Consider the following 144,179-nt stretch of genomic DNA (forward strand, 5'->3'; position numbering starts at 1 on the left):
CCCAAGACATGAATATACAGATTCATGAGTTATGACAGAGTAAGCTCTTATAAAATAATACCTGAGACAAGATAGAGCCAGCATCTTAAATCCCTACCCAATCCTGAACTCCTTTCTGTCTTTCCAATGAACCACTTACTTTAATTGTGACTCCTGAGTTTAGTTCTGCCTGTTCTCAAAAATTATATAAATGGATTCACACAACATGTATATATTACAGTGAATCTGCCATCCTCATCTCAATAATGTCATGAGATTCATACTTAATGTTACAAGGTGTTCAAATTAATTTTATTGCTGTACATTATTCTTATCAATAACTCTAGAGTACTTTATTTATCCATTCCTTATTGTTGGCAGTATTTGGTTAGTTTTCATTCATTTATTCCAGAAGTATGCCAGTACTTGGTATCATCAAGAGTGCAGTACTTGGTGTCGACAAATTTTAACTATTCTTATTAATTGTTTTGTTGTTTTGACTTGTATTTTCCTGATGATTGAGATTAGGTGACTTTTCCTGTGTTTTCTGGTCATTTGGTTGTGCTCTTTCTTGAAGTGTCAGATCAAGTGTCTAGCTCACTTTTTTCTCTGAGTTGTCTGTTTCTCTCTGATATGCAAAGGCTATTATACATTCTAAAAAGGATTGTCTTTTTTTCATTCTGTAGTTTGTTTTCTTCTATATTCTTAATGAACATAAGATCTTAATTTTGATGTAGTTTTATTGTCTATATTTTACTTAACATTATTGTGCTTGCAAGTACAAAAACTATTTCCCTACATCAAACAAAATATTTATATTTATTATTTTAATATGATAAAATTTAATACTTGACTAAAAATCTACTATTAAATGTAATTAGATAACAACTGATATCTTTGCATGATAGTCAAAAACACTAAATCATATTCATCATCCTTATTCTCAAACATTGTTTAGAGTTATTACCTAAACATTTAGACTAAACAATAAAATACAAAGGAGATGAACAGGTTAATGTGCTATTATTTACACATGACATGATCGTTTTCTGGGAAAACTAAGAACAAGAAACCTGAAAAAGTATTTTAAACAATGGATAAATAATATAAAAATTAAAAAATTAATAGAAATGAATACCATCAATATATACCACAACACATAATTAAAATATGTAACAAAAGAAATATCCTTTTTGTAATAACTAAAAAAAATTATGAAATTTCAACATATAAACTTGATGAGCTATAAAAATTTTAACATGCTCTGGAAGTCACTAAAGAAGTCCATTATAGCACTTGTATATGAGCACAAATATACAAAAAACAGAAAGATCATAAGTGAGCAAAAATAAAGATAAGTGCTTAAAGTACAATAAGGGTAGCATCTGAATCAATGCAAAAAACAATTTTAATACAAATATGTTTGAATAAGTAAGGATTATTTAACATGAAAGACAAGAAACTTTGATATAAATCTCTAATCTTGATTGAAAAAAATTTAAAAGTCATTATTTTAAAATAAAAACAAAATGATAAAAACATTATTTTATCACATCAGGTTGAGCAATAGTTTTAGTTATATCTAATAATCTATAAATGAAAGATTGATTAACTTCCATTGTAATAATAAATCTGCATGAAGACTAATATTATGAAGCAAGCAGAAAAATGAAAAGCTAATTCAGAAAAAAAGTAGACAATGCCTATAATAGACAAAGGAATAATTTCTCTAATTCACAATGTGTTTCTGAAAATTAACTTGAAAAATGTCCATCTGAAAAATGTGTAAAAATATGAAAATAAGGAAAATAGATTATAGTGATAAAGTATTTTTCTTCAATTAGGTTGACAGAGACCCTAAAGTTTGACAATAGACTATATTGAGATGTCAGGGAAAAGGCTTTGGAATAAACATTATTTGATCATGGTAGGAGTATCCTTTGATATAATTCTGTGGAGAGTTATTTGTTAAAATGCACAAAAAGTAAAATCCAATAGTTCTATTTCTAAAATTTGTTTCATGAATATTTATATACATTTGTAAAATGACTTATGTTAAAAGTAATTCAATAGAGCATTGTTTATAATAACAAAAGTATATCTCAAATGCTCTTGAACAGGGGGTTGGTAATATTAGGTTATATGGTATTTTATGCTTAAGTCAAAATAAGGAGTCTCACTATTTACTGACACAAAATTATAGTCAAAACGTTAATCGTTGAGGAAAAAAGCAAAGTACATAATATTGTGTATATTATGCTGTCACTTGTAAGAAAGAGAAAGAAGGCTATCTCTGAATTTGCTGTTATATGCATGATAGATACCTGGAAAAATAAATAAATAAATTTTAACAGTGGTTATTTGTGTAAAAGGAAATTATGAACGATAGATGTGTTGTCTTTATACTTTTTATATTTTTGAATCCTGTGATATTAAAAAGTTAATTAAAAATTTAAAAGAACTATGATTATGTATGCTAGATTATAATTCTCATACTGTACTAGCCTGAAATAATGATTTTTCTATAGATCTGTAGTTTACTCAGTAAGTTAAATAGGGCTATCCATTCACCTGTAGAATTCTATGATTTCATGGTATGATTCCATGACTACACACTCTATTAAAAAGTATGTCTACACAGAATTATTATTCTTTTATTATTCTTTTATATTATATATATAATATATATTATATAATCATAATTCTTTTATATTATTATTATATTTTACTCCTAATAATAATAACAGTAATAACAGAGTTATGACATCAAATGTGAATCATTCCAGAGCAGAAGGAAAACAGGAAACATTGAACAAAATCAATTTAGCTTCCCGAAGAGCACTTGGATGATTCAGAACTGAAGGATTATTCTGCTAACATTGTAATGGCCATTAGTTTATACCTTGCTCCCCCGTACATTCTCTCACCATTTTATTCCATTATGTATAAAAGTGGGAAGACAGCAAACCCAAGAGGACTACAAAGAGTCCATCAGACCTGGCAGAAAAGAAAAAAAAAGAAGACTGACAACATTGACAATTACTGATTGAGCTAAAACTCATAAAAATAAAGTTATAAAATATACTGCTCTAATTACAAAAATATATATATAATGATTATAAGTAATTGATAACTATAAGACTGACAATTATAGATTGAGCTAAAGCTCATAAAAGTTAAGTTATAAAATACACTGCTCTAATTAGAAAAAATGCATATAATAATTAAAAGTAATTCAGGAACTATAGAAAAATAATGAAGAAAAATAACATTCCTAAACCTGTCATTGATGAATAAGTAATAAGTAAATAGCATATATAAGAACCATAAATTGATAAATCATGGTAACATCTACTACATTTTTAAATTAAAATTATGAAGTATTTTCTGTTATAATTAAAAGTTTTTTAAATTGTAATGCAAATATTGTTTTGCCATATATGTATAATTGTAATTGAAATAACCAATCCTCTATTTTAGGCACTCATATTCTTTTCAGTTTTCCTTATTATAAATAAAGCTGTGATATCTCTTCACAATTGCATTCCTAACAATCAAATTTTCATGTTCAAATAATATGAATGTTTCTGAAAATTTTTGTATAATCAGGATAAATTTTATTTTAATCTTTAAGATAATTGTTTTAGTATAGACTTTAAAGAACAGTTTTAGATTCACAGCAAAATTCGGCCAGACACTAGAATTAGAGTATATTCCTGACTACATGCATGTACACCATCCCCACTGTCAGAATCCTGCACTATTGGGGCATTTTTGTTAAAATTGATGAGCCATAACTGACACTTAATTATTACCTAAAGTTCATAATGAACAATAGGGTTGACTCTTGGTGTGTATGTTCTGTGGGTCATGACAAATGCATAATGCTATATACCCATCATTATCTCATTCAAAATAGTTTCTTTTCTATAAAATTTCTCTGTGCTCTTGAAAGTATCTTTTGCAGAACAGAAATTATTAATTTTAATGAGGTCAAACATCAGTCATTTATTTCATGAGTTGTGCTTTTGATGGGGTATCTGAAAAGTTATCATCAAACCTAAGGTTAGTTTGGTTTTCTCTTCTGTGATATTCTTGGATTTTTATAATTTCACTTTTATATTTTTGACTATATTTTCAATTAAGTTTGAATTAATTTTGGTGAAGTGTATAAGGTCTGTATTTAGATTCATTTATGTGCATGTGGATATCCAGTTGTTCCACCACCATTTGTTGAAAAGGCTGTATTTTGTCCAACAAATCATCTTTGATTTTTAGTCAATGATCAGTTGACTATTTGTGTAGGTCTATTTCTAGACACTTTATTTTGTCTTATTTATGTATTTGTCATTCTTTCACCAATATTACACTGTTGTGATTACTATAACTTTAAAATAAGTCTTGAAGTGTATAATATCAGTCTTTTTAGCTATTTTTTATTTAATGTTGTTTGGCTATCCTGTTTTTTTTTTTTTTCTTCTCCATGTAAATTTTAGAAAAAGTTTGTATATCCACTCAATAATGGACTTTGGGATTGCATTAATTATATAGATCAATTTGGGAAAACTGACATCTTGACAATATTGAGTCTTTTTTATGTTTTTGTTTTAAGATTTTACTTATTGATTGATTTATTTGATTTAATTTATTACTTATTTACTTATTTATAAGAGCAAGAAGGGGGAGACATGGAGGGGTGGGAAAGGGAGAGAGAGAGAACCTTCAGCAGACTCTAAGCTGAGCATGGAGCCCAATAAAGGGCTCAGTCCCATGACCCTGAGACCATTACCTCAGCCAAAACCAAGAGTTAGACACTTAACCAACTGAGCCACCTGGTGCACCTATGTTTTTCTTTAAATTCCAGTTAGTTAACATACAGTGTAATATTAGTTTCAGGTATACAATATGGTGATTCAACACATCCATGCAACATGCAGTGCTCTTCACAAGAAATGGACTCCTGAATCCCCATCACCTATTTAAACCATTCCCCTATTCACCTCCTTTCTGGTAATCATGTTTATTGTCTATAGCTAAGTCTCTTTATTGATTTGTGTCTCTCTCTTTTTCCCTTTGTTCATTTGTTTTCTTTCTTAAATTCCACATATGAGTGAAATCATATGGTAATTGTCTTCCTATGACTGACTTATTTTGCTTAGCATAATACTTTCTAGCTCCATCTATGTTGTTACAACTGATAAAATTTTATTCTTTTTTATGGTCAGTAATATCCCATTGTATCAAGTCTTCTTATCCATGAACATGGAATAATTCTCCATTTTCATTTTTATTTGTTTCTTCCACTAGATTTTTAAAGTTTTACTCAAAAGGATCTTGTATAAGTTTTGCTAGATTTATACCTTTCATTTAGGATATGCTAATGTATGATATTGTGATTTTAATATCAAATTCCATTTGTTACAGAGTGTGTTCATATATATATATGTATATGGTATATAGGATTTTCTAAGTATATTATAGTTTATAGGAAAATGAGCTTTTTAATATAAACTTGTATCATGCAACCTTGTTATAATTGTTTATTATGGAAGGTTTTTGTAAATTATTTTGAATTTTTTTTTTTTAAAGATTTTATTTATTTATTTGTCAGGCATAGAGGGAGAGCGAGCAAGTGAGCACAGGCAGACAGAGAGGCAGGCAGAGGCAGAGGGAGAAGCAGGCTCCCTGCCGAGCAAGGAGCCCGATGCGGGACTCGATCCCAGGACGCTGGGATCATGACCTGAGCCGAAGGCAGCCGCTCAACCAACTGAGCCACCCAGGTGTCCCTCTTTTGAATTTTTTAATACACTTTCATATCTGTACAGAAAGTTTTATTTTTATCCTTATCAATCTGTGTACCTATTATTTCCTTTTCTTGTCTTTTTGCATTCTCTAGGACTTCTAGTATGATATTGAAAAAAAATGAATGAGAGAAGGTGTCCTTGCTTTGTTCTTAAGCAAAAAGGAGTTTTGCATTTAATTTCCATAGAATGCTTTCTTACACTTCATATAATATTGTTCTAATCGCTAGTTAGAGACATTAATGTTACATTTTAACCTGCTTTTATTTCCTGAGTTATCACTGAAGTTAGATATTACCATATATTTATATTTCTAAATTATATCATATTGCTTGTAGTAACTGCAGCCATCGAACTTAAGGATTAAAAAAAATACTTGTGAAAGCAAGTATGAGCTCTATTGCATAATTACAGTATATAGGAACTTATAAGTAAGTATACTACAGTTTTACTCCTCAGAGTAACCATTATTTCTAGTATTTTTATGTTAATACATATATATAAAAACATTTTTACTATTATACAATATTTACATATTATACCTATTTAATATAATTAATTTTATATATAAATATATGACAACTAAACAACATCATGTATCCCTGTTATTTAAATTCTAAATCAAACAGATTCCAGCAATATAGTAAATAATAACACAAGGTTATTTCAATATTGAATATTAATTTTGTATAAATAATTACATAATTAAGTTAAAGAAAATAATTATTCATCATGAACCATCCTTATTGATGCCCAAACATAATATCCATCTATCTCTAATTAAAAAAAGCCATAGTAGTTGTGAAATTAAAGCACCCTTCATCAATTCCATAAAGAGTAACAATTTCTAAGAAAGATCCAAATTAAGGATCTTCAGTATCTGATACAACGTTTAGTACATAAGAGGCAGTTGACAAATTCACTAATGTTTGAATAAGCAATATATCAATTGCTAGAAATTTGATATATTCTTATTAAAATCCAGGCATGACTGCTCTCTATCACTAAATTTATTAACTTTATTCTGATATTCTTCCAATACAGTAAGTTGAAGAAAGGTGAGATATAAAATTCAGATATTATGCAGTAATATTATTTTCTCATGTTGAAATTCTCATTGAAAAATCCAAAAGGACTTAGAAAGTATTATATTAATTATACATAAAACATAATGTATAACACATATAAATTACATGTAATTTATATGTTAATTACAAGTTTATATATTACAATATTATAGATTTCAGTATATTGACAGTTTATATAAATGAATGATGAATAAATAAGAAATTGGCCAAATATAAAATCTACTTAAACTAGGTAATTAAAATTATTTATATAAATACAAACTACTTCAGTGAATAGAACAAAGGACAGCTATAGCCAAAATGAGTCTTCTTATAAAGTTAAAGACTTGTATAAATTCCTGCCTAAATATATAGAGAAAGTATTTTGCTGTGTCTGTGGATCGTAATTTTGTGCTCTGATCATCACCCAGCTCTGGGCTGATACTCCCCCCATCTTCCTTTCTTTCATCTATCTATCTATTTATTTATTTATTATCTGGCCCCATCTTTCCTAGGTTATAATAAGCATAAAATAACAAGGTCATAAAAATAGACATTCTTTTTATTTTGAGACTTTTATTTGGAAAACAAAGCCAAACAAAACCCTTTTTGTATATAAGAAATTGATATGCATTTTAGATCTTAATAAGTAAAGTCAAGGGAAATATTTTTATCCACTTTTTGCTACCAAACTCATAGCTCACACCTACCTTGGTATTCAATTGTCCAGGAAGGAAACTATATTTTTACAGAACCAGACCTGTTAGAGAGGAGGGAGTAGATGAGATTAGTTTTGCTGAAGCTTCAAAATATTAGCAATATGCATAAAGAAGATTTCATGCTTCATGTACCATTTATTTAAAAATCTCTTTTGTCCTTTTCATCCTCTTAATTATAACATTTGAGCTATACCAATCTTTAATTGTTTTTCTGTGCCATCAGTTGGAATCCATCACAAAGGTCTGCTACAAAACTGGAATCACAGAGAGAAAAAAAAAAGAAAGAAAGAAAGAAAGAAAGAAAGAAAGAAAGAAAGAAAGGAAGGAAGGAAGGAAGGAAGAAAGAAAGAGAAAGAAAGAAAGAAAGAAAGAAAGAAAGAAAGAAAGAAAGAAAGAAAGAAAGGAAGGAAGGAAGGAAGGAAGGAAGAAAGAAAGAAAGAAAGAAAAGGATAGTAGTCATATCCTTGCTTTCCTTGAACTTACAGAGAGAAGGTATCATTCTTTGGGATAAAATTAATGCAGAGCATCTTAGATTAAATGTTAACTCCATAAGAGTATACAGTACACTTCAATAAATGAATAACAACATAAAATGTCACATTGAGAACATTCACAAGAAACATTCGTATTTCCTTCTCTCTGAGGGTTTTGAAGGGGTGGGGGGTGGGAGGTTGGGGTACTAGGTGGTGGGTATTATAAAGGGCACGAATTGCATGGAGCACTGGGTGTGGTGAAAAATAATGAATACTGTTATGCTGAAAATAAAAAATAAATTAAAAAAAAAAAAAAGAATAGACTATTGTGTAAAAACAGATCACCTAGCAACGTCATGTTGAAAATTAGGACACTGACAGTATCTGCCTTATACAGTTGTCATAAAGATTAAAGCAGTTAACATTATCATTACTAAGGGAAGGGAGTGATGTTCTCCTCTACAAGACACTGTTGTTCCTTATTCCCTATAAAGGAAGAGCAATATCAAAAAGAGAAGGGACATTGAACTGTCAGTATAAAGAAAGAGAAAAGGGTAGTTAACTAAGTAAAACAAAGACCTTCAAACTTTTTGTTTGAATTGAGACTCCAACAAAGAGATGGTTTTTATACTTCCATGCATAGAGGGAAAGCAGAGAAAAAAGTGAAAAAACAATTGTACAATTACATATACACACGTATATATATATACATTTTAAAGAAATGTCAAGTAGTCTTACATTATCAGAATAACACTATCAAGCAAAACAACCAATTAAAATTAAAGATTTTTTAAAGATTCAAGATAACTGTGCAGATAATAGTAACAATAGCTGAGACTTAAGAGATTCTTACTATAAATAAGATTCTTCAGCATAATTTTGCAGACTTTCAAATGCACACACACTGTTGGAAGGTGTAGTTAAAATTATGGCTCTGTCATTATTCCAAGTCTCAATTTCTCCCTCTCTTTTTCTCTCTCAAACTATTTCTCTCTCATACAATTGTTTAGCTATGATCACTGGTTGGTGGGTTGGTTTTGAAGAAAATTTATAATCATATCCCCCTAAAAATATTCATGGATTTTGGAAGTAAATTATTTAACAGTAACAAGTTAATTTTCAAAAACTGTTTTTTTAATCATTTTTTTTTACTCTTTAAATTTTAGCTCTGAAATACAATTGACAAATAAAATTATGGCATCAGAGGTCTATAACTCTCAAAAAATTATATTTAGAAAATTTTCATATTTTTTGTTAAACTTCTTTCTGATAATTCTTTTTCCTCTGTGATAAAAAGTATTTTTCTTTTTTATTTTCTTATTATTTCTACCTAATCTTTCCAGTTATAGATAAGCTATTGGTTTTCATATATTAACTTTTTATTTGGTCCTAAATCATAAAAGTTTTTTATATGTTTTGTTGCCTTTAAAAATAATTTACTTAGGGGCTACAAAATAGTAGGGCTACAGTAATAGTAGACAAATCTGCAAAATAAAAAAAAAAACACATTATTCTTTTGATAGGAACCTTGATTCAAATAAGGTTTGTTATTTGTTTTTAAATGAGTAACTCCGAAAAGGGATCACTGTATTATTTATTTTTGTTTTAATGTATTATTGCCTAGACTAAGAATCAGAGAAAACTTGTTTCACTATATTAATTTCAATATTTTTATTTTTTCAGCTCTTAAATATTTTGCATAAATTATCTGTATCCTCAAATTCTAATGAAATCATGAAATGAATTTTTAGAAACTTTAAAATGTCTCTTATGGCTATTGGTCATTTGTAATTTCCTAACAACATTGATATAGGTTGAATTATGTCCCAATGAAATTCATATGTTGAAATCTACAAATTTGGTACAACAGAATGTTACTGTATTTGGAGATAAGGCCTTTAAAAAGGTCATTAAATTAAAATGAGGTGGTTAAGGTAGAACCCCAATTCAGTATAGCTAGTGTCCTTATAAAAAGAGGAAGAGATGCCACTGATGTCCCTACCTAGAGAAAAGACCATGTGAGGACACTACATGAAGGGACCATCTGCAAGCCAAGGAGAGAGGTCTTAGCAAAGAATTAACTTGGGCTTCTAGCCTCCTGAGAAAATAGATCTCTGTTGTGTAAGTCATTCAGTCACTGGTAGCAAACTAATATAATCATTACATGTTTTCTTAGAGTTATAAACCATGTTGCCTTTTATTTATTTATTTTTTAATTTTTATTTCTCAGAGAGAGAGCCTGTGTGCACAAGCAAGAGCAGGAAGAGACAGAAGGCAAGGGAAAGAGAGAGAATCCTAAAAAGGCTCCAAACCCGCATGGAGCCCCACACAGGGCTCGATCTCATCCCAGAGATCATGACCTGAGCCAAAATCAAGAGCTGGACACTTAACTGAGCCACCCAAGCACTCCTCACATACCTTTTAAAAAGTAATTCCCTTATTTGTTGTTAATCCCATATCCTGATATCAAGACTTGAATAAAAGGTAAATTCTGAGAGTGAGCAGTCTGACAGGATTCATAGTCACTGAATCATTTCATAATGAGCACTATAGGAACAATGCCTTTGTTCACATAGTTTGGTAATGTGAATGTGGATTTGGCAAATTCACATTCAGAAGAATTATGAACTCACTGGTAATGGGTTCTCTGAGTTGGTTGTCTGGGGTTCATCTTGGTGGCCTCTCCATGATCATTCATTGTCTGCTTCCTAGGATAGAATCTGTATCATGAAGACACTCCAAAGATACTTCTTACCATGGAGGGTTCCAGAAGCTACAGATTTATGGTTCTAAGACACACCCCACTATGGGCCTCTTCCCAGATCCTGAGTCATCATTACATCCAGGCCCTAAGACTCTCGATTACTGTGTTTCACTGGGATTCTCCTAAAATTTCCTTCCAGTTATCTCCTGGACTAGGCTTTATTTTCTAGATTTTTCTATTTTCTATTTTTTATTTCTATTTTTTCTATTTTCTTTATTTTCTAGGCTTTATTTTCTATTATTATTTCTTTTTGCTACTGATTATTTTTTTTCTATCCATGAATTTTGTTTTTCCGTTTAAATGGGAAAAATAAGAAAGCAAAGGCCAGAGCCTAGGATTATATTATAACATATAAAAATGTAAGAACATTATTTTTTTTTAAATTTTTTATTTTTTATAAACATATATTTTTATCCCCAGGGGTACAGGTCTGTGAATCACCCGGTTTACACACTTCATAGCACTCACCAAAGCACATACCCTCCCCAATGTCCATAATCCCACCCCCTTCTCCCAAACCCCCTCCCCCCAGAAACCCTCAGTTTGTTTTGTGAGATTAAGAGTCACTTATGGTTTGTCTCCCTCCCAATCCCATCTTGTTTCATTTATTCTTCATGGAGGCTTAAGTGGGTAGGAGAAGAATAAGTAAGAACATTATTTTAGAAGTTTTTTTCTTAAACAAAATGATAGTGGTCCTTAGTACTATTAAGAACTATGACAGGACTTCTTACTTTATTTTTAAAATCTATGCCAGTGTATTATCATTATTTTATGTTTTCTAATATTATAAAATCTTTGTCCATACTATTTTGCTTCTTCATTTGCTGCATGGTGTGTCTTATTTCTAGAATTATTTATTCTACTTTTTCCATAGCCCTGCTCCAAAAGAAATAATCATGTTAAATTTTAATAAGATATAATTCAATGATAAAATTTATCCCCCATTATATATAACAAAATAAGGCTCAAGTTGTATATTTTGGCAAAACAAAACATATTTTATGTTAAGTTTTAGAATATAAACTTTTATCATCATCCTACTGTATTTTCTTTAAGTGATAAATTGCATGTTATGTCACATGAAAGATTTTGTTTCTGCTGCTTCTTAAATAAAATGGATAAAAGCAATACTTTAGAACTATACAAGGAGAGAGGTGGAGGTGATGGTGGTGTTTTCTAAGGGGAGTCCAGACAGGGGATATAAGCTTTCCAAACATGTCCTCTTAGTTTTGCTGGATTATCAGAGTCCTCAAAGCTATTATCCTGACTTGTTAACAAGCATCTGAGGCTGTGATTGACATCATGAGAGACATGATTTACAACAATCACAAAGTGTCTTGGGAATCTATATATGTAAAGACAGTGTTATATCTGTTTTATTTTCTGTAAGAAGAACTAGCTATAATATCACTCCCTCCAGAAAAATGTGTTTTGAAGATAGTTTCAAAACCAGAATACTTGGATGTTGCAAATAATTAATGGCTTTCTTTATATCTATTTCATAGAACAGATGACCTGGATAACAGTCAATTCACCTTTTCCCTATGGGAAAATTTTGCGTCGAGGCTGGAATTAAGTGTTACCTGTGTGCGTGTGTGTGTGTGTGTGTGCGCGCACTTGTGCGTGGGTCAGTGTCTGTGTAACCCATGTTGACCTGTAACTCATTACATTTAGTTTCAAAAAGATTAGTAGTTTTACTAATTTATTCTAAAATGATTTAGTTTTCTTTGAATAACAGCCCAAAATAATAAAATATATTACATCATTAAGGCAATTCAAAATTATGCTGTTTTTAGTTGAATATACAATGTTCAGCCTTGTGGATGTCATTATTTTAGTTATTTTCCATCAGGTAGATGTTCCAGTTCATCAAACAAACAAACAAAAATATCTTTATTACCAAGACATAGGTGCAGAATAATTTCCCTATAGGGATTACATAACTAAATCTATGGGACTAATAAGGAAGCTTCCCTGTGAAAGTTTCCTCAAATCAGAAGCTTCTATACACTCAGTTGTTGTTATGACAATTACCTGTTTTAGCATAACAAAACCTACTTGAAGATTCTAATTTGGTTCTTTTAAATCTCTGATTATTTCAAGTGCCCTTCTTCCCAATATAAATTTAGTGGATCTGATTACAAAGCTTCAATTAATAATGTTGCAGCTTTCTAAAACACAATACATATGTAGGTTGCAAACATACCTACATCTATTCTACAATTTGTTTCATCCCTCTGGTTCTCATATCCTAAGCCTATGTACTCCAATTAGCATTATTAAATTAAATATTATATTAAGTAATAACAATAGTAAAAATAAATGGGAGTATATATTAATTGCATAGGTGAGCGTATATTTTTGTTACATTAAGTATATAATAATCATGTGCATAAATACATGTGTGTATATATATATATTATATTCTTATAGAAAAGTTATGTGGAGGAAAACTTATGACCTAGATTCTAGTACTAAAACTGACACCTGTTTGTATGTATTAGTATCTGGGATTTAGTTTCTTAGCATTTGAGATGAGCATAGTTGCATCTGCCTAATTTTTTTTTCTGTGCTTATGAGGTTATTATTGAAAATGTGTTTAAAAAGTATAAATTATTATTCAAATTCCTCTGATTTGAGGAACATTTCATGTGGAATAATATTGGAATATTATTAGTTGAATACCATAGATGACACTGATGAGACTGAAGGGCATGCTGCAAATTACACAACTAGCTCATAATTTAGTAGATTTTTCTCTCCCCTTTCTCAGCAGATATGCATAAGAATCATGGTAGTATGATCTGTGTTTGCAAACCATATGTTACAAACATTTTGAATAGATAAGAGCAACCATTTTTAAAACGGTAATGTAGAAAACATACTTCAAACTATGCTTTAAATATAATACCAAGATGGTCATTTAAAATTTGTTTACTGATCTGAAGTATAAAATGACATTTATATCAGGAGCTCAGTGAGAATTTTTAAATAATAAAATAATAAATCTGGTAATAACCAGATTTCATAATACAGTCATACACAGATGGAGAAAGAGGCAGAGATAGATGTATATTATCACTCTTGGGATTTGTAAGACACCAACAGAGTTAAGAAATCTTTAAAATGCTTCATGTGGAGTCTAACCCTTAATTAGCCAGTAATGTTACTGCAGCTTATCTAAAATTAATCAGCAGAAGTCCCCATGGATGCTTGCTGATTCCTTTATAAATTCCATCCAGTAATATGATTCTCTGGATAAAAAGAAAAGAAAAAAACATGAACCTGTAAACTCCTTGAAAATGTGGCAATTCTGGATAATTTGAGCACTGATTTTTTTACTGATATATATTCAGGAGGAAATGATTTTTCTGACCTAACTAAAATTGCATTTTGTTTTAGTTTTTCCACTGTTCACCACCTCACTCCTATGGTTCATTGTTGATGTGAAATTGAACTAGAGGTTTCCCTATTCTTCTTCAAGTTTCTTTATCTATGCTACCATATAAGTATAGATTTAAGTAAACTAAATCAAAAGAAGAAAAATCAATATTCTTTCATGCTACAAGCTTTTCTTTTTGGTAACTGGAAGTCATTAATCACTGGAAAAGCAGTAAGGGGTACCTATTAACACATACACTTTGAAGCCAGAAAAGATGAAGAGTAAACCTTAACTTTCACATTTACTATCTATGCTAAATCACAAAAGCTTGTAATCTCTTGTGAGCCATCATTCTCTCATGCCCTCTGGGATGAGCCTTACTTCTACTAAATACATTAAGGACTAAGTATATAAAACAACAACATAATGTCTAGTTATGTATAGTAAGGACTTGGTAAGTGGCAACTGGTACTACAACAATGTACTAGTACAACAATGCTGAAAACAAAATCAGTTACACATTACACTATTAATTGTCAGTTGAGTTCATAAAAATAAATTAAATTGTTAACAAATAATTTTGGTCTTATCCAAGCGGCTTTTTATATGAATGACCAGAAGAAAACTGAAATATATATTAGCTGGTTAGAGGATAATAAGAGAAAATCTTAAATTGTTTAACATAAAGTAAGATAATATTTAGAAAATATTTCATTATTAGAACTGAATATTTAAGAAAACAATGCATAATACAAAATTTATGTACAATATTCTATTTGGAAAGAAAAAGGATGTTGCCTTAAGCAAAATATATGTCCTTAAATTTAAGCAAATGGGTGTGTGTGTATGTGTATTCTCAAGGGTATTAAAAGTAAAATATATATCATACCTGGAAAGAATCTGAATAAAGGGAATGTCAACAAAGCAAAAAATCATATGCAGCTTATGAAATTTCAAATAAAGTAGTGCAAGGAGTCAAATCATACTCTCCCATTTTGATATCAGACAAAATATATTTTAATATATTTAAGAAATAGAAAGTACATTTCTTTGTGTCTTCCTCAATTTTTTCATGAGTACTTTATAGTTTTCTGAGGATAGATTCTGTGCCTCTTTGGTTAGGTTTATTCCTAGGTATCTTATGGTTTTGGGTGCAATTATAAATGGGATTAACTCCTTAATTTCTCTTTCTTCTGTCTTGTTATTGGGGTAGAGAAATGCAACTTATTTCTGTGCATTGATTTTATATCCTGACACTTTACTGAATTCCTGTACAAGTTCTAGCAGTTTTGGAGTGGAGTCTTTTGGGTTTTCCACATATAGTATCATATCATCTGCGAAGAGTGATAGTTTGACTTCTTCTTTGCTGATTTGGATGCCTTTAATTTCCTTTTGTTGTCTGATTGCTGAGGCTAGGTCTTCTAGTACTATGTTGAATAGCAGTGGTGATAATGGATAACCCTGCCGTGTTCCTGACCTTAGCGGAAAAGCTTTTAGTTTTTCTACATTGAGAATGATATTTGCAGTGGGTTTTTCATAGATGGCTTTGATGATATTGAGGTATGTGCCCTCTATCCCTACACTTTGAAGAGTTTTGATCAGGAAGGGATGCTGTACTTTGTCAAATGCTTTTTCAGCATCTATTGAGAGTAACATATGGTTCTTGTTCTTTCTTTTTTTGGTGTGTTGTATCACATTGACTGATTGGCGGATGTTGAACCAACCTTGCAGCCCTGGAATAAATCCCACTTGGTCGTGGTGAATAATCCTTTTAATGTACTGTTGAATGCTATTGGCTAGTATTTTGGTGAGAATTTTCGTATCTGTGGTCATCAAGGATATCGGTCTATAGCTCTCTTTTTTGATGGGATCCTTGTCTGGTTTTGGGATCAAGGTGATGCTGGCCTCATAAAATGAGTTTGGAAGTTTTCCTTCCATTTCTATTTTTTGGAACACTTTCAGGAGAATAGGAATTAGTTCTTCTTTAAATGTTTAGAATTGCCCCGGGAAGCCGTCTGGCCCTGGGCTTTTGTTTGTTTGGAGATTTTTAATGACTGTTTCAATCCTTAGTGGTTATGGGGCTGTTCAGGCTTTCTATTTCTTCCTGGTTCAGTTGAGGTAGTTTATATATTTCTAGGAATGCATCCATTTCTTCCAGATTGTCAAATTTATTGCCGTAGAGTTGCTCATAGTATGTTCTTATAATAGTTTGTATTTCTTTGGTGTTGGTTGTGATTTCTCCTCTTTCATTCATGATTTTATTTATTTGGGTCCATTCTCTTTTCTTTTTGTTAAGTCTGGCCAGGGGTTTATCAATTTGATTAATTCTTTCAAAGAACCAGCTCCTAGTTTTGTTGATTTGCTCTATTGTTTTTTTGGTTTCTATTTCATTGATTTCTGCTCTGATCTTTATGATTTCTCTTCTCCTGCTGGGCTTAGGGTTTCTTTCTTGTTCTTTCTCCAGCTCCTTTAGGTGTTGGTTTAGGTTGTGGACCTGAGACCTTTCTTGTTTCTTGAGAAAGGCTTGTACTGCTATATATTTTCCTCTCAGGACTGCCTTTATTGTGTCCCACAGATTTTGGACCATTGTATTTTCATTATCATTTGTTTCCATGATTTTTTTCAATTCATCCTTAATTTTCAGGTTGACCCATTCATTCTTTAGAAGGATGCTGTTTAGACTCCATGTATTTGGGTTCTTTCCAAACTTCCTCTTGTGGTTGAGTTGTAGCTTCAGAGCATTGTGGTCTGAAAATATGCAGGGAATCATCCCAATCTTTTGATACCGGTTGAGTCCTGATTTAGGACCGAGGATGTGATCTATTCTGGAGAATGTTCCATGTGCACTAGAGAAGAATGTGTATTCTGTTGCTTTGGGATGAAATGTTCTGAATATATCTGTGATGTCCATCTGGTCCAGTGTGTCGTTTAAGGCCTTTATTTCCTTGCTGATGTTTTGCTTGGATGATCTGTCCATTTCAGTGAGGGGAGTGTTAAAGTCCCCTACTATTATTGTATTATTGTTGATGTGTTTCTTTGATTTTGTTATTAATTGGTTTATATAGTTGGCTGCTCCCACGTTGGGGGCATAGATATTTAAAATTGTTAAATCTTCTTATTGGACAGACCCTTTGAGTATGATATAGTGTCCTTCCTCATCTCTTATTATAGTCTTTGGCTTAAAATCTAATTGATCTGATATAAGGATTGCCACTCCTGCTTTCTTCTGATGTACATTACCATGGTAAATTCTTTTCCACCCCCTCACTTTAAATCTGGAGGTGTCTTTGGGCTTAAAATGAGTGTCTTGGAGGCAACATATAGATGGGTTTTGTTTTTGTATCCATTCTGATACCCTGTGTCTTTTGATTGGGGCATTTAGCCCATTAACATTCAGAGTAACTATTGAGAGATATGAATTTAGTGCCATTGTATTGCCTGTAAGGTGACTGTTACTGTATATGGTCTCTGTTCCTTACTGATCTACCACTTGAAGGCTCTTTCTTTGCTTAGAGGACCCCTTTCAATATTTCCTGTAGAGCTGGTTTGGTGTTTGCAAATTCTTTCAATTTTTGTTTGTCCTGGAAGCTTTTAATCTCTCCTTCTATTTTCAATGATAGCCTAGCTGGATATAGTATTCTTGGCTGCATGCTTTTCTCGTTTAGTGCTCTGAAAATATCATGCCAGCTCTTTCTGGCCTGCCAGGTCTCTGTGGATAAGTCAGCTTCCAATCTAATATTTTTACCATTGTATGTTACAGACTTCTTTTCCCGGGCTGCTTTCAGGATTTTCTCTTTGTCATTGAGACTTGTAAATTTTACTATTAGGTGACAGGGTGTGGGCCTATTCTTATTGACTTTGAGGGGCATTTTCTGAACCTCTTGAATTTTGATGAGAGAAATTGAGGAAGACACAAAGAAATGGAAAAATGTTCCATGATCCTGGATTGGAAGAATAAATATTGTGGAAATGTCTATGCTACCTAAAGCAATCTACACATTTAATGCAATTCCTATCAAAGTACCATCCATCTTTTTCAAAGAAATGGAACAAATAATTCTAAAATTTATATGGAACCAGAAAAGCCCTCGAATAGCTAAAGGGATATTGAAAAAGAAAGCCAAAGCTGGTGGCATCACAATTCCAGACTTCAAGCTTTAATTCATAGCTGTCATCATCAAGACAGCATGGTACTGGCACAAAAACAGACACATAGATCAATGGAACATAATAAAGAGCCCAGAAATAGACCCTAAACTCTATGGTCAACTAATCTTTGACAAAGCAGGAAAGAATGTGCAATGGAAAAAAGACAGCCTCTTCAATAAATAGTGTTGGGAAAATTGGACACTCACATGCAGAAAAATGAAATTGGACCATTTCCTTACACCACACACAAAAATAGACTCAAAATGGATGAAGGACCTCAATGTGAGAAAGGAATCCATCAAAATCCTTGAGGAGAACACAGGCAGCAACCTCTTCGACCTCAGCTGCAGCAACATCATCCTAGGAACATCGCCAAAGGCAAGGGAAGCAAGGGCAAAAATGAACTATTGGGATTTCATCAAGATAAAAAACTTTTGCACAGCAAAGGAAACAGTTAACAAAATCAAAAGACAACTGACAGAATGGGAGAAAATATTTGCAAACGACATATCAGATAAAGGACTAGTGTCCAGAATCTATAAAGAACTTAGCAAACTCAACACCCAAAGAACAAATAATCCAATCAAGAAATGGGCAGAGGACATGAACAGACATTTCTGCAAAGAAGACATCCAGATGGCCAATAGACACATGAAAAAGTGCTCCATATCACTTGGCATCAGGGAAATACAAATAAAAACCACAATAAGATATCACCTCACACCAGTCAGAATGGCTAAAATCAACAAGTCAGGAAATGACAGATGCTGGCGAGGATGCGGAGAAAGGGGATCCCTCCTCCACTGTTGGTGGGAATGCAAGCTGGTGCAACCACTCTGGAAAACCACATGGAGATTCCTCAAAATGTTGAAAATAGAACTGCCCTATGACCCAGCAATTGCACTACTGGGTATTTATCCTAAAGATACAAACGTAGTGATCCGAAGGGGCACGTGCACCCGAATGTTTATAGCAGCAATGTCCACAATAGCCAAACTATGGAAAGAACCTAGATGTCCATCAACAGATGAATGGATCAAGAATAAGTGGTATATATACACAATGGAATACTATGCAGCCATCAAAAGAAATGAAATCTTGCCATTTGTGACAACATGGATGGAACTAGAGCGTATCATGCTTAGCGAAATAAGTCAAGCAGAGAAAGACAACTATCATATGATCTCCCTGATATGAGGAAGTGGTGATGCAACATGGGGGCTTAAGTGGGTAGGAGAAGAATCAATGAAACAGGATGGGATTGGGAAGGAGACAAACCATAAGTGATTCTTAATCTCACAAAACAAACTGAGGGTTGCTGGGGGGAAGGGGGTTGGGAGAAGGGGGGTGGGGTTATGGACACTGGGGAGGGTATGTGCTTTGGTGAGTGCTGTGAAGTGTGTAAACCTGGCGATTCACAGACCTGTACCCCTGGGGATAAAAATATATGTTTATAAAAAATTAAAAATTAAAAATTAAAAAAAATTTAAAAACTGAGTAAATAAAACACAAACTGAACACACACACACACACACACACACACACACACACACACACACACACACACAAAAGAAATAGAAAATACAGTTGGCAGAAGCTAAGGGACTATAACAAGTACCCTAACAGGAGTCATTTCTAGAGTGACAGAATAAGGAACTTAAAAATCCATTCCAACCTAAGAGCAATGAAAGTACTAGCAAACACTGTCAAAATCAAAATTTTAGAACTCTCAAAATTAGCCAAAGCTTATATCAGTCTGAGAAGAGCATATTCAAGAAAATATGGCATTCTTGGTAAGAAAAGTGAATTTTTTGATGTTGTTAATTTGCCTTATTTCCTCCCATCTTTCCCAGCTGTGTGGTAGCTTTGAGGACCAATCATGGTAGTAGAAAACCAACACTTTTGCAACCACTGGAGGGTTGGAATGGATTTGGAGGCACTGAAAAGCCCATTCCAGATAATTTTCACCATTTCACCTGACAGCAGAAACTCCTTTCTCGGGGATTGCTTTATTCAATGTGACCCAGAGCTCCTTCAAAGTGAATAACCTTTACCTTGGGGTGTTTGTTCAAAAACTTAGTTGCAATTGTCCAACATGACATCTGTCTCAAGAGATGATAGAAGTTGGTGTAAACAAAATGCTGATTTAAAAAGTAAATAAATAAAAGTTAAGGTAAGGTTTTTTGTTTGTTTTGTATTTTTTTGTTTTAAGGTTTTATTTATTTATTTGACAGAGCAACATGGTGAACAGTGAGAGAGGGAACACAAGGAGAGGGAGTGGGAGAGGGAGATGCAGGTTTCCCACTGAGCAAGGAGCCCAATGTGGGGCTCGATCCCAACCAGAACCAGTGGCAGCCACCCAGGAGACCCTAAGCTAAGGCCTTTATTCATAGAGCATAGGAAGTTTTGTAAAGCTCTGAAATATTGCTAAGACTGTAGAACTCTAACACATAAGGGATATGTGTGTGAGCAGGAAAGAGACATGGTTCTAAGCACTCATGTTTGACTGACCTTGGGGCTCAGTGCAAAGTAATTGTAAAGGCTCAGGTAGAATTAGAATGCCTGCAGAAGCATTAAAGTTGTGCCCCAAACATTCACAGCTCCTTGGCACAGACTGAGAGACTTACTGGTCTCAGACATTTAGGAAAACTATCCAGTCATTAGCTGACCAACATGCCAAGAAAGAAGAGAATGTAGTGGAAATACATTTTTTAAAAAGTACAAAATTTACAGAATTATATCAGGAAATTCATTATAAAACAACAATAAAAACTACAGCACAAAACTCCAAACCAGCAGCATCAAGAGAAAGAACAGCACCAACAATGAACATTGTGGGGGAGGGAGGGGTGCGGTTCCAGAACTGCCATATTGCAGTGTTTTAATATTTAGTTTTCAATATGAACAACAAAATTATGAGAACATGTGAAGAAACAGAGAAATTATGACTCAAAAAAGGGGGAAATGCAGTTAATAAAAGCAGTTCCTGGGGCGCCTAGGTGGCTCAGTTGGGTAAGTGACTCCCTTAGGCTCTGGTGATCCTGGTGTCCTGGAATCAAACACATCATCAGATTTTCTGCTCAGCAGGAAATTTTCTCACTCAGAGAAGCAGTCGGTTCTCCCTGTGACCCTCTTCCCTCTCATGCTCTCTCTCTCACTCTCTCTCAAGTAAATAAATTATATCTTAAAACAAAACAAAGCAAAACAAAACAAAAAGTTCCTGAGGAACCCCGGAGATTAGAATTGCTAAACAAAGACTTTTAATTATATATTAATCATATATTACAATAAATAACCTCATAACTAAAGGAAACCATATCTAAAGAACTAAAGTTTGAAGGAAATATCTCTAAAGTATGAATAATGATACAAAAATTATAAAAATAATCAAAGAAATTTCTTGAATTGAAAAGTATAATATCTAAATGAGAACAAACAAACAAAAACACTATAAGAGATCAAGAAGATATTTGAGATGAGAAAAGAAAGAATCAGTAAATTTGAAGATTGGTGAGTTGAGATTATATAGTCTGAAAACAAGAAAAAAAAAGAAGTGAAGAAATATTAATAGGGCTTCTAAGACACATAAGAAAGTATAAGGCATAATAACTTACTTAAAATAAGTATTCCAAAGAGGATAAAGAAAGAGGGCACAAATAATATTTAAATAAATAATATTTACAAATTAATGAAAAACAACAAGCTACCTATCCCTGGAACTCAACATACACCAAAAAGGGGGAATTTCAGAGATCCAGACCTAAAAACATAATAATAAAACTATTTAGAGCCAAAGGCAAAGAACATTTAAACAAAAAGAATGAATCACCTAATTATTTACAAGGGATACTCAATAAGAATAGTAGCTGAGTTATGTAATCAGTAATTTTATGGAAGACAAAAGTTAGTGGGAAGATATTTTCAAACAGTTGAAATTAAAGACTGTAAAATAATTGTAAATTCAGTAAAACTATCCTTCAAAAATGAAAGCTAATTAAGATGTTAACCAAAAAAAATCAATTTCTAGTAGACATACCAAAGGAGGTCTTCAATTTTAAATGAAAATATACTGTACTGAATCTATTCCGTACAAAACTTAAATCCACACAGAAGAAATAAAAATTACTGTACTTATTTTTAAAAACCAGTGTGTGTGTTTATTTGTGATTCTTTCCTTCTGTCTAAATTTAAAAACTGCATCATGTAATAATGTCTCTGTATTTGTAAGCTTATGACATATAAAGAAGTGACATATATGAGAATATTGTCACAAAGAAAAAGGGGAAATGGAGAAATATTCTTATATACTTTTGAAGTTAAGTTGATATTAATCTGAATTATATTGCTTTAATTTAAGATGTTAATTAGGGCAACATTAAAAAATTATGTTAAAAAAATAGAAACAATAGAAAAAGCAACAAAAAGAGAATTAAGATGCCCAGTAGAAAATATCTATTTAACACAAAAGCAGGAGTAGCAGAAGGGCAGAAGTGTAATAAAAGACAGGGCACAACAAAAATGAATTATAGGGGGCAAACATAAGTCCTCCCTTGTCAGTAATTACATTAAATGAAAATGACTTCAACCACAGTGAGATACCACTTTATATCTACTAGTAAGGCTATAAGTGAAAAAAGAAAGAAAATAACAAGTGTTGGTAAGGATGTGGAGAAATTAGAATCCCTATTCATTACTGATGGTAATATAAAGTATGATAGCCCTTGTGGAAAATAATTTACATGTTCCTCAAAAATTTATATAGAATTTCAACATGATCAATCAATGACTTTCCCAATTATATTCAAGAGAATTAAAATTAGGTATTCTAATATAAACCCATGCATGAGTATTAACTATTAGCAATAGTTTAAAGTAGAAATAACCAAAAGTCCATCACCTGATGAATGAGTAAATAAAATGTGGCACATCTGTACAATGGATGTACAATGTGTTCAGCCAAAAAAAAATAGAATGATACATTCATGTGGGCTGGCATTTATCACCTAGCAAAGATGAACATTGAAAATATTTGCTAAGTGGAAAAAAAAAATAGTCACCTATTGTAAGACTCCATTTACAGGAAACACTCAAAAAGTCAAATAAAGATAGACAGCAAATTTGTGGTTGGCGGGGCCTATGGGAGGAATGAATGGGGAATAACTACTTAATGGGCACAAATTTTTCTTCTTTGGTGATGACAATGTTCTGAAACTAAATAGCTATGAATCTTGTAAATACCCATGGCATATATACTTTAAAAAAATTAAAATGGTAAATTTTATGTTATATGTATTTTATAACAATAAAAATCATGTATATGGATTAAACACTCCAACCAAAAGACAGAGGTTAACAGGGTGGATTAAGGCATACCTCAAAAATTAAAAATAAAAAAGATATCAAATAAAAAACCTAACTTTCTACCACAAGAAACTAGAAAAAGAGGATCAAATTAATTCAAAATCGACTAAAGGAAAAGAAGAAATATGACAGAAACAGAAATAAATGACATAAACCATAGACAAACGAGAGATAATCAGTGAAGCCTAAAGTCTATTCTTTGAAATAATTAACAAAATTCACATATTTTAGCTAGACTGTTTGACATTATGAAAATCAAGAATGAAAAAGGAGTCATTGTTATTAATATTACAGAAATTTAAAAACATATAGGAGAATGCTATGTCTAATTGTATACCAACAAATTAAACAATGTAGATCAAATGTATAAATTCTTATATAGGCAAAAACTACCAAAACTGATTCAGGAAGAAATAAAGAATCAGAATAGACCTACAACAAGTAAAGATTATATTAAATTGAAAACTCCCCAAAAGAAAACTCTAATTCACTGGTGGATTCACTGGTGAATGTTATCAAATGTTTCAAGAAAAAATTAACATTACTTTTTCACAAGATATTTCCCAAAAATATAAGTTTAGGGAACACTTTCCACTTCACTTTATTAATTCAGTGTGACCCTTTTACAAAAACTCTAACAATATAGCAAACTCACACAAAGAAAAATAGATTATCTGTGTAGGTCCATGTCTATTGAATAAATTGAACCACTAATAACTTCCAAAACAGAAAGTGCACAGGCCAGATAGTTTCCCTGGTGAATTCTACCAAACAAATAGTAGAAACAAGGGAACACTTCCTAACTCATTCTATGATACCAGTATTATTCTAATAACAAAAAGCAGCAAAGGTATTTCAAAAAGAAAAAAACACTCAGGTCAATATGTTTCATGAATATAGATGCAAAATACTCAACAAAATATGAGCAGATGGAATCCAACAATTTATGTAAAAAAAAGAATTATACAAAATGATCAAGTTGGATTTATTTTAGGTATTTGTAAGTGATTCAACAATTCACAAATTGATTAAGCATTCTACCTACCAATAGGCTAAAAAAGAAAAAAAATCATATTATCATAAATAAATGCAGAAAAAGCATTTGGCAAAATGGTAACTCCAACTCACGCTATAACCTCTCGGTAAATTAGGAATCAAGGGGGAATTTCCTCAACTTGGAAAATAATATTTACAAAGACTCCTACAGCTAACATAGTAAATGGCAAGAAACTGAACAATTTTCCCCTGAGGTGGAAAAAGGGTAAGAATGCCCCATCTCATGTGTCTATTAAATATCACACTAGAAGTCATAGCTAGTGCATTAAGACAAGAAAAAAAAAGACAGTTATACATATTAAAGAGGAAAAACTAAATCATCTTTCTTTGCAGATGCATGAATGTGCAGAAAATCCCAAAGTCAACCAAAAACTCATGAAATGAACAAGCTTGAATGACACAAGATTAGTGCACACACACACACACACACACGCACACATGCACACACACACACACCAAATTGCTTTCATATGTGCTAACAATGAACAACTGAAATTTCAAGTTAAAATACAGCATGATTCGCACTATCAACAAATTAGAAATTACATGCTTGGGTGTAAACGTAAAATGCTTTTTATAGCATCTAGATGCAGAAAATTACAAATTTCTGATGATGATATCAAAAGAGATCTAAGTAAATGGCAAGGTGGTACATGGTTATAGATTCAAAGATTCAGTATTATTAAGATGTCATTTCTTGCCAACTTGATCTATCAGTTCAAGGAAATTTAAAACAAAAGCTTTTTGTGGATAGCTATTATGTGTATATTGACAAACTACTTCTAAAATGTCATGGCATAGTGAATGTCCTAGATGAGCCAACACCATCGGGAGCAAAACAAAAAAGGAAAACAAAGTTGGATTTCTGCCCTGTTTTAAGACTTTCTATAAAGCTACAGTACTAAACACAGAACAGTTTACTGAAACAAATAAACAGACAAATAGATCTATGGAACATAATAAAGAAACTGGAAATAGAACCACACAAATTGAGTCAGATGATTTGTGACAAATGTGCACTATCAACTAGAAGATTAATGTTTTCAGCAAAGGGCACTAGGACAATTGGACCTCCTGAAAAATTAAATAAAATTGGATCTTTAAAGCAAATAGAAAATATAAAACTATAGAACTTCTAGAGAAAACACGGGAAAAATATGTGAGACTTTGTGTTTGGAAATGAGTTTTACATAAAACACACACAAAAAAGATAATTTTTTAAAGTTAGTATTTATTAAAATTAAAAATCTACAGTGCAAAAGACACTGCTAAGAGAATAAAAAGATATGTCATGGACTGAGAGAAAGTATTTGCAAACCACATATGTGATAAAAGACTTAAATCTAAAATATATGTAGAACTTTCAGAGCCAATAATAAGAAAGCAAAAAAATTTAGAATTAGGGAGAAGTACCAGACAGACGCTTCATTGCTGATATATATCACAATTAAGCATATGTAATAATATTAAACTTTATTTGTCATTAGGGTATTGCAGAAATAAACCATGAGATATTAGGTATCAAAATGACTAAAATCCAAAACTTAATGCCACTTGCCAACAAAAATACAGAGTGATAGAAACTTTCTTTAATTACTGCTGAAATACAATATGGCATGGAATTGAAATGCCCTACATACTTGAAGGGGATATAAGGTCAAATAATACACAGCAACTATTTCAATGTGTTTGCAATATTATTACAGTCAAGTTATGCTGACTCATAGAGGGATATACTGGGGGCTTCTGAGATAAGTCAGCATTGCACAATTAAACTGAGGGCATCATGGGACGATTTCCTAACTTCCTTTGAAAAGGAAATTTTCTTTAATTTTGAACTAAGAAATATCTAGATATGATTAAGAGGAATGGAAGTGTTGGAAACTACATATGAATGGTATTCCCATACAAATGTAATAATACTGAGGAGGGAAAAAGTGAAAAAGACAGGCTATTGCCCAGGCTTGGGAAGGGGTTGACACGCTAATTTAGAGAAGTAATAGACTAGCAGAAGTGGGCATTTTTCCCAGGGTTCCAGTTGCTGGCCTGACAATTGTTGCCTTAATTGGACCTCTGGTTACTTAGAATCATTCAGGATTCATATTCTTTCTTCTTCAAAATTATTTTTAAAAATAACCTGGCTCCCAAGAAAGTAGAAGTTAAAATTAAAAGCATAAAAGTTGAAGCAAATTTTATCACAATGATTATCTGAATTTTTACATTTAAATTTATATTTTCTCTAAATGACAATAGTTTCTACGGTAAAGGTGGAACATTTCATTTTTCCAAAACCACGCTCTGTATTTTACAAACAAAAATGTCACTTGCTCATCCATTTAGAATGAGCCCTAACATCTTTCTTGGGTATTAGGAGATATGAAATGAATTATATGAAATATAAATTCTGACTATTCATTACATTCTACCTAATAATGAATACAAAGTACATTTATTTTCCAGTACCATACTAATTTTAGTACCACTAAGACATTCTATTCTATAATGTTAGGAATAAACTTGAAGGGTTCCCCACAGCATTCTAAAAGTATATGTTGTAAATGAAAGCATGAAGTATTTGCCAAAAAGCGTCTCCTAATGGCACTTTTAATCTTCTCTTTGTTCATTGTGCCATGATGAACATAATGTGTCTTTCATACTGTCAGCTGATGGTCAATAATTCTTTCATTTCATTTCAAACATATAAATTAACACTAAAAGAAAATACTGTTGATACAAATTATTTTCACAGCTATTACTTAGAGTATGATTCATTCATTGAAATAGAGTATCAGATTTGGAAAATAAGCTAATTTTCATATAACTGAAGATTCATTGCTGTTACTAGCTCCAAAGTTGTTACTCAAATTGTATTAAATGACATTCACTACAAAGAATATACTATTCCTGATCATTATAAATAACAGAGTGCCTTTGGAGAATAAAAATATGTCTGTCATGTCATATAAATATATTTTATATAAATATGATAATAACTATAAATACAAATATTTAAATATAGTTCTGTGGTTTTCTTATGCTAACAGTTTCAACAAACGGACTTCAATGACTTTTGATTATTTGTTTCTTTCAAATCTTTATTTAAATTCTAGTTAGTTAATATAGTGTAATACTGGTTTGATGAGTAGAATTTATTGATTCATTATTTACATATAACACTCACTGTTCATCACAACAGGTGCCCCCCTTAATACCTATCACCCATCTAGCCCACTTCCCACCCTCCTCCCCTCCATAATCCCTCAGTTTGCTCTCTATTGTTAAGAGTCTTTTATGGTTTGCTTCCCTCTCTCTTTTTTTTTTCCCCTTTCCGTATGTTCATCTGTTTTGTTGAACTCCACACATGAATAAAATCTTATGGTATTTGTCTTTCTCTGACTGACTTATTTCAATTAGCATAATGCACTCTAGCTGCATCTAGGTCATTGCAAACGGCAAGATTTCATTCTTTTTGGTGGCTGAGTAATATTCCATTGTGTATGTACACACTACACACACACACACACACACACACTCACATACATATATATACCACATCTTCTTTATCCATTTATCAGTCAATGGACACTTGGGCTCTTTTCAAAGTTTAGTTAATGTTAAATCACGTTTTTTTCTATTTGATTATTCTTGTATGTAATGGTATTTACTCTGTTGCAAATTCAATATCTGAAATTGATCTTTTCTTTTTTTAAATTTTATTTTGTTTTATTTTATTTTTCAGTGTTCCAAAAGTCATTGTTTATGCACCACACCCAGTGCACTATGCAATACGTGCCCTCCATAATACCCACCAACAGGCTCACCTAACCCCCCACCTCTCTCCCCTCCATAACACTCAGTTTCTTTCTCAGAGTCCACAGTCTCTCATGGTTCATCTCCCCCTCCAACTTCTCCAACTCACTTCTCCTCTCCATCTCACCACGTCCTCTGTGTTATTACTTGTGCTCCACAAATAAGCGAAACCATATGATAATTGACTCTCTCCACCTGACTTATTTCACTCAGCATAATCTCTTCCAGTCCCATCCATGTTGATACAAAAGTTGAGTATTCATACTTTATGATGGAGGAATAATACTCCATCATACATATGCACCATATCTTCTTTATCCATTCATCCGTGGAAGGGCATAATGGATATGCACTTCAACGTCTGTGGCCATTGCTGCTGTGATCTTCTTTTTTCAATCTTCCGCAGTTAGCTTTTTTTTTTTTCAATCTTCCGCAGTTAGCTTTTTTTTTTTTTTTAACTTTTAAAAAATATTTTAAGTGTTTATTTGAGAGAGAGAACTCACAAGAGAGGGGAGGGGCAGAGAGAAGAGGAAAAGCAAATTCCATCCCAGGACCCTGGGATAATGACCTGAGCTGAAGACAGATGGGACATTTAAGTGACTGAGTCACCCAGGTGTCCCTCTGTAATTTGTTTTTTTATTTTTATGAGAATATTCAATTTTCTTCTTGAGTTTTAAAAGTAATTTCCAGGGGGAACCTGGATTGCTCAGTCGGTTAAGTTTCTGACTCTTGATTTTGGCTCAGGTCATGATCTCAGTGTTATGGGATTGAGTCCTGTGTTGGACTCTGTTCAGGAGGGAGTCTGCTTCTCTTCCTCCCTCTGTCCCTCCCCCTAACTCATGTTCTCTCTAAAATAAATTTTAAAATCTTTAAAAAAAAAATAAAAGGCATTTCCAGGTTGTGGTTTCTTTTTCTCTCTCTCTCTTTCTTACTTTCCTTTTCTTTTCTTTCTTTCTTTCTTTCTTTCTTTCTTTCTTTCTTTCTTTCTTTCTTTCTTTCTTTCTATTTCTATTTCTTTTTTATTTTCTTTTCTTCTTAAGGTTTTATTTATTTAGAGAAAGAGTCTCTCAATAAATTTATGAGTAAGGGGGAGGGGTAGAAGGAGAGCAAGAGAGAGGATCTAAACCAGATTCCGCGTTGAGTCCTGATGGCTTTATCCCATGACCCTGGGATCATGACCCAAGCTGAAATCAAGAGTTGTGTGTTCAACTGACTGACCACCTAGGTATACAAACCAGACTGAGATTTCTGAATGGTTGCCTAGATCTTATGAATTTTTCGCCATCTGTAATAAGGGTTTCACTTTATATCAAATCTGTGTTCACTTGAGTATTTAAGACCTGTCTATGTCTGGATCAGTTGGGAGTATGGTTGGGGTATTTTCACTCTATATGAATGCCCATTTATTTAAAGGTCAAAGGGAAAATAATCCAGGTATTTCTGACCACAACATCAAATGTTTGAGATTTCCTTGTGGCATAGTCACATGGATTCATGCCTGAGTCAGTGAGATGTCAAAAATAAAAGTCAGGTGAAAATTAAAAGAGCATTTTAAAACATTCTTAAAATTAAGAGTTAAATTTAACTCTACTAAATTGAAAGTTAAGTTTAAGCTTGATTTTTACAGTCTTTGATACCACAAGAATTTGTTGGTATCTTGTTCAGGGGCATCTGGGTGTCTTAGTGGGTTAAGCATCTGCCTTTGGCTCAGGTCATGATCCTGGGGTCCTGGAATTGGTCTCCATGGTGGGCTCCCTGCTCCTCATGCTTGTGCTCTCTCTCCTTCTTTCCTTCTCTACACCAAAATAAATAAATCTTAAACAAAAACAAAACAAAACAAAAATATAAAACCTCTATTTTGTTTAGTTCAGTACTTTTGCCTTGAGTCTAAAACAAGGCTGGCAAATACTCAATAAATGTGTGTTAAATAAATTAATAGATGATTTAATTAACTCATTAGTTGAGTGTGTACTTAACATATTTGGAAAAGACCAAGGCACTTTTTGTGGGTATTTAATAACATGACATGGACAGTTGGAGTCAGCACCTTGGTTGGCATCAGTAGCAGAGCATCTTCTTGGTCATTACTATGGTGGATGCCTTCACTGGACTTCAAACACTTCACTACCCCTTCTGGCACTGCACTAAGAAGAAAAAGTACTACAGTTATTGAATCAGAGAGAAAGCAAAATGACAGATGCAACTGAGCAGTGAACAGAAAGAGTTCAAGAAACTTCTCAGAATTTTCAGAATTACAGTATTAACATTTCTAGCAGAAGTCCCAAGACTCTTTAGAAAAGTTTCATAAATATTGAGTTTCTCTTTAGAGTCCCAAGATCTGTGGGTGGCAGGTCTTTCTGGGACCGTATTCATTGGAACCTTGTTAGTGTCCTAGTTAGCTATTAGTAAATGCAGATGAGTTATTACTCATTGTAGCCCAAAGCAAAACAAAACAAAACAAAACAAAAACAAAAAAACCCACACAAAACAAAAAACTCCTGTTTTATTTTTTTTTAAATTTTGCATGTTATTTTAAATCTCAGTTAACAGTTTAATACAAAATTATATATGGATGTGTGTATACATATTTTTATGTGCGTGTATATATATATGCAGCTGTGATTCTCAGGTGTGGAATTTAGAAAAAGTTCTGAGGTAGTTTTTTGTTTGTTTGTTTGTTTTTGGGTTTTTTTTTTTGCCTTTTTCCCCCCTAGCATAATGCTAAATATTATGAACCATGATAGTGGAATGTTTCCTCCTGACCTAGCTGCCTTTCTGGTTGAATTTTATTACAGTGAACAGCTTTAGTAGGTATGATATTGGTAATTGGAAAAATTGAGACTTAAAATAAGTTTATAACCCATATTTTCTTTATGTCTTTAGGAACTAAATGATGACTTTTCTAGTAGGGAGAGTGGTTGAGGCTAAAGATCTAGTGAAAGAAAGTTCATTTTTTTCTTATAGTTATCCCATTTTTAATGCCAAAATGGCGTTTTAGTGGAGGGCACATGTGATAACCCCATTAGTTATCTTTTTATTTTCTATTATTTTTATTGTAGTTTCAAGTGTTTATTTAAATTCCACTTAGTCAACATACAGTATAATAGTAGTTTCAGGTGACAATGTAGTGATTTATCACGACAACACCCAATGACTATCACAAGTGCCTTCCTTAATCCCCAGCATCCATTTAACCCATCCCTCCACCTGCCTCCTATATGGTAACCCTTAGTTTTTTCTCTCAACTTTAGTCTGTTCTAATATTTGGTTACTCTAAATACTTATGATATTAGATATTTCCAAGGTCCCTTAGGGTCTCACTCTCATTGTGTCCATAATTTATTCTTGTGTCCTGCTTACTCACTATGTTCTTTTACCCCAAGTTTTCTTTGTTTTCGACATTATGGAGTTTATTTATATATTTATCTGCATTGATTTGTGTAAACTAATCCTGCCTGATCTATGGCTGTTTCCATTTTGGTGAAATACAGAAAATCATGGGCAGACAGGTATTTTTGTTTGTCATTACAACTTTACTTTAATCCATACTACACAATGTGAATGAAAACTGAATGATTGTTGTTTTGTTTTTTAATCCAACATTTTGTGGTAGTTTTTTCTCTGTTTTCTTAAAAAGTATGAATTGCTCAGAGAGTAATTTTTGTATACAATCAACATCATATAATCTTAATTACTTATTGAAAATGATTCTTAAAAATTCCAGACTACTCTAATTCCCTTCTAATCTTTTCTTGCTCCCCAGTTACCATGTTTTGTTATTTTCAAGTTTTCCTGAGACATTTTTCACATTTTTCTCTTCTCATTTTTAAGATAACTTTTATTGAAGAATAATTTATATATAGTAGAAAGCACACATTTTAATTAAAGGTTGTTGATGACTATCTATAGCCATATATATATACCATCTCAATATATAGAACATTTCTGTCACCATAAAAAGTGCCCTCATGTCCTTTTGTACTCAGTTTAACTCTCAGCCCTCAGTTGCACACTACCACAATTCTACATTCTCTTTCGTGTCCATCTCATTCCTATCAATATATATATATACATAGTTAGATTTATCCATGTTGTTAAATGAGTAAATAATGCATTGTTTATACTGTTGTGCAGTATTTCATTATATGGTTACACCACCATTCATTAACCCATCCAAGTACTTATGGGCTTTAAGGCAGTTGCCAGTTTGCAGATATTAAGAATAAAGAATGCAATGAACATGTATGTAAAATCTTTATATGGACATGATTTCAGTTTTCTTAAACACACAGTGTGGATCTGCAGGACATAAATGGAAATGCAATGTTACCTTGCCAGAAACTGAAGAACAGTTTGTCCAAAATGATTGTCCCATTTCATACTCAAGAGACAAAAATATGAGAAATTTTTAATCTTTTCAATTATAACTATCATGGAAATTGTGTATATCAATGTGGATTTAATTTGCATCTTTCTAGTGACTAATGATATCTAACATGATTTCAAGTGTTGATCAGCAATTCTTCTATCATCTTTTGTGAAGTGTGTTTAAATCCTCTGCTTTTTTAAGGTGAGTTAATTTCCTACTTCTGAGTGAGTAGTGATTTTTTAAATATCTATCAGTATAAATTACTTACATAAAATACACTTTACTAACAGTTTCTTTAAGTTTGTGACTTTCATCTCAATTACTCTGAGTAGAAATGTTTAATTTTGATAAAGTGTACTTTATCATACTTATCTAGAAAATATTTGGATATCTCAGATTTCATAAATTTCTGTCTATATTATCTTCTAGAATGGTTAGGATTTTAGCTATTGTGTTTAAGTCTGTGATTTATTTTGAGTTATAGTTTAGATATGGCATCAAGTAATGATTAAGGTTCATTTTTTTTTGTACAAAGATCCAGTTCTTCCAGCACTATTTGATGAAAATTATATTCTTTTCTAATTGAATTAATGTGGCATATTATTGGAAATTTGATTAACCATGTATGTGTCTTAACTTTCTGCTTTATTTCATGAGTTTACATGTCTATCTTTGGTCATTACTACTCTGTCTTGCTTATGACTTTCTAGTCAGCCTTGAAATCAGGTTGTGTAAATTTTCCAACATTTTCTTTTTTTCTGAAATTGTTTTGGTTAACTATGTCATTTGCATTTTGATATAAACTTTAAAATTAACTCATTCATTTCTACCAAAAAGTCTGCTGGAATTTTGTTTGCTGTTGTGTTGAATCTGTAATTGATTTGAGAAGAATTTTCATCTTTGTCATTGACAATGACAATATTAAGTATATCTATTAACATTATATAGCATTAGATAGATTTAGGTAGATAGATAGATGATAGATAGACTATATAGATGTAGATTTTTGACCAATTTTTCGGGTTGTTCTATACAGATGATCATGATGTATAAGCATATAAAATTTGTCTCTCTTTCCAATAAGTATATATTTCATTTATTTTTCTTACCCTGTTGTAGTAATAACAACTTCTAGTATGCTAGTAAATGTAGTAAATAAAACTTTTGAAGGCAGATGTGTTTGCCTTATTCCCTATCTGGCGGGGGAAAGTATTTTATTTTTGCCATTTAAATATGATGTTAGTGTAAGTTGACCATAGTTGTCCTTCATAAGGATGAGGTAAATTACAAACGATTAATTTTCAATGCTAAATGTCCCTTGCATTCTTGATATGGACCCCAACTGGTTTTAGTGTTATATAATTTTATACTTTGCAAGATTCCATTTCCTGCATTCTTAAAGGATATTTTTAAAATGTTGTCATGAAGGATAGAGATTTACAGTTTTCTTTTTTTCAATTTATTTATTTTAGTAGATTAATGCTTGTGTCATTTTTTTCAGTTCTGCCAGCTGGAAGCCAGGCAATATCTTCCTGTTTTCTATTTCACCCATTTTTGAGCTATTACTTTTCTATTTCTATTTTACTCCTTATCCACAAGTGAGCTGGCCCTCCTCATAAACCCCATTGACAGTACCAGTTTTTCCTACCAGGACTACTGCAATAGCATCCTCCACCTCTCCTCGCATCCATCTTACAACACAGTTATACTTTAAAAGTGCAGTGATACCTCTCCTCTGATGAGATCATCCTAGTTTAAAGATGGAAAGGACCTGCACGTTCTTCATCTTGCCATACCAACACGTTGGTCTGTTCTTCTTCTACTCTCTTTCTCCACTTCTTGTGGTCCTTGTGATCTTGCCTTTTTTCTCAGTTCCTTAAAAAATGCTATGCTTCCTCTCACTTCAGGGTAATGGGGTAATGTTGTTTCCTTTCCTTAAAAGGTGTCTTGTTATAAAAACAAACAAACAAACAAACAAACACCTTACTTGTGAGACAGAGAGGGAAAGAGGGCAGGCACAGAAGGAGAATGAGAGAGAGAAGCAGATTCCCTGCTGTGCAGAGAACCTGATGAGGGGCTCAATTCCAGGACCCTGAAATCATGACCTGATATGAAGGCCGACACTTAAGTGACTTAGCCACCCAGGTGCAACTGACTTATCATTTTTAACTAAATACATTCTACTCAATTTTCAGAATCAACATAATTGTCCCTCCTTTAGGCATTATTTTCACTGTCACCCTCTTACCTGATTGACACATTACCTTTATGCATACCCTAATATGTATTGGTTATTTTAGTACTTACTCTATAATTGATTTAATAATGTTTGCTTTCATAATTTGCCAAAAAGCTTTATGAGAAAAGGGATTATATCTACTTGTTAATTCTTGTCACATACTTGTCATTTACTTAATATTTGGGAATGGAAGAAAGTAAAAGCAATGTCTCTAAACTTCTGTGATCACCATGAGAAGAGATAGTCATGCCTCAGACTAATCTAAGAAGAGGAAATGACTAAAGAAAAAAAGATAAAAGAGAGAGAGCTTGAGAAACTAAAAACGAGACTCAGTGATTCATTTACTATAAGTTTGAGAAGGAGAGAGGAGAAACCAAGGATTTGGGTTTGGATTACTATGTAGATGGTGTTGCCATTTTTTATTGCTTTATTTCTATTACTATAAGTTATTTCTACCATTGAAATTTAAGAATTAAACAAATAGAGTATATAACTTTTCATATCAAGCTTCTTTAATTCACTACAGTATTTTTAAGATAAATTTTTGTACTTGTTTTTTATATCATTTTGGTTTAATTTGCTCTTCCTTCATTTGGTAAAGTGAAAACATTAGTTTTAATTTTTTTCTCCTTTTCTAGTACTGGTACTTAAATGTAGATATTTTGCTTTTAGCAGTGCTTTAACATTCATAATTCATTTTTGATTTTTTTAAATTTTCACTATGATTTTTACCATGACTCATGAGTTAATTATCATACAGTTTGATTTTCAAATATTCAAGGACTTTTTAGTTATTTTTTATTCATTTCTATTTTAGTTCCATTTATACAGAGACACAGTATTATAACCATTTGAAATTACTATGATTTACTTTTTATGACTCCAGTTATTGTCATTTTAGTGCTCTTGATAAATATGTAGATTCTATAGTTACTGGGTATATTGTTAAATGTCAGTTTGGTTTGACTCATTGATTATCTCGTTTAGATATTCTATATCTTAACTAAATCTTGTTTTCTTGTCTTATCAACTATTGAGAGAGAAAGATTAAGCTTGAATATTTATCTGCTTCCCCATTTATTCCATCAGGTTTTGCTTCATTTTGAAATTCTTTCATTAGGTATAGAAGAATCTTATTGTAAAGATGAATTTACCTGTTTATCGTTATGAAATGTCCCTCTTTATCACTATGACTTTCTTATATTGAAGTCTATTTTTCTGTAATTAATATAGTCATCCTGAGTTCCTAGACTTATAATGTGTGAGGTATATAATTTTTTTTCCTAAATTTTATTCCAAACTCTATCTATGTTTGTATTTAAAGTTTAGTTTTTAAATGTAGCACATAGTTGGGTTATTTTTTTTAATCCATTCTGGTAATCTTTTCTTTATAATGCACTGTTTTGTTTGTTTAGATTTAGCAATCACTGATATAGTTGACTTCATTTACAGCACTCTACTATTTGTTATCTCTTTATGTCATTTTTTCCTTTCTTTCTGACTTTTCTGTTGGGGCAGTTTAATTAAGCCTCAAATACATTCACTTTCTAATCCGTGAGACCTATCAAGTTGACCTTATGTAGCAAAGGGAATTTTGCAGATGTGAATGAGTTAAGGATATTGACATGGAAAAATTATTACAGATTATGAAGATGAACCTGATGTAATCACAGAGCTCTTTTAAAGTGGTTGCAGGAAGAATCAGGAGAAAGCTGTGCATTGACAGAAGCAGATAGCAATGTGCTATGTCAAGAGTCAGGAGATGCTGCAGCCTCTGGAAGCTAAAAGCAATGAGAAACAGATTCTTTCCATAGAGACTCTGCCAGGAACAACCCCTACCAATACTGTAATTTGAAAAGCTCCTCAAAACTTCTTTTGGACTGGGGCACCTGGGTGGCTCAGTGGGTTAAGCTGCTGCCTTCAGCTCGGGTCATGATCGCAGGGTCCTGTGATCGAGCCCTACATCGGGCTCTCTGCTCAACCAGGAGCCTGCTTCCTTCTCTCTCTCTCTGCCTGCCTCTTTGCCTGCTTCTGATCTCTCTCTGTCAAATAAATAAATAAAATCTTAAAAAAAAAAAAAAAAAAAAAAAAACTTCTTTTGGACTACTGGGGCACCTGGTGTCTCAGTGGGTTGGGTCTCTGATTTCAGCTTGAGTTGTGATCTTAGGGTTCTGAGATAGAGCCCCATGGGGTCTCTGCTCAACAGGGAACCTGCTTCTCTCTCTAATGGCCTACTTTGATCTCTCTCTCTCTCTGTCAAATTAATAAATAAAATCTTAAAAAAATAATAAAATAAAATAAAACTTATTTTGGATTACTGACCTGCAGAAACATGCATTTGTGTTATTTGAAGCCACTGAGTCTATGGTAATTTATTGTGGCAGCAATCGTAACTCAATATATTTGTTTTCATTTTTGATTATTTTTAGCCTTCCAGTTAAAATTAAAATTAAAATTAATTCTTCATTTTTAGTTTTAACTTGTTTGACTTTCAAGCATTGCTCTAAATAGTCAAATGGTTTCATTTAACTTATCATAGTTTACTTAGAACCTAATACTGTACCACTTCACATAAAACACAAGAAACATACAACAGTGCAATTCCTTTTACCTCCCATTTTTGTATTATTATCGTGTGTTTTATATTTACATATGTTGTACATCTCACAGTGTTATGATTTTTGCTTTGAACTGTTAGTTGTGATTTTTAAAAGTGAATATAAAAATAAACCCTGTTATATTTATAGCATGTTTTCCATTTCATGTTGTCTTCATTTCTTCAGATCCAAATCCTATCAGATGTCATTTTCCTTCTTTCAGAAAAATTTCTTTTACTGTAGATTTTATTTATTTTTATTTTTTTTTTAAAGATTTTATTCATTTATCAGAGAGAGAGAGGGAGAGTAAGCGAGCACAGGCAGACAGAATGGCAGGCAGAGGCAGAGGGAGAAGCAGGCTCCCTGCTGAGCAAGGAGCCCGATGTGGGACTCGATCCCAGGATGCTGGGATCATGACCTGAGCCGAAGGCAGCTGCTTAACCAACTGAGCCACCCAGGCGTCCCTACTGTAGATTTTAATACAGCTAATGTGTTCTGTCACTTTGGCTTTATCTAAAATGTCTGTTTTGCCTTCATTTTCTAAAGACAGGATGAAGAATTAACGATTGCTATTTTTTTTCTCACTTTCAGCTATTTAAACATTTTACTACAGTGTCTTCTGGATCCCACTGTTTCCAAATAGAACACAAATGAATTATATTCAAACTAGTGCTCCTTTAAATGCAATGCACACTTGTTTTCTGTGATGAATTTTCAGATATTCTCCTGCAATGTTGATTTACAAAAGTTTGACCATGATATGGCTGTTGGAGTCCCCTTTTTCTCACTCAGAGTTTACTGTCTCTGGGATTTCAATTTCTTTTTGAAAAAAAAAAAAAAAACTTTTACCTATTCATCTATTATTTCTTCAGGATTGTTTTTTTCTTTCTTTCCTACTTTCTCACCCTCTGGCTTCTGAGACTAAAATTACAGTCATGGAAACTTTTTATTAATTTTTTTATTTTTTATAAACATATATTTTTATCCCCAGGGGTACAGGTCTGTGAATCACCAGGTTTACACACTTCACAGCACTCACCCAAGCACATACCCTCCCCAATGTCCATAATCCCACCCCCTTCTCCCAAACCCCCTCCCCCCAGCAACCCTCAGTTTGATTTGTGAGATTAAGAGTCACTTATGGTTTGTCTCCCTCCCAATCCCATCTTGTTTCATTGATTCTTCTCGTACCCACTTAAGCCCCCATGTTGCATCACCACTTCCTCATATCAGGGAGATCATATGATAGTTGTCTTTCTCTGCTTGACTTATTTCGCTAAGCATGATACGCTCTAGTTCCATCCATGTTGTCGCAAATGGCAAGATTTCATTTCTTTTGATGGCTGCATAGTATTCCATTGTGTATATATACCACATCTTCTGGATCCATTCATCTGTTCATGGACATCTAGGTTCTTTCCATAGTTTGGCTATTGTGGACATTGCTGCTATAAACATTCGGGTGCATGTGCCCCTTTGGATCACTACGTTTGTATCTTTAGGGTAAATACCCAGTAGTGCAATTGCTGGGTCATAGGGCAGTTCTATTTTCAACATTTTGAGGAACCTCTCATGGAAACTTTTTAAAACATTGTTAAAAACCATTAGCTATAGAAAATTGTAAGAAAATGCTTATACAAGCCGGTTAAATATCCATGTAAGTTCTCATTGTGAATAGATAGACATTTTGCAGTGGTAATTTTCAACAAAGATAAGGACTATTCAATAACTAAGAGTAACTTTGAACATTTGAGGAGATTTTTTATTTATTTATTTATTTATTTTTGTGTTAACCTTTTCAATGGTGGCATTTGCTATAAGAAGTTATTTGTTTGTTTGTTTTCACCTTAGTTGTCTCTAGTAATAAATTAGACTAAAGGTGCTAGGAATATGTGTTCTAACATAATAACCATGTTAGGTAATATACATAAAAGACATTTTCTAAATAGCAGTGACAAAGGATCACATACTATTGTAATGGATGTAGAACATTGAACTCTTGGGAGCTTTTCTAAAATGCTGAATTTTGCCTAATGCTCTTTCTACTTTAAACACAGTTAAGAAGTTCTGTGTTTATTTTGACTAACCCCATAGCATGCAATTTAAAGTGTATACTATTGATCCTTGTGATATTGTTCTCATGGTACCAAACATGTTCAAACCAAACCCATCACTAAATGAGAACAGTCTCATTTATATATTCTTTTCCAAAGAATAACTAGAGTGCACCAGTGTGACATAGAAACACGGCCAAGAAGACACTTTATTGCTTTCAAAATTTGCAATGAAGACTCAAAAGTATTAAAAACTCATAAAAAAATCAAGATATACCTTCAAATGTAAATGACACTATTCTAACCTCAGGTTCACTTATCAGTGACTTCTCATTATTGACATTAAAAATAAGTTTTTTTTTTTTTAGTGGAATATGCATTCTGTTTTCTATAGTCCTATCAACATCTATAGTTTCTTCAATCTCATCAACTCTTTCCCACTACTGTGCTCGTGCCACATGAACACCTCGAAATTTCCAAGTATATTAAAATCTCTCCTCAATTATGGACATTTCCCCAAATGACAGGAACATGATTCTCCCTTATTTTCCACTTGACCAACTAAATGCATCATGGCACAGTGAATGCTGAGCTATGCCCACCAGATATTCCTACAGGAATGAAAGATGAATCCCCCCAGTTATTGGAAACACTTAGCAGAAAGCCCTCAGCTGCCAGCCCCCTGCAGGTTTGCCCCAGCTGGGATATTAGGCCTGGCCCAAAGCTATGCCCTCTTATAAGATGGCCCACATCTAATGACTAAACTCTGTGAGAAACAAGGTCCTAGCCCCTTTGCTCCAACTCAGGAATATTGTTTACAACTGCTTATTTACTAAGAGCAGATTCATAGATCCATTTTATTCGTAATTCCCTTTCGCAGGTGTTAATTCTAAAAATATTCCTGAATAAACTTCTTGATGTTAATCATCTCAAAATCATCTTCTGAGAGAGTACAAATTGCAAACCATAGCATTATCAAGGTGCACTGCTATTTTTTCTTTACTTAATTTTCTTAACTCTATACTCTTGGCTCTATGTGTTTTTGAACCTCAAAACACTTGATGTGTCTAGTGTGTTTTTTTTTTTTTACAATAATTCATACTTTACTCCCTTTCCACTTCTAACATATAAAGACTTTGTATTTGATGAGATGAGATGAAACTCATCTCATCTTTTCTTTAAGAAAAGCAGGTGTCTGAAACTCCCTACTTTGTGTTTGACATTGTGTGACATTGTGGGAACAAACTTAAAAGAAATCTCTCTACCATACTTGAAGGGAGGTGTGATTTGAAAATGTTGGTTATTTGGGTGAGGTATACAGAGGGGCAAGCTTTGTGATTTTCCAGATATGTCATGATTGGAGACTGAAGTAAGCTGGTAACATTGGAATAAGTAAAATTAAGAAATTCCCATATTTTTAAAGCAAAATGATCAGAAAAATCATTAAAAATGAAGTCATGATTACCCCAGCTCCCTATTTGTGAAGTGAAGAAATACCATAATTAATTATAATCCATGTGCAGCTGGCTTACCTTCATCTAAATTTGAAAGAAAAACACATTCTGTTTTAGATGAAAATACAAAATTATTAGTGGGTATAAATATAAAACTAGTTTATGCTTCACCAGAACTTAGCCTCATCTGATAGACCCACAGCTATTTCTGAGAGTTTCCTAGTTTGTTGTCCTTGTACCCTTTGTAGAAAGCTCTGCTTTCTTTTTTTCTTACTGCCTGTCTTCTTCCGATGTTTAGGCTATTCACAAGAGTCTCCCTCTCCTGGCTTCAAGGGCTGTCTGTACAATACAATCATTGAACGTGGTGGCCTACAGGAAGTCCCTTTTCTCCCTGTATCAGTTGTCTTTATAGTTCACTAGTGGAGCAGAAAATCAGACCATCCAGCAAACTATCCTTCTTGAGCTTGAAATGGTTCATTCCCAGTGCCCAAAAAGGCTGGTAATTTGCTTCATTTCATGCTACAAATATGGTTTGCATCCTGATTAACCTCTAGGTAACAATGGATAAGCCACGAAGGAAGGCTTCCTAAGACAAAGTATGTCAATCACCACAGATGAGACATTCTCCAACCCTAGATTAGATGCATTCTCCCTACAATAAGGTGAAGTTCAGCCAAAAGCTTAAAGAAACAATCATAAACAGATGTGAATACATTGCCTTTTCCATGTTGGTATATAACTTTCATGCTGATTCAGGTATGGCAAGGGAATGATGGGTTTAATGATCTCAATCCTACTTTTCATATTATATAAATATATATGACTGAGGTGTCAATGGATCCAAGAATATACTTGAGTGGGGCATTATTTTTGTATAAGAATAAAGTTTTATGTGCAATGTGTGATACATAGTAATCAATTATGTATGTAGAATTAATAAAGTAATAAAATTTACGGGCATTTACTGAGGACAAAAACAATGACTTTTTGATGCAGATACATTATTTAACAAATGACAATATGTATATTAATTATAAAATATGTCTCTTAACCTTTGATTGTAGAGGCCCTGGGCCATGGGACCAATGTACCACAAGTAACAATGGGCAGGATCCTCTCCTGTAAGAAAAGAGTAAGGAAGAAAATTGTGAGTAATTGATTAAATAATGACAAATACAGCTAAAAGACAGTTTAATTTTCATTATAACTGAGCATCAGCATTTCTAAATGATGTCAATGTTAAAATATTCTTCCGTCAAAAAATCCTATAGTGAGGGGGGCCTGGGTGGCTCAGTTGTTAAGCATCTGCCTTCGGCTCAAGTCATGATCCCAGGGTCCTGAGATTCAGCCCTGCATCAGGCTCCCTGTTCAGTGGGAAGCCTGCTTCTCCCTCTCCCACTCCCCCTGCTAGTGTTTCCTCTCTCACTGTCTCTCTCTCTGTCAAATAAATAACATCTTTTTAAAATCCTATAATGGTTTAAATTGTAAACAAAGCTGTCATTATTGTTGAGTTTTAATAATATCTACAAGAACTTCAAAATGGCACATTTTTACTGTCCACTGAAGATTATATTCTATATAAAAGTTAATATGGGACCTTCCTCTACCTTGAATCTGTGGTACCTCTGGTTGGAAAAGGGAACCCATGGAGACAACCAATATCTTCCCGAAATTATGGACACTATGGGAGCCCCTCCTCTGATCTTGTACCAGAAGTATTGCAGGGATATCTTTGGGGCTCATCCATTGGACCTCTGACTATGATGGCAGAGTGGGAGAAGCTTAAAATGACCAGCAAACACATATTTGCAGACCAAATTCATACCGGCTCTTCCCAAGTAGTAACCCCAACCAGCAGTTTTGCTCATCTGCAAAACCAAGCTGGTGATACACTCTGACAAGGGAAGTTGGCAGGATGCAGTTCTGCCTCAATTAGATCCTCAAAACAAGTAGTTTTGCTTTTCCTAGATTCCAGTTTGCTCACACCCAGGCAAAGAAGTAAGTCATAACCCCACCTACTGTAGAGAATGTCTCCCAAACTTATCTGACCAGAGGCCCTGGTGGGAATGCCTTAAAGCTATTCAGCTCAGAGCAGTTGAGTTAACTGGTATGCAGGGAGACCAGGACACCCTCAGAGCACCATCAGTGCCAAACCAGGACTATGCATGGAAAGTTCCCCAGTTACTTACACAAAGAGAAATTAATTGATAACCAAAGATAGAGCTGCTCTTGGCCTCCCCCAATAGGAAATCTTATTTGGGAAATTGGCAGTTACCTGGAACAACCCCTCCCCTTCCTGCCCAGGTAAGGGATTGACAGATAACCCCACCCACTGTGGCTACTGGAACCAGCTGACCAGAAGGCATGGCAAGAGTATCTAGAAGTTGTGCAACCTAGATGCACTCAAGTCAAGAGGAAGGCAGTCAGTGCTGACATTTTGCAGAGCAAAGCCATTGGACCTATTTAATCAGGGCACTTGGGGGCACAGATCAGCTTGGGTTAAAACAAACGTGTTACTGACTTTAGAGCTATTTCTCCTCTGTATCTGGGCAGGGACACTAATTTTTAGTTCACTCATTGCTGAATACAGACTCTAGCCTGCTGAACCAGGAAAGCTAACAAGAGCACATATGAAGCTGCATAGTCCATCCAACAGCCCTGATTCCAGTGGCACTTTAGTAGAGTAAGTAGCCTACAGCTTTCCGCATCTGCAGAGTAAAACAATTAGGATGACCAGGGAATTGAGTGCTCACTCTGGCCAGATTTGGGTCACAAAACAGTGACCTCTACAAGGTCCTGTCTAGCTGCCCTGCCAGAACAGGGAAGCTAATTCATAACTCTTATCTTCTACAGAATATAGTACCCAGTCCCAATCATTTATAAGCCTGGTTAGAGAATCCAGGAAACTGGATACCATCCTACAGCCTCACTTGAGCAGGAAACCAACCCAGAAATAACATCCAACTGTTCTCAGCCAGTGGCATACCCACCACATCCTTGACCTCAGAGTTCAAACAGTTGCCTCACTCTAAAATAGGCATGATAGCAGGCCCCACCTTCCCAAGGATTACTAGCAGCTATGCCCTGAAACTCAAACTGAGCTGACTGGTGAAGATGTTAAGGTCAAAACAAACCTGTAAAGTCTAATTACTCAAAAGTGTAGATACCAATGTAACAAATCAAGGATCACAAACAAATCAACATGTAAATATGACTCTACCAAAAGAAATTAGTAAAGTTGTAATAATAAATTATGAAGAAATAAAGATTGATGAACTATTAAAAGAAGCTTTAGAATAATCTTAAAGAAGTTTAGTCAACTACAAGAACACATAGACAACTAAAGAAAATTAAGAAAACAATGCATGAACAGAACAAGAAGCTTGATAAGGAATTAGCAACCATCAGTTAAAAGCAAACAGGAAACTTATGGCTGACATATACATTAACTGAACAGAAGAATTCAATAGAGAATTTAAAGAGCTGACTTGGCAATGTAGAAGAATCAGTGAACTAGAGGACAGAACATTAGAAAGTACTTGGTCAAAAAAGTAAGAGATGGTTGGTGGGGGGGTGATTAAAAAAAGCAAAATAAAAAGCCTAAGGGACTTATAGGTCACAAGGAAAATAAGCAATATTTGCATTCTGGGAATTCCAAGAGAAGAGAAAGACAAAAGGACAGAAAGTATATTTAAAACAATAACTTTTGAAAACTTCCTGAATCTGGGGAGACTAATGAACATCCACATCTATGAGACCCAATGATCCCAAACACATGAATCTAAATAAGACTACAAGACATGTCATAAGTAAATTGTCAGAAATCAAAAGCAAAGAATTTTAAGCATAGTGAGAGGAAAGAGAGAAGTTACATATAAGGGAACTCTCATAAGTTATTGGCAAATTACTCTATAGAAACATTTCAATATAAGAGAGAATGGAGTGCCATATATAAATTATTTTTGAAAGAAAAAAATAACTGTTAACAAAGAATACTATACCTGGGAAAGTTTTCACCAGAAACAAAGGTAGAATAAATATTTTCTCAAACAAAAGCTGAAGATGTTTGTTACAACTAGACCTGCCTTACAAAAAATGCTAAAGGGAGTTCTTTGAGTGGGAGTAAGAAGATGCCAAGTAACATCATAAAAATATAAAAAGAGAGCTGAAAGCTCACTGGTAATATTAAATATATAATCAAAGTTAGATTCTATAATTTGGTAATGGTGGTGCATAATACACTTAAAAATCTAGCTGAAAAATTAAAAAGCATGTATATATAACGTAATACAAATAATCATAATTGCAATAGCCAGTTATTACACAGTCTTAAATATATACATATGCATGTATATATAATTATGTATGTGTATATATATATACATATATATGTATGTCAATTTTAACAGCAATAACCTAAAATGTAAGGGGGAGGAGTACTAAAAGTGTAGAGTTTGGGTATCTCAGTGAGTTAAACTCTAAGTGTAGAGTTTAGGAATTCATTAAAGTTAAGTAGTTAAGTTGTTATTATCTTGAAAAGGGTTTATAATTTTAAGACTTTTTTAAGTCTCACTGTAAGTAGCAATTATACAAAGGAATCTGAAAAAGAAGTCAAAGCATACTGATGACCAAAAGTCATTAAAACACACAAAAAAGATAGCAGGATTAGAAACAAGAAACAATGTATCCTCTAACAGCTATAAAACAATTAACAAAATAGTAATAATAAGTCATTACTTAATAATAATTACATCATGCATAAATTGAACTCTCCAATTGAAAGCCATAGAATGGTTGAATAGATTAAATTTTTAAAAAAATTTAAAAAGATATAATAATAATCTGCCTATAAGACACTTATTTTAACTTTAAAGACAAACACAAACTGAGAGAGCAGGATGGAAAAAGTCACTTGATATGATAATAATAGGAACAGAAAGTAGGGGTAGCTATCCTATATCAGGCAAAATAGAGTTTAACCTATAAAAAAATGTTATTCTATAGTGATTAGTGGTTCAATCCATAAAAGGATATAACATTTGTAAATATTCATACACCCAACATTGGAAAATGTGAATATATAAACCAAAACGAACAAAACTGAAAGGTGAAATAAACAGGAACGTAATAATAGTTGGGGACTTTGACACCTCACTCTCAACAGTGAATACAGCATTCAGACAGACAATCAATAAACAAACAGCAGATTTGAGCACCCTTATAGACCAAATGTACCTAATAGCATATACAGAATATTCTATCCAACAACAGCAGAATACGCATTATTTTCAAAAGCACCTGGGACATTTTCAATGATAGACCATATGTTAGTCCACTAAACACGTCTTAGGAAATTTAAGAAGATTGAAATCATACCAAATGTCTTCACTGACATAAAACTAAAAATCAAAAACAGAAGGATAACTGGAAAATTCACAAACACATGGAAATTAAACAACACTCTCCTGAACAACCAATGGATCAAAAAAGAAATTAAAGAATTAAAGACAAAAACAAAACTAAAAACAAACAAAACCCACACATTTCTGGAAACAAACAAAAAAGGAAACACAAGATATCACAACTAGTAAAAATTAGAGCAGGGGCGCTTGGGTATCTCAGTGAGTTAAAGCCTCTCCCTTCCACTCAGGTCATGAACCCTGGGGACCTGGGATTGAGCCCTGCAATCCCCAGCGGGGAGCCTACTTCCCCCCACCTCTGCCTGCCTTTCTGCCTACTTGTGATTTCTTTCTCTGTCAAATAAATAAATAAAATCTTTTTTAAAAAATTAGAGCAAAAATAAATTAAATAGAAAATAGAAAAACACAGTAAAAATGATTAACCGAACTAAGATTTGGCTCTTTGAAAAGATAAGCACAATTAACAAACACTTGGGCGGACTAAGCAAAGAAAAAAGGGAAAGGACCCCAGTCAACAAAATTGTAAATGAAAAAGAAAACACTATAACGTAGAGAAATACAGAAAATCAAAAGAGGTCAGTATGACAACTATACACAAACAAGCAGAACAATCTAGAAAAAATGGAACCATTTTTAGAAACATACAACTGACAAAGACTGAATCAAGAAGAAATACAAAATCTGAATAATAAATAGATATAATCAGTAATCACATACGTCCCAACAAAAGAAAAGCCCATGACCAGATCATTGCACTGATGAATTTTATAGCACGTAAACATTTAAATAACACAAATCCTTTTAAAACTCTTTCAAAAAAACTGAAGAGGAAGGAACACTCTCAAACTCATTTTATAAGACCAGCATTATACTAACACCAAAAGTGGGAGAAAAAATCCTAGAAATGAAAACTACAGGCTAATGTCCCTGATGATGCAAAAGTTTTCTATAAAATACTAGCAAATTGGGGCACCTGGGTGGCCCAATGGGTTAAGCCTCTGCCTTCAGCTCAAGTCATGATCTTGGGGTCCTCGGATCAGCCCCGCATCAGGCTCTCTGCTCAGCAGGGAGCCTGCTTCTCCCTCTCTCTCTCTCTGCCTGCCTCTCTGCCTACTTGTGATCTCTCTCTCTCTCTCTGTCAAATAAATAAATAAAATCTTAAAAAAAAAATACTAGCAAACTGACTGCAACAGCACATTAATAGGATCATTCACCACATCATTTGAGATTTATCCAAGGACACAATAATGGTTCAACATATTAAAGTCAATCAATATGATATATCATGATAGAATGAAAGAAAAGAATCGTACAAGAATTTCAGTAGATGCTGAAGATGCATTTGACAAAATCCAATACCTATTTGTTATAAAAATTTTTTTTTCAAAGATTTTATTTATTTATTTGACAGACAGAGATCACAAGTAGGCAGAGAGGCAGGCAGAGGTGGGGGAGGGAGCAGGCTTCCTGCTGAGCAGAGAGCCCGATGCGGGGCTCCATCCCAAGACTTTGAGATCATGACCTGAATCAAAGGCAGAGGCTTTAACCCACTGAGCCACATAGGCACCCCTGTTATAAAAATTTAACAAATTAGATATAGAATCTCAACGTAGCAAAGTCCATACATGACAAGATCATGTCTAACATTATACTCAATGGTAAAAGATTGAAAGCTCTTCCTCTAAATTCAGGAACATTACATGGTGACCATTCTCACCACTCCTATGTTCAATAAGAGCAATGGGGAGCTGGGGGGAGGGAAGGAAGGTAACAGTACTGAAATGAAAAAGTAAAATTGTCTCTATTTGCAGGTGGCATGATTTTATATATGGAAAATCCTAAAAATCCAACCAAAAACTTAGATCTTAGGAATTCAGTAAAGTTGTAGGATACAAAATTAATGTACAAAAGTCAGTAGCATTTCCTTACACTAATAATGAATTTTTGAAAAAGAAAAAAATGCATCAGTCCCATTTATAATAACATCAAAAAGAATAAAATACATAGGAATAAATTTAACCAATGAGTTAAAAGATCTCTACTCTGAAAAGTACAAGACACTGACACAAGAAATGGAAGAATACATAAAAGAATGGAAAGGTATCCCATGTGTATGAATTGGAAAAATTAATATTGTTAAAATATCAATATCATCAATATTACAGAAAGCCATCTATAGATTCACTGCAATTCCTGTAAAAAGTTTTATGGCATTTTTTATAGAAATAGAAAAAAATAGTTCCAAAATTAACTTGAAGCCACAAAATACTCTAAATAGCCTAAAAAATTCTATAAAAGAAGAACAAAGCAGGAGACATCACACTTCCTGATTTCAATCTATACTATAAGGCTACAGTAATTCAAATAGCATGGTACTGTCATAAAAACAGACAAATAGACGGATGGAATGTTAAAGTGCAAAAATAATCCCAAGCACATAGGGCCAACTAATATTTGACAAGAAAAACAATAATACTCAATGGAGAAGAGTCTTTTTTAAATGTTGGGATCATTGGACAATCGTATGTAAAAGAATGACACTGGGTCCTTATTTTATACCAGTCACAAAAATTAACTCAAAATGGATTAAAGGCTTAAATGTAAAATCTGAAACCATAAAACTCCTAAAGTTTTATGAAAATACAGAGAAGAAAATATAGCAGTAAATATACAGAAGAAAATAGAGCAGTAAATCTCCTTGACATGAGTCTTGGTAATTTTTTGGATGTGATTCCTGACACACCAATAACAAATTAAAAAATAAATAACTGGGACGATATTAAACTAAAAAGCTCTGATCATCAAAAGAACATTAACAAAATGGAAAGACAGTCTACAAAATTGGGGTGGAAATTGTTGCTTATCTCATCTGATAAGGATTATCTCATCTTATCTTATCCCATAAGGATTAATATCTAAAATATACAAAGAACTCATACAATTTAATAGCAATAAATAAATGACCCAATTTAAAAATGGCCAAAGAACTGAACAGACTTTTTTTTTTTTTCCAAAGAAGGTATAGGGAAAGACAACAGGCACATTAAAAGATGCTCAACAGCACCAGTAATTCAGGAAATGCAAATTAAATCCACAATAAGATATCACCTTATGCCTGTTAGGATGACCACATCAAAAAGACAAGAGATAACAAATGCTGATGGGGTTGTAGAGAAAAGAGAGCCTCTGTGCACTGCTGGTGGGATTACAAATTAGTATGGCCATTATGGAAAACAGTATGATCCTCAACAAATTCAAACTATACCTGCTATATGATCCATTGGTTCCACTTCTGGGAATATATCTAAAGCAAACAAAAGTACTAACTCAAAAAGATATCTGTACCCTCATGTTCCTAGTAACATTATTTACAGTAGCCAAGACATGGAAATAGCCTAAGTGTCCATTAATGGATGAATGGATAAAAAAGTTGAATATGAATATTATTCAAACCTAAAAAATGAGGAAATCCTACCATTTTCGACAACATGCATGAAACCTAAAGGCATTATGCTAAGTGAAATAAGTCAGAAAAAGACAAATGCTATATGAATTAGAAGAAGGTAGTCAAAAGATACAAATAAACACTAGGGACAACATAATCCTACAGTTAACAATGCTGCACACTATGTAGGAAAGTTGTTAGGATGTAAATCCTGAGTTCTCATCACAAGGAATTTTTTATTTTATTTTATTCTTTCTTTTCTCTTTATAAGTGATGATGTATATTAGGGAACCTATTGTAGTCTTGTAGTCATTGTTTCACAATATATAAAAATCATCCCATGATGATGTTGTGAAGTATACAGTGAAGTACGTCAATTTTTCCTCAATAAAACTAAGAAAAAAAGAGAGGGAGAGAGAGAGAGACCTCGTTTTTATACTGCCAATTCCACAAAAACAGAGCCTGGGCAGAAATTATTGCTCAAGATACATCATTAAGTCTTCCAAATCATTCAAGTTCATTTAATTCATGGTTTCAGCCCATGTGAGTAATTTATACATACTACATGAAGTGCAATAATACATATGATAATATACCTAATATGCATTAACCCTTTATAAATGTATCTTTGTTTAGTACTTTCGTCAAATTTTGCTTATGGTTCCTTCACAGAAAATAAGATATTTTTGTTAATATTCAATCAACTAGGAAGGAGGAAATATTGACAAATTTGTCTATATTGTATACAGAATAAGAACATAAAAGATCAATTTTGACAATCATTGACACATTGCAGAAAACTTAACAGAAATGATAAATATATCATTCATCACAGTGACAGACTAAAATATAAGTATTATTGTTTTCCCATTTAAAAATACATATATGAATGAAAGTATTATTTTTAAATTTTTGTGCTATGATGTTTCCTTGTATTCTGTTATTTATTGTAAATTTTATTATTATATATAATAATAAGCTCAATAAAATAAAATCTTCACCATCTGCATTTTTTCTTTAGTATCATTCATTTCATGATAACTGGAGCTAATTTAGCCATATGAAATAAGTAAGTGTTAAAAATTATGTGCATGTTCCAAGATTCATTGTTTATGCACCACACCCAGTGCTCCATGCAATACATGCCCTCCTTAATACCCACCACCAGACTCACCCAATGAAAAAATAAAACAAAATTTAAGTTAACAAATTAATTAAACCGTAGGAACTTTTCAGTTATCTCATGTTAGCTGTACCAGTCAGTGCTTAAGTAGAACTATAAGTTGTATAGACTTTATTGTTTAATGCTGGTTTATTACCTTAATAAAGTGTAATTATTTATTACCAAAAACAATTACCTGCATGAGATCTCAAATACATAGTTATGTCACTACATTCAACAGAGTAATATTGAATGAGTTGATGATTTGAAGCTATGGGGGGAATCCAGTTCGATATATTGTTTGTAGACATGCAAAAGAGAAGAGGTCTTTTTCTTGGAGGGTTGTGTATTATGTAAATATTCAATATAACTACGTATATATTTGTCCTGATAATGCCTTATCTAGAAATCTATCCTAAAATAACATAAACCTGAATAGTCTATCTTGCATTTCTGTACTGTTTACCCTGTTTGACCTTCCCTGGAGATATCAGTACAATACACTTTGGTTTATTCCTTAAGTGCTATATATAACATGACATAACATAAAACAGCATCATAACATAACATAACATAACATAACATAACATAACATAACATAACACAACATAACATAACATAATTTTGTGTGTGTTTGATGTCAGGTATGAATCTAATTTTATTTTGTTCACTTGTTAAGTTTGGTTCTAAATATATTCTGTACTATTATTTTTCACTCTATCTCTCTTGTATCTTTGTTAGTTCTTCTTTTTCTAACTAGGTATGCTGCTGGAGCTTTTGTTTTTTTGATCTTACATTGTTATTCACTTCATTAATAAAGTCTTCCATTTCAGTGTATTCAACTATCACCTCTATATTAACATAACCAATGTCCCCAGCCTTTCCTTTCATTTTTTTTTTAATATTTTAACTTTTTATTTTTTATAAACATATATTTTTATCCCCAGGGGTACAGGTCTGTGAATCTTTTTGATTCACTTCTATAATCTATGAGTTTACGGCTCTTTCTTTTCTTTCTTTCTTTCTTTATGCCATCTTCTTTTCTTTTTTTTTTTTTTTTGAATTATGTTAGTCACCATGAAATACATCATTAGTTTTCAATGCGATGTTCCAAGATTCATTGTTTATTTACAACACCCAATTACAGCACATTCTTTGGATGGGATTCTTAACTGTGCATGTCTGAATTGCTCTCTACAACTGTTAATTTTTGTCCATGATGTCCATGTTCTTCCAGTATCACAACTGGAAACTAGTAGTTATCTTTGATTTTTTCCAAAAAAAAAAGAGAACCAACACACTTTTACTAATACTATTATGTTAAGAAATATATACCTCTCAGTCTAATTTTTCAACATCTGTAAAACTTTCCTTATGATAATATTTCAAATATTTTTCCATCATTATTTATTATAAAAAAACTTTTCTATATTCAAATTGTCCCCTGCACTCTACATATTTTTTCTCCTTCTTTATTTAGCATTCTCTGTGTTCTACACTGTCTTTCAAAGACACTGTTTTACTTTCTGTACCTTTCCTAAGTTATTACAGTCCAAATACATGTTTCTGTAAATATACCAACCCAAATGACAAATGCCTCTCTGTTTTCCCCCTTTATATGAAAAATCACAACTCCTATTCTGTGCTGTCTTGTTTTTTTGTTTGTTTGTTTGTTTGTTTTTTTCATAGCTTCATTTCAGCTCAGCTTAAGATGGTTAAACAAAGTATGTTAGATTTGCTTCATCTAAGTGATTAGAGTCCAGGCTATTGCTTTTCTCTAGGAACTAACATGATTACGGGATGAGAAAAGTAGTTTAATAGATAAGTTTAATTGCATTCCTTCAGTCTAATTATGTTAAGGCCAACAGCTGAGAATGTAGATTTAGTTTCAACTAGGCATTAAGTTTAAGTGTTTTGTTGCATTTTGTCAGTAATAACTTCTCTAGAACTATTGGTATTCTAGAATTGCATCATGTTCTACAGAAAATTTTTCATTCTATGAATGTTTTAAAATATATCTATTTCTTTTTTTCAGATTTCTTGTCTGGCTTATTTTTAAATTGGGGCATATAATATTGCTTCATTTTACCACTGATTTGAGTATTTAACATAAATATTTTTTAACCATACTATTTTAGATTTTAGGAAGGATTTTCAGCAAGTTGAAGTTGCTTCACTTTTGTCAAAGTTGTTTTAAAATGTAGGGTACCTGAACTGAATTTGACATCAAGCAAAATTGCATTGTCTGGCAATTTAATAGAAAAAAGGATAAATGATCTATGCCCCTAACCTCAAGGAATTTAAAATTGGGAAGGAGAAACAGATACATACATAACTATATATACTTTAAAACAAATATGTTCTAGGACCAACATAATTTTTTATTTATTTATTTTTATTTATTTATTTAAAACTATGTATTATATAGCATCTAATTTCAAAAAAAATATGTTTATTACAATGAAAGGAAATTATATGAAACTGGACATGAAGCCCATTTTTAAAAATAGCATCATTTTCATAGATGAGGGATGATGCATTAAAAATAGATCAAGGATTATTTTCATAATGTACCCTGTTAAAAATAAATTAAAGCCACCTATTTGAGTCATTATTAGTGTGGCCTGAAACATCAACCTCAGAAATGAATTTTGAGGCAGCTGGGTTATTTGAGAAGTTCTCCCAGGAAGCAAGAGAGTGAAGCAGAAAAGAGAACAAGTTATTGCAGAGACATTATTGAGATTGCTGCAGAGGGTCGGGGAGCCATTACCCCACCATGATCTCTGATGAGGATGAGTATTTGAATGCTTCTCAGTACCTTCAGATGAGGGACTGAGGCAGACCAAAGGGCAAGAAGAAAACCAAACGTTTGCAATATAGTCCACCCCTTGCCCTGTTCATATCTGTTTGCGTTCTGCATTATGTCTACATTGATACTTACTTTCTGAAGTGGCAGTGCATTGTTTCTCTCTCTCTTTCTCTCTCTTTTTTTTTTTATCATGGGAAATTTATTAAAATTATTTATTACTCCACTGCAGCAAAGAGTCCCAAGGCCAAAATTGATATCTATCATCTCCCTCCTTCAAATTTATAATATCAACTGGTCTAGGTTCTCCGGTGAGGAGAAACAGACCTTTATCCACGAGCAGTCAGATCCTTGGTTACCTTGTTCACATCAAGCCACAGTTAAAGAATTTTATTTTCACAGTGATGGGAAGCCCTGGAGTCACCTGGAAATGCCAAAGTCTTACAAATAAACTTCTCTGATATCCCCTTATGCAGCAACAGCTCCGAGTCCTCATAGTAATCAAGGTTAATTTTCTGCATTAGTATACTGTCTTTAATTAATTAATTGTTATCATTTTTTACCTGCTCTTCCATTATCATAAGATGAAATTAACTAGATAGTTGTAGCTTCAGACTTAGTGGAAAATTTTCTGATACCCTATGTACATTCCCTCCCCTGAAGACTAATCCAGCAAAGATTACGACTGTGAGAAGAAAAAGCAAAAATTTTCCTACAGGGCACTCACAGGAAGGGTGTTGAAAGTGGCTACTCTGACTTCTATGTCTTTATCCCCAGTGCCATGCATTCTTACTTTTAAGACTCACAGCAGCATATATAGAACATTGGTTCAGTGCGTTCAACACTTTCTGGAAGCATTATCTCAACTCTAAAGGTGTAATGGCACCCTAGCTGAGCTTTCTATAGGCCTTTCTGATGTTCTCTTAGGTTAACTTCCAGTGAATGCCATGGGCATAAGGAAACAATGTTATACAGCATAGGGGTAAAACAGAAAAATCACAGAGGAAAACAAATTCACACATATGGGATATATATGAAATCCAATCTGTACAAATCTAGATTCAAAGAGTTCCAAAAGGATCAAACTGCCACTCAGTGCCTATTTGGGTTCTTCAAGGGATAGTTGTAATAATGAACAAATTAGCTTTGATAAGGTAATGAACAAAGTAGTTTTGCTACAGGCTTCATATATCTTCTCATGGCTACTCCATTTTTTAACTCATCTGTAAGCACAAGGGTGGCCAAAGATACTGGTTGACATCTTCTGGACAGGATGACAACTTAGTGGTTGAGTTCCTATTCTTCATTGTTCTCCAGCAGACGTTGATTTAAGACATAATAATTACTCCCTTTATGCCTACAGTTCATGTCCAGCCACATGCCTCTTCTGTTAATCTGAGACCTTCACTAATCTTGCTCTTTCCAAACCCTTGACCAAATAGCCAAGTTATTTGTCACATACCAGAAGTCCATGCATGTGATCATCTCAAATCATTTCTTGATCCATATAAAGGCAACAACCACTACAAACTGTTCACCATTTTAGCCATCAGGAGTATTTTCCCTCAACATTAATGTTTAAATCTTCTCTTTTCCTGTTGGAGGCTAGAATGGCATCAATCCATAAACAGATCATTCAAGACATTGAGCTGACCCCATACAGAAATCAAGCCAGGGTTAATGTCTCCTCTCTCTATTGGCAATAACCAGAAGCAAGAGTTGTGACCTTAGTATACTTATGGATGTAAGTATACTTATGGATGTAACTCATAGGAGTAGGTCCTATGAGTTTAAGTATCACATGTTTACAAACTTAATTGCACCTAGATATAAGGCCCTTTAGGATTATCCATAGGAAGAAAAGGAAACAGAAGCATTTATTGACAAATAATTGTCTTCTCACTTTCACGCTGTCTGTAATATGCTGGCCATGTCTTATGGATGGTTGGAGGTGTTTCTCAGACAAAAGTGAATGTCCATTAAGTAGGATGCTCTTACCCTGAATCTAGAAAAATTCACCCCAGCTGAAGTTGAACTCACAGCTGTCCTGAAAGGATTCAAAGGTATATGATATAACTCACTACCTTTCCTCTGGAAAAATCTATTCAAATTACACTGCTTACTAGATTCATCTGTGTGAATGAAGTGTAGAGTGTAGAGAATCGGGAAATTGAAGGTTTGGAGTGAATTTTAAGAAAGATAAGTGTTGAAAAATACAAGAGGATTTAACCAGTGTGGAAGAAGATAGACTCTGAACATTGAAACAAGGTTGTAAACCCCACCAACCTTAAAAAAATTAAAAAAAAAAAAGCCCTAGAAAAGTCTAATCTTCCAGAATGAATGAATCATCAGAAAATGGAATTATCAAATCTTTATCTGAAGAATATCTGTGAGAATCATGTCCTAAATCAGTGTAAAACAGTCATATTTGTCTAAGAACTTAAAGCAAAGAAATACTATTTAGGAAAATCCAGTTATCTACAAGGAAGAGAATAGGGCTCAGAGTTATAAGATGATATCAACATATCATATAATATTGGCATTTGTTTACTCTCATGGGTACTCAAGTGTCTCTTCAATGATTTTAAATGTGTTTGTAGATTAGAATATATCCCCAAGATCTTTCTTAATCACCCTTAAGTAAAAAGATTATTTATTTTCATAGTAAATATTCTGAGACCCTTGGCTAACCTATGTTTGCTTTCTTATTTCACATCTCCATAGCTGTAGATAATATCTTTGGAAAACATCATCATTGTAAAATTATGAGAGGCAATCTCCACATAAACTAAAATACCCCAAACCTAGTTAACCTGAACCTGATTTGAAGAAAATCCTTATAGTTTTGGGATTGCTAGGAAGATCACTGTTTACAACAGAGAGCACTCACGGGCAACTATTTCCTGGGGAAATGTCAGCACATGGTTCTCTGCCTGGGAGAATCTATTACCTTAGAGGATATGTTGTTGAATCCCACAGAGTCTGGAAGCTGAACTCAGACTGATGAAGTGTAAGAGGTTTATTTCAAGCAGAATGGCAAATTTGAGCAAAAATTCCTGCCTGGGGAGGTACATTTGACTTTGACCTATAAGTTAATGTATCATTTAATTTCCATGAATTAGTCCCAAGGGGTAATGGTCCAAAAAAGTGGTTGGGCACTTGAAATTTAATCAGTTAGTATTTCACAGTTACTGGAATGCATCCTATTCAGACAAATTCTGGTTTATTTGCATTCATAGGAGACATCCAAGGGCTCTTAAGCCTTATGGATGAGGGTGGGAGCAATAGAGAGAGAGAGTACTCCGGGGCCCCTAGAAGCAAAAAGAATCTGTAGCAATGTGAACTAAAGGTTAAATTTTGTTATTAATTTTTTTGAAACAGATTCAAGAAGGCAGAGTTTATCATATTAGCCCCACCACCTGGGAGACAGCTATTCACTTTATGTTCCAGAATAACCTTCTAGATACTTGAAGTAGCAAAAGCCATTGGTGCAATTAACCTGATACTGTCTTACTGTGGAATAACATCATTGAGTGCATGAAGTACAGAGACAAAAAGCCTAGGATCGCAATATGAAAGTACCACAAAATTTTTTAGAGCATTTGGTTAAAAGACTGGTTAAAATACATATTTATACATTTACTATTATGCCAAACTCAACCATGAATAAGTTACACATATCTGGTGCTTAACTACTTTTTTTCTTACAGAATGCATTAATATTGTTTTTGTATATTAAAACTTCTCATTAGCAAAATAAATAAATGAAATAAAAAAATAAAATTTCTCATTTGCCTTTCCAAAACTTACCCATATAAAAATATGTTTCTTTAAATCCAAACACACATGCATATCTATAGCATTTGTGTATATAATCAAACTTATGCATGTCATTAACCTACACGCATTGACTTAGAAATTATTTTTTAAATGAATACGCTTCTGTAATATGCTTGGCTTCTAGAGAGTTCTAACTACATAATTTGTGAGCCCAGTGCAAAATGAAAATCCAGGACTCCAGCGGTGTGAAGAGAAATTAACACTCCTGTGCTAGCAGCCTATTGTCCCCACACATGGTGGACAGGGGACCTCAGGCATCATAACCTCCCTGCCTGATGCTATCTATACTTAGATTGTGGGCTGGTGGGAGGACATAGTAAAGTTGCCATCAACTGTACCATGACCCTATCAGTCTAGGATAGTTTGTCCACTGTTTCATCCTGCCCAGAGATGCCATCGATTTTACCTATGACCCCAACCATTCCTGGAGAGCAGATCCCTATTGCAAGCCAGAAGGTAACAGAAGAATGTGTCCATCCCTCATGCCCCCCAAACTTTCTGGTCATTACTCTAGAAGGAGGGCAGGAATGGTCATGGAACAGAAACTGGAAGGGGAAAGCAGGTAAGAAGCCTCAACAGGGAGTCAACGATAGTTGGTACTACACATGAACCGAAGTTCTTAGTCTCTACCTTCATGCTCCAATTTCATACCATATTTAAGATACAAAACACAAATTCGAAAATAAAATCATTAAGAATTTCAAGACAATTGCCACAGAGCATTAAACCCATAAGCATGGAGTGGGGCTCTCAGCCTGGGTCCTCATGTGACTGCACTGGTAGCAACAGGTGAAGCTTACCTTGCCTCTGGATTTATATTCTCCATTGTCTCAGCAAAGTTAAAACACCTTCCTCAAAGTTAATCTCCAGAGCATGGAAGTCAATTCAGCTATGAATGTCTTGGAGAGGTCTTACAATGAACTCAATCACATGACTGCTCCCATTCTGACAAATGTTGTCATAGAGGGGAGCTCTGATATTAATGTAAGCCATCAAAGGGCACCTGCACTGTTTCTCTGTATGTACAGATTAAGATTACACTGTTGTCTTTGCCAAAACCAAATACAGATTTGGAATAACATTATATAAGTGCTCCTTCACCATTTTCGATGCCTCCAAGCTATTTGCAATCCAGCACAGTACTGTGAAATGCTGACAAAGCTGACTATAAAAGTGAATTGTCTCACATTATTTCTCTGTTGTCATAGCCCAGTCTCTGATTTGGAGGCTACTCTCCCATAAGCTAAGACATCTCATTTCTAGACACTTCTGACCATTAGAAAGTACTTCAGTGTATCCAAGTGAAATTTTCTATAACCTTTGCTTTCTAATCCTGATTCTGCATGTAAAACCATAGAATAAATTTATTTTCTCATGAAAGCTACTTAGGTGTTTAAGTACGGTGAAAATATCTTCTTTAGATTAATATATTTTATACATCCTAGCTGAGAAAAAAATCAGTTTATTCATCCTACAAATAATTATTGAGTGTCTCCTCTTTGTCCCTGTGTAAAGATAAACACGATACAGGAAGGAAGCATTGCTCTTGCTCTCATGGAGATTGCAACATTGTCAGTTAAACACAACTCTTCAAACGGAACAAAATGATAAATGGGCCAAGGGGGATGTTGAGTGCTAGAGGGGCACAGAATGGGAGAGTCTAATGCACATATGCTTGAATATCACCTAGGTAAACATGTCCATCCATGAGCAGGGATCACTGAGAAGTAGTGAGAGAATGGGTAGGAGTATTCTAGGCAGATATAAAGTGGATAATAAATTCCAAAAACAAATGACAACATGACATACCAGAGAATTACACCAAGAGTTTGTTTTATCTGGGGATAGCACGGAGGGGATGCAAGGATGAGCAAAGTCTGAAATAAAAAGAAGCAGGGCATGTAGACCATTGTAAACCATATCAACAAGTTTTAATTTGGGTTGAAATTTATGGAGATCATGATTGTGTTTTAAAAGTAACCTTTTCATATTTTAATTAAAGATAGATCACTCGGGAGGCATTGTGAACCAGGAACAGAATGAGGGAAAGACTGGAGGCCAGGAGCTGGGTGTTGAGTGAGGTGAAGAAATTTAAGTAAGAGATGGTGTTCTCTGTTCTAAGGCAGGGCTAGTGTGGGGTGAATAAAGAGGATGGATATGAGCATTGTAGATATAGAAACTGCAACATGTGGTTTGAATGTGAAAACCAAGAGAAGTATTAAACATAATACCTCCAGTGCTAATTTGAGCAAATTGATAGATAACAATGACTTTCATTACAATAGGAAACAGAAGAGTCAATTTTATTTATTTTTTTAATATTTTATTTGTTTGAGAAAGGGAGTGAGCAAGAGAGAGCACAAGTTGGAGGAGGAGCAGAGGGAGAGGAAGGTGCAGACTTCCCGCTGAGCAGGGATCCTGATATGGGACTGAATCCCAGGACTCTCAGATCATGACCTGAGCTGAAGGTAGATGCTTAACTAACCAAGCACCCAGGTGCCCCAGAAAGGTCAATTTGAGAGAGAAGAATTAAGTTTTAGACCGTTTGAGGTGGATATGACTCATTCAAGTATGGAAACAGTTGTATGTAGATCAGAGGGTCTGTGGAGAAAGTGGCTAATGACAGGTATTGCAGAGGTATTATGTAAAGATGGGAACTGAAGGTAGGGACATGGGTGAAACTGCTCTAAGAAGAAAGCCAACAAGAAGAGAAGAGTGGGGCGTCTGTGTGGCTCAGTGGGTTAAGCCCCTGCTTTCTGCTCTGATCATGATCTCAGGGTCCTGGGATCAAGTCCCACATCGGGGGGTCTCTGCTCAGCTGGAAGCCTGCTTGCTTCCCTCTCTCTCTCTCTCTCTGCCTGCCTCTCTGTCTACTTGTGATCTCTCTCTGTCAAATAAATAAATAAAATCTTAAAAAAAAAAAAAAAGAGAAGCGTGGATGTGGCAGAGAGTGGAGGGACCACTTATGTTGGTGGGAGAAGCTGAGGATGTGGTAGTGAAGGGAAGCTGAGAAATACCAACATAAAGGGCGCCTGGGGGCCTCAGCTGTCAAGAGTCTGCCTTTGGCTCAGGTCATGATGCCAGGTCCTGGGATGGAGCCCGGCATTGGACTCCCACTCCCCCGTTTGTGTTCCCTCTCTCGCTGTGTCTCTCTCTGTCAAATAAATTAAAATAAAATATTTTATTAAGAAAGAAAGAAAGAGAGAGAGAGAGAGAGAGAGAAAGAAAAAGAAAGAAAGAAAGAAAGAAAGAAAGAAAGAAAGAAAGAAAGAAAGAAAGAAAGAAATGCCAGTACAAGGAGAATGAGTTAGTACCAAAAGTATGGTGCCACAAGGGTATGACTCTGTCAAAATTAGGACGGAAGTAGATCCAAGAGTAAAACAAAAGATTAGCCTTATAGAAGAGACACTTTTATCTGTAATGGACAGAAGGAGGTACTTAAAAATGAACTTGCAGCTTTGGAGCTTTCACCTAAATATTCTGTTTTCACAGGAGAGAAATTAACATAATTTAAGAGTAAAGAGAGAACATTTGAATTTGTGGAATAAAGATGATATGCAAAGTAGCTACTATGGACAATGAGGGAGAGAACTGACTTGTAAAGGTTTGACAAGTTGGCCCAGATGATATCATCATCATAAATTTACAGCAGCACAAATGAAAGCTTTAAGGTGAAATTCTCCAAGAATCAGTCAGATCCACAGGATGGAGGTTTTGTCAGCATACTGCAAGTATATCAGCAAAAATCTTAGAACAGAGGAAAAGATGAAGTCAGACTTTTAGAATCTCCATGGTTGTATAGGACAGGAAAAGAGAAATAAACAAGTAAAAAATAAATTAAAAAATTGTGTGTGTGTGTGTGTTTGTATATATAAAGAATGTTGTGAAAATTAGATAATTTGACATTTATTTTTATTTCAGAAGTAAAAACGATCTAGTGGATAAGATGCAGTTGTATCCACAGTAGTGACCCATTGAAATGGATCATTACAGGGTCACCAATAATGAGGAAGATAGGTTTCCAAAGAAAATGGATTATTGATGAATAAACTAAAATTTCTTCTGTATCCAGTCATCAATAATGTGATGTAGCAACACTATCTGATTTCCTTGTTAGCAGTTCCCTCTGGGTGTGGGGCTTAGAATAGAATGAATGGGAAAACATGTAGCAAAGCAAAAAATTAAGCTGAGGATACAGTCTTAACTGCAACAAGGCATGCTCCAACCAGAAACATATTAACAACAACCATAATAACAAGAGAGAAGCTGGAGTATATGAGCATATATTCAGGAAGGTACCAGGTATCAATTTTCTCAGTGAAGTTTAGGTTATCAACTGAGAAGCAGGGACAGGGGAAAGCAGTGTTGTAAACTAAAGGAAAACAGGTAAGAAGTGAAATGTTGAGGAGGTAGAATAGAGCAATATAGCACAATTGTTGGGCAGAAATAATGACTTAATTCAGTATGGTGATTGTGAATTTAAAAAGATTTCTTCTGGCCTAGGTACCCATTGTTTATAGTCACAACAGCTGTCAGGGCGTGGGGAATGGGATTATTATGCATATGAATTTAACCACAGTTTGTATTGCCCTACGGAGGGCTAAAGATAGTCTTGACTGTAGGCACAGAAAGGGGTGTAAGTATTGATGATTGAATTTAAATTCAAGAAATAGCTGCAGAATTAAGGAGGTGGGGTTACAAATTCAGGGTTAATGCATTGGAAGCTATTTGGGGCTAATCTTTCATTGGAGTTGTAGTGCGGAAGGAAGTGGTATGAATAGAAAGAAGTAAGAATGAGGAGAGTGACATTTTTGAAGTGATATTCTAAAGGACTTGCATAGGCGATGATAAAGTCCTATGGTTTAGCCATTGGAATGGGCAGCTAATGCAGGGAGGAGGCAAGCACATTGGAGAAGACCCAGCACCTGAGTCGCTGGATTACAAAAGACCCTCTACCTGCACATTAGGAGTTATAACTATAAATAAAATCTTTAAAAAAAAAAAGGAATTACAACTAGTACTAGTGTTGGGGGGTGGTGAGTAAAGTGGGAGAGTAAATTATTCTCTATATTCACTTGAATATCCTGGGAGATGGAGTAAAATGTCTCAATGTTATAAAATACCTATTTGTTCAATGGAGAATTTTGTTTCACCTGATGTACTTTGGTTAATTCAGGCTCATTTCTCACACTTGCCAAGTCTGTGTAAGTTTCTCATTTGTGGAGATTGAGATAGCAGGGCACTCTCTAAATCCGGGATGTTAATCAGATGTGACTACCTATTGATTGTAAGTTACTGCAGTGCAATGAAAGTGCACGATTATAAAAGGAGACTGGCTTCTTCTATCACTCTGAATTTCTTTCTGCACCAGAGACTATAAATTAATTTTGTCTGATTAACTGGGCAATCCATTAAATGAATTATTACCAACTCAGACTATGTTTCTAGAGGTCAACTTTAAATTAGCATCAAATGCTGCATATGTTTTCTTTCATCAGTGAAACATAAACACTGTGGAATGGTAGAACCTCTGGCCCAAAGTTAAAAAGTAAATAAAACTTTGCAAAAGTTCTACTTGCTAGGGGGTGTATTTCAATATTTAACCTTAAAACAGTCAACAAGTCAAATTAAATGTGATAGTTTCTCCCTATTGGAGGTCACAAGAAAATTTAAAACACAGAATTCTCAAAAAAATAGTACTCTATCAAAAATAATATACACAATTAAAAGTTAAGGGAAAGAAAAGGACTACAGAAACTTGCCTGTATTCAATTTTTTGACTTCTATTCTTTGAATAATGTTTTATTTATATGGATTTGATATTAATATATGTTCAATATAGAAAAGTTGGAAAATTATAAATGATTATTAAAACTGTGTATGGTCATTCTAAGGTTACTAAAATGGCATGGGAATAAAACAAAAATGTTAACATTACTTAAAAAAGAGCAAAATATTTAAATATTTTGGAGACTAACCAAAATGATACAGAGCCTAAGACTTAAGAAAAAGTTAATGAGTTTATTACATAATTTTAAGACTCCTTCATGACCAAAAATATTAAAAATTATATCCCAAACTAGAACATAGTGGAGAAAATATTTTCCACAGTTGTAGGCCTATTTCCATTTAATAAAAAAAAAACTTTATCAAACAATAATTTAAAAGATAATTTAAAAATATATATTAAAAACTAGATATTCAACAACATTAATATATTGGTCAATAATTAAATACATACAAATTTAATAGTGGGAATATACTTATCAGTTTGGCCAAAAAGTTGAGAAAGTTCTTACACCGAATTCAGGAAGATTGTATGGATATTGGCAATCTCATTCATACAGATTAGTGTAAATTAATATAATTCCCTTTAGGAAACAAGGTAATACTATCATATTTATTACATGTAAATTTTATCTAGTAACTCCACTTCTAAGAATGTTTCTTCCAGATAGAAATAATTACATATATATATATACATATATATATGGATATTATTGCAAGATTTTTAATAAAATAAAACTACATATATATCAAATAATTAAAATTACACAGAAAATATTATATATATAAAAGTGCGTCCATAACATAGAATTTTAAGTAGGTGTTTTTAAACAATTATGAAGAATATGAAATATTGACAGATATATAGAAAAGAAAAATATTCTGCATAATGTGTATTATTTTTAATAATATTGAAGCAGAATGTTCAAGTAGGATCACCATGAGAAGCATACTGTCATTGAAGAAAACTGAAAAAAAAAAACCAAATCAAAAATACCCCTCACAAATTTGAAAATAAATGGAATCTATAGGGTAAGGCAAAAGAAACTACATAAGCACCATAGTTACATTGAATTGTAACTATGTTACAATTCAAATGTATGAATTAATAATTTTTACACTCTAGCAGGTGCATCTTGGCATTTAACAGCTAAATAAAAAGCTGGTGCTTGGTGGAACAAGGTTTCTTATTGTTGGGTTGGAAGTTTCTAGACAAGAAAGATGAGAAGCCTAGAGTGGTCCATGTTGCAATGAATCAGAGCTGGAGACGTTAGTATGGATTTATATTTAGCTAAATATAGGCACAGATGACTACATGCAGAAATATTTGTAGCTATACGTACATACACAGGTTAGTATACACACATAGATTTCCTTGCTTGTCAGATGAGAGGGCCTAGAAAAAAAATGAAACCTCAATATATGCTCATCTAGCAACTATATCAGGGTATCTATTACCATTCTCCAGTAAATAAAAGTAGGTCTCTTTGGGAAAATGGAGGATTCTAGAGGCTAAACAAGAAATATGCAGAATGAGCCTCGAAGATCTTGCAATCCCAGAAAGTAAGGAAGTGATTCTCATGCACATACACACACACACACACAGAATATAATGGCACACACACAGAGAATATAATGGAGTATTTTGAATATAATGGAATATGTGGAAATGGAGTATGTTATAAATGCAGTATGAAGAAGAAGTACCCAATGGTTAAAGCTAAAACAATCTGAGTAGTATCATAAAGTACCAATGGATTATTAATAAAAATATGAAAAAATCATGAGTCTATGCAGATATAAATAAATAATTGAATAAACAAACAAAAAAATGGGGAAAAGCCAAAAATCTCCATTACAGAATAATTCTGAATAATTTATGTAGAGATACTTTACTCTCAGGAGGTGAACCATAACTCCCCACTCCTTAAATATGAGCTGTGCATATGGAAAAGGAGGATGTTTACTTGGAAAAACACAACAAACACTACCTGAACCAGGTGATTGATGCCAACATCAACAGTGGTAAATTGTGTTGATAATTTATACTCTTGATATGATGGAATAAACATAGCACTTTACCTCTGTGATCTTTCTTTCAAAAACACATAATAATAATAATAATAATAATAATGATAATTCATCTCACAAATCCCAACTGAGAATCATTCTGAAAAAGCCTAACTAATATTGGTCGAAAGTGTCAAGGTTATAAAAAGAAATGAAGTCTGAGAAACCGTCAGAGCCAGAGTTGCCTAAGGAGACCCATTGACCAAATGTAATATGTTATCTTTTAAAACAGGAAAAAAAAAATGACACTGGGAAAAACTAAGGAAATCTGAATAAAATATGGACTGTAGTTACTAATGTATTAATACATATTGTTTAATTTTACAAGTATACCACAGTAATGTAAGTTGTTAATAATAGGGGCAATTGGGTGCAAGCTATAGGACTTTTTTTATTTTCTTTGCAAATATTCTATAAATACAAAATTATTCTGAAAATAAAGTTTATTAAAACCTTGCTTACCTGCATATCTATCTCAATAAGCCAAAAAAAATTAAATAGAAGATCTTAAATGCTAAATATAAGAGCAAAAAAGTAAAATTATACAAGTATAATAAGCAAAAGCTAATGTTGTCTTTGAAATAAGAATAGTGAAATATAAATAATTATGGTGCAGTTAACTCAGAACAACAAAGCAAACACTAAGAAAGCAAAGAGAAAAAAAAAATCAGAGTAACAATAATAAGAATGAAGATATCTGGGCTCTTTCTAGAATTTGGCTAGTGAGGACATTGCTGCTATAAACACTGGGATGCAGGTGCCCCTTCAGATCACTGTGTTTGTATCCTTTGGGTAAATACTTAGTAGTGCGATTGCTGGTCATAGGATAGGTGTTTTTTTTTTCCCCCTTCAACTCTTTGAGGAACTTCTATACTGTTTTCCAAAGTAGATATAACACTTTCATGCCCACCAGCAGTGTAAGAGGGCTGCTCTTTCTCTGCAGCCTTACCAACGTTTGTTGTTTCCTCACATTCATTTTAGCTGTTCTGACTGGTGCGTGTATCTCATGATTTTGATCTGTGATCTGTATTTCCCAGTTGTTGAGTGATGTTGAGTATTTTTTCTTATGTCTGTTGTCCATATGGAAAGAGCCCAGATGCCCTTCGACGAATGAATAAAGAAGATGTGGTATATAAATCTATAATGGCATCTTAAAGGATGAAATCTAACCATTTACAGCATGTGAATGGAACTGAAGGGTATTATGCTAAGTGAAATAAGTCAATCAGAGAAAGACAATTATCATATGGTTTCACTCATATAAGGAATTTAAGAAACAAAACAGAGGGTCATAGGGGATGGAGATATATATATATAAAATATATGTAACTTATATATTATATATAAATATATAAAATATATAATGTTTTAAAATAAAATTATATATTTTTATTTTAAAATATTTTATTAAAATTATATAATTTTATTATATATATAATAAAGAATTATATAAACCCAGAGAGGGAGACAAACCATAAGAGACTCTTAACTACAGGAAACAAACTGATGGGTGGGTGGGGGGATGGGGTAACTGGGTGAAGGCATTAAGGAGGGCACATGATGTAATGAACACTGGGTGTTACATGTAACTGATGAATCACTGAACTTTACATCTTAAACTAATGATACACTAATCTAGTTTAAATAAATGTTATTTAAATTAATTGAATGCTATGTTAACTAATTGAATTTAAATAAAATTAGAAAAAAGAAAAAAGTTAATGAAAGAAATTAAAGATGACACAAAGAAATGGAAAAACATTTCATGCTCATGGACTGGAAAAACAAATGTTAAAATGTCTATACTACTCAAAGCAACCTACACATTTAATGCAATTTTGATAGGGATATCAAAATATCCATAGTATTTTTCCAAAAGGAGGACAAACAAATCCTAAAATGTATATGGAACCACAAAAGACCCCCAAATAGCCATCTTTTTTTTTTTTTTTAAAGATTTTAATTATTTATTTGTCAGAGAGAGAGAGCGAGCGAGAGTGAGCACAGGCAGACAGAGTGGCAGGCAGAGTCAGAGGGAGAAGCAGGCTCCCTGCAGAGCAAGGAGCCCAATGTGGGACTCAATCCCAGGACGCTGGGATCATGACCTGAGCTGAAGGCAGCTGCTTAACCAACTGAGCCACCCAGGCATCCCCCAAATAGCCATCTTGAAAAAGAAAACTGAAGCTGGAGGCATCACAATTCTGAACTTCTAGTTATATTATAAAGTTGTAGTCGTCAAGACAGTATAGTACTGTTATAAATAAATAAATCCAGACACATAGATCAATGGAACAGAATAGACAACCCAGAAATGGACTTACAATTATATGACCAACTTCAACAAACAATCTTCAACAAACAAGATTGAATATCCAATGAAAAAAAGACAATGTTTTTTAAGAAACGCTGTTGGGAAAATTGGACAGCCATATGCAAGACAATGAAACTGGACTGCCTCCTAACATCATACACAAAAATAAATTCAAAATGGATGAAAGACCTAAATGTGAGACAGGAAAACATTAAAATCCTAGAGAAGAACATAGGCAGCAACCTCTTTAACCTCAGCCATACCGACTTCTTACCAGACACATTGCTGGAGGCAAGGAAAGCAAAAGCAAAAATGAACAATTGGGACTTCATCAAGATAAATCTTCTTCACAGTGAAGGAAACAATCAATAAAACTAAAAGACATCCTCAGGAACAGAAGAAGATATTTGCAAATGACATAGCTGATAAAGGGTTATCATCCAAAATATAAAAAGAACTTATAAAACTTTAGCAGATGACAATAGGGTAAGGAGAAAAAGATAAAAAAAAAAAGGAAAGCAACCCATAAGACTTATAACTGTAGGGAACAAATAGGGTTGCTGGAGGGAGGCAAATGGGGGATGGGCTAAATGAGTGATGAGTGTTAGGGAGGGCACTTGTTGGGATGAGCACTGGGTATTAAATGCAGTAATGAATCACTAAATTCTACTCCTGAAACCAATATTAAACTATATGTTAACTAGCTAGAATTTAAATAAAAACTTGAAACAAACAAACAAAGAGATCTTATAAAACTCAATACCCCAAAAAACAACTAATCCAGGTAAAAGAAAAAAAAATGGGCAGAAGACATGAAGAGACATCCAAATGGCTAACAGACATATGAAAAGATGCTCAACATCACCCATCATCAGGGAAATACAAATCAAAACTATGATGAAATATCACCTCAAACCTGTCAGAATGTCTGAAATTAACAGCACAGGAAACAAAAGGTATCTGCAAAGATGTAGAGAAAGGGGAACCCTCGTAGACTCTTTTTGAAAATGCAAACCGGTGCAGCCACTCTGGGAAAAGAATAATAACTTCAAAGTCTGAAAGGAAATAAAACAATACTGTCAAAGTCCATTCATTGTCCAATTAAGAAAAAAAAAAAAAGATCTCCCACTGAAACTAACTGAAAACACAGAGAAAACTTGTATTGAGGCCCTGGACATTAGGCAACTCTGGACACTGATCCTTGGGATAAGAGCAACAAAGTGGGCTGTATGATATTCCCAACTAACTTTTGGGAGAGAAATTCCAAGATATAGGCCAGCAATGGGCCATCAATAGAGACTGAGTCTCTCTGAACTGAAAAGGTAGAGTGGGAGTCCAGGAGAGCCAAGACAGCTAGAGAGGCCAGACTGAGAGACGACAAGAGAGAGTGCTGTAGTGACAAAGCTTCAGAGTCCCAGAAGGTCCCCAGGGAGTCTTAAGCATGCTTGTGACCAGTTCATGAGGTGAGGAAAGATCCACCTAACGTGGGGAGAGGAAACAAATCTGAGAGCTCACACAGAAAGTGTTGATAGTCCCTCATCACCATGGAAAGTCTTGTAGGTCAAGCAGAAACAGATTAGATACAAGTGTATTGTTTCATCATTGCTGTAAAATTAGTCCTAGACTGGAGAAGTCCTGGCTATCAATCTTCCAACAGGGTGAAATTCATGAGATTTGGCAACTGATCAAAAAGTAAAGTCACTCAACAGTGGCATAAAACATGACCTACAAAGAGGAGAAAAAAAAATGGTAAGTAAAAGCAGATACAGAAAGACAGAAATGAAAATTAATACAAAATGGCTTTAAAGTATTATCATAACATTATTCTGCATGCTTTTTAAGAAAATGAAGATTGAGCATGTTAAATAGATACATGATATATAAAAAAAAATTTGAATCTTTAGAGATTGAAGAAACATGTAATGGCCAAGATGAAAAATAGGTTGCAGAACAAAAGAAGTGTGAATATGATTACATCACATCAATGAATCATGGGACAACTTCAGGCAGCAGAAGAGTTGTAATTGGGAGTCCCTAAAAAAGAAGATTTGGGCATGAGAAATACTTGAAGGACATTGCCTGTTTTTTAAAATGTTAAAAACTATGAATACCACATGTCTGGAACCTTAATGAGACCCAAACAAAAGAAACATAAAAGAAACTACATCCAGGGACATCATACTCAATATTTTTAAAATTATTCAAGAAGAAAAAAATATTCAAAAAGAGTATCTTAGAAGCAGTGAGGTGGTGGGAAGTGGAAGACATTATGTATAGAGAAACAGATTTCTCATCAGAAACAATGTGAACCAAAAATATAGGGAAACAAAATCTTTAACAAAGTTAAAAAAGGAAAAACAAAATTATAATTCAATGCAACCAAATATCTTTCAAAAAAAAAAAAGAAACAGAAAAATATGGACTATTTTAACAGCACAGAAGCTAAAAACTCCACTATCAGCAGACATGCATGAAAAGAAACATTAAAAGAAGCCCTTCAGGGAGCACCTGGGCGGCTCAGTGGGTTGGGCTCAGGTCATGATCTCGAGGTCCTGGGATCAAGTCCCGCATGGGGCTCTCTGCTTAGCAGGGAGCCTGCTTCCCCCTCCCTCCCTGCCTGCCTTTCTGCCTACTTGTGATCTCTCTCTATCAAATAAATAAATAAAATCAGAAGAAGAAGAAGAAGAAAGAAGAAGAAGAAGAAGAAGAAGAAGCAGCAGCAGCAGCCCTCCAGGACAGGCAAATCTAGCAGACAAAAATCTGAATCTACACTAAGGAGAGTAGCAGAACCAATTCATATGTGGGCAGCATAATATTACTTGGAATTAGATTCATGTTATAGACTATAAGATAATCACTAAATAAGATTCATGTTATAGACTATAAGATAACCACTAAATAAAACAAACAAATGTAGCTGGTAGTATGTTTTAAAGGAGATAAAATAAAATTTAAAGCTACTAAAAGTTGTACAAATGAATATGTTTCTTTTCTAATCTTTTCTAATTACTATAGCACTATTTGTAATAGATGAAATCAGAAACTACTAAAACGTCCATCAAAACATTTGTTGAATAAACCCACACAGCAGACTATTATACAGTTCTAAAAAAACAAAGTCATACGGTTTTTTTTCTGTATACTCTTTAAACTATTTTCCAAGAAAACAAGCAAATTGAATAAAAATGTGTAGACTATATTACTGTTTATGTAAAAAGTAAAGAAAATATATATGAATACATATATATGTACTTATATTTAAAAATGGAAGAATAAAGCAAAATATTTTTTTTAAAGATTTTATTTATTTATTTAACAGAGAGAAATCACAAGTAGGCAGAGAGGCAGGCAGAGAGAGAGAGAGAGGAGGAAGCAGGCTCCCTGCTGAGCAGAGAGCCCGACATGGGACTCGATCCCAGGACCCTGAGATCATGACCCGAGCCGAAGGCAGCGGCTTAACCACTGAGCCACCCAGGCACCCTAAAGCAAAATATTTTTGAATAATTGCACAAAGAAGAAAGGAATAGTAGTGAGCAGTGATAGAATCTAATATTTTTAAGTATACCTTTTCCCCTAGATTTGGAAATAGCTTTCATAAATATAAAAAAATATATTTTAAAATAAAACTCTAAAAATTAAAAAAAAAAAAAAAGAACTAAAAGTGTTTCCGTTTGCTAGCAAAATCTTACAGAGTGGAATTACTCCAGATACTTTTAAAATGCAGTCCTGTCAAAGGACAATGTGTGTGGAAAGCAATCTGAAAACGAAAGAATTACAAAAATATTTTAAACTCTCTTCTTTCAGTAATTGTGTGGTTGTGATAGATGATAAATGGTAGAGAGATGATAGATGAGAAAGAGAGAGAGAAAGGGAGACAGACAGTCTAATAGTCTTAAATATGAAAGACAGAATTATCTTGGGAACCAAAATTGTCATCTTGGGAGTGGAATAGGTCAACCTAAGTGTGATATTGAGACAGTAAATTTATGCTGGTTGTCATTGATGATATATTTGAATGTATTTCTCTCACCCTATCTCCTGGTTTTTAAATTTTATGGTTTTATCTTTTTTTTTTCCTTATCTTGACGTATCTTCCTTTATTGGTGACTTCTTAAATTGTATTCTAATTCTCAAAACACTCCTTATTCCCTTAGTTTAGGTGCCACACATCTTATTTTTAGTCAACAAATAATTGTTTTAGAATTTTTTGATGAATTTTTAATTTAGCAATATCTTTCTTTTTTCTTTTCTTTTCTTTCTTTCTTTCTTTTTTTTTTTTTTGAGATTTTATTTATTTATTTGACAGAAACAGAGTGAGAGAGGAAATACAGGCAGGGGGAGTGTGAGAGGGAGAAGCAGGCTTCCTGCCCAGCAGGGATCCCAGAGCAGGGCTCCATCCCAGAACCCTGGGCTCATGACATGAGCTAAAGGTAGATGCTTAATAACTGAGCCACCCAGGCACCCCTAATTTAACAATTTCTAATACCATAATTTCTCTCTCCCCAGTATAATAAAAGCTGTCTCACTTTTAATCTTGTTAGTTGTTATTATTCAAACTTTTATTTTTATCTTGTTTTGTACTAGCCAAATTAAGCATTATTAACATTATTCTGTACAGAGAGGATTTTTTAACCTTATTATTTCTGAATTGTATAGATTATAGCACAGATGTTGATTTTATATATCTGAAGCTGAATGATCATGATACAATTGCAAGTACTCTAGATACAGTTTCCAAACAATTATAAACTGCTGCAAATGATGGAGCCATGTGCCATGTTGGTTTACCCCCTATGGGTGGCGTGGCCACTGGAGACACACATTGTCACACTAGGGTGATAAGTATGAGAACCAAAACTATAGAACGTGAGGGGTATAAATAAAGTATGAGTGAGAGCGGCAACTTGCTTAGTCACAGTCCAACCCTGAAATTGAGATTTTTGCTTTCCCCATTTCTCAGAGGATGCCTGGGCCATTGAATGCTGGGACTATCCTAACAAAAGGCCACATACTGGGTGGACTAAACAATAGAAAACGTCACAGCTCTGGGGCTGCAAGTCTGAGATCATGTGTCAGCAGCACTGGCTCCTTCTGAGGTCCCTAATCTTAGCTGTAGCTGCTGCCCTTCCTCTGCATCCTTACATGGTCTCACTCTGGATGTATTTGTACCCACATTTCTGGTTAGGGCCACCCCAGTGACCTCATTTTAACTTACTCATCTCCTTCAAGAATCCATCTGACAATACAGATACATTCTGGGGTTTAGGACTTCAACATATGAATTTTGGTGCAGGGAGGGGAGAACGATTCAGCTCATAATGATGTACAGGCTTATTGAATCATAAAATTATCCAAGTTCAGACACTCTGCCATAAATTAGTGCAGCCAGGATTCAAACCAAGCCCTCTTGTTACCAGATCCCATGTTTTTACAATAGAAGCTGCTAAGCGGATAAGATTCTAATATCTTAGAAAGCTATTTGTATTAGTCCCTATATAGCATAATTAGATTATGATTTTGTTTAAATATTTAACCATTCATTTACATTTTCTTCCACTCTGACCCAAAAATATACCTTATGACTTCTTATGGGTGGACAAAGCTTACTAAAATAAATATAAACATAAAAGCAAAACAAATTTTTCCCAATATTCATTTTGTGAAAAAGACTATTGTATAGCTACTTCATTTTCAAATATGAAGTGCAAGTTTATACATATTTATGCAGCAAGACAGAGATAAATTTGTTTTGAGAAACTAAATTTATCTGAACTCAAAATGGTTTGCATTTATGGGCACAGTTTATGGCTACTAAGCATCACTTTGATGTTTATTTATCTTTGTTGATCAAAGATATATACATTTACTTTCCCCATTCAGTAATTTTTATATAACCATTTTTCATATATCAACTTGCTTATGAGTAAGCCTACCTACAAGACAAATCTGAGCACAGTGGGCTTACCTACTGATACCTGACATGATTTCTATGCCAGGTAAGGATTTGTATTTAGTGCTTCTCCTTTGCTTTAATTTCCAAAGCTGCAGATTTGCTCAGTATGCACTATCTTACAGAGACAACAACATTTTCTTTCAGTTATATTATTAGATGATGGTTTCACAATTCAGAACTACACTAACATTATTTTCAATTATCTCCCCAAATAAAGAACTCATCATACTTCATTAATGCTGATATACCCATTATAATTCCCAGAAAATATTATTATTGACAATATGGATTATTCAGGATGCTGAAATTAAGGACTATCAATGAAAATAACAAAAGCTAGGGCGCCTGGGTGGCTCAGTGAGTTAAAGCCTCTGCCTTCAGCTCAGGTCATGATCCCAGGATTCTGTGATCGAGCCTCACATTAGGCTCTCTGCTCAGCATGAGCCCGCTGCCTCCTCTCTCTGCCTGCGTCTCTGCCTACTTGTGATCTCTGTCTGTCAAATAAATAAATAAAATCTAAAAAAAAAAGAAAATAACAATAACTAAATAAAAATATGTCATTTTTTCCAGAAATTTACATTCAAAATATCATTTACATAACAAGAACATTATTCTTGAATAAAATCATTGGTATATCAAGAAAACCATAATAAACTTTCCTAAAGGTTATGGATGGTGGAGATAAGACTATTCAAGAAGATAGGGAAATAGAGTCTGTAGCTATGGTTGGAAGATAGGATGCCTTCCCAAGTGTTGTTATTATTGCTATCTTTGTTTGTTTGTCCCTAAGGAAATTTTGGGCTCAAATGCTGCCCTCTGAGTTCTAAAGAATGGTTAAGGAGATGTAAACATGTGTTCTCAACCTATTGAGTCAATATATCGAAATTCAAAGTTGCAATAGGTGAAATCTATTGTTGGAGTACATATGTACCAGATCTATCTGAGACAGAGCTCTTAAATTTGGACAAAACTTATATTTATGAATGATGAAGGCTTAGTACATTGATAAGGTATTTTATACTTTAAAACTTGCATCATTAAAATTCAATTTTTTTTTTTTAACTTTTTATTTTTTATAAACATATATTTTTATCCCCAGGGGTACTATGCAGCCATCAAAAGAAATGAAATCTTGCCATTTGCGACAACATGGATGGAACTAGAGCGTATCATGCTTAGCGAAATAAGTCAAGCAGAGAAAGACAACTATCATATGATCTCCCTGATATGAGGAAGTGGTGATGCAACATGGAGGCTTAAGTGGGTAGGAGAAAATTCAATTCCTTTTAAAGATGTATTATTCTGCTTTCTAGAATATTTTATTTAGAATAAATGGAGGAGAGAGTACAAATATTACTTCCAAAGGCTTATTGTATGCCTGAATCTAATATATCAACACCTATAATTACCTTTAAAGGTATAAGAATTTTAACCATAAGTCACCTCTTTTCTAAACTATCCTAACATATCTATCACAATACTCAGTATCCTGGTGTCTATTTCCACTCATATATTTATAAAAAACATTTTAAAAATCACTCCATAATACAGTGGCAGCTTCTAACTATTTCTTGAATATCTTAAAATTAATTTTCTCCATTAGTTTTAGCATTTAAGGTGTTTCTGAATGAAAAGTGAAATATTTTTATAGCAGAGCATTCCTCTTGTAAGTTATTTTTAATGTTTTTAAAACGTAATGACCTAAGATATTCCTCTCAAATAAAATGTTAGTAGGAGAGTGTGGAAATCCAGTTATGAAAAAGTTCTGTCTATTCTGAATAGTATTCATCTTAGCCACCTTTTAAAGATTCTTTGTATTTTGTTCCTTTTGCTAATTACTTGTCAAGGGACATCTTTATAAGATAATAATTTTCTCTTTCAAGATCAGGGATTAAGCATTCACGGTGTTTACAAAATTTACCAATTCCACTCAGAGATTTTTTTTTTAGACTCTTCCCTATAATGAATTTATTTATTTAGTGGACATTGATTTTTCTTTATAAATTGTATTTTACCATATCATATTGTATATTTTGTATATTTTGTTAAAACGTTTCATTCATCACCATCAGGTTTAAATTATACCTTATTGAGTCTTTAAGTTGTTGCCGTTATTACAGTTCTACACCCTTAGAAATAATATGTTCTTATCAGTTTAGGCTTTCTTCAAGAAATTAGGTCAACCTATAATTTTAAAAGGCACTCAATAAAGTAAGACATAAATTGAAATTTTAAAAATGTATTCCGGATATATTCACAACCCTTCCAGGAATAGTAAAAAAAAGAAATATTTTAACTAGTTTGACACTTATGTGTTAATATTCTTATTTCCATAATAGAACTATATTTCAATCAAAGATGTCTATTAAGAAAGTCTGCGGAGTGCATCAACTTTCTTGGGTAATGAAGAATCAGGACAATTCCATGTGTCTCCACATTTGAGGCATGTGCTAGTATAACGTTTAATCTTGTGGGAGCAGGTTGGGGAAACTATCTCAGGTCATTAAGGAATATCCTTTTAATACTAAAGTCAAAACAATAAGTAGAAAGATAAACCTGTTGTATACTTTGATTTTTTTTTTTTTTAAATTCTGGATCATCAGGTCCAAAAATGGCTTCCAGAAATTGTGGCTTCTACCAAAGTTATAGACAATTGGAAAAGGTGTCTTTTCTATCAAAATTACATAAAAAATAGAAGGATGACATACAACTCCATGATCTTCTAACCTATCAGAGGGTTGAGGTATAAAGCAATTAATACTCTAAAATCTCAAAAAAAGATATGTTCCTCCTAACTGCAATGAAATGCAAGTCCTGACTCACCTCTAGAAAAGCATGGAAAGAAGACATGGATAATACCTATAAGCAGGTAACAACTTATGTAAAATTTTTAGTAAATTGCTAAAAGCCACATGTAGTCTTGTATGAAAATACGGTAATCTTGATAGCAACAGATGCAAGGCAAGTTTGCTCCCTTTTGCGGGATCTTTTCCATGAACAAACTTCAAAATGTAGACTTGATTTAAATAATGAGATTATGGGGTCTTCAGGAGGGAGTGATGCATTTTGTACTTAACAAAGTAAGGAATTAGGGGGCCCTGAGTGGTTCAGTCATTTAAGCATCTGACTCCTGATTTTGGCTCTGGTATTGGAACCTGTGTAAGATTATCTCACTCTTTCTCTCACCCTCTCCTCCTCCCATCCCTGCCCCTACATACCCTGTGATCTCACTCTCTCAAACAAACAAACAAACAAACAAACAAAAAGAGTAGTAAATCATTGCAAGGATGGAAAGTTGACTATTGTCAGGCTGTTTCTGAAATGGGTCCAAGTGATCCCCACCTCCTGATAGCCATTCCCTTATGTAATCTCCTTTTTCTTTCTTTTTTTTTTTTTTAATGGTCTGATCTAGTGATCTGCTTCCAATAATTAAATACAGATAAATTGATGAGATGTTGTTCTAGATTGAAGTTTTATGTCTACCAAAAGTTGATTTATTAAAGACTTAAATCTTTTAAGATTTTATTTATTTATTTGTTAGAGAGAGTGAGAGAGAGAGAGAGAGAGCACACACAAGTAGGCAGAGAGGCAGGCAGAGATAGAGGGGGAAGCAGGCTCCCGACGAGCAAGGAGCCCAATGTGGGACTCGATTCCAGGACCCTGGGATCATGACCTGAGCTGAAACCAACTGAGCCACCCAGGGGTCCCAAGACTTAAATCTTAATCGGTTCTATCTCAAGGCTTTTTGGAAGGTATTAGGATTTGATGAGATCATATAATGGAGCCCATATAATGGGATTAAAACCCTTAATCTCGTCCTCTCTCACCCCACTCTTGCTCCCATGTGAGGATACAGTGAGAAGAGAACTGTTTGCAAGCCAGGAATAGAGCTCTCACCAGAACCCAACCATGCTGGAATCCAGATCTTGGACCACCAGCCTCTATAACTATGAGAAAACAAGTTGCTGCAGTTTAAGCCACCCAGGCTCTGTGGTCACAGTAGCCCTAGCAGGCTAAGACAGGTTTTGCTCTAAGATTAGGTTATAAAGAACTACTACTTCTGTCTTGCTGGGTGGCACCCCCTCTTTCTGGATCCCTTCTCATATGCTAAAAAACAAGCTGGAAAAACTCACATTGGAAATGACTGAGAGGAGCTACTGACAATTGCCAACAGGAAACAACTCCTAAGCTCAATGGTCCATCTGACTGAAACCTGCCCACAATTTTTGCAGGTGAGCTCAGAAGTAGATCTAGCCTAGCTGAGTCTTCAGATAAAAATGCAGCCCCAATGGAAATCTTGACTGCATGCTCTGAGAGGTGTGGAAGCACAGGCCCAGCCTGCCATCCTTGTGTTCCTTACCCACAGAATCTGAGAAATATTATGTGTGTTCCTTTAACCTAAACTTTAGGTTACCTGTGATGCACTAATAATCAACTAATACAAATGGGGGCAAAGTGAGACACCTGAGACAACCTCCCCCAGTGGTCTAGGCCTGAAGAGTATATAGTCACTGCAGTAGGGTCAGAATAAAGACCCGCCTGGATCATCTCCCCTAAAAAGTTAAGGCTTTAGGTCACTGGGGCAAGGACATGAAACCCTGCATCTCTCCAACGTATGTGTGAACACCAGTGAACTGGAGAAGTGAACAGAAAGACATCTAACTCAGAAGACAGTGGAAAACTAAAAGAGAAAATCTAAACTAAGGTAGACATTTAACAACTGAGCCATGCAGGTGTTCCAAAAGGAAGTTCTTTAAGCATAAACTGGCACCAGACAGGAACTGGGGTTTACACAAAGGTATGAAGAGCCTCTGGAGAATTGTTAAAATAAAGGTAAATATAAAATAGCTTTTTTAAAATCTTAAATCATTTAATACAATTGACTGCCCAGAGCAAAAAAAAGTAGCAGAATGTTATGATTTTATAGCAAAAATAAAAATAATAAATGAAAAATAGCATAAATAGAGAAATTAGAGCTATACAGTGTTAAGTTTCTTATACTGTCTATGAAGTAGCAAATATGCTGAAAATTTGACTATGATTAATTAAAGTATATATTGTAAATTCTAAGGTAATAATTCCACATTTAAAAATAAAAAGGTATAAATAATGAGCTATTAGTGTAGAAATAGAATTATAAGAAAATTATTCAATCTAAAAGCAGGAAAAAAAAGGAAAAAAAGGAAAAAAGAAAAGATAAAAATACAAAAAACATGATCATGGTAGCTATGTTATCTAATAAGTAAAAAATATATATATTAAATGAAATGATCTAAACTTACCAATTTAAGAACATAAGTTGCCCAATGGTTTAAAAGAAACAACTCAACTATATGTTGGTTAAAAGAAATATAAGTTAAACATAGAGATATAAATAAAAGAATGAAGAAAGATATACCTTGTAAATGTTAAAACCATGCAAGCTTGAGCAGATATATATTTCAGAGTAGACTTCAGACCAAGAATATTTATCAGAAATGAAGAAGGCTCTATTGATAAAAAGATAAATTCATCAAGAGAATATTATAGTCCTAATTGTATATGCACCTCACAGCAGAGCTTTGTAATAAATGAGTCAAAACCCAATCAAACTGAAAAGAAAAATGGATGATTTACCAATTTTAGTTAATATAACATCATGCCCATATAAGATTTATTTTGGACAAAGAAAGCCAGTATTGTTAAAAGAATGTTTGCATCAATTAAAGGCAAATAATAGATTCCAGACATAGATGCATTCATATTTGGCTAATTATTTTTTACCAAAAATCCAGGAGCTATTTAATAGAGAGAAGATAGTCTGTCAAATATGTTAGAACATTTGGACATCTGCATGCAAGTAATAAACTTTGATTCATATCTCACACTAAATATAAAAATTAACTCAAAATCAATCATTCAATTAAGTGTAAAACCTAAAATTATACAATTACTAAAGAAATCTTAGTAGAAAATATTTTTAGCTTTGGGCTGAGGAGGATTTCTTAGTTATAATAACAAAAGCATGATCTATGAAAAAAATGTTAAACTGGACTTCATCAAAATTAAGATATTCCATTCTTTCATGGGGAGATGGAGATAAGGTAGTTGAGGGAAATTGGCAGTGGAGATGAACCATGAGAGACTATGGACTCTGAAAAACAATCCTAGGGTTTTGAAGGGGCAGGGGTGGGAAGGTGGGTGAGCCTGGTGATGGGTATTAAGGAGGGCACGTATTGCATGGAGCACTGGGTGTGGTAAATAAACAATGAATTCTGGCACAATTAAAGGAATTTTTAAAAAATTTAAAGAAAAAAATATTCCACTCATTAAAAGGCACTACTACAAAATAAAATAAATAAATAAATAAAAACAAGTGTTCAGAATAGACAAACAACTTTCTCAGTCAATCACTACGAATCATCAGCTACTGAATGCGGAACATGGGGTTGACTACATGTATCTTGCCTGTATCCTGCAGTGATGTTTTTGATCTATATTGCAATTACAGTGATAGTTTTGTGATTTTATTGTTGTGTATCAAAACACAGAAAACCATATACTAAAAAGTGGTATTTTCCTGCATATAAATTATATCTCAATAAAACTGATTTTAAAAAAATACTGCCAAAATGTTGGCATGCATATTAAAGCAAAAAATAAATAAATAAATAAACATTATATATTGCTAAATTTATACAAACTTGAATAATCACTTCTATTACCCTCTCACATAAATGTGTTTTCTGGGGGTGCCTGGGTGGCTCAGTGGGTTAAGCCACTGCCTTTGGCTCAGGTTGTGATCCCAGAGTCCTGGGATCAAGCCCTGCATTGGGATCTCTGCTCAGCAGGGAGCCTGTTTCCCTTCCTCTCTCTCTGCCTGCCTCTCTGCCTACTTGTGATCTCTATCTGCCAAATAATTAAATAAAATCTTAAAAAAAATAAATGTGCTTTCTGCTTTGAAAACAGAAAATTTTTGCCAACAATTTAATGAAATGAAATATATATGGTGGAGAGTGTAGGCAAGATGGCAGAGGAGTAGGAGACCTAAATATTGTAGGATCCCAGGAATTCAGCTAGATAGTTACCAGAGCATTCCAAACACCTACAAACTAAACAGCAGATTGAAGAGAAGAAGAGCAGCAATTCCAGGAACAGAAAAGCAACCACTTTCTGGAAGGTAGAACGTGCGGAGAAGGTGAATCTGAGGTAATATACGGGAATATAGACTGCAGAGGGAGGGCCAGCTCCTGGTAAGTAGTAGAGAATCAGAGAATAAAATTGGAACTTTTAGAAGTTGGCTCCACTGAGGGATGTCAATCCTAGGGTTGACGTCAATCGGAGGATAAATGGAGGGTGGAGCCCTCATGGGGACACTGTGGTCACAGGACCTGAAGGGTCACAATAGGGCCAGGAGTGTCTGAGTGTAGCAGACAGGTATCTGAGCAGGGAAGCCAGCTGCAGAGACAGAGATGAGTGGTCTCTCAGCTTGGGGTTGCCATAAACCATGGTCTGAGACATAGCTGGGCTCCTGCTCTTTGAGCAGGGATCCCACAAGTGGCAGGTCCAGGAGACTCACCTTCCTCCACCAGGAAGAGTAGCACAGGAGCTCAGTGCAGGAATCTTCTTGGTTTGAAGACTCCAAATGGGGCTGTGTGCCAGTGATAGAAATGCTCAGTCACTGGCTGGGTGAGCATGGAGTGTAGCTGAAGACCAGGGAGAAGGGAGTGACTGACTGCTTTTCTCTGAAGGTGCAATGAAGAGTGGGGCCTTAAGCTCTCGGCTCCTCCAGGGCTGGAGATTGGGAGGCTGCTATTTTTATTCTCATCCTCCAAAGCTGTATGGAAAGAATTCAGGGAACAAAAGCTATTGAGAACAAAACTAAGCAGATTATTTAGCCTAACCCTTGACAAAGGCTGTGCAATTCCACCTTGAGCAAAGACATTGGAGAATCACTGCACTAGGCACCTCCCCCAGAAAATGAGTAAGAATATCCAGGCAAGACCAAGTTCATCAATCAATGAGAAATGTGAAACTCCAGAGGTAGGGGAATGTAATACATATAATTCATGGCTCTTTCCCATGATTCTTTAGTCTTTCAACATTAATTTATTTTTAACTTTTTTTCTTATTCTTTTTAATTTTTCCTCCTTCCTATTTTAAACTTTTTTAAACTATTTTATTTTATCAATACCTTTTTAAATTTTTTTAAAAATTTTTATTATTATAGTCATATTCTAGCCCTTCATTATATTTAAACTTATTTTTTTTATAAATATAGGTTTTTCTTTTTGGGTATGGTTTCTTCTAACAGATCAAAATATACCCTAAATCTAGTGTGTGAATATTCTAGTCTCCAGATTGATCACATTTTTTTTTCTTTTTAAGATTTTATTTTTTTACTTGACAGAGAGAGATCACAGTAGGCAAAGAGGCAGGCAGAGAGAGAGAGAGAGAGAGAGAGAGGGAAGCAGCCTCTTCGTGCTGGGCAGAGAGCCTGATGCAGGACTGGATTCCAGAACCCTGAGATCATGACCTGAGCTGAAGGCAGAGGCTTAACCCATTGAGGTACCCAGATGCCCCCAGCCTGATCACATTCTTTCTTTTTTTTTTTTTCAACCAATTCTTATCAATTTCTTTTTTAGAATCTTTTTAAATTTTCATCTTTACAGTCATATTCCTCCCTTCATTGTGTTTACCCTTAATTTTTATGTATTTTTTTCTTTTTTAATTTTGGAAAGTAGTTTCTTCTAACAGACTAAAATACACCCAAAATCAAGTGTGTGAATATTCTCTCTCTCTCTCTCTCTCTCTATATATATGTATGTATATATATATATATATATATATATACATACATATATATAGAGAGAGAGAGAGAGAGAGAGAATATATATATATATATATATATTTTTTTTTTTTTCCCCTCTCATTTCTTCTTCCCCCAATTTTGGGTCTCTTCTGATTTGGTTAGTGATATTTTTCCAGGGTCATTGCTACCCTTTTAGTATTTTGTTCTCTCATTCATATATTTTTATCTGGATAAAATGACAAGGTTGGAAAAACTCACATCAATAAAAAGAACAAGAGGCACTACTGATGGCTAGGGACTTAATCAATATGGACATTACTAAGATGTCAGAAGTAGAATTCAGAATGACGATTATCAAGGTACTATCTGGGCTCAAAAAAAGCATGAAAGATACTAAAGAATCCCTTTCTGAAGAAATAAAATTCCTTTCTGGAGAAATAAAAGAACTAAAATCTAACCAAGTTGAAATTTTAAAAAGATTTAATGAGGTACAGTCAAAAAATGGAGGCTCATATTACTAGGATAAATGAAGCAGAAGGGAGAATTAGTAATACAGAAGAACAAATGATGGAAAATAAAGAAAGTGAGAAAAAGATAAATAACTACTGGTTCATGAGGGGAGAATTCAAGAGATGGGTGATACCAAAAACAAAACAATATTAGAATAATTGGGATCCCAGAAGAAGAAGAAAGAGAAGGGGGGGGCAGAAGGTATATTGTAGCAAATTATAGCAGAGAATTTCCCTAATTTGGCCAAGAGAACAAACCTCAAATTCTAGTAGGCACAGAGAACCCCTGCAAAATCAATAAAAATAGGTCAATACTCCATCATCTAATAGTAAAACTTACAAGTCTCAGTGACAAAGAGAAAAGTCTGAAAGCAGCTCAAGACAAGAGGTTTGTAACATACAATGGTAGAAATATTAGATTGGTAGCAGACCTATCCACAGAGACCTGGCTGCCCAAAAATGACTGGCATGATATATTAAGAGCACTAAAAGAGAAAAATATGCAGCCAAGAATACTATATCCAGCTAGGCTGTCACTGAAAATAAAAAGAGAGATAAAAATCTTCCAGGACAAAAACTAAAAGAATTTGGAACCACCAAACCAGTCCTACAGGAAATATTGAAAGGGCTTCTCTGTGCAAAGAGAGAGCCTAAAAGTAACAGACCAGAAAGGAACAGAGACAATATAGAGTAACAATCATGTTATAGGCAATACAATGGTACTAAATTCATATCTTTCAGTAGTTACTCTGAATGTAAATGAGCTAAATGCCCCAATCAAAAGACACAGGGTATCAGAATGTATTAAAACAACAACAACAACAAAAAACAAAAAAACAAAAAACAAAAACAAAACAAAACAACAACAAAAAACAAGACCCATCGATATGCTGTCTGCAAGAAACTCATTTTAGATCCAAAGACACTTCCAGATTTAAAGTGAGGGGGTGGAAAACAATTTACCATGCTAGTGGACATCAAAAGCAAGCTGGGGTGTCAATTCTTGTATCAGATGAATTAGATTTTAAGCCTAAGACTATAATAAGAGATGAGGTAGGACACTATATCATACATAAAGGGTCTTTCCAACAAGAATATCTAATAATGTTTAATCTCTATGCCCCTAACATGGGAGGAGCCAATTATACAAATGAATTATTAATAAAATCAAAGAAAGACATCAATAATAATTCAATAATAGTAGAGGACTTTCTCCCCTCAATGAAATGGACAGATCATCTAAGCAAAATATCAACAAGGAAATAAAGGCTTTAAATGACACACTGGACCATATGGACATCACAGATATATTCAGAACGTTCCATCCCAAAGCAACAGAATACACATTCTTCTCTAGTGCACATGGGATATTTTCCAGAATAGATCACATCTTGAATCCCAAATCAGGTCTTAAATGGTACCAAAAGTTTGGGATCATTCTCTGCATATTTTCAGACCACAATGCTTTGAAAGTAGAACTCAAATCCAAGAGGAATGTTGAAAAAAACTCAAATACATGGAGGCTAAACAACACCCTCCTAAAGAATGAATGGGTCAACTAGGAAATTAAAGAGGAATTTTAAAAATTTATGGAAACAAATAAAATGAAAACACAAATGTTCATAATCTGTGGGGCACAGCAAAGGCAGTCCTGGGAGGAAAATATGTAGTGATACAAGCCTTTCTCAAGAGACAAGAAAGGTCTCAAATACATAACCTAAAACTACACCTAAAGGAGCTAGAGAAAGAACAACAAATAAAGCTTAAACCCAGCAGGAGAAGAGAAATAATAGAGAAATAATTTTTAAAAATAATAATAAAGATCAGAGCAGAAATCAATGAAATAGAAACCAAAAGAACAGTACAACAAGTCAATAAAACTAGGAGCTAGTTCTTTGAAAGAATTAATAATATTGATAAACCCCTAGAGAGACTTATCAAAAAAGAAAAGAGAAAGGGCCTAAATTAATAAAATCATGAATGAAAGAGGACAGATCACAACCAACACTAAAGAAATACAAACACAAAACAAACTGAGGGTTGCTGGGGGGAGAGGGTTTGGGAGAAGGGGGTGGGATTATGGACATTGGGGAGGGTATGTGCTTTGGTGAGTGCTGTGAAGTATGTAAACCTGGTGATTCCAGACCTGTACCCCTGGGGATAAAAATATATGTTTATAAAAAATAAAAAATTATATTTAAAAAAAAATAAAATAAAATAAAAAGGCAACCCCCCCCAAAAAAAAGAAATACAAACAATTATAAGAACATATCATAAGCAACTATACACCAGCAAATTCGATAATCTGGAAGAAACGGATGCATTCCTAGAGACATATAAACTACCTAAACTGAGAACACAGGCAGCGACCTCTTTGACCTCAGCCACAACTTCCTAGAAACATCACCAAAGGCAGGGGAAGCAAGGCCAAAAATGAACTTTTGGGCTGGGGGGGGGGGTGCTGAGGGGGGGAGGGGAAAAAAATGAAACAAGATGGGGCCAGGGAGAGAGACAAACCATAATCTTAGGACTCTTAATCTCAGGAAACAAACTGAGGGTTGCTGGGGGGTAGGGAGAGGGATAAGGTGGCTGGGTTATGGATATTGGGGAGGGTATGTAATTCGGTGATTGCTATGAATTGTGTAAGATGATTCACAGACCTTTACCCCTGAAGCAAATAATGCACTATATATTAATTATATATATATACACACACACACACATATATATATAATTAACATATAATTAATATATATATAATTAATATATATATGTGTGTGTGTATATATATATAAAATTTAACTTTCACTGATAAGATAGAACTTTTATCTTTAGGTTATGCTATCCTATGGCAAATGGGGATCCTTAAAATGCAGAGATTTCTAGAAAAAGACCATAATATAATTAGTATTTCTCTTTACTATGTAACTATTTCTGATACAATCAAAATCAGACAGGACTTTGAAGTCAAGCCAATATGATTTAGTAAATAAAGCAGTTCTAGTTCTTCCTCACTCTCAAATGTTGAACAAGTAATTTATATTCTATCTACAAAAAAAGAACATTTATATCACATGTTATTTGTGGAAGTTAGTTATGATAACGTATTAGGAGTATGAGGTTGTCACCCTATCATATGTTAACTTGTCAATAAATGACAGTCCTCCTTTATCTCCCAGAAGAACAGCTTGATAAATTGCTTCTTTCCAGGATGGTCTGCTCTTCTACTGCAGTTTCTGTGCCAGCCTTGTATCTTTGGAAGATGGGAAGATAAACTGAATATAAAAAAGAAGATTTAAGGGGTGGCCTGCGTGGCATAGTGGGTTGAGTGTCAGATTCTTTGTTTCAGCTCAGGTCTGATTTCAGGGTTGTGATATTGAGCTCTGCCTGCCCTCTGCATTCAGTGGGGAATTGGCTTGGGATGCCCTCACCCTTTCCCTCTGCCCCTCACCCCTACTTTCTTTCTCTTTCTCTCCCTCCCTCAAATAGATAAATAAATCTTTTAAAAAAGAAGAAGAAGAATTAAGCTCCATATTATCTATGTAATTAAAAAAGGATAACCTCTGAGGCTTATATTTTCTACATTTAAAATTAGCATAATATTTATTTTACAAAATTTTGTAAAAATGAAATAAGATGATAGTTGTGAAAAGATTGTAAAATGTAAAGGGTTACTCAGATGATTTATTATTTGTATTTTGTTTTTTAATTTCTTTCTTATTTATTCACAAGAAACAGAGAGAAAGAGAGAGAGGCAGAAGGAGGAGCAGGTTTCCCACTGAACAGGGAGCTGGATGGGGGACTCAATCCTAGGACCCTGAGACCATGACCCCAGCGGAAGGCAGATTCTTAATCGACTGAGACACACAGGCTCCCTGGTTTCTGTATTTTAACCAAAGCAAAATTGTACTACTAAAAATGTGACTAGCATGTCATTAACAAACTTTGCCAGTAAACTATATTTACTATATGCATTTATTTACTTAAATTTTAAGCCATTTTAGATCATTTGATTTTCAAAGAAAATAGAAATAACTGGCACCCATCATGGGGGTTATGCTAATAAATAATTATAAAATATTTGTATTAGAACTAGTACTTGAACTTACATATGTGTTCAATGTTTTCCAGCTAATAAGAAATCCAATGTTGATAGGTGCTAAGAGATATATGTACACCTAATAAAACATAGTTAAGTATGAATAAATAGTGTAACTTGAAGTAGTCATTACAGTCTCCTTTCTTAAAATCATCTCAAACTATTCAAGAAATCTACCAACCAAGATGGTGAAAATTGATAAGTTGTTCCAGTGACCAGAAAAGTGTTATATTTGGTAATTAACTTAAAAGAATCAAAATAGATGAAAGATTGGACCAATCAAACATGCCAGTAGGGATTATTGCCCTAATAACAATGTCAGAAAAGATTTAAATTTATTTTTCCCTGAAGTTGAGCTCAAGAGCTCAGGACTTGGGGAAAAGATTCAACATAAAGATCCGAAGCAAAAGACGATAATGAAGGTGTTAGACAAAGGTCGACTGAAATACAGAGTCCCAAAAGTTAGACAGAAATAAAGAGGTCCTTTTCTACTGCGGTTATTTAGATCAGTGATAGAATAAAATGAATAGGGAAAGGGTAAATAACCCTAAACTCTCAAAAAGCTGAAGGATTCCAGTGAGATTGAATTTGGGTCCTCCTAAGGGACTCATTTTAGCTTAATCTTGGAAGCCTCTATTTCTTTCTCCTCTTTCTTCTTCTTCTTCTCCCTCTCCTTCCCCATCCCTCCCATCCTTCTCCTTCCTCCTCCTCTTCTCCTTCTTCTTTTTTTCCTTCTTCCCCGTCTCCTCCTCCTCTTCCTTCTTCTTTCTCTTTCCTCTTCTTCCTTCTTCTTTTATTATTATTACCTGATTACTTGAACAAAGCTATAAAGTACCACCAGCATATCTTCTACAATGTAATTTGTGTACTTATATTTGTGTCATGTATATGTGTATGTACATATCCAATGAGCTAATTAACCTAAAAGTTTAGACACCCTTAGAGATATCAGTTAGAGAGCAACAGTGAATATTTCTTTATTTAATTTTCCTCAAAACAACATCATATTTAGGGAACACAATGACCACAGAGCTTATTTAGGTTAAATCTACTTTGAGGATCACACCTGAGTCCACTAATCAACATACCTTTCCAACTGGAAGATCCAAACAACTACGGAAGCTCTACTAAAAAGCAAAGCATACTCAGTAAGTAATATCCAAGCTTTGTTTGTTTTTTCCTTAATATCCACTTTTTAAAAAAATGTAAGGTGACTTTAAAAATTGGGTATAACACACAATCACCCAAATGGTTGACTACACAATCTGAGTTCCACTGCCCTTATGGTGAAGTGGGGAAATGTATTTCAGTGTTTAAGTTAGGGCTTTGTTAGATGTTTAACCAACAAAACCCATAATTCTTAATACAATGGAAGTTCTGGATTTTTTTTCCCTTAAGAAATTATAAAACCAAAATTTCAGAACAGTGAAAAACCCTTCTTTAAGTGATACAATAAAGACACATCTAATGGCTCTACCACTTTGGTTGTATAGTTCATGAGATTGTTAAGCAGTCCCTACATCAGGATAGGGGAGAGAAAGAATCCAGAGTGAGACAGGTTTACAGGTTAGCATTGAAAGTTGTGCCAAAACTAACTTCAAGCTAAAATATGTAGTCAGGATGTGTGCTTAGAAACAAAATGAAATGGGGTAGATAGATAATTTTCCCTCATATTCAGTGTAATTTTGATAGCAAGTACTTTCATATTTTTTTAATAAAGTTAACCCAGCATTTATAGTATCAGCCATAACAAGTAGCAATCAGTATGGGCCCAGGCTTATCAGCGCACAGATGGGCCCTGCAAAAATTCCCTTGCTGCTAAGAAACCACAGATGGCTAAACTCACTTTGGACCAAGACAGCAAGGGAGAGATACCCCTGAATATGATATGGTAGAATTTTGTCATATACCCCTGGTTTTATTATTTGCCTGAAAATATCATATAGATATCCTAAGGAAAGTCTTTGAACCACACATAAGTGGGATTCTACTAAGGTTCTGAGTATGCTTTAGAAAAACTACTCTGACTCCAAAACGATTAAACTAAAAACACTAAAATGTACATTTGTTTTCTATTTTATCTGCACTTATATCCTTGGTAAAGTGAAGTTTAATAAAGTTAGCCTGGGAATGGAACATTTTCTGAAGATAAAGACAACACACTCACCCAAGAGAAATAAAACCTACTTGGGAACAAGGAACCCTGTGTCCTTTTCCAACTAATTAGGAGAGCCCCTGAGTCTGTCTTTGCATGTGTGAAAAGATCTTTGTAAAGTGAATGAACAAGTTGAAAAGGTTCATGAGTATATTGTACCCATAATCTGGTTTCCCATTTTCTATGTAGGGGCAGGGGAGCGAGAGGATAGGCAGGAGCAGAAATGAGCCTCTTCAATCCCTGACATGACTTTTGGATACCAAGACTCCTTGGCATCCCAAACCATCCTAATTTAAAATCAAAGAATCAGGGGCACCTGGGTGGCTCAGTGGGTAAAGCCTCTGCCTTCAGCTCAGGTCATGATCTCAGGGTCCTGGGATCAAGCCCCATGTCAGGCTCCCTGCTGAGCAGGAAGCCTGCTTATACCTCTCTCTCTGCCCACTGCTATGCCTACTTGTGATCTCTCTCTCTCTCTTTCAAATAAATAAATAAAATATTTTTTTAAAAATTAAAAAAAATAAAATCAAAGAATTAAATTTCCTTTGTATTAGTCTGATCTTGTGAAAACATCTCTAGGGTGACTGTAGAACTCATGTGTCACTCGCTGAACCTTCACCTTTGCAGCACGGTTTGGGATAACATGACATCTCCGTCACAAATTCTGATATGAGTCATGCCTGACTTTCCTTTGGGGTAGAATACATAGTCCCTGGGTGGCCTCGGTGTTGTTTACAGAGACACACACAATATCAGGGCTCCTGAAGCTCAGCTCCCATATCAGACCTTCTTCTCTTCTCCTGACATCAGCCCAAGAAGTGTCCAGTTCCTTTGCTCGTGCTTGGGTTTTGAAGTTATTCTGAGTTCTAGTTTATGAAGCTGCCTTCTTCCCCATGAGGCTCTGACGCTTCTTCCTAAAGAATTTTCCTAAATACTCCTGAAAAGGAATCATGACCCTGAGTCCTGGGGTCCAACCCTAGCTTCTCTGAAGAACAATGGGACTGGATTTCCGCAGCGGATTATGAAGAGCTGTCCTCTGGCTCCCCTTCCATGGGTGCAGGGACTGTGGGTGCCTCTTTGTTGAAACTGTCCACTCTCCTGAATCCTGCCTGCTCCACTGAACAACCCCAGCTGTTTGCATCTGGTCTATTCCCTGTTCCTGAACAATAACCTCTGTTGGAAATGACACAGGAAAACTAATTTTCAGGCTAATTCAAGGTATCAATATTAAAACAGTTGGCTGAACATAAATTATTTCTGAAATTTCATCAGTTTCAAAAAATAACATAATAGAAAAACCACACAGAGAACCAAGACTGTGTTTCCAGAATTGAAAAAGCACTAACAGAGGGATGAAAAAAGAAATGGGGGTGATTCCCCTGATCTCTGCCTTTCCATGACCAGAAATAAGTATCATTCAGACCACCTCCTAAGCTATTTGGGTCTCCCCAAACTCACTCTACTATCCACAGCCATTTCAAGGCAATGTCCCCAGAGGGAGAGTCTCAATTCTCAATATAGCAGTGATTTTTGCTAACTTCTAATGGAGACAGCTGTGTCTGAAACATCATCATGGCAAATACATAAGCTGTTCCTCTAGCAGAAGAACTTCTAGTGTTCTTTCTGTTCACTCTTACTGTGGTCTATTAATTCCAGAAAGAGTAAAATCAAATGTAAAAAAAGAAAAAAAATGAAATGTTTAATATACCCTGACTTCTGCAGGTTCTTACTTTGGTAGGTTCTTTTAACTGTCACCATGAATTATTCCAAGATGTGTATCTATTTTCCAATAACATAGATGGAATTAATGCCTGGAAAAGAATGATGTAGAAATGCCATTTTGTCTTCCCTACCAAATAATTACTGCTGTGGAACTTAGACTTTGACAGAATGAACAGTGAGAGAGCTACTTGCTTAATTCACCTGAACAGGTAAAAATCATTACAGAGCAGATGTTGCCTGTCCATATAAAGCAGCCCACTTCCAAGTTCAGTGACATCTCTGAAAGCAGCGTGCTGAACACATGGTGTCTCCCTAAAGCAACAACACTGCAATATCCCTGCTCTTGATTCGCCACCAGCCTGGGACTGTCATTGGTTCTTGTGCTCAGAACTGGAATTCAGTAAGGGGAGTGCCAGTCTGAAGTTTTCAGGGAGGAACGTTTCCTCTGTCTCCCAGCTCTGGAACTGAAGTATTGGTCCACATTAGATAAGGAACTGGAATGTCTTGGTACCTTATATCTTTATTTGTGAGATGAAAAGATTCATCTTTGCCATTTGCTTTACAAGGTATGACAGATAAATGAAATTTTAATACAAGTACTTTAATATTTCCCCTATGGGACTAGATAAAGTTCCTGCTAGCAATTCTCTGTCACCTTTTCTTACATCTAAAAATGAATTTTAAACACTTCAAAAATGGCTATAAAATTATTAGAACTCCTTAAATAATGCAATATATATGTCCTACTGTGCCTTTATATTCCATTTCATGAGTAAAATGATTAAATATTCCCAGCACTCTTAGAGTCATATAACAGAAAATATTAAATCTGAATTTGATATACCACTGCTATTCCCTTGACATGTTAGTGTGTGGTGTGGACTTAAAAATTAATTTTAATGTTTATCAGGTTTAGGGCCAAATCACCTTAAAGCCCATATAAGCATACAGCAGGTGCTTAAAGCCTAAGACCCACAAGCGCTTACCTCATCATTGTTCTGTTTTATTTACTATGCCTCTGTTTCAGTATGTGCCCATCCAGAGTGTTCAGAAGCCTGGAGCTGACGTATTAAATTGAGAATATGCAGATTATAAACTGTGGAATGAGGAGACGGAACTCCCCCACGTGGGATCAGCAAGTAGCTCTCTCAGCATTCGACTCCTACTTTAGGGAAGTGAAGCCATTTGGATTGAAGGCATCATTTCAGTACATTCCCACAAAGGAAGCAAAGTCCCAGGGCTTATTACTTGCAAATCCCAGAATGGGAGAAATGGACCATCCTCCATGCCAAGTCACAAGCACGCAGAGTAGACGGCAGGGTAGCAAGGACCTGTTAAGGTGGTTGAGGCTGTGGTTCCTAATTTTTCACAGGCTCAACTCTGAGTGGTCATTTCAAAGTTGTCCTGGAAAAAGCAGGGTGGGAACCGATGGCAGGGTTCTAGACTTGGGATCTTGTCTTAATGTCTAACCCCTGGGTGTGAACAGGGCTATCACCCTGTAAAATGCCTACAGAGCAACTCGAAAAGGCTGTTTTCTCATCACAGAGAGTCAGGAAGCTTAGGTGGACCTCCCACTGGATTGTCAACATGTAGACAATATGTTTATGAGCATGTATCAGCTCCAAAGCTGCTTCATCCCACAGTGTGATTCACTTCCCTTCAGCCAAAGTATTATTCTTGGCTCTCTCTTCTCAAGGAACAGAGCCTTCTCTCCACAGTTTTTGTAGTAGGAGTAAAATCCTTGATGTCATACTTGAACCTCAAAATCAGCCAGTTTCTGAACATGGTAATTATATTAGGGGTCTCCAGAGAAACAAAACTGACAGAATATATAATTATGCATACATACTTAGATTTATAAACAATTTATTTTAAGGAATCGGCTCATGTGATTTTGGGCACTGGCATGTAAACAAATACACTTATAATTTAATTGGGCTACTTGCTACAGGAAAAATATAACAGGTTATTATAAGAAAGATTAACAGTGTTGGTGAAATAAAAGAGAATTAGCCTTAATCTGGGCGGGCTAAAACATGGTCCTCTGAAGAAACAGATTTCCTGAGTTATCAAGGATGAAAACAAGTCAATCTTGTTGGGAATGCAAAGAAAACTATTCCAGGGATAATTGTGTACATTACAATCCCTGATGTGACAACAAGTTTGGAGTATGTGAGGCAGGAAAATGGTGAAGAGTCTAGAATTAAAGGATAAGGAAGCCACTGATGGTGTTTGAATAAGGTCGGTGGTGTGAGGGTGAAGGGTAAGAACAAGATGGCTGCCGGTGCCAGGACTTTGCATCTGTCTGGGTGTTAGTGTTTGATAAAAAACAATGTAAGGTTTGAGCGCCTGGGTGGCTCAGTGGGTTAAAGCCTCTGCCTTCAGCTCGGGTCATGGTCCCAAGGTCCTGGGATCAAGCCCCGCATCAGGCTCTCTGCTGAGAGCCTGTTTCCTTCTCTCTCTCTGTCTGCTTCTCTGCCTACTTGTGATCTCTGTCTGTCAAATAAATAAATAAAATCTTAAAAAAAAAAAAAAAAACCAATGTAAGGTTTGTCTACCTAAATGTGATAAAAAAAAATCAATTTGTAAAGCTTGGAGGAAACATATCAGAAATTCTAGGTTTTTAAAAAATGTATTTATTATTATTATTATTATTTTAATGTAAAGTATTCAAGTGTAGTCATCAGAGAGACACAGGTTAGATCAGACACAGGAATTTGGGATCCCAGAAGTCTACAGCAGAGACAAAATGCATGTAGGATAGGTATTAATTACCATGACAATAATAATTTAGGCCTGGACAGAGTGACCTGAACTTCCTCCATGCTATCTATCCCTAGCATGGCAAACTGATGACTATAATTAATCACTTTAAATTAAATACCTCAGAACAAGATTTTAAAGATCCTAAAATCATTTCAATGATAGGTCTATTGATTTAATTTTTAAAGGGAGGATATCTGAGGTCAGCAAGATCATGGTTCAAATTAATGGATTTGGGAGAATTTAATCAAGTCATTCACTGCCTATATGTAGACTTAAATACCAAAAATATTGAAAAATTGAGTAAAAAATTGAATGCTACTTGCTTAACTACCACGAGATTCCTTCTCGGTGAGTTCAATACTTTTCTTAAAACTATCAAATTATTAAAAAAAAGAAACACCATCAAATAAAAATATAAAAACTATCAAATTATCACTGACAAAATAAAAATAAAAATAAAAAATTTTTTAAAAACTATCAAATTATCACTGACAGAATAACTTTGCTAGAGGGTATTTTTTTATTCTGCAACATGTGCTTCTTTAAAAACAGTTTTTACTGAAGTTTAATATGCATACAGAAAATCACATAGTATCACGTACCTCAGCCTACCAGTGCCGGCACATACCTGGACAGATTTGCTGAAAATTCACTCGTACAACCTGCAGCAGCTCAAGAGACAGACATTGAAAGTAACATAAGCACCTACGGTTAGACTGGAAGGACTTCCCTAATAGTACTAGTGCGTAGACTAAATACGACTCTTCCAAGCTGATTGGGTTATAACTTTCATCTGTGGAAAACTCAGTAATGCCAGTAAGGAAAAAAAAAAAAAAAAGAGGTAGCCATATATTAAAAACCAAAAACCAAACACCTTGTGATAATGCCACTATACGAAATAGAGCGGCGAATATTTACCGTAAGAACTATTGATGTTGAATTTTTTTGAAAACTATTATAGCATTTGTTTTTACCATTCTAATAGCTCTTCAATGAAAAATAGTGCAGTAGTCAAGGCTTTACTGTGGACATTTTTTCCTATAAAGGCAAATACATTATTTAATTCTAGCTGGGGTACTTAGAGTTGAAACAAAGTACATACCCTTTTTATGTTTATAAAGATGTTCCTTGGGTGCCCACTGCATTCTGTTCAACTTTATGTCAATTAAAGAAATTTCAGTCCCTGTGCAAATAAGTTTGTCTCAGAGTTTCTGGAAGTTTGCCACATTCCTTGCTCCTGTAATTGTGTGAACTTAGACAAGCTAATTCATCTTTCTAAGCCACTGTTTCTTCCTCTGTAAAATAACTAATAGCACCTGCTCCAATGGGCTTTGAAAGCCTTGGATGCAATATCACAGTGGCAAAAATAGAAACTTAATAATGATGTGATTAAGATTTTATTAATTATTTTGCATTATGTGGTGTATATTTTTCACTTAGAGCTCAGTCTAACCCAAGTCTAACTGGACATGGTGAGGCCTGGATTTGTAACATACACCTGTGGCAAATGCTGGGTTCATCTGTGATCCTACTGCACAAAGAACCACGTCTTCAGAGGTGGGGTACAAACGCGTGATGGAGAAACTGGCATAATTCCATTCACTCTGGCATTCTTGTCCTCCCAAGACCAGCTCTTCTGCTGTCCTGTTGTTTGATTGCATAAAGTCTAGAGCTAGGGGAACCATTAACTCTTATCACATGGGTCTGAATCAGGGTTATATAGCTGATAGGAAGCCATCAGCACAAACCCCATGATATCCAATTCCTATCTTCTCTGAATTTAAAGATGATAATATTTACAGCAGCATTGATTTTCTTGTGGCTGCATGAGGCCAAATTGCCTGCATTTCTATTTCCACATCTTCCCGTTGATAACCCTGCAGAACATTCAAGTTCATTTAAATATTCTGAACAGCCCCATGGCTATAGACAGTCATTATTATCCCATGTTTTACCAGTTTAATATTCACAACTGGAGAGAATGAAATCATAACACATTAACATAAAACATAAGAACAATTTTGTACAGTATTATTCAGAAGATCTTGGTGAGCGGTCAAGTAGACATTAAAAGCTATTTGAATAGATGTCCCACCTGAAGGATCTGGCTCCTGACTCAAAGGCTATGCGTGATCTCTCCCATGTAACCATAGGTAATTCAAATCCTAGTCTGTACACTAGGCTTGTGCACAACAGGCACACCCAGCCTCTGAAGGGGGCTACAGTCAAGGACTCAGGGGTAGTCTTTACATATTTGCTTTTCGACTTGACCCTTAAAGTCTAGGTCTCTTTATTTGAGGTTCTGGGCAAAGGTCTTCTTCAGGCACCTTTACTGAGACTGGGGTAAGGAGGCAAGACAGGGGACACCCAGAAGCACTTCAAACTGCAGGAACTTTTAGTTTTGGGCTCTCTGAATATGAGATACCCCCACAACTACTCATGTCTACCTGAACCACAGCCATGGGGGAGAAAAGAACATAGGAAGCAGGTGCCTACTCAGTTTTAGACATCTGCTTATTCCGTATCAGTGAGTAGTTAAAGATTTAAGTCTTTAATTTTTGATTGCTACATTCAGGCCACTCCGATGACTGACAGCTCGGCACCTCTCCCACCTTAGCTGAGCTCCCGGCACCATCAGATTTTCCTTTCTCTTCTGACAACTCAGCCTAAGGACATTTTTTATGAATATTATGGACTTTCCCATGTGTAAACCAGTAAGAAAGCAAGAGCCCAAGTTTTCTTCTGATCTATTTGTTTCATCAAACTCATGATCTTCATGAGAAATCATTACACGGAAATAAGAGAACAAAAGAAACAATTCTTGGAATGTTTCCAAGAAATTTTTAAAAATAGATTTAAAATAAAGTTTTAAATGATTTTAAATGATTCCTCTACTCCAGCTTCATTTAGTTAATATGACTATTTTTTATACATAGGTAATAATAAATCAATAATATGGAGAAACTAATAATATTATTATTAATATAATCATTTATGTATAAATAAGTATGCCAAAAGCTAAAACACAATGCTTTATGCAGTCAAATTTCTACTATACAGATTTAAAAACTGAAATTTGAATTACCTTCATTCATGGCCAAGGAAAGAAAGGATTAAATATTTTATTGGGTAAATAATGTTCCAGTTCATTATATGAAGGCAGCACAGTATGGGCTTACAAGCAAGGGCCCAGGAACCAAACTGCATGTGTTCAAGTCCCAGCTGTCCCCCTTCTAAATAGGTGAGCTGGAGAACATACCACAACCTCACTGATACTAAAGTAGAAAGTCTTCCAGCTTCCATGATAGGGTTCTCAGGTGCATTAAGTTAGTTACTATGTATAAAAATCTTGAAATACTTCATTGAAAAAACTGAATACCTGTTTGGAGTAAAACCTTTTTATTTTTCTTTCTGTGTTTTTCAGTGATTTGTTACAGTTCCCAGATGGGATATTATGTTCGCAAAAGTAAACATTTAAATGACATGGATTATTCTGATGACTTCAGTTTTTATATAGAGAGATCAATAGATAAAAATTTTATGTTTCTGATGTCTTATTCTTGTTTGTAAAGATATTTTTATGTATATATAATATAGGTTCTTATAATTTATTTTCCAAAATGGGACATCTTTGAGAGTGAAGAGGGGCACTGTTAACAAATTTCTACTAGGAGAGCTGGCATAACTAGCAATCTCAACATGGATTTGCCTTTGACCTTCTCTTGTACTTCTGGTTAAGTATTGCGTTTGTTCTTTTAAGTAGTCTCCTTTGGGCACCCATGTATGTAAATAAACTTATAGACATGCATGCTATAGCCGATATATGTCAAAGGTAACTTCCTATAAGTGAAAGGGAACTAATTATCCCCCCTTATTCTATGTCATGCTGATTGTTCTATGAGGTGATCTGTTAGTCTCTTGGCAGTCCCACAGTGGCTAAGAAAATTCATGTAAACTTTCCTCTGAGTCACCCTGTCTTCCAGTTTTGCTAGTCCTTCTGTTTTTGTTTGTTTGAACTTTTCCTTGAGATAATTATGGTTGGCTCAAAAGTTAGATTAGTAAGGAAATAGTGGCAAGAAGTAAAAGTGTTTTCCTGATTTTCAAGAATTTTAATTGTTTTCTCTTTCTCATTTTGGTTTTTGAAACTTTTTTTTCCCTCAGTTAATATAGTTAAAGCATTAACAATCAATTTTGTTTACTTTTTTGAGAAAACTGCTTATTAATTTCAATGTTATGTTACTGTTTATTTGAGTCTCTATTTTAATTGTTTCTGATTTTTGTTTGTTATTTCCTTCATCTACTAAATTTCAGATAAGTTTCTTCTCTTTTCTAGTTCTTTGTGGTATAATGTTAAGCTATTGATTTGAACTTTTTCCTTAACATAAGCATTTATAGCATAAAAAGATTAAAAATAGAATTACCATTTGATCTAGTAATTCCACTATCAGGTATGTACCCAAAGAAAATGAAAATGTTATTTCAAAAAGATATATGTACCCCTATGTTTACTGCAGCATTATATGTAATAGCCAAAATATGGAAACAGCCCAAGTGTTTGTCAATAGATGAGTGGATGAAGAAGATCTGCATATATATGTGTGGGCATATATATATGCATATATATGTATATATACACAAAGTGGAATATTACTAGATGATAAAGAAAAATGAAATCTTGCCATTTGCAGCAATATGGAGAGATCTAGAGGATATAATGCTAAGTGCAGTAAGTCAGTCAGAGAAAGACAAATACCATATGATGTCACTCATATGGGAAGTTTCAGAAACAAACAAACTAAAAAAAGAGGCAAACAGAAAGAACAGACCTGTAAATCCAGAGAACAAAGTAGTAGTTGCCAGAGAGAAGGTGGGTGGGAGGTTGAGTAGAATAGGTGAAGGGGATTAAGACTACACTTATCTTTATGAACAGTGAGTAATGCACAGAGTTCCTAAATCGCTATATTGTGCACCTGAAAAGAATATAACACTATATGCTAATTATTTCCCTACATAGTGCTATTACACAAGTATAGAGATTAGTTTCTAATGTGAATTAAGTGTAATGATATATGGGCCTGGTACAAACTGTTAAAAATCTCTCTTGGCCATAATGGTATGAATAATAATGAGAGGTGCTGATTTGTAAGAAGGGAATGTGAGTCCAAAATATAAGTATATTAATGCAGTTAAGAAAGTAGAATTATTCTAATATGTGTCTTTTTTTTATAGTTCAAATCTCAAATCTGGTTTCCAAATACCTCAACAATGGGGCTTAATCTTATCTATCTATAAATGTCTTTGGTTACTAGCATGTCTCTTTCATTCTAGTTCATTCTTCTCAGAAAGCACTCAAGACATTTAAAATTTTTAATCTTATCCTATTGTCTTCCATAACCTTAAATTGCCCTCATTCTTAAATATACTCTATTATCTTAAGCTCAATTCCTATCTCAATCAATGTCTTCCTAGCAACTTTTATCTCCATCTCTCCTCACACAATAGGTATAGTTTCAACCACAGAACTAGAACAGCATAAAACACACAATCATTTATCTTAGCAAGATTTATATCTAACCATTGTTAGTATAAATTGTGAATCACACAGAAAAAGACAGCCCATTTTTTTTACTTGATCCTGTTGGCACTATGGATTAGGATTTATTGTGAAATTGATACTGCATGAAAATAGCTTAAGTCCTTAAAAAGTCACATGAAAAAGTGATCATCCATTCATTTATTCATTAAAAACGAGAAAAAATTTAACTTCTGAATGTCTTCTTTCTGAAGGTGATGAAAGTCAATGAAACTGACAATTGGAGACATCATAAAAGAATTCAAAATAATTAAGCAATAATACCTTTTTTTACACTTATCAATTCTTATTTCTGAAATTGTTTATTAAGGACATGTAACAAGTTCAAAGTATTATAAAATCATATTGGGAACAGGTAATAGTATATAAATGATTAACAAAATTATAATCTGAAAACATACTATCAGTAAATTTTTTCTAGTAGTAAGATTAACATTAAACTATAAGTATTGCATTTGGGGGGAACTATCACCATAAAGAGTTAACGACACTTAATTGGATCACTATATTCAGAGAGAACAAACACATAAATTTAACAGATTTAAGGTGCCATTGTTATTTGAAAAATTATGTGATATTGATTAGACTAATGTTGTTTTGTGTTCTCTTAATATTTCAATAGCTAAATCAAAAAGTCTATTTATGTGAGAACAAGAAATCTCCTCCATTGCTAGTGAGAAAGCATAATGGTACACCTTGAAGGACCGTTTGGCAGTTTCTTTTTTTTTTTTTTTCTTAAGATTTTTTCTTTTATTTGAAAGAGAGAATACAAAGCACAAGTGGGGAAGGGGCAGAGGGGGTAATAGAAGAAGACTCCCCATTGAGCAGGGAGACAAATGCAGGGCTCCATTCTAGGACCCAAGAATCATGACCTGAGCTGAAGGCAGATGTTTGATCAACTGAGCCACCCAGACTGCCCTTGGCAATTTCTTATACAATGTATTGGGCACTAAGAATAAATCCCAGCAATATTATTCCTGAGTATTTGCCCAAGTAAACTGAAAGCATATATTTCTTCAGAACCCTGCACATTAATGGTTATAGCAGCTTGATCTACAGTCACCAAAAGCAGGATATCTTTCATAGGTAAATGAATTAACAAACTCCTATATATCTGCACAATGGAATACTACTCAGAAATAAAAAGGAGTAAGATATTGACTCATTTAACAACATGGGTGAGTACTAAATGCATTTTACTAAGTAGAAAGCAGATGGTTTAGCTAAGTGGTTTAGCCTTTGCTAAACCCCAAAGGGTACATATGGTATTATTCCAATTGTAAAGGGGCACCTGGGTGACTCAGTCGGTTAAGAGTCTGCCTTTGGCTCAGGTGGTGATCCCAAGGTCTTGGAATCAAGTCCCAGATTAGGATTCTTGCTCAGCAGGGAGCCTACTTCTTCTGCCTGCTGCTCCCCACTGTTTGTGCTTTCTCTCTCTGAAAAATAAATAAATAAATATATATATATATAAATAAATCTATTCTATGACACAGAGAAGAACTCTACTCAATAAGGGTGAAAAACAGATCAGTGGTGAATGGACTAATTTAGAGAAGTAGCCGTATAAGAAATTTTTCAATGTAAAATCTTTGTTCTGTATGGTGGTATAGTGCTAGTTACATGAATCCCTGTATTTGTCAAAACTTAGAGAAATGTACACCACAAAGAGTGAACTTTAATATGTGTAAATTTTTAAAAAATCAACAACAGGAGATCCTAAGGTAGAATGCACTCAGCAAGTAATAAACCTAAATACATTAAAATATCACTGAAGAGGGGGGAGAAGAAAGAATGACTTAAATACTTTGGAAAACTATGTTTTGACTAGGTACCATAAGGCTAAGAATAAAAGGAATAGTACACTAACTCTGTATGCATAATACCTTATAGTAAATGGGTTTCTCACAGGAATGTGGACTACCAAGTCTGAAACTATTTTACATAAACAACAGTGTTGAACAAATACATAAATAAATTATAGATGAAAGGACCCAGGTTATCATTGTCAGAGCAAGAAGTTACTAATAAACAAGCAATGAAGAAGCAAATGAATCCTGTGGTGTTGGGTTAGCTTTGGAAATATCAGTATAAGCTCATTTATCTTAATATATATTCAATTATTCATACATAAATACATACAGGTATAAATATAGGCATGAATTTCTATACATATAGATAGCTTTTAATGTTATCTTCTATGAGGGCCTACAAGTAGTGAGCCCCCCAGGAGCAATGAGTACACCTGGTGCCCAGATCTTGGTTTCAAAATGCCTTGCTCCAATAAAAAGAAGCAGAGAACTTTAGAGAAATGACTGAGACAAGGTAAATACAAGATGAACCTGAAGCATCTTGTTATCCCAAACAGTACAGAATTTTTCCAGCCACCAAAAAGAAGGATGGAGGCATAAGATATCTAAAAGACAGAAAAGCCAACATGAAAAGTCTCTCAGTGGCCAAAGCTGTAATAAATTGATCAAAGAAATGAATAAGTATTGTATTAGAACTTGAGTAAAACAAACGTCCATATGTTGATATTATTATAAATAAACTATTGAATAAACAAGTAAATATGAACACACAAATCTTCACAGAGAAATTCTAAATAACATGTAAATACATCCTCCTGCATAAAGTGAAGCATAATTTTTCTCCCTTTGAGTATGAGTTTCATCAAAGAGGAGAGTTTAGAAAGTGAACAATAGTAGCTTTATAATGGAGACCCTTAACACACAGCACCTTGAGTGATCAAGGCAGCATCCTGTGATATCATGGATTCCCAGATTTGATATAATGAGAAGGACATCTCGTCTCTGCGCATTCTTCTTAATAATCTGTAACCTAGTCTACTCACAATAAAACATCAAAGAGATCCAAAATGATGGACATTCTATAACATGCCCACTTAGTAGTACTCTTGAAAATTCTGAAGGTAGTGAAAATAAGGAAAGATTGAAAAACTTTCACATACCAGAGAAGACTGAGGAGATGTGATGACTAAATTTAATGTGAACTCTCTGCACAATTTCTGCAGTTCTCTAAATTCAACATTATTCACAAAAAAGTTTTAAGAATGTATAGTTCTTATAACACAAATACCATGCATTTGTAATTTGCAAAACTTTAGCTAAGCACAATGTAAATGACCTGAGAGTTGATGATCATCCTGCTTGTTCAGGATTTTAACTTGAGTTTATTTTATGCATTAAAATCTAAAGAAAGCAACTATTAAATATTAATCAAAACTTACCTCCAACCTATGTCATAAATTACTATAACATTTTAAGTTTAGAAGGAAACTTAAATGTAATGAATCAAGATTTGAATTCCTGGTACAACATTATAAAGACCTTCTCCTTGAATACTCCCAGACATGCATATGTTTTATTATCAGATACTTAGTTCATAAGATCTTTTTATTGAACTAACACAAATATCAATTTCCTTTTTGCCCAGCATAGCATTCTCAGCATTTTATTTTGGCAGAAAATAAATCAAATTAAAAGCTGTAAACCTTGAGGCACCTGGGTGGCTCAGTGGGTTGGGCCGCTGCCTTCAGCTCAGGTATGATCTCAGGGTCCTGGGATCGAGCCCCACATCGGGCTCTCTGCTCAGCAGGGAGCCTGCTTCCCCCTCTCTCTCTGCCTGCCTCTCTGCCTACTTGTGATCTCTGTCTGTCAAGTAAACAAATAAAATCTTAAAAAACATGAATGAAAGAGGAGAGATCACAACTAACACCAAAGAAATACAAACTATTATAAGAACATACTATGAGCAACTCTACGGCAATAAATTTGACAATCTGGAAGAAATGGATGTATTCCTAGAAACATATAAACTACCACAACTGAACCAGGAAAAAATAGAAAGCCTGAACAGACCCATAACCAGTAAGGAGATTGAAACAGTCATTAAAAATCTCCAAACAAACAAAAGCCCAGGGCCAGATGGCTTCCCGGGGGAATTCTACCAAACATTTAAAGAAGAACTAATTCCTATTCTCCTGAAACTGTTCCAAAAAATAGAAATGGAAGGAGAACTTCCAAACTCATTTTATGAGGCCAGCATCACCTTGATCCCAAAACCAGACAAGGATCCCACCAAAAAAGAGAGCTATAGACCGATATCATTGATGAACACAGATGCGAAAATACTCAACAAAATACTAGCCAATAGGATTCAACAGTACATTAAAAAGATTATTCACCACGACCAAGTGGGATTTATTCCAGGGCTGCAAGGTTGGTTCAACATCCGCAAATCAGTCAATGTGATACAACACATCAATAAAAGAAAGAACAAGAACCATATGATACTTTCAATAGATGCTGAAAAAGCATTTGACAAAGTACAGCATCCCTTCCTGATCAAAACTCTTCAAAGTGTAGGGATAGAGGGCACATACCTCAATATCATCAAAGCCATCTATGAAAAACCCACCGCAAATATCATTCTCAATGGAGAAAAACTGAAAGCTTTTCCACTAAGGTCAGGAACACGGCAGGGATGTCCATTATCACCACTGCTATTCAACATAGTACTAGAGGTCCTAGCCTCAGCAATCAGACAACAAAAGGAAATTAAAGGCATCCAAATTGGCAAAGAAGAAGTCAAATTATCACTCTTCGCAGATGATATGATACTATATGTGGAAAACCCAAAAGACTCCACTCCAAAACTGCTAGAACTTATACAGGAATTCAGTAAAGTGTCAGGATATAAAATCAATGCACAGAAATCAGTTGCATTTCCCTACACCAACAGCAAGACAGAAGAAAGAGATATTAAGGAGTCAATCCCATTTACAATTGCATCCAAAACCATAAGATACCTAGGAATAAACCTAACCAAAGAGACAAAGAATCTATACTCAGAAAACTATAAAGTACTCATGAAAGAAATTGAGGAAGACAAAAAGAAATGGAAAAATGTTCCATGCTCCTGGATTGGAAGAATAAATATTGTGAAAATGTCTATGCTACCTAAAGCAATCTACACATTTAATGCAATTCCTATCAAAGTACCATCCATCTTTTTCAAAGAAATGGAACAAATAATGCTAAAATTTATATGGAACCAGAAAAGACCTCGAATAGCCAAAGGAATATTGAAAAAGAAAGCCAACGTTGGTGGCATCACAATTCCGGACTTCAAGCTCTATTACAAAGCTGTCATCATCAAGACAGCATGGTACTGGCACAAAAACAGACACATAGATCAATGGAACAGAATAGAGAGCCCAGAAATAGACCCTCAAATCTATGGTCAACTCATCTTCGACAAAGCAGGAAAGAATGTCCAATGGAAAAAAGACAGCCTCTTCAATAAATGGTGCTGGGAAAATTGGACAGCCACATGCAGAAAAATGAAATTGGACCATTTCCTTACACCACACACAAAAATAGACTCAAAATGGATGAAGGACCTCAATGTGCGAAAGGAATCCATCAAAATCCTTGAGGAGAACACAGGCAGCAACCTCTTCGACCTCTGCCGCAGCAACATCTTCCTAGGAACAACGCAAAAGGCAAGGGAAGCAAGGGAAAAAATGAACTATTGGGATTTCATCAAGATCAAAAGCTTTTGCACAGCAAAGGAAACAGTTAACAAAATCAAAAGACAACTGACAGAATGGGAGAAGATATTTGCAAACGACATTACAGATAAAGGACTAGTGTCCAGAATCTATAAAGAACTTAGCAAACTCAACACCCAAAGAATAAATAATCCAATCAAGAAATGGGCAGAGGACATGAACAGACATTTCTGCAAAGAAGACATCCAGATGGCCAACAGACACATGAAAAAGTGCTCCATATCACTCGGCATCAGGGAAATACAAATCAAAACCACAATGAGATATCACCTCACACCAGTCAGAATGGCTAAAATCAACAAGTCAGGAAATGACAGATGCTGGCAAGGATGTGGAGAAAGGGGAACCCTCCTACACTGTTGGTGGGAATGCAAGCTGGCGCAGCCACTCTGGAAAACAGCATGGAGGTTCCTCAAACTGTTGAAAATAGAACTGCCCTATGACCCAGCAATTGCACTATTGTGTATTTACCCTAAAGATACAAATGTAGTGATCCAAAGGGGCACATGCACCCGAATGTTTATAGCAGCAATGTCCACAATAGCCAAACTATGGAAGGAACCTAGATGTCCATCCACAGATGAATGGATCCAGAAGATGTGGTATATATACACAATGGAATACTATGCAGCCATCAAAAGAAATGAAATCTTGCCATTTGCGACAACATGGATGGAACTAGAGTGTATCATGCTTAGCGAAATAAGTCAAGCAGAGAAAGACAACTATCATATGATCTCCCTGATATGAGGAAGTGGTGATGCAACATGGAGGCTTAAGTGGGTAGGAGAAGAATAAATGAAACAAGATGGGATTGGGAGGGAGACAAACCATAAGTGACTCTTAATCTCACAAAACAAACTGAGGGTTGCTGGGGGGAGGGGGTTTGGGAGAAGGGGGTGGGATTATGGACATTGGGGAGGGTATGTGCTTTGGTGAGTGCTGTGAAGTGTGTAAACCTGGTGATTCACAGACCTGTACCTCTGGGGATAAAAATATATGTTTATAAAAAATAAAAAATTAAAAAAAAAAATCAGGTCATGACTTATTCAATGTTAAAACTTTACCTATATGCTACTATAGACTTAGACGACCACCATCCAGTGAATCTTAATGGCAGGAATTACCAACCATGTCGATGGAATTACAATGGTAGCAGTGAGAAGGTTGTATGGGTGTGTATGTGTGTGTGTGTGTGTCCGTGTTCTTTTTCAGTTTTGTTTTGTTTTGTTTTTAAACCTTCCAATGGAGACATGTTATATCTTGGCAGACGTTGTCTAATGTATTTTTCCTCAGCTATGTATTAAAATACAAGTGAAAAATCTGGAATTAAAATCCTATTTACTCCAGAAATGCTGAACATTGCAGTTGGGTACTGTGGACAGCAACCAACTGACCTGTTCTTACTCTGAATCTGAAAACACAACACAACCACCTCAGTGTCAGCAGTTTTTAATTCCAGATTTATGACTTTCTCTCATCTTTTCACAGAAGATGCTCAGGAGTCCTAATAACCCAAATGCCCTTATATAGAGATGCTTGAAATCCATACGATCATACATAAGTGCATATATGTATTTATTTCCATGGTTTCAAAGGAACCAAACAGTCACTTAATTACATACAGAACTTTTCATAGACACCTCCAGTGAAGTGGTGTTCTAGCCTACTGTTTTATCTAGAGAGGTTCTAAGTTTACAAGGATTTAATACTTAGGTAATCCCCTCAGAGTCAGCTATTATCAGTTGAAGCTTTTAGTGGAAGACAGAGTTTCTTATTTGCCTGTGTTTAGTTGACTTTTTTGCTCCTTATCCAAAAGGGATCACAGAGGAGTCAATGGTTTGAAACCTCAACCAGCTGTCTTTGAGAACCCTTTATGAGAATGGGTTTGGAAAGTCTCATTTTATTCTTGGATTTAGAAAGAATTAATAATTCAGGAAAACTCAAATTCCAATTTTGAAATTTTGTGCAAAATACTAAGTGCAATTGGGTAAATTCAATTTTGTGGAGTTCTTTACTGTTTTACTTTAGCATGGCCAGTTTTGATGCCCCAAGCCATAAGTAAACCTCTACTTGGAATCCTACTGTGACCATTGCCACCTCTAAAGGATTCTACAATGTGCAGCTCATTATTTACTGCTTTAATGCTTCTTTAGTTCACAAACTTGATCTGCCTTGAAGCATCTATTGCTTAGCTTACACTATCTAGCTTTCAGAAACATGAGGAAATTATTTGTCTCCCTAATAAATTTGAGAACTATTTTTCTTTTTTTTTTTAAATTTAAAAAATATATATTTATTTGAGAGAGAGAGAGTGAGAGAGCACGAACAGGGGCAGGGGCAGAGAGAGAGGGAGAAGCAGACTCCCCATTGAGCAGGGAGCCTGATGCTGGGCGCAATCCCAAGACCCTGAGATCATGACCTGAGCTGAGGGCAGTTGCTTAATGGACTGAGCCACCCAGACACTCCAAGGATTTTTTTTCTTCTCAATTAATGTGTCTTAATATGTCTGTCTGGACTTACAATTCTTAGGAATTTAATGTTGGTCAAGAGAGTTGTAAACATTTCAAAGTTTACCTATAAGCTGGGTTCAAAGCAACCTATCTATGAATATTGTGTACACCTGTGTGTTGAGAGAGGGTAGTTCTGCTAAAAATTCACCTGGTTCTTGGAAATGGATCAAAGGATACAGGCAGGACTGGCAATCATTTGCGTTTGAACAGAACTCTGCTTGTTTACAGGAAACTCTGAGGCACCAATAGCATAGAGTATGTGTCAGTAGTCTTCATAGTAGATTTTATTGCATTGGTACTGTGCCCCAGGTACTGTTTTTGTACTATACATGAGGTATATGTGTGTGTGTGTGTGTCTTTATAATAGTAACACTAAAAAAGGTTCCTTTTAGAGCATTTTCAGATGAGAAAACTCAGTTTTGAAAGCTTATTTGCTTCATGCCTCACAGGTAGAAAGCATCAAATCTCAGACATAAATGCTACATTTTCTGTCTCAAAAAAGCGTCTCTGAACCAACACACTTTAGGCATCCATGAAAGTATGCCTCTTAAGTTTCTTCCTGTGGAGAGGACAGTTGACTGGTGACCCAGACTGTGCTCTGACTCTACCCCACATTCCCACAGGCTGCTTCCCTCCATGCATGGCAGGCAAGCTAATGCAGGGTCCTGTGAGCCCTGCTCCTCTTCCAAGGGGAGATTTTGCTGGGAAGACTCCCATCAGTCTCGACAAATTTCCTTGGAACTCCCCTGCCACCTGAGACTCTTCCTATTCAACCTCCTTTTTCTCTCCCTCTACTCCGTAAGATTTATTTAATACCAAGGTATGTGGTTCCTCCAGCCTTGTCTAGCCCTGTCCTCACATTTACTTATAGGCTATCTTAGGTTGGGCACCTATAACAAAATACCATGGACTGGGTATCTCAAACAAAAGACATTTATTTCCCACAGTTCTGGAGGCTAGGCAATCCCCTACCCAGATGCTGGCAGATTCAGCACCTGGTAAGGGTCCTCGTTCAGGTTGCAGAGCACTGCCCTCGCCTGTGTGCTCACGTGGGCTTTTCCTGGTGTGAATGTGCAAGGAGAGAGAGAGAGAGAGCGTGTACGAGAGAGAGAAATCTGTCTCCCTTTTCTCACACGGACACTAATCTCATCCTGAAAATCTCACCCTCGTGACTTAATCTAAACCCAATTACCTCCCTAAACCCCATCTCAACATTAAAAATTTGGGGAGGCAAAAATATTCAGTCCATGGTACTCTGTCTCTGACTTTTCAAAATCCATGTCCTTCTCACATGTAAAATGTATGTATTCCATTCCAACATCCCCAGAAGTGTTAACTCATTCCAGCATCCACTTTCAAATCTAAAGTCCAAAGTGACATCTGAATTTCATCCAAATCAGATATGCGTGAGATAAAAGGTATGATTCCAAAATTTCTCACCATCTGAACATGTGAAACAAAGAAAATGATCTGCTTTCAAAATACAATGATGGGACAGGTATAGGATAGACATTCCCCAAAAGGGAGACCTAAGAAATAGTGATGGGATCCACGTAAATCCAAAACCCAGCACAATATACCCCTGAGACCTTAATGCTTGAGCATAATCCTTTTTCCTTTGATGCAGCATCACCCCACAGCTCATATTTATGATTTCCTTCCAAGATTTCATCAGAATAATCTCTAGCATCCATATTTCTACCAACATTCTGTATACAGTTTATTTATATCTGCTCTCAGAAGATGGATGCTTTCTCTACAGCTCTTCTGAGCTTCTCCCAAAATCACCTTAAATGTCCATTTTCATTCTGGCAGATATTTCATAGAAATCTATGCCTTTTCTGAATCTCAAAATACCTCCACCTCAGCTCCAAAGCTGCTTCCAGCCCACTTCTCAAAACCAACTACTAGCTTAGTCCAGGCAGCTACAATAAAATAGTATATATATATAGAAAAAAAAAAAAGGCTTAAAAAAAAAGGCTTATTAAAAAAAGCTTAAAAAAAGAAAAAAAAAGGCTTAAAAAAAAAAGACATTTATTTCTCACACATCTGGAGCTTGGGAAATCTAAGACCAAAGTGCCAGCTGATTCAGCTCCTGGTAAAAGCCATAGCTTGCAGATGGCCATTCTCTTATTGTGTCCTCATGTGACTGGGAGAGAAGGTGAAAGAGAGTGCAACATGCCTGATCTCTTTTTCACATAAAGACACCAATCTCATCATCAGGACCCCACTCATGGCCTCCCAAAGACCCAAAATACCATCATATTGGGGCTAAAGCTTCAAGATAGGAATAGGAGAGGCACATTTCAGTTATAATGTAGCCATATTCTTCATTAAATTTCTTGGATTTCTTGGACGTCTAATTGCATCCTGGCTTTTTCTTCTCCCAAAGCAATATATTGCTTTGGAGGGGAAAGTTTTAACATACATGATACAGAGTTTGTGGGGAGGAGTTAATTATCCATACTAACATGTGGAGTGCTATGAAAGGTCAGTGTCGTGAGGACTCTAGGGGCCCTGGGCTGTCTTGACAGACATGCTGCAGGTGCTTGCTTACCCCTGGTCATGAATGACTTTATGCTTTCATAGAAGAGATGATGTTGGAACTCCCTGTGAGGGGAGGGGTCAGCTGAAAACCAGGAACTGTGATTAGTGAGGGAAAGGGGACTTACAGCTTCTTCACAGAGGAATCAGGGAAAAGACAAAAGTAGGATGGGCACACAAGGATGAACAGGAGTACATCACAGACAGACATCAGGAGCTTCTTGAGGACTTTTAGTCTAACGGGGAACTTACACTGCAGACAGTACAGCTTGAGGTCACAATACAACACAACATAAGCACATCACCTAGAAAACTTATCATTCCTGAAAATCAGTAGAAATCTGATTTTTACAGAGTCTAGGTCCAGTTTTTAATCAGGGAACTGAAGTACATCCTATCTAGCTCCTAGGACATAAAAAGGTTAGAGAGCTGGAAAAAGGCTTTTTTGTTTGTTTGTTTGTGTTTGTTTTTGTTTTTAATCTCTGACTTAGTAGCCGAACTGCTTGCACTCTGATCCCATACAAGAAAGAGTTGATGTCTAAATCTACCAATGCTAAGAGAATGTCATTGAGGGAAAACCAGGAAAAAATGAATTTATAAGAGTTTATGAATACAGTGTGGCTGGCTCCCTTTCCTCTTTTAAGATTGTGTGGTTTTAGGGGTACCTGGGTGGCGCAGTTGGTTAAGCGTCTGCCTTTGGCTCAGGTCATTCTCTCAGGTTCCCAGAATCTAGCCCTAAGTTGGACTCCTTGCTCAGCAGGAAGCCTGCTTCTCCTTCTCCCTCTGCTGTTCTCCCTGCTTGTGTTTGTTCTCTCCCTCCCCACCTCCCTCTCTCTCTCTCTCTCTGATTTTATATATATATATATATATAAAATCTCCCCCCCCCATGATATATATATCTTAGGGGGGGAAAAAAAGGTTCTGTAGCTTTGGCTGCCTAGAACTCTATAAAATCTGATTCAAGTGGTGGGTCTCATGCCCAGAAAGTGATTGAATATGTAAGTGTGTATCTATTTTCCTCTGTCCTTTCCTTCCTCCCTTCCTTTCATTCATCTTCTTTTTTTGCTTAAAGATTTTATTTTTATTTATTTGACAGGCAGACATCACCAGTAGACAGAGAGGCAGGCAGAGAGAGAGGAAGGGAAGCAGGCTCCCCGCTGAGCAGAGAGCCCGATGCGGGGCTCGATCCCAGGACCCTGGGATCATGACTTGAGCTGAAGGCAGAGGTTTTAACCCACTGAGCCACCCAGGCGCCCTTCATTCATCTTCTATCATCATTTATCTATCTATATTTTGAGTAGTATTTCTTTTTTTTTTTTTAAATTTATTTTTTATTTTCAGCATAACAGTATTCATTATCTTTCACCACACCCAGTGCTCCATGCAATTCGTGCCCTTTATAATACCCACCACCTAGTACCCCAACCTCCCACCCCCCACCCCTTCAAAACCCTCAGATTGTTTTTCAGAGTCCATAGTCTCTCATGGTTCACCTCCCCTTCCAATTTCCCCCAACTCCCTTCTCCTCTCTAACTCCCCATGTCCTTCATGCTATTTGTTATGCTCCACAAATAAGTGAAACCATATGATAATTGACTCTCTCTGCTTGACTTATTTCACTCAGCATAATAATCTCTTCCAGTCCCGTCCATGTTGCTACAAAAGTTGGGTATTGGTCCTTTCTTTTTTTTTTTTTTTTTTTTTTTTTTATAAACATATATTTTTATCCCCAGGGGTACAGGTCTGTGAATCACCAGGTTTACACACTTCACAGCACTCACCAAAGCACATACCCTCCGCAATGTCCACAATCCCACCCCCTTCTCCCAAACCCCCTCCCCCCAGCAACCCTCAGTTTGTTTTGTGAGATTAAGAGTCACTTATGGTTTGTCTCCCTCCCAATCCCATCTTGTTTCATTTATTCTTCTCCTACCCACTTAAGCCTCCATGTTGCATCACCACTTCCTCATATCAGGGAGATCATATGATAGTTGTCTTTCTCTGCTTGACTTATTTCGCTAAGCATGATACGCTCTAGTTCCATCCATGTTGTCGCAAATGGCAAGATTTCATTTCTTTTGATGGCTGCATAGTATTCCATTGTGTATATATACCACATCTTCTTGATCCATTCATCTGTGGATGGACATCTAGGTTCTTTCCATAGTTTGGCTATTGTGGACATTGCTGCTATAAACATTCGGGTGCATGTGCCCCTTTGGATCACTACATTTGTATCTTTAGGGTAAATACCCAATAGTGCAATTGCTGGGTCATAGGGCAGTTCTATTTTCAACATTCTGAGGAACCTCCATGCTGTTTTCCAGAGTGGCTGCACCAGCTTGCATTCCCACCAACAGTGTAGGAGGGTTCCCCTTTCTCCACATCCTCGCCAGCATCTGTCATTTCCTGACTTGTTGATTTTAGCCATTCTGACTGGTGTGAGGTGATATCTCATTGTGGTTTTGATTTGTATTTCCCTGATGCCGAGTGATATGGAGCACTTTTTCATGTGTCTGTTGGCCATCTGGATGTCTTCTTTGCAGAAATGTCTGTTCATGTCCTCTGCCCATTTCTTGATTGGATTATTTGTTCTTTGGGTGTTGAGTTTGCTAAGTTCTTTATAGATTCTGGACACTAGTCCTTTATCTGATATGTCGTTTGCAAATATCTTCTCCCATTCTGTCAGTTGTCTTTTGATTGTGTTAACTGTTTCCTTTGCTGTGCAAAAGCTTTTGATCTTGATGAAATCCCAATAGTTCATTTTTTCCCTTGCTTCCCTTGCCTTTTGCGTTGTTCCTAGGAAGATGTTGCTGCGGCAGAGGTCGAAGAGGTTGCTGCCTGTGTTCTCCTCAAGGATTTTGATGGATTCCTTTCGCACATTGAGGTCCTTCATCCATTTTGAGTCTATTTTTGTGTGTGGTGTAAGGAAATGGTCCAATTTCATTTTTCTGCATGTGGCTGTCCAATTTTCCCAGCACCATTTATTGAAGAGGCTGTCTTTTTTCCATTGGAAATTCTTTCCTGCTTTGTCGAAGATGAGTTGACCATAGATTTGAGGGTCTATTTCTGGGCTCTCTATTCTGTTCCATTGATCTATGTGTCTGTTTTTGTGCCAGTACCATGCTGTCTTGATGATGACAGCTTTGTAATAGAGCTTGAAGTCCGGAATTGTGATGCCACCAACGTTGGCTTTCTTTTTCAATATCCCTTTGGCTATTCGAGGTCTTTTCTGGTTCCATATAAATTTTAGCATTATTTGTTCCATTTCTTTGAAAAAGATGGATGGTACTTTGATAGGAATTGCATTAAATGTGTAGATTGCTTTAGGTAGCATAGACATTTTCACAATATTTATTCTTCCAATCCAGGAGCATGGAACATTTTTCCATTTCTTTGTGTCTTCCTCAATTTCTTTCATGAGTACTTTATAGTTTTCTGAGTATAGATTCTGTGTCTCTTTGGTTAGGTTTATTCCTAGGTATCTTATGGTTTTGGATGCAATTGTAAATGGGATTGACTCCTTAATATCTCTTTCTTCTGTCTTGCTGTTGGTGTAGAGAAATGCAACTGATTTCTGTGCATTGATTTTATATCCTGACACTTTACTGAATTCCTGTATAAGTTCTAGCAGTTTTGGAATGGAGTCTTTTGGGTTTTCCACATATAGTATCATATCATCTGCGAAGAGTGATAATTTGACTTCTTCTTTGCCGATTTGGATGCCTTTAATTTCCTTTTGTTGTCTGATTGCTGAGGCTAGGACCTCTAGTACTATGTTGAATAGCAGTGGTGATAATGGACATCCCTGCCGTGTTCCTGACCTTAGTGGAAAAGCTTTCAGTTTTTCTCCATTGAGAATGATATTTGCGGTGGGTTTTTCATAGATGGCTTTGATGATATTGAGGTATGTGCCCTCTATCCCTACACTTTGAAGAGTTTTGATCAGGAAGGGATGCTGTACTTTGTCAAATGCTTTTTCAGCATCTATTGAAAGTATCATATGGTTCTTTTTCTTTCTTTTATTGATGTGTTGTATCACATTGACTGATTTGCGGATGTTGAACCAACCTTGCAGCCCTGGAATAAATCCCACTTGGTCGTGGTGAATAATCTTTTTAATGTACTGTTGAATCCTATTGGCTAGTATTTTGTTGAGTATTTTCGCATCTGTGTTCATCAAGGATATCGGTCTATAGCTCTCTTTTTTGGTGGGATCCTTGTCTGGTTTTGGGATCAAGGTGATGCTGGCCTCATAAAATGAGTTTGGAAGTTTTCCTTCCATTTCTATTTTTTGGAAGAGTTTCAGGAGAATAGGAATTAGTTCTTCTTTAAATGTTTGGTAGAATTCCCCCGGGAAGCCATCTGGCCCTGGGCTTTTGTTTGTTTGGAGATTTTTAATGACTGTTTCAATCTCCTTACTGGTTATGGGTCTGTTCAGGCTTTCTATTTCTTCCTGGTTCAGTTGTGGTAGTTTATATGTTTCTAGGAATGCATCCATTTCTTCCAGATTGTCAAATTTATTGCCGTAGAGTTGCTCATAGTATGTTCTTATAATAGTTTGTATTTCTTTGGTGTTAGTTGTGATCTCTCCTCTTTCATTCATGATTTTATTTATTTGGGTCCTTTCTCTTTTCTTTTTGATAAGTCGGGCCAGGGGTTTATCAATTTTATTAATTCTTTCAAAGAACCAGCTCCTACTTTCGTTGATTTTTTCTATTGTTTTTTTGGTTTCTATTTCATTGATTTCTGCTCTGATCTTTATGATTTCTCTTCTCCTGCTGGGCTTAGGGTTTCTTTCTTGTTCTTTCTCCAGCTCCTTTAGGTGTAGGGTTAGGTTGTGTACCTGAGACCTTTCTTGTTTCTTGAGAAAGGCTTGTACCGCTATATATTTTCCTCTCAGGACTGCCTTTATTGTGTCCCACAGATTTTGAACTGTTGTATTTTCATTATCATTTGTTTCCATGATTTTTTTCAATTCTTCTTTAATTTCCCGGTTGACCCATTCATTCTTTAGAAGGATACTGTTTAGTCTCCATGTATTTGGGTTCTTTCCAAACTTCCTTTTGTGGTTGAGTTCTAGCTTTAGAGCATTGTGGTCTGAAAATATGCAGGGAATGATCCCAATCTTTTGATACCGGTTGAGTCCTGATTTAGGACCGAGGATGTGATCTATTCTGGAGAATGTTCCATGTGCACTAGAGAAGAATGTGTATTCTGTTGCTTTGGGATGAAATATTCTGAATATATCTGTGATGTCCATCTGGTCCAGTGTGTCATTTAAGGCCTTTATTTCCTTGCTGATCTTTTGCTTGGATGACCTGTCCATTTCAGTGAGGGGAGTGTTAAAGTCCCCTACTATTATTGTATTGTTGTTGATGTGTTTCTTTGATTTTGTTATTAATTGGTTTATATAGTTGGCTGCTCCCACGTTGGGGGCATAGATATTTAAAATTGTTAAATCTTCTTGTTGGACAGACCCTTTGAGTATGATATAGTGTCCTTCCTCATCTCTTATTATAGTCTTTGGCTTAAAATCTAATTGATCTGATATAAGGATTGCCACTCCTGCTTTCTTCTGATGTCCATTAGCATGGTAAATTCTTTTCCACCCCCTCACTTTAAATCTGGAGGTGTCTTCGGGCTTAAAATGAGTTTCTTGGAGGCAACATATAGATGGGTTTTGTTTTTTTATCCATTCTGATACCCTGTGTCTTTTGACAGGGGCATTTAGCCCATTCACATTCAGGGTAACTATTGAGAGATATGAATTTAGTGCCATTGTATTGCCTGTAAGGTGACTGTTATTGTATATGGTCTCTGTTCCTTTCTGATCTACCACTTGTAGGCTCTCTCTTTGCTTAGAGGACCCCTTTCAATATTTCCTGTAGAGCTGGTTTGGTATTTGAAAATTCTTTCAGTTGTTGTTTGTCCTGGAAGCTTTTAATCTCTCCTTCTATTTTCAATGATAGCCTAGCTGGATATAGTATTCTGGGCTGCATGTTTTTCTCGTTTAGTGCTCTAAAAATATCATGCCAGCTCTTTCTGGCCTGCCAGGTCTCTGTGGATAAGTCAGCTGCCAATCTAATATTTTTACCATTGTATGTTACAGACTTCTTTTCCCGGGCTGCTTTCAGGATTTTCTCTTTGTCACTGAGACTTGTAAATTTTACTATTAGGTGACGGGGTGTGGGCCTATTCTTATTGATTTTGAGGGGCGTTCTCTGAACCTCCTGAATTTTGATGCTCGTTCCCTTTGCCATATTGGGGAAATTCTCCCCAATAATTCTCTCCAGTATACCTTCTGCTCCCCTCTCTCTTTCTTCTTCTTCTGGAATCCCAATTATTCTAATGTTGTTTCGTCTTATGGTGTCACTTAATTCTCGAATTCTCCCCTCGTGGTCCAGTAGCTGTTTGTCCCTCTTTTGCTCAGCTTCTTTATTCTCTGTCATTTGGTCTTCTATATCACTAATTCTTTCTTCTGCCTCATTTATCCTAGCAGTGAGAGCCTCCATTTTTGATTGCACCTCATTAATAGCTTTTTTGATTTCAACTTGGTTAGATTTTAGTTCTTTTATTTCTCCAGAAAGGGCTTTTATATCTCTCGAGAGGGTTTCTCTAATATCTTCCATGCCTTTTTCGAGCCCGGCTAGAACCTTGAGAATTGTCATTCTGAACTCTAGATCTGACATATTACCGATGTCTGTATTGATTAGGTCCCTAGCCTTTGGTACTGCCTCTTGTTCTTTTTTTTGCGTTGAATTTTTACGTCTTGTCATTTTGGCCAGATAAGAGTAAATGAAGGGGCAAGTAAAATACTAAAAGGGTGGCAACAACCCCAGGAAAATATGCTTTAACTAAATTAGAAGAGATCCAAAATCGTGAGTGGGGAGAAAGGGGATAAAAAGAGGTTCAAAAAGGAAGAAAGAAAAAAAAAGAAAAGAAAAAAAAATTTTTTTAAAAAAAGAAAACACCTGAGAAAAATGTAAAAAAGAAAAAATATATATATTAGATAAACTAGTAAAAAATCGTTAAAAAAGAAAAAGGTAACAGTTAAAAAAAAAAAAATTTTACCCGAAGGCGAGAAGAAAAAGAAAAAAAGAAAAAAAAATGAAAAAGAAAAAATTAAATTAACTGCAAGACTAAAAAAAAATCACAGGAAAAAAGCCATGAGTTCCGTGCTTGGCTTTCTCCTCCTCTGGAATTCTGCTGCTCTCCTTGGTATTGAAACCGCACTCCTTGGTAGGTGAACTTGGTCTTGGCTGGATTTCTTGTTGATCTTCTGGGGGAGGGGCCTGTTGTAGTGATTCTCAAGTGTCTTTGCCCCAGGCGGAATTACACCGCCCTTACCCGGGGCCGGGGTGAGTAATCCGCTCGGGTTTGCTTTCAGGAGCTTTTGTTCCCTGAGCGCTTTCCGTAGAGTTCCGGAGGACGGGAACACAAGTGGCGGCCTCCTGGTCTCCGGCCCGGAGGAGCCGAGAGCCCAGGGCCCCACTCCTCAGTGCGCCCTCAGAGAACAGCGCCCAGTTACTCCCGTCTGCCTGACCTCTGGCCGCGCTCCGAGCTCACCGAGCCTGCGATCGGTTCAAGGTAACACCGAGCTGTGAGCTTACTGTCGGCTCTGTTTCTGTAGCCGGCTTTCCCGTTCCAATACCCGCAAGCTCTGCGACACTCAGACTCCCCCGATCCTTCTGTGACCCTGCTGGACCTGAGGCCACGCTGACCCCGCGTGGGCTTCGCCCCGGTTTAGCCTCTGGACTGATGTCCCTCAGCGGAACAGACTTTTAAAAGTCCTGATTTTGTGCGCGGTTGCTCCGCCGCTTGCCGGGAGCCGGCCCCTCCCCCCGGGGTCTATCTTCCCGTCGCTTTGGATTCACTTCTCCGCCGGTCCTACCTTTCAGAAAGTGGTTGTTTTTCTGTTTCCAGAATTGCTCTTCTTCTTCTCTTCGGTCTGCTGATGGATTTTCAGGTGTTTGCAATCTTTAGATAAGCTATCTAGCTGATCTCCGGCTAGCTGAAGCAGTCTCAGCTTGCTACTTCTCCGCCATCTTGACTCCTCCTTGAGTAGTATTTCTAAGCGTTGTAGTCCATCAGCAGACCCCAGGTTAATGACTATAGGAGAAAATAAAAAAGCCGAGGCTATGGGTCTGGAATACTCAAGACCTGACACTGTATGCTGGAAGGTGATAGAACAGAGTAATAGGTAATTGCCACTTCAATTGCTAAAGTTCAGACCTTCCATTAAATATGAAATGAATGGAGAATGATTGTAGAACAGTTGTAGCATCCTACTGTAAGAAATGTTAAGGAAACACAGCTTGTGCAAAAAAGACCACGAACATGGCTGGGGGCCAGATGAGACTGAAAATGTCAAGTTCAGTGGACTGAAGAAAATTAAAGGATGAGAAGCTCCAGTTGAGACTATAAAATCAGAAATGGAAACAACAGGACTTTGTTTTCTTTGCTTAGAATTTCTACTTTATACTAAGGGAGATGGGAAGTGGCAAAACAAGGTTTGAGGCAAAAGCATTCAAATTAGGGACAAGACACCTGAGGTTGAATCCTGATTCTACCACTTATTGCACGTAAGCCCTTAGTAAACTAGCTAAATTCTCTGTGCCTCAGTTTCCTTATCTGTAATATAAATATAATAATAGTATATAGTAGATAGAACTACTTTGAGGATTAAATGAGTTAATACATCTTGGGTACTTAGAACAGTACCAATGAGAGTAAATATTAAAAATAGTTAACTATTGGGGCACCTGGGTGGCTCAGTCGGTTAAGCATCTGCCTTCAGCTCAGGTCATGATTCAGGGCCCTAGAATCAAGCCCCATAACAGGCTCCCTGCTCAGTGGGGAGCCCCCTTCTCCCTCTCCCTCTGCTACTCCCCTTGCCTGTGCTCTCTCTCTCTGTCAAATAAATAAATAAAATCTTTTAAAAAGAGTTAACTATTGTGAAAACAAATACAGATAGTCATCTACTTATAAATAATTATGTTGTTCTTACGATGGGTGGTTTTGATAGATATGGAGTGAAGCAGAGAGATTTGAAAGATATTTAGCAATATTCTCTTGAAATCTTTGTGTTCACTTGGAGAGCAAGGGTCCAAAAAAAGGGTGACGAGCAATTCATGTTCAGCTGAATAGCACGAACAGCGGACATCACTGCATCTGCTGAAGGATGGAAAGTCAAAGGAGGCGAAGGTTTGGACAGATAGTGTAAAAGTCACCTTTTAGTGTTTAGAAACACTGAATTTGAGGTGCAGGTGGACAGAAATGACACACCCTTTAGAAATCTGAAAAAGAAACATCAAAAATACTCACATAGCAGTACATAGATTTGTCCATGAAAATTAAGGTTAAGGGTATCCTAGAGTTTAAATTAGCAAAATAGTCACAATGAAATCTTAACTCATGATTATTATTAAGGAAAGTGCTTTGTCTGGGTAATGGGAACAACTTTATCTGTTAAGTGATAACAAAACGTGGACGGAATTATATTACTCTTAGAATGAAAATGAGAGGTTTCCAGGATAATTGCCCCACGCACAATCTGAGGAGGATATACAATATCTGTAAACACACCAAACTACAATGAAAAAACAAGAAAATAAGTTGTTCACATGGGTATAATATTTTGTTTACTTTGTGCAACTCACAATACGAGCATGCCTGTTTTTTTTTAAATTAATTTATTATTTTCCTAGTAGATTAAAAGAGTAGGTTGGTTCTATGAGACTAGCATGGCACTATACTCAGTTCATGAAAAAGCATTAAATTTAGGCTGTTTATTGCCTGAGTCACCTCAGGATAGCATCTTGAATATAACAATAAGCTGAATGCTATCAAAATTAAAAGAGAAGTGAAAAAACCTTTAGATAAGGCAGTTTTCAATGTGTAAGCATTTAAATCACAGTAGTAAAGGAGAGTCTGTTTATATCTGTTCACAGAAGTAGAACATAGGTTGATGACAGTTGCTCTGTCATCCCTGGAAACCACTAGTTTTGGGTACCAGAGACTCTCCATTAACATTTAACTTAAAATACTTCTACTTCTTGAGTTATTTGAGAAATGAGGCAAGAAAATCAAAGTTTTTTTTTCCCCCATTTGCTTATTCAGTGCGTGTATGTGTGTACAAATTCATTCAAATCATCACTATAACTTTTACTTTTTATCAAAGTATCAATGTCACATTAATCTCAGCTGTACCACATAAGGATTCCACCCATTTATCTTGCTCAACCAACGGTCACCACAAGCGTAGCTATCTATTACTGGCGGTGCTACTACAATACATTTGACTGTATTTCCTATGATGTACATTTTATGCTCTTACTTTATTAATGCCATAAAAGGAAACCTGTATATCCCTCTCTGGGCCAACTACTTTGCCCATCTCCTCACTGCCACCCTTCTGGCAACCATCAGTTTGCTCTCTGTATTTAGGAATCTGTTTGTGATTTTTTTTTAATGTTTTAGATTCCACATATATGTGAAATCACAATGTATTTTTCTGACTTATTTCCCTTAGCATAATACCCCTTAGGTCCATCCATGTTGTCACAAATGGCAAGATCTCATTCTTTTTTTTTAATGACTGAATAATGGTATATATATATATATATATATATATGAATATATGAATAGGAATATATGAATACATACGAATAAAGAAATGATGTGTGTGTGTGTGTGTGTGTGTGTGTATCACTTCTTTATTCTTAATCTGTTGATGCAACTTGAGTTGCTTCCATATCTTGGCTATTGTAAATAATGCTGCAATAAAAATAGGAGTGCAGTTATCTTTTTGAATTAATGTTTTCATATTATTTAGGTAAATAGCCAATATTGGAATTGCTGGATCATGTGGTACATCTACTTTTAATTTTTGAGAAAACTCCATAGTTTTCCACAGTGGTTATATGAATTTATATCCTTACCAATAGTGCACAAGGGTTCCTTTTTCTCCACTTCTTTGCCAACAGTTGCTATTTCTTATATTTTGACTCTAGCCATTCCAACAGGTGTAAGGCGATATTTCATTTAGTTTTGATTTACATTTCCCTGATTAGTGATGCTGAGCACCCTTCATGTATCCGTTAGCCATCTATATGGCTTCTTTGGAAAAATGTCTATTCAAGTGTTCTGCCCATTTTTAATCAGAATATTTGGGAATTTTATTTTGATGTTGAATTGTGTAAGTTCTTTATATATCCTGTATATTAGGTCCTTATTAGATATATCATTTGCAAATATCTTCCTCCAATTCAGTAGGTTGCATTTTTATTCTGTTGATTGTTTCTTTCAGCATGCAAATGCTTTTTGTTTTATTTTTGTTTCATCCCAATAGTTTGTTTTTGCTTTTGTTGCCCTTACTTGAAAAGATATATCTAAATATATGTTTATAAAAAATAAAAAATTAATAAAAATGTTGCTATAGTATAAACATAAATTTTATTTACATTGAGAAATCAAAAATATTACTTACTGTATTACAATATTCACTTTATTTCAGTGGTCTGGAACTGAATCTATATCTCTGAATATGCCTGTACTGCTTGAGTTTGTACTAAAGTTCTACCAGTTCCAGAAATCATATTTTAATTTTTGAGTTAATCTATGCTTTACCAAATTTGATCTGTAAACATGAAACTGACTTGCAAATGCACATTTATCTAAGAGATCGACAAAGTAAATATTGGTTTCTGAATTCATTTTTCTATTTAAATCTGATACATCACTTAATAACTAAAATAATGAGCCCATGTCAAGTATTGTTCTCTTAACTTTGTTCTTATAATTTGTATTCTTTATTTCAAACCTGTGAAGAATCTTTGAATAGTTTAGCTAAACTCATTCATGTGAACATAAATGAAAATTAAGCTTTTTGTTTCATGACAAAAGTTACAATTTATTAAATGCATTTTCAAGTACATTAAATCTGATTAGACTTTTAAAAGCATTTCTCATGTAATTAAGTTGACAGCAGCTTATCCGGAGATGAATCAATTAGGACTTTCAGTGACATATACAAGGCACTCCATCTACTCCTGTATACGGAATATGGTCTGTCTCCCTTCACTTGTTCCTGATTGAATGACTAGCACAATAGCTTGATGTAATTATTCTATTTGAAAGAATGCCCCTTAATTAGGGACTTAGTGTACAATAAATCTATGTTCTTGGCAGAGATGGATTCAGGAGGCAATGTGATAAAAAAATTTCGATCTCCATTACTTTGGGGGGAGATTTTTTTTCATGTAGATGAGGAATGGCAAGTCATGGCAATCAGATTCTTCCTTTAAGCCATGGTGGCATACTGAAATTTGTAGATGAAACTCAAGTACCTGTCAAGCATACTCATAATTACATTTTACTCTGTTTCTGAGATTGTTATACCAATCTTTATAACCACTTATTCATACTTTGGTTTCATAATGCCATAAAAAAATATAGTCTCATAATTTTAGGTTGGATAACTAGACATTAGAACTTTCTTTTAATTCTTCAACAACAAAATTGACCACCATGCATAAAAACATAATCTAATTAAATGATAATCTAAATCAATTATAAATCTTTCCAGCACAGGCAAGATTTCAAATTTCATGGAATGTATCCTGTCATCACTACCTTTTAAAGTGCAGGAGTGAATGAAATTTTGTTGCAAGTCCCTGTGAAATTAGCCCTGGCCACACTGGACCATTAGGCCTTGGAAGAATGCTCCTTTCTCCCCAGTGACTAGTGCCTATTATGGTTTTCTGGACAACAGCAATTTTGTTTATACTACTCAAAATTTTACCTTTGTGCAAAGCACCACTCCTAATTCCCCTGTCTTCAGTCCTTTCATAAAATTCAGCACAAACAGAGGTCATCCCATTGGACATCTCCCATGCCTATTTTTTCTGCCCACTACAGGAATACCTGAACTTTCCCTCCAGTCCCTTTACCAGAATGCAGACTACTGTTAACCTCATCCTCTCCTAATGAATTCTCAATGTTTACTAAGAACATAACTAAAAAGATAATCAAACTCATGTGTTTCAGGGCATGAAAGAGAAAAGCATAAAGTCTGCTGACTTTTCTCCCATTTTAAGTGTTATTATTTTTACATTAAATTAGAGGTTATTGTTTTGGAAATATGCTCAAACCAAAATGAAAAGAGAAAATAAAAATAAATAAATAGATATTTAAAATTAGTTGTGGAAGAAAACAACTCACATTTAGAGACTGACACACTGACTGGATATTTGATTATACTAAGAAATTATTGTCAAATTTTTAGGTGTGGTAATGATGTAACTGTAATGTTTAGAAAAAGAGTCCATCTTGGGGTGCCTGGGAGGCTCAGTGAGGTAAGCCTCTGCCTTCGGCTCAGGTCATGATCTCAGAGTCCTGGGATCAGCTCAATATCAGGCTCTCTGCCCAGCAGGGAGACTGATTCCCCCCACTCCTCTGCCTGCCTCTGCCTACTTGTGCTCTCTCTCTCTTTTTCTGTCAAATAAATAAATAAAATCTTAAAAAAAAAAAAGAGTCTATCTTTCAGATACACATATGCAATAGGTCCAGAGAAATGAAAATGTGTATGTGTGGTACTTGATACAAAATAATCTGGAGGATGGAGATAAGAGGAGGATTTGGAAAAAACAAAATGAGACATTATATGGTTAAATTTTTATAAATGTTAATAGTTTTTTAAAATCTATGTTTAAATATAAGCAAACAAAGAGGGTATTAGAAGGAAAAAATTACAGGCTGATTTCATGCACAAACTTAAAAATCTAATAATTAAACACAAAATAATAGCAAACATTATTAATGTGTAAAAATCTTAATGCATTACTCATTATCTCTACTTTGTGCTTCTACTTCATTCTAGATATAAAACTTTCCTTTTTCTGTAAAACAATTTAGCATGAAGTCAACTTTCTAACTCAGTTCCCCTGGTAAATTGACAAGATGGTATGTCAAATATGTTGCTAGGCCACATGACTTCAAACAACCAATCCCAGAATTTTTAAAGTACATTTAAAATAGGATTCATGAAGGGCACCTGGGTGGCTCAGTGGGTTAAGCCACTGCTTTCGGCTCAGGTCATGATCTCAGGGACCTGGGATCGAGTCCTGCATCAGGCTCTCTGCTCAGCAGGGAGCCTGCTTCCCTCTCTCTCTCTCTGCCTGCCTCTCCATTTACTTGTGATTTCTCTCTGTCAAATAAATAAATAAAATCTTAAAAAAAAATAGGATTCATGAAAATATCTGACATTGTATCTTTGAAATGACTGAAGGAATTTTCAAAAGATTCCTTTCATTTTATAGATTGGATAAAAAATATTTGAACTAATTTTGGAATAGCTAATTCTTTTTATTTAAAACATCAGATGATTTAAGATTGCATCATTTAAATATTAGTGAAATTGTTCTTTTACTAAAAAAATCAGGATACTATAGAGAACAAGAATATCAAGTCAAACCCACAAGAATCAGAACTTATCAAAATTTACTATTAATTCACTGCTTGACTTATTTCGCTAAGCATGATACGCTCTAGTTCCATCCATGTTGTCGCAAATGGCAAGATTCCATTTCTTTTGATGGCTGCATAGTATTCCATTGTGTATATATACCACATCTTCTGGATCCATTCATGTGTTGATGGACATCTAGGTTCTTTCCATAGTTTGGCTATTGTGGACAATGCTGCTATAAACATTCGGGTGCACGTGCCCCTTCGGATCACTACGTTTGTATCTTTAGGGTAAATACCCAGTAGTGCAATTGCTGGGTCATAGGGCAGTTTTATTTTCAACATTTTGAGGAACCTCCATGCTGTTTTCCAGAGTGGCTGCACCAGCTTGCATTCCCACCAACAGTGTAGGAGGGTTCCCCTATGAGGAAGTGGTGATGCAACATGGGGGCTTAAGTGGGTAGGAGAAGAATAAATGAAACAAGATGGGATTGGGAGGGAGACAAACCATAAGTGACTCTTAATCTCACAAAACAAACTGAGGGTTGCTGGGGGGAGGGGGTTTGGGAGAAGGGGGTGGGATTATGGACATTGGGGAAGGTATGTGCTTTGGTGAGTGCTGTGAAGTGTGTAAACCTGGTGATTCACAGACCTGTACCCCTAGGGATAAAAATATATGTTTATAAAAAATAAAAAAATTAAAAAAATAGATATTTCAAGAAAAAAAATTACTACTAATTCAAAGGATACAGATAGCTATAAGATAGATACAGAGGAAGTTTGGAAAAGTCTGAGACTGGCTAAGATAACTTTCTTGGTTTGAGGACCATGTAAATGCATGATTCCGATCTGCTATGAGAACCAAGATTGACTGGAGGCTGGGCATCTACTCTTCTGGCTCCAAAACTGTGTTCCTACCAAGATTAACCAAGCTTACCCTTTCCTCAAGGGCCATTTCCAGCCAAAGACAGAGCATGGTAAAAGAACAAGAGAAGCTCTGTTTCTCAAGATAGAAGACACTTGTGGTGGGTGACTTACCAATGATTCCCACCATCCAGTTAATTAAACATTTGAACTAGAGTCTGAAACACTTTCCACTAAATCTTCCTATCTGTCTCTTTTTCACAAATGTCAGACCTGCAGAAAACATGAAGGCTTTCATTTATTTGATCTCTTCCTGTGTCTCCTTCATATACATCCTTCAGTAAATCCCTTGCATTTCTAATTTGGTAATAATGTATGCTTTTCAGAAAACTCCAATTAACACACATAGGTGGTGTCAAGAATTTTCTGAGAAAATGGGTGATGAAATGAGGCTTTGTGACTCACTCTCCCCCTGCTGAGTAGACAAAGAGGATGCCATCCTGTACAGCAAGCAGGATTTGGAGAGTCCTTGCACTAGGCACCAGGACAACTGACAATAACCCACCATTGGTGACTTGGAAAAACCTCCTGGAAGGAGAGCACATTGACAGTTTTGGTGATTCAGACATTTGCCCAAATGGGGCACCAGTACAAAGACATTAGAGTCATTGGTTACTGTTAAGTATCACAGATGCAATGCAGAAAGGTAATGAAAAACTGATGACCACTGACAGAGAAAGGCTAAACACAAGAACAAGGAGCCCTCTGTAGGGACTGTCAAAGAGGCTCTTTTATCTGGCACACAACTGAGCAGCAAACTGAGGACCCAATAGGGTCAGAAAGCTCCACAGATAAATGCTGAGCTAAGGCACATTAGATACATCAATTTTCCACTAGGAAAACTAACTAGGTTGGGATTCTTGAACTATTAGCTGAAGACATCTAATGAGCTTCTCCTAAGAACATTGATTCTAAAACAATACAACTTCTCCCTAGTAAAATCTAAGACTTTTCTCATCTAAAAGTCATTGTAGGAACTTTTACTCCACAAGGCAATCTGTGGGCCCTCATCTCTTTTACCAGGTTTAGGAGCCAACATCAGATGGCTAGTAGCATCATGGACCTGACAAAGGGGAAGTTAAGCTGTACACAAAGGGAAAAATTTGCTACTACAGTGGATTTGGGGACACTAGAAGAGACAATTGTCAAGACAAAGTCACATGGAAGTGCTTGAGTTGTCTTGGTAGATGCTAAAGGAAAGATGGGAGGTTGAGAAAAATGGGAATTTTTGAATGGATCTATTATGTAAGAAGAGAAAAAATTCACTGATTTCATGTTCTAAGAGAGGGCTCAGAGGGCACACTGTTCACCATAGCCATCACAGGTGCTCTGGAAGGAATGACCAAGAAATTCAGTTATACCTGTCCTTTGCATGCCAGAGGTGGTAATGAGGAAGGCAGTCCTATTTCGGGGCTCAAATATCCATGGGGAAAATAAGGCCCCAGAGTAGTTGAACCCTGATGGAAGTGCTCACTGTCAGAACCCAGTAAACTGTAATAATCACAATAACTAGCAAATTTGGAGAAGCAGCCTAGAGTACTCTGTTTGTTGAGCATTGTGGAGATGATTAATAGAACACAGTATCCTTAGGAACAAAAGGGAGTGGTGGCCCAAAAGAGTACTGATTATCGTCTACAATCAGGAAAAAGAAAAAAAAAGTAAACATAGAAGAGCTGAAGGTTGAGTGTAACTAATCCAATAAAGAGCTGATTTCTTGCTCAGTTCCTGGACTAAGTCAAATTCTAGTTCTAGATACAATTGACAGAAGAGGTAGCCATCTACTGAGGAAGAAGGACTCTGCAACATTGATTCCCTAGTTCTTCCCCAAAGAAATGACTGATGGGTATGTTCTTGGCTGAATGACTATTGAAGACCGTGAGAAACTCTGATATTTGGGAGAATAATGAATACTGGATTTGGGTGGACATTAATGTTTGGAGATCCAAAGAATCATCATGGGTCCAGGAAATAAGTGGATAAAGATTGTCCCACATTGGGCTAATAGGACCTATACACTCATTCAATTGTCACTTCCCCAGTCCTTAATTGTGTAATTGATTATATTTGCTAGTGAGCATGATCCCCTCATTAGGACTTTTACCTATGTATAAGAGTTGTCATAGTGGATAGGACAAGGGAAAACCTCTTAAATTGAACACTCACCAAGATAGGAAATTAAAAAATGATATTGCATCCCAGCGGGGAAAGAGGGGCTGGATATTACTGTTAAACATCTAAAAGATGCAAGGGTGATGATTTTATCATATTTTCATTTGTTTCATAGAATGGCATCTGTAAAAATTGAGATTTGTTCTGGACAAATGTCTGTAGACCACCACAGCTTAACCAAGAAGTATTCCTGATCACACCAGTTGTACTGGATAAAGTATCATTTTCTCAGGTGTGAGTTGGGAAGCAACTAATTTGTTCAATACATTATTTTCATTTCTATCAGAGAAGATAAGACAGAAAGAGTTTGCATTTACATGGAATGAACTAGACTAATGTAACTATCTTGCCATCTATGACTGTCTATGATCATAATGATAGTAAGAGATCTATGGGATCTATAGCTTCTATAGACTATTACATTGATCCCTACATAAGAGGTTGGCAAACTACAACTTGTGGGCCAAATCTGGCTGCCTGCTTTCGTAAAAGAGAAAAAAAAAATGTTGTATGGTGACACAGCCATTACATTTACTTATGATTTGTCTATAGCTGCTTTTGCAATACTAAGGCAGAATTGAGTAGTTGCAAGAGACACTTCACAAAATACTAAAATTATTTACTGAATTATTTGCTGGGTGATCCTTTAAAGAAGTTTGTCTACATCCACATATCTATGGCATCATGCTGACAAAAGAAGATGAGCATCAAATGGCTGGTAAGTGGAGGGTTTTCTTAAGGTATACGGACTCCAGGGAATGGGAAATAAACTGTTTATGAAAATGTAGTGATCCACCATTTCAATAAAGTCTTTAGGTGTCCAGTCACCAAGAATATGCCATAATATGTTCTCCAGAATAAAACAAATTGTTTAATCATAATCCTCTAGCACAAAGAAGAAAGCGCAGTGCCTGAGAGGTCAGCCATCCTGGGTTCTAGAGGCAACACATTCCACATGCAGGAATTCTGTCCCAGTCTGTAAGCCAGATGACAGGGAGGCTGCAAGCTTTGGAGCATGACAACACAAGAAAGGATTTTGTAGCAAGTCCAGGGAGCAGTGCATCGAGCCTTACCACTAGACTCTATGATCCAGTAGGCCCTGTGGTGTTGAAAGCTTCAGTGGTGGGAAAGTTTCAGCCTGATTCTTATGGCAAGCATCACTAAGAAACTCACCACACAGGCCCATAAGATTCTGTAGGAAGACTACTATCTTTACAGCAGAGAATTCTGAACTTTTTGAAAAATAGCTCCTGACATGTCACTGGAATCTAGTAGAAATAAAGTGCTTGAAGCAGACACATAAATGGAGCACTGGCTCTGCCTTCTAAAGGAGCCGCTGACATACCAGCTCAAAAATAACATTCTGAAAGTGCATGGGGCCCTCCTTCAGACTAAGGTACATTCATTAAATGCAAGGCCTCTACATGGTATTGTGTCAATGAATAGGGAAAACAGTGGGCTGGGACCCAAAGGGTGGCATCACTGAGTGGCTCCCTTTGCCATCACTTCCATTGATCCTTTGGAAAAATTTTTTCCCAACCCAAACCCAGCAAGATTGGAGATTCTGGATCAGTTCCCAAAGGGGACACACTCTTGTCAGTGCAACAAGGCTTTCATTTGACTATAGCTTAATACAGCCATCAGGGCACTTTGAACTCTCATGTCCAGAATCAGTCAGGAGCATTGGTGGTTCAGTGGTAGAATTCTCGCCTCCCAGAATCAGTCAAGAGATATCAGCATACCAGCAGAGGCATATACAATGGGACTGGAGAGCAATGTGTGCAGAACCCAAAGGATGCACTTAGTGCCTCCTAGTACTCACATTATGACTGTTACCAATGATATGCACAAGATTACCTGGAGAAGATATGATTGTCAACTTCAGGGCTGTAACCAATCTCCATGCATGGTGAGAGTGCACCTCAGATGAAGGAGTCTGCACACTCTGGGACATTGTGTGGCCTCCACACTGCACTCACATAGTTCTAAAATTCCTGACACCCCAGGCCCAAGGGACTGAGTAACATGCTCCACGTGGGCACTGAAGCTTCTAGACCAAGAGAGAGAAGTAGGAGGTCCTGAATTTCCTTACTTCTCAAGTATATAGCAATTCCTTCTGAGAGAAATCTAGAAACTATGCATCGGACACCTAAGAAAATATCACATCAAGATGGATAGGAGATGTTAAGACAAAATTTCACTATGAAATCCTCCCCCTGCACAGAATCATACAGTCAAAAGGGAATACCAATCTCTCAGCTTCCCCCCAAGGAGAAAATTATTTGAACTATATACATATATAGCCCAAAATTTTATTTCTGCCACCCAACGGAAAGGATTCTGTTGTACCTAGCTCAGAAGGCCAAATAGAGTTTGTGTTCATGAATCCCGCAGGAATATAGCAAATAAAGAAGCAGTTGTTGATACATGCATGAGCATTCACAGTGGCTATCCTCCTAAGTCACATCACAAAAGGGGTAGGAAAAACTCCACACACCCCCAACCGTTTCCTAAAAGGATTTTGACAGCATAATTGATAAGCTTCTGTGTGGGAGATCTGGATTCTAGTTAGTGTGCATGCCGCTGCTGACAGTCATTTTCATAGGAGCCCAAAACAGCTAGTGGACACTTTTGCCTTCTCCTTTGTTTCATTCTAACAATGAAACTAAATCATCAGTATTTCCTTGAAATGAAATATCCAAACATCTAGTACTCCAAAATGGTTTCCACCCAAAGGTCAGACTCCCAAATCACCTAACTCTTTGATACCCAACATGCTGGCATTCATGAAACCCACAGAAATATAGGAGGAGGAGGAGAGGAAAAGGAGGGAGGAGGAGGAGGAAGAAGAGGAGGAGGAGGAAGAAAAGAAGAAGAAGAAGGGTGAGGGGAGAGGAGGAAATTCTATAACAGAGGTAACTCCCTGAGCCTATACACTTGGGTTCAGTGAAAAGAGCAGGAAAAGTGTCCAAATTTCAAATTCTCCTTGGAAAGGACTTAAATACACACTTTTCTAGATGGTGCAAAAGGGCCTGGCTTCTAATCAGTCTGAATCAAGATGTTGACTACTATTCTCCCCTTTGGGACACTGATAGGTCTTAGCACAACCTCAACTATTAAGAGCCAATATGAATTGAGACAGTGGCTTAGACAATCACAAAGCTTTGAGAGGCAATCAGGAGCTCAGGACAATTTGATTGATGAGGTTCATTTTTAAATGAGAACAGTCTATCAAGACTGGGAGAGGTGACTGTTTTTATTTAATGCACAGAAACCAATACAGAGAGACACACACACACACAAAAGAAGATATATCTATATCTATATCTATCATCTATCTATCTATCTATCTATCTATCTATCTATATGCCTATGCATACATGAATGTAAATGTATCAATACTGTATGGAATTGGCTGGCATGTTCTGAAGGCTGAGACGTCCCAAGATCTACAGTGGGAAGCTAGGAACCCAAGGAACCCTGAGGTTGTGTTCCAGTATGAGTTCTAAGCCTGACAACCAGAAAAACGAATAGTGTAAGTTAGAGTCTGAATTTGAGGGCCTGAGAAGCAAAAGAATCAATGGTGTGAGTTCTAGTATGAGGGAAAGAGAAGACCAATGTCCCAGCTCAATAGTCAAGGAGCTCAATACTCAATACTCAGCCTTCTGTGTTTGTTTTAATCAGGACTTCAGTGGATTGGATGAAGCCCACTTACATTAGAGAAGGCAATATCCTTTGGTCAGTTACCAATTACAATGTTAATATCACCCAGAAACATGCTCATAGATGGACTCAGAATAATATTTAGCCTAACGTCTGAATATCATATGGCCCAGGCAAGCTGACACATAAAATTAAGCATTATATCTCGTGTATTTGAAAATTCACATGTCCTATAATACAGGAAGTGCACTCACAGACTTATAACCTAGAGAAACTCTTATACATGTGACTCAAACAACACCAGTATCTTCCAACAGACCAGATAACTACACTCAGATATTGTCACACAATGGAATCTTATAGGCAGTGGAAATGAAAAGTGGATTACCTCAATCTACTTGATGGAGTGGATTCCATCAAGTTGAGTTGAATTTCAAGTATAAATATGAAAGAAAGAAAAAAAGACAAAATAATTCTTACAATATCTTTCCAATGGAAAAAAATATGACTGGCAAAATGACACAAAACTCAGAGAAACAGAGAGAGAAAGATTGAAGAGGAAAATAAATATAAAAAAATTGTTTATTAACAAAATAAGTCCAGGAATGAGACTGCCTCTGTGAGAAATGCAAGGAGATGCAAATCAGGAGAGGAACTGAGCTATTCATGGAGTGTAATAAGATGTTTCTTAACCTATGTGTTAGGAACATGATGTTCTTTTTATTGGTTTTTAAAATATGCATCTGTGTTTTCTAAGCCTTTATGAGCCTGTTCAGTGTTATAAATTACTTTTACAAAATAGCATTTGGAAAACAGTGTTAGATTATTTGCAGCGCTTTTTTGTTTTAGAATGAAAAAATTATTAGAAGTTCCATGTACTATTTATCTGTGTAACTGTAAGGAATTTTGAACCTAACTGCCACTGTATGCAGGTTAACCACTAACCAGAAAGAAATTACGTTTCAGTAGAAAACATATGTTATTCAAATTCACAATCAAAACCCTCAGGTAGCTCTCTGATCATGGCCATCTGGTCTGCTGGAGGAAGAGAACGAGAACAGTGGGATCTTCAGTACAATTTCTCCAACTCGAACACCTACTGCTGTAATCACATTATTTTTCGCATCCTAATTACCATAACACACTGTTCTCTTTCCATATCTATGATGTTAAGATATTAAAATCTCATACAAAAGTGTGAATAGTGTTAGTGTGCATTTACCTATAGGACTAGAACAACCTATGGACTAGATGATGAATGCACATTGTTTTTGGGGAGGAGGAGAAAGAGGGGTCCTGTTATTTCACCAGTATTCCCAATTTCACTTCAAAATATGTGTTTATGCCTTTTTAACAAGGACTTTTTAGGTTATTTTAATCACCATTTAGAATACAAGGCATGAACACACATTTCCTTTTCTTTAAAAATCTATTTGAAGGGGTGATAGGAGTATTGAAGGAAATGGAAATACATATTTAAAAATATAGATTTTTTTTCTTTTTAATCAGAGGGGACTAATGAAAGACCTAGAAGTACATTTTATTATACATGCATAGTTATATTTTATGCTACATACTTTATTATACATTTGTGGAAACTCCTTTGAATGTATTTTATAAAAGCAGTCACATATTAGTAAATGTTTCTGAGCTTATAGTATATTTTCAAACTTCTAAGTAAATATAATGTAAAGATCTAGTATAAGCTTATCAGCTAAACATTTGAGATCATGAGAAAGAAATAGTGTTTATTGTGGACAATTTGAATCATGTCCACTAATTCCTTGACACTCCTTCCATTGAAAGTTGGTATCCGTAATTATTTGAACAGTCAAATATAGGAAATGTGATACTGCTATTTTGTGTTCCTTGCCCTGAAGAACTAGGAAGCTTCAACTACCTCTCTTTCAGTATACGTCCTTGGATCCCAGCCACCATACCAACAGAGATAGAGCCATGGAGAGGCATGACATCTCCGCATCCATAGCCTGGGCTGAGCTTTTGGGTAACAGTCAACGTCAGCCCTGAGTTAGGCAGTCACGTGTCAGGCAGCCATGGGTATCAGCCTTCTTGGAAATGGATGCTCCATGTTCCATGTGAAACCCTTAGAAAATGTTGCAGGCAGCAGTGATCACCTAACCCTCTTTGAAGACTTGGTTTTTAAAATATCCTACAGATTAGTTAGTGAAATAAAGTATGCTTACCATTTTAGTCCACTAAATTTGGGGAATGGTTTTTAACTCAGTAATAGTAAGTGAAACAGCTTTTAATGTCGGAATATCTTGTGGGGTAAGTGATATTTTAGTGATCATTTTTAAAACTGATAGTCTGTTACAACTTGTATTAACTCATTTAATCACAGTATTATTGTTAAAAAGGTTAGTATCCCCATTTTACAGATTTTGAAATAGTCACAGTATGAAAAAGAGAAAACTAGAAGTCACAGTGCTGAGATATGAACCAAGGCAGTCTGAACTCAAAGCTCATGTTTTTAGTTCTGATACATTGTTCTCTTTTGTAAGTTTTCTGAGAGTTGTTGATGCAACAGTACATAAAAATGAAGAGGTATGAGGGTAAGTCACTAGAAAACCTTCATAGAGATGCTACTTTTAAAATTTTAGAGTACTGTGTAGGTGAAAAAGTGAAAGAATATTGTTCTGGGAGGAGGGAGAAGTAAAAAGTAAGAACTTTAAAATAAACAATTATGAATGTAGTTAAACACTACATGGAACATAGGAAGAAATTAAGAGCTTACCTTTTCCATAGAGAAAATGCAGGTTAATAAATAGAAATTTCCTCAGTAACAACAAGGTACAACTAATTACTGATAAGAACTATTCTTGGGGCAGCTGGGTGGCTCAGTTGGTTAAGCATCTCCCTTGAGCTCAGGCCATTATCCCGGGATTCCTGGGATAGAGCCCTGAGTAGGGTTCCCTGCTCAGTGCGGAGCCTGCTTATCCCTCCCCTTCCACCACTCTTCCTGCCTGTGCTCACTCTCTCCCTCTCTCTCTCTGTCAAATAAATAAGTAAACTCTTTTAAAAAGATCTATTCTGTTAGATATGCTAAATAATTAACTCTTATGAACCGTTTGAAGTATACTATTATTATACTATCGTGTGACATAATACATCATAATACTATGATTTTCCCATCTTATTAACAAGTAAATGTTGCACAGAGAAATTAAATAAAGAGCCTAATGCCACCAGGCAAAGAAGTGGCAAATCTCAAGAAATTTGTCCTCAGAGTTCATGTTTTTGACTATTATCCTGTGTTCTATTAAGAAGCACACTGAAAATAAAACAAATACCAAAATCTACACTTGATCTTAGCCAAAAGACCGAGAAGTGATGCAACAAAAATACCAAAATCTAATGGACAAAATAGTAAATAAAATCAACATAAAATATAACATTCAAATAGAAGCCCATACCTGCATCCATTCTTTCTTCTCCATTTCCAGTTCAGCAGTTTAGCCCTGAGGCCCAGGTTTAACCTCTGTCATGTATTATTTTTCTTCCTGCAACTTATCATTTCAAAAGTGACTTTTTCCCTATGCAGGCATACTCAAGACATTTCCACGTAAAACAAAGAAGAGACAAACCAAACCAAACAAAATGATAAGAAAAAGGAAAAGGGAAAACAAAACAACAATAACAACAACAAAAACCATAAGCAACAATAAACAAAACTAAAATAAAATGACTTATTTTGGCTATAAGAACCCCAGGTATAGTTATTGTGTATTGTTTTACAGTTGTCATCCCCACCATTCCCTGAACCAGCAGGTTTCATGAATCAATACTTTACACTTGTGGTTTCCATTGGTAAATTAATTTAGCTTATGAGTCATGCTCACAATCAACAGCTTAAAAATCATGACTTTATTGTAGATAGGTCCTTTGAGCACATTTAGTCCTTATTTCCATATCATATATTAATATTAACTTGTTATTCTCTTTTTTAGAAGTTATCTTGTCCTTTGAATTTTCTGACACTGTTCTTGATTCCCTCCTACATGTCTACATGGGCTTCTCCTCTCCATCTCCACCCATGTTGCCCTTGGCGGCTCACTTCATGATGCTCTTGGTACTTCCTGTCGTGATGCACACTTGATTTAAGTCATCTTACACTCTCCCCAACTTTTGGTTATAACGTATGTAAAACACACAGCTTCAATAAAAACGAATATGGTCAAACGAACATTGGGATCTCCATGTTATACATGAAGAAACCAAAACTTGGAGATGTAAGACATGTATGTCAAATCATGTTACCAGTAAGAGGTAGAACAAAAGTGTGTATCCTTCATTGCTAACACTATATTCTTCTTTGCTAACACTACTGGAAGACAGCGATTTGAAAATATGTGTTGCTAATTCTCATAAGAGTGATTACAACAATTAATTCCTTCCAAAAGCATGCAAGTTTAAATTTGGTGTCATCATTACAATTCTAAAAAATTAAAAAACTGTGGTCTGGAAGATGTGAAAGATTTATACGGGAGCACACACTCAAAAAAAACCAGACCCGTTGCTGGGTCTTCAGGGCCTTCCAAATGTGCCCTCTGTCCATAACTGATCTATCTCAGATACTGAGTGGCTCAGTTGGTTGGGCATCTCCCTTCAGCTCAGGTGATGATTCCCCAGGGTCCTGGAATCCAGCCCCAACTCAGGCTCCCTGCTCAGCAAGGAGTCTGCCTCTCCCTTCTCCCTCTGCTCCTCCTCCCATGCATTCTCCTCCTTGCTCTCTCTCTCTCTCTCTCTCTCTCTCAAATAAATAAATAAAATAGTTTAAAAAATTAACTGATCTATCTCTTCTCTGAGCCACAGTTCTTGTACTGGATTTAAGCTTGATGGCCAAAATGGGGCCTCATTGTCTTGATTCTCATTGTTCTGTAACTATATTTTTAAAGACTCACCTCCTTTCTACTGATTTCTAAAATACAAAATGGCTGGATTTATTTTTATTATTTGTATTCTTTTATATTTATCTCTTTTAGGATAACACACAATCTTGTTTAGAACAGAAATACAGAATCTAAGACAAGAGCTGCATCCTAGATCATAGAAAAGATTAGAACTTGATAATATTAACAATTAAATGGGGCACCTGGGTGGCTCAGTTGGTTAAGCCATGGCCTTCAGCTCAGGTCGTGATCCCAGAGTCCCTGGATCGAGTCCCACATCGGGCTTCCAGCTCCATGGGGAGTCTGTTTCTCCCTCTGACCTTCTCCCCTCTCATGCTTCCTCTCTCTCTCTCATTCAGATAAATAAATAAAATCTAAAAAGAAAAAAACAACACAAATGGAGGCTGATGACAAAGGAGAAATCTGAGAACACAGTATTTCAAAAGAAGGAAAAAAAACCTAAAACTATAACTGACAACACTAATCATGCCTTAGAGGGGTGGCATAGTTTCAAATAACCTTTTGTTTAGAAAAATACTTTGATAGACCATTATTTTTAAACTCATTCATTCCTTCATTCATTCATTTAGAATTATACCATAAAGCCTAATCAAAAGGCTAATAGAGGCTACTTCTTAGAGATCAGATTTTTAATAGTTGTAGTTGGACCTTAAGGGTAAATAGACATTAGGGTAAGGGAGGTTAAAAGATAATGCAAATTACAAGTAAATTTCCTTAGAAACTACAAGTAGATTTCCTTTGATATACCTTGTAAAATTATCTTGCAGAAATAAGAAAACATAGCATTGTGACTTTGCACCAAATGGTATCTTTGGACAACTGCATCCGGTAATATAGTTTTTCCTACACATGTTGGCCTAGGTCCTAAAAAGTAGCACTACTCTTTTAATATGTTTGATATTTTAATTTCAATTTAATATTAATAATTTAATATTTAATTCAATATCAATATTTTTAATATTTAGTATTCTAGTAATAATTTTAAACAGTTTATGATTAGGAAGTGTATAACTTCATGATGAAAACTTTGAGAGAATCCTAAAGTAATATATGCATATAGTTTATGATCTTAAAGAACAGGAATTCTTTATAATTCTTATCAAAACCAGCAATCTGGGGCAGCTGGGTGGCTCAGTGGATTAAAGCCTCTGCCTTCGGCTCTGGTCATGATCTCAATTCCTGGGATAGATCCCCACATCAGTCTCTCTGCTCAGCAGGGAGCCTGCTTTCTCCTCTCTGCCTGCCTCTCTGCCTGCTTGTGATCTCTCTCTCTGTCAAATAAATAAATAAAATCTTAAAAAAAAAAAAAAAACACAGCAATCTATGGTTTTAAGTGCTCTTTAGCCATTCCTATAATCTAACTGACAGTAGATATCATTCCCAAATGGTCATGAAGTATGTGTTACATAGAAAAAAAAATGTGCATTGGTCATTAAAACTGTATTTCATCAATAAATGATGAAGAGGCAAAATTTTCAATTTTTCTACATAATGCTTCATAAAGAAATGAAATAAATGGATTAATACATGCCAAGGTGTTTTGAAATATACTTTTTATTTTACAGAGATATTTTATTACCTATATTATTGATTTGGCAAGTCCTGGGATGTCCAAAAATGGATCATTTAGTTGAAAATCTTTATGAGATTGTAAGAAACAGCATCATGCCTTTTCCTTGTGTGCCAGATTTTCCCAATGCTGAGTTTTGAAAGGTTGTTAAGATTTCTATTAAATGAAGCTTATCTAAACCACCTCAAATTACATTGTATAAATTCAAATAAAAAAATCTGAAATGCCCACCAAAAATCATTGTGTTCACTGATTTTTTTTTCCTGAATAAAAAACACTTGTCTTTATTTTGGCAGAGATTTTTTAGCATAGTCTCTGAAATAATCCTAGAAAGGGAAAAAAAAAAAAACCACTTTGTAGTATCTCTTGTCTTTTGCTTACTAATGAAATTGCTCATTTTATAGTATCTTGGGCATAGGGATAGGATATGCAGTCAAAGTTACCTTACAATTATGTGTGTTAGAAACACATTTTCCAGGTACACTATTCTGCCTGGGATTCATGACCCTGGCTATAGACTTCCACTTTTTACTAGTAGCTAGGAATACAGAGAACTACCTAAATAATGCATAGTTCTGGTCCGCAGAGGACAGCTCTTTATCTTTATAAAAACCTAATCCACAGGGAACACACAACTTTGGCTGGAGTCTTGCTGCACTCTAGGTCTTGGCTACAACAAGGCAGTATATTCTCCACTAACCTGTGGGGTCAGCTCCTGCTCCCATTGGAAGGCAGTGATAGGCTGCCATGCAGGGAAACAAATGCCAGCAGACCTAAGTGTGACTTTGCAGAAGAGAAATGATGAACCATCATGCCAACACTTATGATGACACCCACATCCCTTCTCGTTGTTGGACAAAGACACCATAGGTGCTCACAGGTGTCTCTCTCCCAAAAAACTAACTGCACAGTCCATGAAATGTGAAATTAGAAAAGGAGATGGAAAATCAAAAGCTGGACTGTCATATTTCTATAATACCGGAAGTGAAATATGTTGGGGGGGCACAATAGCCAGGAAAGATTTCTAGATAAAAGATGGGAGGCCAAAGATGAAGCAAAAGTGATGAACAAAAGGGAATACATGATGAAGCCAGATCTCCAGGGGTGAGAGAGAACACTGTCTACTGAACACATGGTGGTCATCTCTCAAAAGAAAACCCACAGAGGCAAGAGATAAAAATTAAAGGACCAGTAAGCTCTAAGTAAAGGTAGTAGTTCAGAGAATGCGGCACTCTTTTTTTTCAGCAAGTGTTCATCAAGTCAATCTCCAAGGAAAACGTTTGGATATGCTGCACATTCCCTGTCTTTTGAAAAGAGGGAAATTTGATTTGTATTTAGTACTCATATTTATTACCACTTTGAATATTTTGAATGAAATATGTATCTTTTTATTTTGTAGATTAAAAAGCTAAACTTTGGTTTCATTAGATTTCTATTTTGGGGTGAATGGGAAAGTGGACTCGAAAAGGAATTCATTAATTCAGAATAGATACCCACGGGAGCACAATCTAAAATAAGTTAAACAGTAATTGCACCAGAAAATATCTTAGGTATTTAGAAGGCATGTGTTTCTAGAGAAATCAGGTCCTTCAATTTTGTTCTGACAAAAGAGCAAAGACAGTAGATACTGGTATTTCTTTCCTTGGGCTAGTTAACACGGCAGTGAGAGAAGAGGCAAGGCAGCCTTCAGTCTTTCTACCTTACTACCTCATGCTCTCTGATTCTAAGGAAATATTTCTGCAGTGATTTCATTTTACAGACCTATTCTGTTCCCTACTGATTTATGCAATGCAGCAGTATAGGAGCACAGACTGTAGACATAGATGGTTAACATATAAGAAATATTTCAGTTGGGTTTACTACCACTCCATAGTTGTATAACTGTGACACTAAATGAAGATATGAATGTTTTTATTTACAGAAAAATAAGAAGCACATTTGACATTTGTTGTAAAACTAGAAGAACCTTCTTCACTTTCTTGACCATGCCAGGGTCATTCCACCAGTGCATGGAAGGTTAAGAGTCAGAAGAAATTTTATCAATATGTCTAAGAATAAACAATGTTTACTAACTGTAACAAAGAAAATAACTAGCAAAGAATAATTCATTAATCAATATCATATTTCATTTTACACTCTGATCATTTAATGGTTTTATCTCTTAACAAAGTATTAAAATTACAAGCATTCAATGAATATTGGTTGAATCATATAATTCATTACCTGAATAAATCCACTCTTTTTTAAGCTTTTATTTAAATACCAGTTAGTAAACATACATTGTAAATATAATTTCAGGTGTATAATATATTTAATAACATTTTAAGGATTTACCCAGCTAGATTTTACTCAGCATAAAGGTATTAGGCTGCCTGTCAAAAATCCACTCCCTAAATGGAAATTTTCACAAAGTTAATACATAAGTTTCCAGATATTTTAAAATTATAAAAATACATTCAAATCTTTCAATTCCATTTATCCACTAATCACAATATAATTTTTTAAATATTTTTTATTTATAGATTTTGGACACTAGTCCTTTATCTGATATGTCGTTTGCAAATATCTTCTCCCATTCTGTCAGTTGTCTTTTGATTTTGTTAACTGTTTCCTTTGCTGTGCAAAAGCTTTTGATCTTGATGAAATCCCAATAGTTCATTTTAGCCCTTGCTTCCCTTGCCTTTGGTGATGTTCCTAGAAAGATGTTGCTGCGGCTGAGGTCGAAGAGGTTGCTGCCTGTGTTCTCCTCAAGGATTTTGATGGATTCCTTTCGCACATTGAGGTCCTTCATCCATTTTGAGTCTATTTTCGTTCTTGGGAATGCAAGCTGGTGCAACCACTCTGGAAAACAGCATGGAGGTTCCTCAAAATGTTGAAAATAGAACTGCCCTATGACCCAGCAATTGCACTACTGGGTATTTACCCTAAAGATACTAACATAGTGATCCAAAGGGTCACGTGCACCCGAATGTTTATAGCAGCAATGTCCACAATAGCCAAACTATGGAAAGAACCTAGATGTCCATCAACAGATGAATGGATCCAGAAGATGTGGTATATATACACAATGGAATACTATGCAGCCATCAAAAGAAATGAAATCTTGCCATTTGCGACAACATGGATGGAACTAGAGCATATCATGCTTAGAGAAATAAGTCAAGCAGAGAAAGACAACTATCATATGATCTCCCTTATATGAGGAAGTGGTGAGGCAACATGGGGGCTTAAGTGGGTAGAAGAATCAATGAAACAAGATGGGATTGGGAAGGAGACAAACCATAAGTGACTCTTAATCTCACAAAACAAACTGAGGGTTGCTGGGGGGGGATGGGAGAAGGGGGTGGGATTATGGACATTGGGGAGGGTATGTGCTTTGGTGAGTGCTGTGAAGTGTGTAAACCTGGTGATTCACAGACCTGTACCCCTGGGGATAAAAATATATGTTCATAAAAAATAAAAAATTATAAAAATATTAAAAAATATTTTTTTATTTAAAAACAGTATCACACTAATTATTTTTTATTTATTTAATTTTTTTACAACACTGAAGGCATAGAAAGTAATTTTAAGTAATGTACTAGTCTGCTCAGATTACCATAACAAAAAACTGTCTACTGGGTGTCTTAAACAACAGTTTGTTTTTTCATGGTTCTGAAGTTGGATGTCTAAGATCAGGGCTCCAGCTGTGATGAGTTCTGAAGAAAACTCTATTGCTGGCCTCCCACTGCCCACCTTTTCTTTGTATAACCACATGACAGTGAAAGAAAAAGACAGAGAGAGAGAGAGAGGTTCTTAGTCTCTCTTAGTTTATTATAATTCCATCAGACTAGGACCCGTCCTATGACCTCATGTAATTGTAATTACCTCCCCCAAAGCTTCATTTCCAAATATTATTAGAGTGGGGTTTTGGTCTTCAAAATACGAATTTTAGGAGAACATAGCATTTAGTTTATAACAGGTAATACATAAAGATATTTGCAATATTTACCTTATAATTAAATTACATTTAAAAAATCATTTAATATGTATTATTAATTAGGATGAGTAAAAATTAAAACATTGATTAATTTAAAGATAAATGTTGCATAAATAATATAGTCAAGGTAGGTTATGTTATCAATAGATATAGTGGAAAAGGGACTTTGAAAAATCTTTACCTTCTCAAGAGCCACAATCACACTGGCAAACACTGTAAAGCCAATTATTTCAAAACTCTGAAAATTAACTAAAGTCCTGTGACAATCAGGGGAGTATTTATTCAACAAAAATGTGTGAATATCAGTAAGGACAATAAGCTCAGTGATGTTTTAACTAACCTTACTTCTAACCCCATGCCTCTAGATCCCCAGTAGCCTTGAAAATCAATAGCCCCACAATCATTTGAAAACTTAACAGTCAGGTGAGGGACAGAATATATTAGGAGCCATCACCATTGATTGTTATCATTATTAGCTCTGTCTGGCCATTACTCCCACCCCCACAATTACAAGACTTTGATTTATGTCACCTGATTCAGAGATCACTCACTACAAATAACCTTTACTCAGAGGTGTTTATGAAAAACGATTATTGGCAATTTTTTAATATCGTAACTGCCTGAGGCAGTGATGACAGTTTTGTCATAAAAGAAGCTGACTAATAAACTTAAATGAATCAACTGGGGAATGAGCTACACATAGGGGACTTTAAAACACTCCAACATATTTTTGGAGATCTAGAAGTTCATGTATACAGATAAGGCTGTGCATTCACCTTGGAAAGACCTGAGAAGGGTCTAAACTCTCACCTGTAGCTAAACTTGAGTATCTGCATAAGCAGAGACTTTAGGGGCAATAAATGATAAAGGACAGAGACTTTACCAATTTAATGGAGGAATGTCTTTTAGTAAACAAACAACAGAGACCACACAGAGCAACAACAAACCCTCCTGTGTGGGAGAAGGGTTCTGATTTCTAGAATTACCATACTATACTATTTTAAAATGTCAAGGTATCATTAAAAATTCACGAAGTAGGCAAAGGTATCAAAACGTACGGCCCATACCTGTAGGCTGGATGGGGTAAGGGGAAATGATACCAATTGTAATTGAAGAAATGAAGATGTTGGGATTATTAGACAGGAACTTTAAGTCAGTTCTCTTAAATATGTCTAATAAACATATCAAAAGACTAAAAGAAGGTATGAAAATGATGCCTCACAAAATAAAGAATATCAATGAGGTTATAACAAATTATAACAAATAGGACCAAATAAAATTCAGGAATTGAAATCTACTTAGCAGTAGACTTGAAATAGAAGAAGGAACAACCAATTTACTTGAAAATAGGTCAAGTGATAGGATATTACCACCTCTGAAGAAGTGAAAGAAAAATAATAAAAAAAATTTTGCAAAGCCTCAGAGGCATCAAGCACATGAACTATGCATAATGGAAACTACAGAATGAAAGCAGAGACCTATTGGCTAAAAACTCTCCAGATTTGATAAAAGATATGAACCCCCACATCCAAGAAGCTCGGCAAATTCCACGTAAGATGAATACAAAGAGATTCATGCCCATTCAGACCACAAACAAGCTGCTGAAATACAAATTATTAAAAAGAACCTTGAAAACAAGAGGGACCGAATCATCACATAAAATGGATCTATAATACAGCTATCAGCAAATTTCTCAACAAAAACTGTGGAGGGTGGGGCACTTGTGTGGCACAATGATTAAAGTGTCCAATTCTTGGTTTCAGCTCAGCTTGTGGTTCATTCGGTCACACATTCCATGGCTTCAAAAGTACTTATTTCATCCTCAGTTTTGAAATAATTTTTGATGGGTATAGAATTTTAGTTTAATGGATTTGTTTTGTTTTGTTTTGTTTTCAGTACTGAGATTTTGAAGATGCTGCTTCATTTCTTCTCAGGTGCATTTTTTTCCTCATGAGAAATTTGCATTACCCTTTATCTTTCTTATTCTGTACATAGCAATTTTTTCTGAATGCATTTAATACTCTTTCTTTATCACTAGTTTTGACCAATTTGATTTATGATGTAAGCGAGTGTAGTTTTTCTTTATGTTGCTCGTTCTTGGGGTTTACTCAGCTTCTAGGTTCT

Source organism: Mustela nivalis (assembly GCF_964662115.1).
Source record: "Mustela nivalis genome assembly, chromosome: 12".
In the NCBI taxonomy this organism is placed as follows: domain Eukaryota; kingdom Metazoa; phylum Chordata; class Mammalia; order Carnivora; family Mustelidae; genus Mustela; species Mustela nivalis.